Genomic DNA, 114,757 nt, shown 5'->3' with positions numbered 1-114,757 from the left:
GTGTGTGTCCGACATGACATTGAATTTGGTACCTCCCAAAAATATACTTACAATGTTGAAGCGCAAAAAACTTGGAAATATCTCAAATATCAAGCAAGTGTACGATAGCTCCTTCGAAAGCACAATTTTAGACCAGGTAAAGGAGAAAATTCTTTGTGCTTGGACCGACCATGTTATCAACCTTAGAAATACAACAACAAACCGAGTCGAGTCTGCTCATGCTTGTCTGAAGAATTGGTTGTGAAATAGCAAGAGTGATTTATGTGCTGGTTGAGATTTTGTGAACAAAATGATACAAAAACAACATAATGAGATACAAATATCATTTGGTCGTAGTATCACAGTTTTGGAACACAGGTTCAAAGACAAAACTCTATATTCTTAGTTGGTGGGAAACATATCTCGAGCAGCTTTGAATTATATTTTTCACGAAGCCAAACGGGCCTCAAATTGCGACTTCGAAAGCTCAAAGTGGGGTTGCACACTTGTGAAAACATATGGTGTACCATGTGCTTGTGTCATAGCAAAGAAGGTGAAACTTGATTGCCTGATACGAATGGACGAGGTGTGTAGTCTTTGGAAGAGGCTTAGTTTTGAAGATGACAATGTTATGAAAGACGGTAAATCGAATATCTCTATCCAGAATGAATGGGAAGCGATACAAGAGAGATTTTTGAAAGCCGATGACAACACAAAACTCCACATCAAAGAGCAATTAAGAAAATTTGAATTCTCGGTGACCACATACTTGAAACCACCCTCTCAACCGGTAAAAACCAAAGGTGCACTAATAAGGTGAAACCAACATCGGGCGACAATTCAACAATGAGAATTCCATCGTATTTTGAACACGTTGACCAAGTTTTTCCCGATTCACCGACCCCAAAATCTCAAAAAAGTGTTTTCAAAAGAGCCCGCATTAGCAAACCACCTCCTACACCGCCTCAACAAAAAATTCAATTCATCGAGGAGATGGAAATTTGTATGCACAAGTACATTGAACGTATCGTCAATGTTGCCGTTGGCGGTAACTATGGTTTTCGTGCTATTTTTGCTTTGCTCGATAAAGGAGAAGAAGATTAACAACTTGTCCACCATGCTCTTATAAAAGAGTTGAGGAGTCATAGAGACTTACACACACGAGTGCTCGGGAGTAAAGATGGAGTTGAAGAAATTTACCACGCTCTTGTACATTGTCTCAGTAGAGAAGTAATAGAGGATAAGCGGATGCGCTTCCTTGAAATGGGACATCTCATAACAAGTGCGTATAAGAGGCCGTGTATTAATCTTACAAGATACAGTTTTTCGGAAAATAGAGAAAAGTCAAAAGGGATACCACCGGTAGATTTGTTGGGCGATAGTTATTTCAATTCATTTAAGTAATTATTTATCATAATATTGTATGTGACATTTTGTTAACGTATTATGATGTTGAATGAAAACATTTTGTTATTATGTCTCTATGCTGGATTTTGTCTTTTGTTTATGTTTCTGTTCTATATTATGCTTCTGTTTCTGTTTTTTGATACCAAGGCAGTTACCGGAAATGTACGTGCGGTCTAGAACCAGAAATTCATTTCCGGTTTACACCCTGTAAGCATATAGGGTTTATGTGGTCCATAATATCCTCCAACTATTTTATCTCATTCTTCATATTGTTTCATACCAAAACACCAAAAATCAGAATGAGCATCATTTGGCATGTTGGAAATGTTTATTTTATCAGGAATACACCATCATGAGAATTTAAGATCACCGAATACACACTGCAGGAGCTTCTACCATATGGCGAAAATCGAAAAGTTGTGAAGATCGAGTATCGCTCGCCTTCCATTGACAACGAAGGGAAGCTTGAGTTCATCAACCATGAGCTAAAGACGAGCGCTCATTTACGGGCTATGTGGAGAACTTTTTTCGTTTAGAAGCAAAAGTTCTGATCGAGCTGGATGCAACTATTGCGAGATTGGTCTATGATATTATCAACATGTTGCAACGTCCATCTGGACGTTGAAGTGTAATGTTTGAATTATGTTAAAAAAAATCCTTAATGTATTTCTTATGTTATGTTATTAATGTTTGAATTATGGTATTCCGAGTTTGTGAATTTGGTATATTTCTAGTCAGTTTTTTTTGCTTGTGTATCAACATACCAGAAATGCGTTTCTGAGAAAATTGATTTCTTATCAATTTTTGGTGCGTCTCAGAAATATATTTCCGATTTTCAGGAGCATTTTTGGAAATTCACGTGGTGCGTAAGAAAACTATAGAATGAATTAAGAAATTCCTATTATATTATGGAAGTTTTTGACTCGACTCGTTTGTAGTCACTAATAGTATGTTTTCTATGATCTATAATAAATAAATCAACATTGTCCCTTTAAACTTTTATCATTAATATTTTTTACTTCTATTTCATAAATTTACTGTTGAAAACTCTCTAGATACTCACAAATTCTAAAAATATCTAAAAATTGCGGTAGAATTTATGGGTAACAAAGTCCTTTCAAGAAAAATATTTTGCATATTTCTAGTATTTAAAAAATGTGATGCATGTTTTTTTCATCTTTCTAAAAAATATTATATATTTTGCATTAGTGAAATTTAGTATTAAGCATTTTCACTCATTTCACATTAATGATCTTGATAACATTGAGACTAATTAAGAAGACTGTTCTGAACCAACTAACGTTAAACAGACTCTTACATTTGAAGTATGGAAATATTTTGTATAGATTGGCGTTGGAGATGGTAAAGAGAAATATAAATGTAATTGTTGTGAAAAATTTATGAGTTGTGAACTAATGTCACGTCTTCTTTAACTCGTCATGTTAATGATTATAAGTTTTTTCAAAATTTCATAATGAGGGTCATATGATATTTGATGTCAAAGGAAGATTGAGAAAGGAAAAAAAATTAATCCTAAGATTAATCATAAAATTTTAATTGAAATGATGATTACACACATTGCACCATTTAATTTTGTTGAATGATGAATTTTTAGAAAATATAAATTTTTTTAAAATGATGATTGTATCTTTGTTACAAGAAATATTTCTTCCAACGATGTTGTGAAAGCTTATGAGGATGAGAAACGAAAAATTAAGGGGAGAGTTTGTTTGACTTTTGATTGTTGGACTGCATGTATCAATGAAGATTTTATTTCTTTAACGGCTCATTATATTGATGTGAATTGGAAGTTGCAAAATAAAATTTTAACATGTATAACACCCCATACACCGAGAAGATGTTGGAAATGTTAAGTGATTGCGGTATAGAATTTTTTTCATCACTTTGGATAATACCTTTGTAAATGATAATTTGCAAAGATTTTTGAAAGAACACTTAGGACTATCAAATAGCTCGGTGTTCAATGAAAAGTTCTTTCGTAACCATTGTTGCGCGCATATCTTGAATCTCATTGTTCAAGATGGATTTAAGGCAGTTGGTAATGCATTGCATAAAATTAGACAAAGTGTGATTTATGTAAAGGTAATCGAAAGTATAACACTACAGTTTTATGAATATGTTGAAAATGTTGGTGAAATTGATACAACAATTAGATTAAGACCAGATCGTGTTACTAGATGTAACTCCACTTTTATAACAAATATCTTTCCACCCACATCTTGATGATATTTATCACACGAAATCTAAGTAGAGGTAAATTTCCTTGTCTACTCACTCCTATCGTTTTATCACTTACATTTTCACTTTCTAATGTAAGATTTCTTTCTTTAACTTATGATGTTGAAAAACAAAATCAGTAACTAATAAAATAATTTTTTTGTAAGATTATAAAATATTTTGATAATTTATAATATTTTTTAATTTGTATAGGAAAAAGTTTTATTGTAAGGAGATTATTGTACTCCACAAATATCTCATCAACAACTCTTGGACATAGTGAATAAGGAGCAACAATGGTGAGGGCTTTAGGATTATTGTGCAGATATCCAAACTGACGAATAAACTGCTGCATACGTGGATACATCAATCATGACCGACAAGTCAGACATCCGGAATATAAGGATATCTCATCGAAGAGGCGTGTCTCACGGTGATCGCTGTATTGTGTGAAGTTAATATCATCTCTCGCGATGAGTCAAGATAAACTCGGAATGACTCGGTCGTTTGATTTCATCCGAGCGGGATGAAGGAGCAAGCACGTGGCATAGCCTCGCCGCAGTCATCCACATATGTCCAGTCGAAGCGACGTAGAAAATGTTGGAGGATACATGCCCGAAAATGGTTCAGATGAAATATTAAGGGAGTTTCTTACCCCACCCCATGGGGTTCTTAGGCCCCATGTGCGCTTCCAAAAATACCCCATATTTCCGGAGATGTATCTCCGGACGCACCTTTTTTTACCCAAGATAGACATGTTCCGTAGATGTAGCTTCGGTAAAAACCAAATTTTGGTAAAAAAAGGTGCTTCCTGATATGTATCTTCAGAAACAGAGGGCATAAATGAAAATGCGCTAGGTGCCTAAGAGTATCAAGGGGTGTATTAAGAAAATCTCAATATTAATAACGACATATCACAAGTGTTATAAAATACTAGTAACAATAAATGTGCAAATATATTACTGTAAATTAGGTGTTCCTTTCTATAATATGTGTAGTCTTCTATAAACTAGATTCACCTCATTTGGAGTATAGGTAAATCAAACAAGAGGCCTTCTAGTAGTACTCATGAATCCTCTTTAAGTTAATGAAGTATCTCATGAAGACGACATTGACATAATATACACTTTTGTCTACGAACATGGACGTGCCAACCATATACAGGAGGGTGGAAAAAATAATCTACTATATATCATTGGCCATATTTTAAAGCCCAAATAACTATTACATTGTGGAAGTTTTGACATGTTTCTTTTGGACTCATTACCAATATGATAGACCAAAGCATAAACAATTCTTTTACCAATTTTCTATGACATATCTATACATAGTCCTGATATTTCTATAATGTTCAATAAATCAGGATTGTCCCTTTTAACTTTTGTCATTAATTTTTTTATGGAAAATCTAAAAGCTTACCTGAAACATCTCTATACACTAAAAAAATCCGGAACAGATCTAAAAATTGTAGTAGAATGTATGAGTGATCAAAATCATTTGAGAAAAAAAAAATATTTTTGCATATTTCAAGTATTTAAAAAATGCGATACATGTTTTTTCATCTTTTTAAAAAATATGGCATACGCGGCATTTGTGAAATTCAATATACTGCCTTTTTCACCAATATCCCCTGAAAATGTAGTAGTTATATATGAGATGACTTTTAGTTATAGTAATGGAACATGATAAAACTAAAATGTGGAGCTCCTCAGCACTTTTATAGAGGTATTCACCACTACTACATAGGTATGTCATATTTATTCATCTGAATTTTATAAAATTATTCATCAAACTATCGAGAGAAAAAAAACAAGAGTGACAAGCTATTACTCTATTGTGAAATAGACAGGCATTATAAAACGTGTAAGAGGCAAGAATTCGTGATGGAGTTGTGGAATAACAATAAACATAGTTATCTTCCTTTAAAGAAAGATTTGTTGTTGCATGGACTGTTGTGAAAAACGATGACAAGAACAAAATATACTAGGAATTAGGGAAGATGAGAAGAACACAAGAATTGGTTATAACTGCTATTATTTTACTTTCTCTTAAAACAAGATTATAAGTTTACAATAATAACAAATAATCTCTCTCACCCTAAATTAGGATTTGCAGCTTACAATGATGAGAGACTAGTATGCTATTTATAATAAAACCTAACATACTAACTAATGGGCTTTTTCCACAAGGCTCATTACACAAGTCAACTTAATAAATAAGCTAACTTAACAAATTAGGGTTTAATCACTAAAACCTAATTTAACATGCTAACAACGCTAGCATCTTCCACACAAGCATGTGAACAACCTTCGACTTCATGCTTAATCCTGTCGAACTAAGAAGCTACCCTTCGACCATACTAGAGTTCAATCTAATATCTCACATGGACCAACCAAGTCATACATTTAAGAGGCGCAACAATAAACATGTAAATAGTTTATTAAAATATTTAAATTTAGTATGTAAATAAAAATGATTGTTTTAAACAATGTTTGTACTTATTTAAGAGTCGAGTTTGCTCATTGAAGACTAAAACATATGTTGTAGAATAGTATAAGAGATTTCTATAAAAGTTGAGATATTGTGAATACTATGTTGAAGTTCAACTTTGTTCAACCAAATGATCATTTCAGAAAATCATCTTGAACATTTAGCATCAACATAATAATGAAAGATTGCATGGTTTTGTATCAAGTAGATACATACATCACATTGTAAAAGATCTTGAATGAAGATACTAGGTAATGATAAGGTATCATGTGGATGCTATATTAAGACAACTCATGGTATTTATCGTGCTTGTGAACTTCCATCTCTTGAGGGATAAGTTACTTATGTTTCATTGGATATCTTTTATATTTTTTTTGGATGAAATTAAATATGGAAGACCATGGAAATCTTGAAGAAGAAACACATATACAATTAGACTAGAATAAGTAATGAGAAATATTTGATATTTTTTTTAACTTCTTCTATATCATTGGTCAGAGAATGTTGAAGAAAAATGTTTGTAAGCTTGAATATCTTTATAAAACTTTAGTGTTTGTGAAAATTAAGTCCAAATGAGGAGTTAAATAGAGTAAAAAGGTGTAAGATTCTGATGTGCAACATTAACCTTCTTATCGGGCGCATATTTGCGCTCCATAAGAATATACAAGTAAACCTTCTCAGAGAACAATGAGTCAACTGTAAAATTGATTTTCTAATCAACCGTCTAATATATCTATATTACACACATACTTGTTTCCAAAGTTTTTTCATGACTATATTGAATATATATCTGGGTGGGTGAAGAATCTTGACTATTTATTTGAAGACAATTAGACCGTGAATTTTGCGTTTACAATGAGAAGAAATGTATTCCCCACGACACACATGTGTAATGAACGTCATGTATCAATTTTTCTTGACTTTCTCTCCAAAAAAAAAAAACCAACGAACCACTTCATCCTATGTTTTCTCCAGCCATCCTATATTTTCTCATCTACCAAGTCTCCCGTAATACTCTCTCCATGAGGCCACTGCTCCTATTTAATCTCAACAGGTTGGTTACAACAAGGGATATAAAAGCAAAGTAGTTAACAACATAAAGCTCTCTCTCTTCTTCTCGGCCATAATTTCTCCTTGATTTAGTTTTTAGGCAGAAAATCTACTATGTAAAAGTGATAGTCTTCCACATCGGGGACTATTACAACACTAGTCTTAGGTCTATTTTTGGTATTCATTATGTATTTTCTGAAACAAAATCTTGGCAGCCTTTGTATAGGATTAGCAATTTGTACCCGAAGTTTCAGTCATTTAATTCCAGTCGTTGTTTATTTTATTTCAAGTTCTATATTAATTGTATTTTTAGTTCCGACTTTGATTCCTGTTATGTTTTATTCTAGTACTGTTATATTTTCTAAAATCATGTTTCATTTTATGTTTGATTATCGTAATAGCATACTTATGTTTAATTCGTTCTTACTTAATTTAATGTCTAGCTAAATTGTCTTGAGTCCGGTATGTGAGAACCGTCGTTTCCGACGACACTCGGTAATTGTGTTGGTTTAAATTATGATTATTAAATTATGTTTCGGTTTATGTTTTTAAGATTAATTTAGGTAACCTTTTCATGAGAGTGAAAGGTTACCTACCACGGTCTCGTCACGAGAGTGAGAGATCTATTAAGGTTTGAACCGGCACTGCGAGAGCGTGAGGGTCGAACCAGATAGTAAAAACTAGGCATTAATCCTAAACACAACGAGAGCGCTTTAGGATTAATTAGAACTTGTTAGTTTTCAAAACGCGTTCCTTGATTTAAGTGGGCGAGCGAGAGCAAAATCTTACGGTTTAGGAGCGTGACTTTATTCATAACCACGAGAGTGTGAGGTTTAGTCTTTAAGCTAATATTTTCTACTAAATTTGTTTTTGACATTTTTAATAAGCCAACGAATTACAGAATTTCCGAAGTACGCGGAATCCATGTTCTGGTTTCTCTTTTCTTATATTCATATTAATCTTAGTTTTATTTCAGTTATAGTTCTTAGTTTTCCCTTAATCAAACATTAATTAGTCTTAGCTTTACAAAGTAACAATAGATTACAGTAGGTTGACATTGGTCTCTGTGGATTCGACAATCTTTTACATTACTTCGATATTTCTGTGCACTTGCGGACGCATCAGAGGCTCGTATCCTAAAGCCAGAGAGAAGACCTAACTCAACGATCCTACTGATTAAGCCACTTAAATCTTCGGCCACTAGGAGGAAGAGGAAAGGAGCTATAGGAGTCCCTTTGCTTCAGACCTCTTTGAATACTAGTCTCTTGAGTCGAACAACCATTAACCAACACCGTAAAATACCCAATAAAAATACGTGTTCATCCAACACATCTATTAAATCATACACTTTCTCAAAATCCATTTTAAAAATAAGGCAAGACTTTCTAATTTTCTTAGTCAAATCAATTGTATTCATAATCTCATACCATTGAATTTTGAATTGAACAATTGAATCTTAAATTTATAAGTATACTGATTTAATATCTTAGTATTGTTTTTAATTATATTTATTATAATTATTTTTATGTAGGGATGACAATGGGTAGAGGTTGGGCAGGGTACTATAGTACTCGTTCCCATACCCGCAATTTGAAAAAATCTCTATACCCGATCTCATACTCATATGGGCATCAATATTCATACCTTTACCCGAAGGGTACCTCAGTACCCGTCCCCATGCCCGTTTATCCGCATTTGTGGTTAAATTAAATCGATTAATTATAAAATATCATATAATTTTGAATTTTTTAACAATATTAAAAAAATTATGGATGCTATTTTTTTAGTTCAGAAATAAATAAACACTTTTATTAAAACGTGTAATAGTTTAATAGCAATATTTTTTTTTAAATTGATAAACATTCATTTTTATATAATAATATAAATGACATTATATAAATGTGTAGTGCGGATATAGAGCATGATGAGTAGTAAGATACCCGTACCTGCATTTATACCTGCTTATTTCAATGGGTAATTATCTATGTCCGTACCCATTATGTAAATATTTACTCTATCTATTATAGGCAATTTTTTGCGAATACCTATAGCGTATGAGGCAAATTGCCTTTCCTAGGTTTATGTTTATTTGCAAAATTATGATGAAAAATGTGAATGTACATAAATTTTCATACTGTCAAAAACAAATCCTCCGATACTGTTTTAAGAAGTAAATCGATTATCAGAATGACACATCTCATTGTGTTCACAAGTTTTTGATAAAAGAAACTCTAAAAAGATAACTATCGAAAGTGTCAATTCCATATTTGTTTTTATATTAAATGTAAAATAGGAATTGTCAATCAGATAATATTTGACATAAATTTTTTATATGAATTTGGTGACGTCTGCATGCATGCGTAAAAACTAATAATTTAACTCGAAAAAATATTTTATTTTTAGAGGTTAAATTCGAATTCAAAAAGTTTTCTTGAGCTGAAAAGAATTCTTATTATCTCAAGTATTTTTGAATTAAAATGAAAAAAAATATGTGAAACACTTGTTCTAACCAAAATAAATATGTAATTTTCATTCAAATTATAAATATCTAAAACTTTTTTCAATAAATATCCATATATGTTAAAAAAGGAATATATAAAAGCAACTTTTCTAACAATAAGTGATAGCTTTAAATTTGATTAATAGAGACCTTGGCTTAACTCTATACAGCTCAACTTGTGCTTACTATTTTTGTTTTTTTCGTAAATACTGTCTAAAAAAGTCATTATCAATTTAAATTAATCATAATCAAATCCCCCGTCCCTAGTTTAATTTTTTTTGTTAATTATATTAAGAAAATGATTATTGAATTAAATATATCTATTTTATATGTAGATTTATTATAAAAATATCTTTGTAAGTTTACATACCTATTTTAATTTTTAAATGATTATTGAATTAAATATATCCCAAAGAAAATCCTCCATAGAATTGAAGCGATTTGCCGTACCTTTCTTTGGTCTGGAATAGACAACATCAACAGGAAATCACCTATTGTTTGGGACAAGGTTTGCTATTCTAAAGCGGCAGGTGATATGAACCTCACATCTTTAGTGTATTGGAATGTAGCAACTATTAGTAAACTACTTTGGAACCTCCAAGCCAAAGAGGATAAGTTTTGGATTAAATGGATGAATACCTACTATATTAAGGGACATCCGATACTGAACTGACAGGTAAAAGCTAGTTGTTCCTGGATGCTCAAGAAGATTATGCAATGCCAGGATAAAGTGTGTCATAGTGAGTATTGGGCCACTGCTGTTCGCGATCAGACATACGTTACTGCCCCGCCCTTATGTACAGTGAACTTCGTGACGTCCAAACTGATGTTAGCTGGAAGAAAGTGATGTATCATAATGGTGCTAGACCCTGTGCACGTTTCATTTTGTGGATGGCCCTCCTTGGAAGAATTGCAACCAAGGATAAATTGATAAGGTTTGGTGTCAACATTGATGATGAATGTTGCTGTTGGTGTAGGCAACCTGAAACTCTTGAGCACTTGTTCTTTGAGTGTGGCACCACCCTCATGGTGTGGACGAATCTTCTAGGTTGGTTGGGTTTCAATAAACATCTGACTGGCTGGAGGAGGGAAAAGGATTGGATTATCAGTGAAACGAAAAAGAAAGGTTGGAGAAGTCAAATCCTTAAGATCCTTACGGCTGAAACTATCTGCGAAATATGACGAAGGAGGAATGAAACTATTTTCTTCAATAGCTCTAGTGATAACCTTGTGGAGAGGATCAAAACGAACACTGTGGTGCGTTGTGCTATGCATCGGAAACTAGGGGGCATGTGAATGTCATTACTCTTAGCATAGTGTAATCCTTTTGTTGCTTGGTTGATTGGATCCTTGCGATCGGCGTGTTTGTAACTATTTTTTGGTAATAAAATCTTCTTTTATTTCAAAAAAAAAAATGCATGGTTAAGTTTTATATAAATTCGAGATAAAGCTGTCTCAAATTTTTAAAAATTTTGTGTATAGATTAGCTACACTTTAATCATGATAAAATATTTAAAAATAAGAAAAAAATAATAATTTTATACTATCAACAAATTTACAATGTATATTCTGTTTTAATATTATATTGCTGATATAGTAGATTAATGAATTTATATTAAATAACAGTGTAAAACTATTTTATACTATCAATATACTATATTTAATTTCTAAAAAGAAATTATTTAACTATAATTTAATTGTGAAAATATTTTATGAAATTCTATATAATTATAATTTAATCTATAACAAATTTTAATTTATGTGCGATAGTCACAAACGTTTCTAATTTGAGATTAAAATTAATAGAAACAACAATTTCTAGAATTAGGTTGGTAGGTAAATGGAACAATTTCTAGAATTAGGTTGGTAAGTATGTAAATGGAAGTAAAAAAAAAAAAACAGAATTGCAAAACGTGGAGGTTATCATAATCTACTTCTATCTACTATCTATTCATTAATAATAGATTGACCAAATTGCCTAAATTACCCTTTCACCAAAATTTATTTGCACTAATAAAAGGTCATTTTTGTAACTAACAAATTAAGTATTCACTCTTTCAACTTTATTGAATGGATGCACCAAGTGTTAGCTTTTCATTGGTCCGAATTAAATAACATTTTCCCTACAACTTTATTGCATGAATGATGACATCACATGTAAGTCATGGATGATGGAAGTCATATTTAAATTTCTTTTACATTTCATTTTCCCACACTTTCTTACTTTTATTTTAATTTTTCTTAATTTATTTATTATCACAAAAATTATTAATAATCTATTTTTAAATTTTAATCTTACTAAAAATTTCAAATTTCTTTCGCATTTCATTTTTCCATACTTTCATTTTAATTTTTCAACATTTATCTATTATCGCAATCTATTCATTAATAATAGATTGACCAAATTGCCTAAATTACCCTTTCACCAAAATTTATTTGCACTAATAAAAGGTCATTTTTGTAACTAACAAATTAAGTATTCACTCTTTCAACTTTATTGAATGGATGCACCAAGTGTTAGCTTTTCATTGGTCCGAATTAAATAACATTTTCCCTACAACTTTATTGCATGAATGATGACATCACATGTAAGTCATGGATGATGGAAGTCATATTTAAATTTATTTTACATTTCATTTTCCCACACTTTCTTACTTTCATTTTAATTTTTCTTAATTTATTTATTATCACAAAAATTATTAATAATCTATTTTTAAATTTTAATCTTACTAAAAATTTCAAATTTCTTTCGCATTTCATTTTTCCATACTTTCATTTTAATTTTTCAACATTTATCTATTATCGCAAAAAATATTAATAATCGATCATTTAATTATTATTCCCAAAAATATTTAATTATTTCACGGGCCACTATCAAATCAATATTTAATTTTTTTTAGTCGATCATTACACATTTTCTCTATCTTAATTAAAATTTCAAATTTCTCTCACATTTTTTCACATTTTCTTACTTTCATTTTAATTTTTTTCTCTATTTATTTATTTATTTATTATCTCACGGGTCACTATCAACATAATGTCTATTTTATTTTAATCAATCATTATCTTTATTTGAGAGATAATATCTTTATTTTTATTTTTTTCTCCATCTCACGATTTTTTATCATTATTTAATACAATTAAATCTCCATGATTATTGTTTATTTTACATTTGTTTTTAAATATATTTTATATCGCATCAAATTATTTTTTTATTTCACGGGTCATTATCAACATAGTAGCTATTTTATTTTAATCAACAATTACTATTAATTGAGAGATAATTTTTATTTTTAAATGTTAATATTTCATTTTATTATCTCCATCTTATTGTATTTTTTATATGATTATTTAATATAATTGAATTTATATGATCATTTTTCATTTATAATTAAACCATAGTGATCTATATCATTTTCTTTTAATTGTTGTTGGCCCGTCAATTATTAAACTACCTGATCCAATTTTGCTATTGTGTTCTTAACCTATCTTAAACATTTTTTTGTGGATCATTGTTTTCTATATAATTATTGTTAAATTTACAATTAAGTAAATTATTTCATATTTTTCATTTATATTTAAAATTTTACATTTGCATTTGTTAAAATTTTATTTTTTTCTCCAACTCACATGTCCTTTTTTATATGGTTCTTTATTACACACAAAATTAGCACATGAATACGATAATAATGTTTAATCTTAAGGGCCACTTTCAATACAATGCCTATTAATGACTTTTATTTGAAAACTAAAGTATTTATTTTCAAATTTCAAAACGATTCCTATGGATATTCGGTTTTCAAAGAATTGGGAGTATAACAGAGCAATCAATAAAACTCTAACTCTATTCAAGTAAAACAATTCCTTTTAATTATGCATATTGCTTATAATTCCTTTTATTTATATTATTCATATCATTACAAAAATACTACACCAGAAAAAAAATCACCCGTGCGGAAGCACGGGTCTCTGACTAGTTTTGTATAGTAAGTCAACTAACTTAATGTTAAACTAGTGGTTGAGATGGATTGGTCTTGGAATATTTTCAATTGGGGATACTTGATAATTGAAAATTAAAAAAATGAATTATTTTTAATTTAATAATTTACAAATATCATGAGACCAGAAGACGTTAAATAAATTAGTACCAACTTGAATAAGAAAACAAAACAAATTAAGAAATTGCATCATATGGAGTGAAAATATATTAGGACGATCAGACATTAGTCAAATTAAATATGATTTTTGAAATAAAAAACTTTTAAAAAATTTGTGGTATATTTAAAAATTAATGTTTTATTATAAACTATTAAAAAAGTTTTTTTTTTTAAATTATTTAAACTTAAAAGATAGATATATGATTTTTAAATTTTTTGTAAGTAAATCAGAATTAGACGTTGTAAAACACCTAACCCAACCCAATTTCCTTATTCAAGCTCTTTCAATTGGTCAAAAATATTCAAACTAACAACCTTGAAAGTTCCTAATTCAAGAATCTTCGTCATAAATACAATTAAAAAAGACTTGGAAATATCATATTCAAGTCAATATATTAATCAGTTACAAGAGACAAGTTTTTTTTTATTATAAATAAATAAAGAAAACCATAATCACACATAAAATTGTTTAGTCTTTGTTTCATTTTCTACACAAGAACAAGTGATGGCGTGTAAGGAGTTATGTGTTGATTTTTCAGGACTTCTCATGGTGCTACTTCTTGCTATCATTTTTATGTTCATATGTTCTCCACAGCCTAAGAGGAGACTTGTGGTGTGTCGTTACCCTTATTGACCTTTCTTCTTCCTCCAATCTACTCAAGAATCTTCATCCTGTTATTATGATAAGAGACTCAACAACAATTTCTGTTGATCTTAATCTTGTTCTATTTTATGTAAGTGTATGTTTCAAATCATGTACTGTGATTATGTTGAAGTTTTGAAGTGTAACTTTTTTTGCTAATGTAACTATGAATGAATATTATTACTACTTTGGTTTCTCTACTCTGTATTCTATCTTGTGTTCATATATGATGAAAGCAAATAACCTTTTTCTGGAAATTGTTTTCTGAATTGATTTTAAGCCATAAGTGTTTTCTATTTAAAAACTTATACATATAAAATAAGATGCAAAATTTGATACAACCAATGACACTGATGAATAACTGACTCATTGTCGGTAACAGAATTTTGATGAACAATAACAGCTCTATGTAAAAACAGTATCATGCTCATGAAATTCAAGGGATGATGATGATGATGATGATGATGATGATGTTATATGCATTTGGCCATTCTCTATTCCACTAGTTAGGATTTAGTTGTCGGCTGCATTTTTAGCTGAGCTTTGAATTGTCTCCAAAAGATGTTCGATTCTGTATTTCATGACAGGTTGTCCTTTTCGTGTTTTCTTAAGCATTTTTTGTCGTAAAGTTTTTCTGTGAGCTTCAGCTTTTTCTCGCTGTTCTTTCTTTTCCTGGAAAATTGCTTCCCTCTCCATTCTTTCTTTCTCTTTTTCTTCATGCTGCTTCTTGTATAACTCTTCCAAACTAAAAGCACTATGCTTCTTCCTCTTCCTCCTCTCATTCTTGTACTTGTTGTCCTCTTCGGTTTCATTCAAATTCTGCAACAGCAAGCAGCAAGGAAAATGAATAGTAAGCTAAAATTATAAACATTCGAGAGAGTATTTTATTGACTAAGATATATCAACGTTAAGGCTCGGGCTGCAACAACAGCTCCTCATGACTAGAAAAATGCGAATATGACGTAATAAGCGGGTATTGACCCATAGACAAGTAAAAAGAACAATCTTGCGGTAAGCAGGCAAATAAGATGTCAAACCTCATTATATTTTTGGGCCACCGAGGGATAAATCTGCTGGTTTTGCTGCTTTAGCATCTTCTTATACTTCTGCACATTCTTAGCATTCTTGTATAACTCCCTCTGCTTCTCTGAAAGAAAAGAAAAAAGGACATCCATGACAAGCATGTACTGACTTATTCACTAAGAAAAAGGAATTTATGTTAGATATGGCCAATATTTATTCTCATCCTAAATCACCAGTTCATATTAGAAGTGGTAGAATGTATTCAGAATCAGAGTAATGGTCCGAAACCATAAAAACAGTATCCCAGTCGTGACAGGAAAACAATGCCTTGAAGAGCGACATAAAATGAGAAAATGTATTGAGAACAAATTATATTTGGAATGTACGGAAAGAAAGAAATTTTTGTTATATTGTTATTCATCAAATATTTTGAAGAAATCAACCCAGAGAATTACACTTTAATTATCACACAAGCCAATTATGTTGACAGAGGAGTGGGACTACTCCATAACCAAATAATCAGAGCTAATGAGCACCCCCTAAAATAGCATGATAATCAGAAACGTTATTAGCTTCACGATAGACATGATAAACACAAACCCTACAATCTAAGGAAAGAAGAACCTTAATTCATTTCAAAAAACTCGAACACAACAAGCTCTCTACAATAAACAAATTCAATAAATTACTAGTCATAGATAGAAATTGCCAACAATGATGGTACTTATTACGTGGATAGACCACCATGCTTCGAGCTTTTTAAGTTAAAATGGCAATAGTAATGGAGCCGGACGTATGAAAAAACTACTTTACTAACTGTTATTTCTACTATTCATAACGTCAAACTATACAGCTTCATGTTAAAAAACACCTTCAGAAGTTTCTTACGTGACATGCTTAATGCTTTCTATGGTCTACTAAGTACTTCCATTCTTTTTCTTCAAAGCCCAACACCTCCTTTCTCCTTCGGAAGAGAGAATCGACAAAACCATTGAAATATTATTACATGATAGGAGATAACTAGTTCAAATTGTGAAATCAGCCTCTTGTTAATGCTTGTAAATGCTAGATATGACTTATAATAGAGAACCTAAATGAGTCCTGACACATCGTTAGACCCCCATCACGACTTAAAAATTAATTAAGATCATTGCACCTTATTTTTCCAAATAACAATGAATACCAATGTTGGAAGAAATTGGAAGGGGGAGAAGAACTACATAACATGGAAACTAGAAACATCAACAAAAAAATATCATGAACTGAGAGCACCAATATATTTGGGTTCACTAGCCACATCGGCTTTATAACATTTCCATGTGTCTAATCTAATAACTCCATGAATCTTACAATATTACATGGGAAGTGTTAAAACACTTAAATATCCACACTTAAGCATTATGGTATCTTGTTATACATACTCTAATTAAGTGCAGATAGGACTGCACCAGATACAATGGAGGCAATAAGGGTTGAATATATGTTCCCCTCACATTTTAACCAATAATCTTAGTGGTGTATAAAATAACTAAGACCTAAAAAAATGCATTTACAAATAAATATAAATATACAAACACAGAAAATTTAAATTGCAGCGGCAGTTGCGGGTGTTACAGTTCCGTTGGAGCGATAATACTTATTGAGAGATATTTGAAATACACAGTTGAAAAAGGCTTAAAATTAGGACATTTCATTATATTTAAGGAAGATTGAGATTTGTGGTTCTAAAATGTTCATTTCATTATATTTAAGGAAGGGAGCAAACATGGATGAAATTGCCTGATGCAGTTCTTAATGCATTCACATACGTGATTTTAATTCACAATGCAATTGCGGAGGCCACCGCATAAGCTATATTGCAGCTTCAATTACGGTTGCAGAATGCAATTTAAAACCAGATATAAACATCCTATCAGTGGAGTGGCAATTTTATTAGGTTACGCTCAATTCCACTCATCCTATTCCATTTAATCCCAATCTTAACAGACCAAAGAGAAACTCATTTCCCTTACTCCAGAGAAAGCCAGCACAAAAATTAGCACAGCTAGCATCACTTTCCTCTATCTAAATTGAGGATCTAATTACGCATCAACAATTAAAGTTTCTTCATCAACTCTCATACTCAACAAAAATAATCACAATAATCTAGTACTATACTACTACTAACCTAAGCATTCAATTGCAGTCATAACTCAAATGACACAGAAAACCCTAATTTTTATTCAACAATTTTCCTTCTCTATATATCAAATTTCATAAACTATAATTCAAACGAGTAACAACTCCAGTATACACAAAAACACAATATGAATGATGCTGAAAAAAGAAGAGAAATTTGCATACTGATGAGAGATGGATTGTATTGACTGTTATTGGATTTGGCATTAGCGAAAGCATCAAGCGAGAGTCCACTTCCACCCAACCTCGAAATGTTCCTCTTCTTATTCTTTGTCATTGTCATTCGTTTATTCTTCTCATCGTGATTATTGTTTCGTTGATTATCATGTTTCGTCATTGTTGGAAGATTGATGAACGAATTTCAGAGGAATTGAGGAAACAACGATGAAGAAATTGCAAACCCTAATTTACAGAGGATGAAGCCGGTGCTCCGTGAAGCAGAAGATTCTACTGTGGGCCTGAGTTTCAATAAGCCCGGCCCATTTAAGTTGTAATTTAAGCCCTATAGGAGGCAATACAATGATATTTTGTCCCGCAAACCCCCCAAATGTATCTGACAGTTCCGCATTGCAGGGTTTTTACTATATTATCCTTAATTATTTAAAAAATTTAATATTTTTACTTTTATATTTCAACTTTTTTTCAAGAGTTGTGGAATTTATCTGACATTTCCAATTAATTATTGACTTTTTATAAATTTAAGTTTTATATCTCTATTTTTCGTTAAAATTAGGGGTGGTAAACAGGTATGTCCGCCCCGTAAAAGCCGCAAAAAAGGGGTTGGGATGAGGCGGGGCGGACATAGTTAAGGATGCGGCCCTAAAATTTTGGTCCGTCCCACAAAAAAGTGAAAGTGAGGCGGACTAAAACCCTAAGTGCATGACTTTTTTTTTTAATTTTAAAAATAAATGGTAAACATATAAATGAAGAATGAAAGACTAAATTGATTTTTTTGTGTGTTTTGAGGTTAATCAAATGAAGTTAACAAACAATAAAAAATTGAAAAATCAATTTAAATCGCTTAGACAAAATTAGGGTACTATATTCTCTAAACAAGTTTCTTCCTAATCTCTATGGTATGAATGATATCTTTGAAGAACAAATGTATCCAGAGGTGTAATTGAGCTCGATGTCTCTAGTTCCTGCAATATTAGTGGTGAGAGCATTTTCCAACAACAATTTATTATCCTCAGCAACCGAGTATATTTTGAACATAGTATGATCGTAGTAAAGATGGAGGGAGGCGCCCGTGTCTATTCAATATTAATTTGATCTACCTGAAAAATTGATCTCAATTATCGTAACAATAAATTGCTCTTTAGCCAGCAAAGCAACACTTGACCTATTTCTACACTTGCATGCCACATGTCTTGCTTTCCCATAATTTTAATAGGTGAATTGTAAGACACCAAGTTCCATTCTTTGAGGAGGTGGTTATTGCCTTGGAGCTTGAGCCTTTGGAGGATAGTCATTCTAATTACAGTTAGTGTTGTTGTTTCTATTTACATTGTGAGTATGATTATTGAGCGGTTTGTTGGTAGACTTCCCAAAAATGTCCACAAGTTTCTTTGCATTGTTTGAAATAAAAATACTTCTTATCTTCAATCCTATATAAGAGATTCCTATTCAATATGGATGCGAGTTATCAGACTCTCTAAAGAAAATTATTTAGTCTTGTGCCTTGGAAGGTTTTTGAAATCCTTCAAAGAGGGGGACCATTTGTTAATGATAACAACTTGAAAATTTTCATCTAAAGTCATACTTTCAGCGATGAACTCATGTATTATCTTATGGATTTCGTGTGATTGAGTATTCACAGATTTTTCATTAGTCATCTGGTATTTGAGGTAGTAGCTCAAAACATATTTTTCCATAAAAACTTCCTCACTATCATAGTTACTTTTTAATTTGTCACAGATGTCTATGGGAATCTTGTAGACACTGTAATAATCATATAAATCACGAGCCATACTATTCCAAATATAGTTTTTGCAAAGACAATCATTTTCATGACATAAGAATGATCTTTTCGCCTTCTTATCCTTTTCAGTTTGATCAACTTTTTTCCTTAACTAACATGTCCTTATTCAAAGACAATGACGATTTTACTGAAGCCATAAACACTTGAATTGTTACCAATAATTTCTTTGATAAACATGGAAGAAAGAAATGTCCTGTTTTTTTTATTTCGAAAATTTTTGAAAAAATTTTTTTAGTATCAAAGAAATTACTAGTTGATTCACGTACTAAATTGCTCCCTTTAATAAATATTGTGAAACTGTCCAAAATTATGCAAGTAGACTATCAACAACATAGTTCCTAGGGTTAAAAAACTCATTCAAGTTGGAGAGTATTCTACTGCAATGTAGGAAGTGTTTTAGAATACACCCTTGAATAATTTCTATGATGAAGATAATTTTCTCGAAAGACAACTAACTATCCAAAGAGAATTTCAAGAAATACTTGGAAAGTCTATGAGTAAAAAAGGAATAAGGTGTTGGGGTGAAAATAAGACAAATAAAATAGTCTAGAGGGGGTGAATAAACTTTTAAAACAAAATCAACCGATTTTTCGAATAAGAATAGCAAGAGGTTTTTCGGAGTTTGCGTGCGAAAGTTTATAGAGCAAAAATGTGAAATTATACTCAATTGCCAACTATTTAGTAACAACTCAAATCACTTTACAAATATCGTAATGTCTAGATGAAGAAACACAACACATGAAATTGAATTAATTGTATACCACGAGATATGGTTAAGCAATTAATCAATAAAGCGAATTCTAAAAGCACGAAGTTTCTCAGATTTCAAAGCTCTTGATTGGTTCCCAATTCCAAAAAAAACTAAGCTTATCAAATAAATTGCTATTACCAAAATTAAACCTAAGCATGTATGTTCTATGAAATTCAAATTCAAAAGTAAAGGATAGAGACATGACACCGGAATTTTAAGTGGTTCGACTCTGTCGTCCTCGTGTGAGTCTACGTCCACTATAATAGGTGTTCCTTTTATTTTGACTAATATCTTGAGAATATATACGAACATCAATCCACAATAATGATGAAGAAAAATAACAAAGAAAATCTTCAATTTGGATGTTGGCTTGTATATGGCCAAACACCAAACTCTTATGTGCAATCTTTACTCGATCAATGCTTCCAAACTTCCAATATCACCAATTCTGCTCCAAGCTTTCGTGTGTAGCAATCAACCCATTGATTTTAAGATTCCTTGAGCGGTGAATTGTCTAAAGATGTAAAAACAACTTCGTCTTATCCATAGCCTTCCACACAGTCACTACTAAGGCAATTTTGGAGAGAAGAACTTCTTTTCACTAGATTTATCAGCACCAACGACAACAACCCCAATCTTTCAAGAACCTGAAAAGCTTTGATCCAATCTTCAAGAATAATTAGTTTGAAGCCAACATAACCCTCAATCAATGAACAATCATTCATGTTTAAGAAATGAAATTGAAAAGAGGTTGAAGATGATAGAGTACCAATGCAAAAGTTTCAAAAGAGGTGGTTGATTTTTATCATAAATTTACAAAATTATTATGAAAATCTTACATGAACAAAATGATGACATAAGCTTTTATATGTGCTTGAGATGAAGCATACAAAAGATTGAAAAATATTGGTTAGATTTGAATCAAAGTTAATGTATATAATGAATCAAGTGAGCAAGTGAATAGAATAAACAAGATTTAGATTTTTGATCCATTTTGCAGTTGATTCGAATTATAGGCCATGTGATTCGAATCATGTGCAATAATTGATTTGAATCAATTGCTCCAATGAACTTTGAAAAAATCTAGAAAAATGCGTGATTAGAATCATGCGCAAAATGTGTTTCAAATCAATTTGGATAGAGGTGACACAAAATTGTCTGATTCGAAACATGTGTAAAACCTGATTTGATTCAAATGGTTTTTGAAAAGTTTTGGTCACTTCTGTTTGATTTGATTCAAATCAAATTGAGTGAGTAAATGATTGATTCGAATCAAATGCATCAAAACTCAATTTTCATGATTTTAAAGTTTTTCTTTGCACTTCACTTGAATTGAACACACATAGTCTTTATTCCACAAACTCATGTACTTGACTAAATGAGCAAGTTCAAATATAACCAAAGATATTATGCATGCTAAAAAGATTTACGAATCGATTTCAAAACTTAATTCAAGGTGTGAAATTTGTGAGGGAGACTCAATAAACAATAATAAGCGAAAGCGATAAAACTCAATAAATAATTTGTGAAGGAAAAAATGAAGAGAGATAAAATCAAAAGTTATTTTGTGTGATTTGAGAAGTGGTTCAGAGTCTCTATTTATATATAAAAAAAATCAGCTCTACCCCATGAACGAACAAACTAGATCATTTGACCGCAAGGGAAGCAGACAGTAAGAAAAAACGAGAGAGATTTTGGATGTGGATGTTTACTCAAACTAAGTGGAAGGGAATTTGAGAGTGGTGACATTAATACTATGGTCTTAAATTGCACTCCGCAACCGCATCAGCTGCAATTGCAGTGTGATTTAAGATCACACATCCAACCGCATTAAAACCACATTTTACTTCAGATGTAATGAAAAATCTTAAACATTAATTGTTTTTTAACATTGTATTTCAAACATCACTCAATTAAAATTCACGCTACAATAGTCGCAATGTGTATCACAACAACTACAATAACCACAATCACAAGGCGGCGATGGAGAATTAAGGATGGCGAAGAAGTATATGGGAGAGAAGCTTGTTTTGAACTGATAGAATTGGGTGATCTTTTGTATGACATAGTTCCTTATGAGCAAAATCCTGACGACGTGATCATTTGGCCATTTGACAAATCAAAAAGGTACAGTGTCAAATCCTTTTACAATATTCTGAATCTTTCTATTAGAGGAGTCGAGTTGGAAGAACATAGGAAGATGGGGCTGGGATTTATATGGGGGGCAACTGTCCCCTCTAAATTGAAATTCTTTGGCTGGAGGCTTTTGTTGGACAGGCTGCCTACAAGAAAGCTTCTCCGTAGGCGCGGTATTATTACAACAACATGATGTTGTTTGTGCTTTCTTTCAATTGGAAGAGGAGGACCTTAATCACATAATGCTGAGTTGTGCTAGCTTGAAACCGTTATGGAGGAAGATTAATAGATGGCTGGAATTAGATGTCCCTTCAAACCTGGACTGCTGCACCCATTTGATCAATTGCATTGAGTTATCGTCTGGATCTATGTCGAAGAGCAGGGCGGGAGCTGTTTGGATAACAATTTGTTGGGCCATTTGGAAGCATCGCAACGATATTGTTTTCAACAATGCGGTCGTCGATATTGATGAATTATTTGGTATGATCATTTGGTTTTCTTGGTGGTGGTTGACAATAGACTCTAGGGATAGAATCTTGAGTAATTTTTATGAATGGTTTCACAATCCTTTTCTGTGTTTGTGAACCTGTAAATTTAATGGTTGTAGATTTTTTATTATTGTAAGGGTTGGAGTACCCCTAGTGCTCCTTTCTTTTAATACAAGAGTTGCTTATTAAAAAAAAAACACTCAGAACCACAACTACAATTTAAAATCAAAATTAATATCAAGCCATAAATCCAAGCCTAACCAAATTGAATCGACGCGTCTATGATATTAATTATTGACCTCCCTTATTTTGATTGCAAAATTTAAAGACTACCTCCACTAAATATGTAAAAATTGTCAAATAAAATTTAAATAGTTTTTTCAAATTACTTCCCACATTTAGACTTTAGCACATACTTCCGCAACGTTCTAACATTAAATGCTCCAACATTAAGATCTTCCAACAACTTTATATCCTATAGAAAATGTTATGTAGGTTTAAATCCAAACCCTATATAGTGGAGTGAGCTGTGAGCACCACTATATTTTAAATTTCAAATGCCTTGTACATTACTTGAAAAATAAAATGTTAATAAAAAAAGTGGTGATGGACCTGATTCCACATAGACATTGTTGAAGAAAGATGGTCTATGACATTAAATATAAATCTATAGCTCGTACACGTTGTCTTGAATGCACTTCCAACCTCCCCACCTTTCTCATTCACTCATTGTTCCCCTTTCCTTCTCACAGTTATATTATACATATCTTTGTATCTATATATACTTGATCTTTTGTTACACAACAAAACTTAAATATTTATTACTTAACTCTTCAAGAGTACTTGCTTACTACAATATGGGAAGTCAATCTAAGGGGAGTGTGGATGGAGTTCAAAGTGATGTGAAGGTTGTAGAGAATATGTCAACTAAGAAGAGTGGTGTTTATGATTTGTTGCTTAGGGTTCTTTGTTTCTTGCTCACTCTCACTGTTACTATCATTGTTGCTGTTGATAAGGAAACTAAGGTTATTTCCTATGCTGATTTGCAGTTCAAAGCTACTGCTAAATGGAAATACATGTCTGCTAGTGTGTAAGTTCATTCATCATTCATCATTCTCTTCTAAAGCATGTGTTGTTTTTGTCTTTCTCTATAGTCAAAAAGTGACTTTTTTCTGTAATATTAGGTTTTTCTTGGTGACAAACGCTATAGGATGTTCATATGCAGCAACAACAATGGTGATTTCAACCATTGCAAGAAACAGTGGGAACAAGACAATACTGTTGATGATAACAGTACTAGATCTTGTTGTTTCTGCATTACACTTCTCAGCCAATGGAGCTGCTGCTGCAGTGGGAGTGTTAGGGCAGAAAGGAAACTCGCACGTGCAATGGATGAAAGTGTGTAATGTGTTTGATGCCTATTGTCGTCACATGACTGCTGCTTTGGTTCTCTCTATCATTGGTTCATCTGTGTTTCTTTTGCTTGTGGCTCTCTCTATTTTCAAACTTCATTATTATAGATCTTACTAGATCAATAATTAATATACTATTATTAGTGTTAATGTGTTCTTAGACTGTTGTTAGTTACTAAAGTTGTTGTTTGATGAAATATAGATTTAATATGTAATTTAGTATTATGGTTCTATTAAGTGATTTTGGTTTGTAGTATAGTAGTAAATATTGTATCCTACTATACATGGTGGTAGGTTTAATCATTTAAGAGGAGTACACTATATATGGCCACTTTGTTTATGAATGCATGCATGGTGATAATGGTTAAGTCATTTTTTATTTTTGAAAGTGTGCAAATGAAGTAATGCCTTATAGGCTACCTAAAAAAAGGAGAAGATACAACTCCAACATTAATGTGTGTCCTTCTTCACCTCCCCACCTTGAAAGGAATTAATGTTTGATGGAAATATATAATAAATGATGCAACATGTGATATATATAATAAATGATAGAACATGAGAGCTTTTGCAATATAAAGTATATTTGATAAAATGAAGGTATAAGTTGGGATAAAATGGGATCCCTAATATTTGAATAGCGGATAGAGATTCCCTCTCTAGCTTTCTGGTATGGTATGTGAAGAATCATTGAATAATATCCAACGGTGAATAAGTGTCCATAATATGGATCTAGTATGGATCTTGAGGTAGCGTATGGATCTAGTATGGATTTTGAAAAAAATATAAGCGGAAAAATATAAGGCAGAAAATAAATTGCAAAAATTAAATGAGATTAGGGAAAAAGAAGAACACCAAAGTTTATGTAGGTTTAGTCGGAAACGACTTAGTTATATCCTTAAAAATTGATATTGAAAGTTTTTAATACATGTTGAGAGCTTTTAGTAGGAAAGACTCGCGAACCCTCTTATACAAGGAAGTGATGGTTGATCTTTAACCAAGTAATACAAGACAATAGATATGGGTGTTTGCGTCTTTTCTTTAGAATAAACTTAGGAGTGAAGTGGTCAATCTTATTTTTCAATGGTGGATTGAAGCGGTTAGTCATCTTTCCACAAACACAGATCTTGGAGTGGTTAGTCTTTGTTGACGCAGTAAAGTGGCAAGCAAAAGATTTGAAAGTAATACTCCGAAAATTATCGTGTCCACAGAGAATGATCTGTTTAGAATGTCATTCGACGATTTCTATGTTTTTGAGTTCGGGTTTGAATGAATAAAAAGTAAAAAAGATATGAACATAAAAATAAATACATTCTTCGGAGAGAATAACTTATCAGGCTTGAATATACATTACCCGTCACAAACTTAAACCTTTCGATTAGTTGCACTCAATCTACGATACTCGTCATTACCATCACGTATCTCTCACATCAGTGTTCATCTCTAAAGCACCAACGAGACGTATCACAACCGAGGTTTTCTCTAACGCAAAGTTGCGAGAAGATCTATATTCTCGCGTCGGCGATCTCTCACGCACAACTCAAACACGGAAGCATTAAGCTTCGATACACAAGTGATTGTTAGCTCTAAATCCATCTATATAATCTAGAAACTAAAAGAAATCTATCCCTAATCAGAATCAGTAAGGTATATCTCTACAACAACACAAATCCCAAACATAAATGCAAAAAGATTAAGGAAGATAACATTAACGATTTGTAAAAGAAGTTTTATACAAAGCCATGAATGATAAATATACATATGTTTAGAGTAAATATACATAAAAAACCAACAAAAGAAAAATACACAAAGAGGAGAAGAGATAAACAAAACATCTCACGGGTTGTCTGTTCCGATTGATGAGTAATCCACCACCGATCATCCAAGTGCACGATCCAGTGTTGTTTTTAAGGCTAATCTTAACCTAAGAATGAAAATGATGAAATTGGGACAAAAACTCCCCAAAGACATACCCTAAAAATGTGAAAAAATCTATTTATACAAAAACAAAATTCAACAGACCCCGCTAAACGTGCTGAGCTGGCTAAGTGGGCTGTCAAAAATATCTAAAATATTTACGATGGTACAGGGGATCTGGCTAAGCGTAGTGAGCTGACTAAGCGGGCTCCTCGTTAAGCGGGTTGAGCTAGCTAAGCGGGCACAGAAAATCAATTATGCCTCTGTTATTGAAAGTGGTAGTGCGCTACTACTCTGGCTAAGCGAGATTCTGCATAATTTTCTCCTTATTGCTTCAAAACTGCGTATTCGAAGTCGTGCCTTCGACACTTTATTACTCGAGGCTCCGATACACATCAATACTTATAAAACGAATGAAAATTGGCCAAACGGTACATAAAACGAATCAAAAATAAAATAAAATGTGTTATGTACAAATATAATGAAAATGTACGCATTCACGCACAAACTGAGGAAAAGGAGTCGATAAATGCCGCAAAACTATATACAAAAACAACTACAATTTGGCACTTATCAGTCTTCAAGTTCCTAAACCTTTGAACTCAAAACCTTTGTTTTACACAGGATAACCAATAACCTATGAGATTTTAACAATGCACTGATTCTGAACCTTTGAAGCTTTTAATTTCGGGCTGAACTTCAACCTATCTTGGTTTTAATACTGGACTGACCAAGAACCTAGTGTGGAACCTTGGTTTGCAGGTAACAGACCTTTAATCAAGACATCATCTTTTGATGATGACAACTAAAGACAACTAATGATGAAACAAGCACAACGCTTCAACAGTTAAAGATGCAAACTTAAATGTTATGGTTTGATGAACTTGATCATCCGAAGAAAGCAAATAGCGCAAAGCAAACCTAAGTGTTATGGTTTGTGGCAATATCTGAAGAAGTCAAGCAAAATGGAAAGTATCCAAAGTCTTAAGTGATCTCAAGCAGTGTCAACACAGAGATAGTATCGCACAAAGGGCTTGTAGGAATGAAGTTGATCTCCTGATTTAGTAAGTGGGTGAACTTTTGTAAGAAAATAGGTTTTTTGTAAAATTATAAGACTATAAGCACACATTCACTAAAATCTTTTTTTAAATGTTTTTATCAAGAGAAAAAATATTTAAAAATACTTGGAGTTGCACCAAATGACTTAGGAGCATAGGAAATAGCTTGAAGGAAAATTTTGACATATGTAATCGATTGGGTCTTTGGTCTAATCGATTAGATTAGTTCAAACTTACGCCCTAAGCCATTTAGACAATACCTTAATGATGCACAACGACTAAGTATATTTCCTTTCCTTTTAAAGTACTTACAACCGGTTATTTTTCAAATTCTAATCGATTAGAATAAATGTTAATCAATTAGGTAAAGGAAAATTTCATTGATTGCAAATTCTATTTTGGGCACACTTTTTCCTATAAATAGAGGTTTCTTTTCTCATTTCCCGGACAAGGATCGATTCTCATTTCCCGTATCAGATGAAAACCCAGTTAGAGATAGATGTATGTCTAACCCACCATGGCATTTGGAGTGGATAGTTGCCAGATGAGGGTGGGTCGTTATTGCTTGTAGGGGATTCATTTCTTTAGTAGGGAGTACAAATCGTCTCTAAAACCACCCTTGAATTTATATGGGGGATTGATTGGTTTAGCCAAAGGTATAAAGCGTCTCTGACAACACCTCTAACTTTATTTAGGGAATTGATTGCTTTAGCCAGACATACAAAGCGTCTCCGACATCACCCCTGACTTTATATAAGGGATCGATTACCTTAGTCGGACGTTCAAAGCGTCTCGGAAAACATCCGTGACTTTATATGTGTGATTGATTTCTTTGGTCGGATGTAAAAAGTGTCTCTTATAACACCCCTAACTTTATGTATGTCGTGCATCAATATCTTTGGACGTACCCCGAATTTCCTTTTGATATGCATAGTCATAAAGAAAATATTGTCTTAGAAAATATGACTTTCTCGAAAAGCACTTAGGTCGTGTGGAGAAACTATATTAGAGCATAATGTTGTGTCAAAAATCTTACGTTCTTTAACGTCAAGATTCGACAACATTGTGGTGGCTATTGAAAATTCGAAGGATCTTGCGTCGTTGATAAAGGATGAGCTTCAAAGTTCTTTGAAGGCATATGAACAAAGATAGGACGAGAGAGGAAGCGACAAGGCAAAGGCGGAGATAGCTTTACAAGCTCATTTCAATGAAAAGATTAAAGGTTCGAAAGGAAAATGGACTTCGAAAGGGAAGCAAGGTGGTGGTGGTTCTCAAAATTCGAAGGGACAAAAGGGTAAGAGAAGTAACTCCAATGGTAATGGTGATCGGAGCAACACAAAAGGTGGAAAACTGAGAGATATGAGCAAAATACAATGTTGGAAATATAAGAAACTTGGGCATTTTCAAGCAAAGTGTGGTGCTAAACAGTGGGAATCTAAAGGGGATGAAGCCAAGGTTGCAAGACAAGAGGTGGATGATGAAGCCACGCTCTAAATGATGATTACCAAGGAGTTTGGAGGCAAACCAGAGGTGCTGGACAGCAGCTGCAAGTAGGGGTGGCAAAGCGGGCGGCCTGCCCCGCCCCGCGGCAATTTAAATAATTATATCAGAGTAACATGGGACAAGGGTGTCACAATTTCAAAATTTAAAACAAACATCATACGTCATTGTCATGCAAACACTAAGGAGTTTCATCATAATTCATAGTAACTCATGTTAACACAGCGGAAAAATAATTATACGGAATAGTCCAACACCTTCGAAACTATATCCATCAAAACTCAAAATAAAGCAATAAAGTCATAAGACAATAAACGATCAAAACTCGCGTCCCCAGTGTTACAATATCAGAGTATGACACTTGACGTTAAACTAGACACACTGACTCATGAGCTAATCCTCACCAAGTCGTAAAGCCGCTATCCTCAATCTGAAAATGACAACATGTAAGGGTGAGTCTCATTCTCAGTTAGTAAATATTATGCAATTCATAAGCAACAAGCATCATAATATGTCGTTCACCCAATCATGCATATTCAGATTCACAACTATTATTCATCAATTCATACAACAATAGATTACACCACATAACACTGAAATACATTCAATCATGTTATGACAAAATGCATATGACTCAACTGACACTATACATGTGGTACCAATAAACCGTGGAATTAATCCACCTGACCGATCTACACCTCATCGAAATACAACCCACCGACACAAATTCCGCACAATGGGAATTATGTCCACCATCGATCCAAACATCATCAGGATCCATCATCGAATGCATATGAATGAATGAACACACATAACATACTTAAGAATATCACCGATCACGATGAACAACTCATCTCAACACCACATCACCGAATAAGTATGTACATGTTTTCAACATCATTCGAATATCCATGCATTCATCACAATCATAATAATAATCACAGCCAATTCATCGCCACATCAAATACATTGTCACACCTATTTCATATGCACACAATGATTAATTCTCACCAAGTAATTAAATAGAGTTTTAATAAAGATAATAAAGTCGGGCCACTGCCCATATTTATCTTCATCATATAAAATATTTAATTACCTTTACAACGCCCAAAATGGCACTAAGAAAGGATACACGGTTCAAAACTTATGGTTTTTCAAAGTTTAGAAAAAATTTGTATAACAGGGTCCGCTGAGCGACCCTCTAGCGCGATTTCCAGTAGCGAACTACCTTGGACCGCCGCTTAGCGGACTAGCTCCGCTTAGCGAGCCTGAATGACGCACACAGCCTCCGCTTAGCAAGCCTAGATCCGCTTAGCGGACGTGCGATTTCTCAGAATCTCAGGTCTGCGACAAACCTGCGATTTCACACATCCATCATCCCAAATCGGTTCCAGACATCAGATACATGCACACAATCATCATACATTCAATCATACACCATCAAACATCAATTAAACTCATTATTAACTAATAGTTCATGAAAATTTCATCAGTTCAATCTAAATTATAACACCCTAACCTAACAATCCCAAAATCTAATTGAATCAAACCATACATCAATTTACCTATCACTTAAGATCACATAAGAGATACTAAAAGGAAAAGTATCCCCTTACCTTGATGGAGGTTCTTGAATTGATCCTTGAACTTTGAGATTTTTCCTCCTTCCTTTGCTCTTCTCACTTCTACGATAAAATCTTTTCTCCAAACTCTTCTCTTGTTCTCCCGCCTCTCCGCCAATCCGCAACTCTTCTCTTGCTCCATACACCCACTAATTACACCTCATTCCCCCAAAAGTACAATATTCTCTTCTTATTCATTTACTCCATTATTTTCAAAAATATTCATAAACTAAATTTTAATTAAATAATTAACCAAAATTCAATTTATCTAATAATTTAAAAATACGGGTGTTACATCATATGCCCGTAAAAAAAAGACTGGGGCAGGCAAACCCGTAAATTGAAATGGAAATAAAAATCTAACCTGCCCCGCCAAGATTGCGGGTTGGCGGGCGGTGGGCTTGACCGCTTATTTTTTATTTATTATTTTTTTCATTTTTTTAATAGATTTTTTACATTTTAATTAGATATTTCACATAGTTTTTAGAACAATTTTTTATAAACATTTTTTAACAAATTTTACTTAAAAATATTGCATATATTCACAAATAAATGTGTAAGATAAAACCATCAAGAATTAGAATTAGTAGAATTAACTTAAAAATAATGGATTTTTACGGAGCGACGGGTTTTGGCGGGGCGGGGTATGGCGGGCGGCGGGTTTTGGCGGGGCGAGCTATGGCGGACGGCGTGCCTAAAATCTCAACATAACTCGGACATTATATGAACCAAGATGTGTTATATATTTTGGGTATTAAATGTAATCTTTTGAGTATTGGCCAATTACTTGAGAAAGGTTACAATATACGTTTGGAAGATAAGATCTTGCGAGTTGTCGATGCTAGTGGTGTGTTGACTCTACAGGCTCCTATGGCTTCTGTCATACCCCAAAATTTGCCCATCTTATTCTTCCTATTCAAATTCAAATCAAGGTACAAAGCTCAAAGACACACTCTCCTATACAAGGCTCTGAAACTAGGGTTTTGTTTGTTCATAGGAAAATCAATGAATCAAGGGCTCCAAGGCATCCTATATGGTTCAATATATTTCACATTACGTCTATGACAAGTATCAAGTCTCAACTCAAAGGAGTGGTCACTCAATTGCTCATAAAGTCAACAGTCGACTAGTTTGACCTAAAAGTCAACTGTGGTCAAAGTACAATCAAAACTCCTGATTTTTTGTCAACATCCTCATATTGAAGTATCATTCACCATTTGATCAAGATTTGATCATGGTTCATCAAGGAAAGATCAGAAATCAACAATTCCAAAAGTTTCTAAATTAGGGTTTTCATAGGAGAAAGTCAACTAAATTTTGACCAGCCATAACTTTCACATGGAGCATCAGAAATTTTCCATCCAAAGCTCAATTTGAAGGAAATGGAATTCTCTACAACTTTGTCTCTCACATGCCAAGGCTAAAAATGCTTCATTTAAGAGATATAAGCTAATACATTACAGGTCCTTCTAGAAGATCGCAAAAAAGCAGTTTTTTGTCAGGAGGAATATCATCAAGATAAAATCTCCAAATGGAAAATATGTTCCAAAGTGGCTTGTAGAAGACATCTTGGGCTTTTCAAAAAGTCCTAGAACATCTCCATATAATAAAAATTGAATGAGTTATGGCTTGCGCAAGTTGGTCGATTTTCAAGAAAATGCATGAAACCCTAAGTGAGGAATTTGGATTTCTTTTAGCAGTGGGCCTATGGATTTGACTTTACCACATGACTTTAAGCTTGTGAAAGGCCCATGAATCAATTATTATTTGTTTTATGATTTTACTCCATTTATCTTTGAATTTATTCATTTAAATTCAATTTAAATCAATAAAATCATGATTCAATAATGAGAGATTTTATGAATCATTCTCCCAATATTTAATCAATCTAAAAATCATCTTGGGAGGGACCATAAAGTAATTTCATAACATGTTATGATTTTTTTATTTACTTTTTGAATTTATTCATGTAAATTCAAAATTAAATCAAATTAAATCATTCAAAATTGTGTGATTATTTTTTTAAGATTCTAATTCATCCAATATGGCCAAATTCACGTGGAAATATGTAGAAAATAGGTTGGAGATAAATTTAGAAAGATTTCATGCAAGAATCAAAATCAATTTCTTTTTCAATCAAGCATTGATTCTTTCCTTAAGATTTTAACCTAATTCTATCATCTATATATACTGAAGACTATTCAACATAAAGGGGGGGGGGGGGGGGGGGGGGGGGTTTGGCAGCCAAGGAGATAGGGTTTTCGAGCCACCAACTTCACACAAATTTGAAGAAATTCGTACTCATAGTTGCAGCCATTCTAAAGCCTTGCCAAGCATCACACTAGCCTCGTGAGGATACCAGGAGCTGATACCAGTCCTTAATCGAGCCCAGAACACGTGATGAAGGGCCATGCTAATCATTCACGGTTTGCAAACATGTCTGAATTTCATGATTTTGATTCAGGTTTTTTTTAATCAATTTTATACACTTGTATCTACTCATACTCATGTTTAGAGTCTATTGGGACCGTCGTTAACGAGTTTTTACTCAGGTATACTTATTTTCCATGGTTAGGGCACAATTTTGTTTCTATTCGTATCTCATTATACAGTCGGATTCAGGTCAAGGCGATGCCACCAATGGATTCAGGGACCCCAAATTAGGGGGACAGGGTCTTTCTTTTTTTGTTTATTCACGGCGTGTGCAGCGTTTCAGATTTGCAGGTTGAAGAGGATGAACTCAAAGCAAAATCCGCAGCAAAAAGCCTAAGAGATTCCGCAGGTAATTTCGTAAGGAGAGAGGAAGAAGACGATGACTTGGAAGTTTGAAAATTGGACTGATACGTGGGCTTCTCTGGTTCGTCAGCTGGCCATACTTGTCCCTCTCTCCATGCGTGTGTAACATTAATTGGCCGGTCAAAACTTCAACGCTATCTCTCCTCTTCCGATTGGCTGCCCACGGATACACAGGGCCCACTTTTGACTTTCCTTTTGAATTCCAATAAAATCTTATTTTTATATTTATTTGTTTGGTGGTATTATATAAACGAATTAATGTATTGGCTCAGTTGGTAAAGGAACCATTAATGTGGTGTTCAAGACCTGGGTTCGATACCCAGCCCAGACGATTTATTTTACATCTTTGTTCCCACAGGATTTCGTGCATGCACTCAAACGCAAGCGCATGGTATACTCTTACGTTGCAGCCATTTGATCCTCCCAAATTCCGATCCAACGCATACCAGGTTGAAGGAACACCATGGGCATCCAAAAGGCATATACACCGGATTGAAGCTAAGTTTCTTAACTTTTCTTTTTATTTTTACATAAATGCTCTTATTTGATTTTCTTAATTCTCCTTTTCTATTATAATTACCATTAGCTATATCTTTATCTATTTTAAAGTTATTTTATATTAAATTATAATTATTTTTTTTATCGAAAACTCGATTTTTCCACGATATTATCAACAATTGTTTTTAAACCATAAAAGATATTATTTTTGTATATACTTTAATCAATTAGTTTTTTTGTTAACTTCGATACATTTATAAACCCTGGTATCTTTAGGTTATCCTTAGGTTTGTTGGTAGGTGTTGCCCGTTAACCCTGGACAACTTTTGGCCCTTTCAGGGTTTGTTTTTGCCTTACCCTTTTTGCCTCGATCTCTGTTTTAATTTTTAATCTGCCACGTTATAATTGTTGGGAATTTTAATGCACTAACACATTTTTCTTCTTTGTGCCCAATTTTCAGGGTTAATCAAAATCTTTCAGCCAACGCGCCTCCAGATCAAAAAAGCTAAGTTCCCTTAATTTTTCTTATTATTACATAAATCTTTTCTTTATTACTTTTGCTGTTTTTTTATTAATTCTTTTGAATTTCAACCTCCTTTTTTATAAATGTAATTTTAATTAATTTAAGTTGATAATTTTAAATTAATTAGGATTAATTTTATTATTAAATTAATTAGGTTAAATAATTAGTTAAGATTTTTAAGCTAGTAATTATTTTAGGGTAATAGTTAAATTTTTGGCTAATTAATTTTTGGCTAATGATTACTAATCACTGTCCTCCCTATTATTTTTCTTTTAATTTTCAGGTCGATCGAGGGTTCGAGTTCGAGGAAGATCAAAGCGTTCAAGGATGTCTAAAACTAATTATTGATCCCTCTTATATTTTCCTCCTTTTAATTTCCCCCGCCCCCGCAGGTGTTTATTGTAATAGCATAGGAAATTTTATTTTCTGCCTTTATTTTATTTTAATTTGCGTGGTTAGTAATCTTAGGGAGTGCAAGCCTTGAACTAAATTAGATCACTAATTACAAGATAACAATATCTGAAGTTAACCACATGATTGTGCACCCACACACCTTTAGGGTAATCCCTCTGGTTGCCTGGTTGCCTTATTACTGTTGCCTTGTTGCCTCTAAGTATACTAAATAGTCAAGTCCCTCGATTCCGAGGATACCTAAAGCAAGGTTGCCTTAAAGAATAAAAATCATCTAGTCCCTCGATGCTGCCTCGGAAAAATAAAGATGATTGTCCTATTGCTAAGGTATCCTCGCATGATGCCTAAAAAGATTAATGACTATTCTGTCCTTCCCTTAGACTACCTACACTCTTTATGGCACGATAAACCTCGATGACCCTTAACATCTAATTGAAAGACTTCCTGCCCTCTCATGGTATGGATAGATCCTTTCGCCCGAAAAGTTAAAAGAACAATTTTTCAAACTTAGGGTAGTTGCTATTAATTGCTTGCTCTATTTCAAATTCAAAATCAAATTCAAACTCTTTTTTTTTCCACTAATTTTCAAATACTTTTCAAAAGACTACGCTTAGTTACAAGCTAAAGTTCTTCTTCAAAGTTTTTACTTTTCACACCTCATTTTCAAACATTTCAAACAATACAAGAGTGAGCTAAGAAATTAAGAGCCCATGGAAAACCATGGATGCAAAGCGTGCCTTACACCTTCCCTTTGTATAACTTACCCCCCGAACTTAAAATCTTTTCAAAAGGTCTTTTTCTGTTCTTTTAGCCTTTCTAATTGGATAAAATAAAAGTCGGTGGCGACTCTTGCTATCCGCACATTTCGATTAAAAGTCATTTCACCGTATTACAGCTTCCAATAGGACTTTCAAAGTTGAGCTGAAAGTATTGGAGCATAGGTGTTTAGCTACAGCTGCAAGTAGAGAGGAGTGGTTATGGCACTATCGTCTCAGTCACTTGAATTTTTGTGATCTCAAAGTGTTGCAACAAGATGGTATGGTTACCGGGCTGCCACACATCAATATTCCAGCTGAGCTGTGTGAGGAATGTGTAAAGGGAAAGCAACACAAAAGGAGTTTTAGCAAAGATGCGGGTCATAGGACCAAAGCACGTCTTGAGGTGGTGTACTCTGACGTTTATAGGCCTATGCAAGTAGACACATTTGGTGGCAATAGATATTTTGTCACGTTCATTGAAGATTTTAGTATGAAGTTGTGGACTTATATCATCAAGAGAAAGGATGATGTGTTTGATGTATTCAAGAGGTTTAAGTCCATGGAGGAGAGGCAATGTGGTCACAAGTTGAAGATTCTCAAAACGGATGGTGGAGGTGAGTATACCTCAGTTGCATTTGAGAAGTATTATGATGATGAGGGTATAGTGCATGAGGTTGTACCACCCTATTTGCCACAATAAAATGGTATTGCCAAGAGAAAAAATCGCTCAATTATGAGCATGGTTCGAAGCATGCTAAGCGGTAAAAATCTACCGAAGAAACTATGGCAAGAAGCGGTCTCTACAACCACGTACTTGTTGAATCGATATCCTACGAAGAAGCTTAAGAAGCTTACACCAGAAGAGGTTTGGTGTGGATTCAAACCGAATCTATGTCATTTGCGAGTTTTCGGTTCGGTGGCTTATAGACATGTGTCAGGTCAGCTTAGAAAGAAGTTGGACGACAAGGGAGAGGAAATGATTTTCGTTGGATATCATTCTACAGGTGGTTTAAAGTTGTTTGATGCGAGAAATCGGAAGATTCTCATCAGTCGAGATGTTATTTTTGAAAAAAATAGCAGCAGCAACAGTGTAACTAGTTACGGCTAGCCAGTGCAATCTGGCGTAACCGGTTACATGCAGGAAAAACAGAGCATGAATGCAGCAGAACAGGCTGTAACCGGTTACAATAACTGATTACAGTAGAGTGAACTTCCAGCAGCACTGTTTTTTGATGATCTAGTCAGTCCCGAACTTGTTCCACAGCCCCCGGATGATGTTTAAACTGAGGAAAATCATAGAAGATCAACAAGGCAAAGGGTGTTACCTTTGAGACTCCAAGAGTGCAAAAGATTCCAAGATAACGAGGTCAATAATGAAGGTGATTTCGTCCATTTTGCGCTTATGGCCGAATTCGAACCGGTGAACACGGAGGAGGCTCTAAGTGATCCAAAATGGATTTGTGCAATGAAAGAGGAGCTGGAATCAATTGAGAAGAATGGCACCTGGGAGTTGGTTGATCTACCTCATGGTAAGAAACTGGTTGGTGTGCATTGAGTGTACAAAGTGAAAGCAAACCCAAAAGGCGTAATAATCAAGTATAAGGCTCGATTGGTAGCGAAAGGGTTCTTGCAACATGAAGGAATAGACTTTGAAGAGGTGTTTCTACATGTGGCTATGCTTGAGACCATCCGGTTGGTTGTTGGTATTACGTACAACAACAATTGGAGCGTTTATCAAGTGGACGTCAAAGCTGCGTTTTTGAATGGTCCACTTGATGAGGAGGTTTATGTTGGGAAGCCCCTGGATTTGTAGTGAAGAATCAAGAGATGCGATACTACAAGTTGCATAAAGCTTTATATGGTTTAAAACAAGCTCCAAGAGCTTGGAACAAACGCATAGATGGCTTTCTTGTTGATATTAGTTTCAAGCGGTGTGTGTCCGAACATGGTGTTTATGTGAGATCGGACACTAATGATGATGTGATTATTTTTTGCTTATATGTGGATGATCTCTTGATTACCAGCATCTGTGAGAAGATTATCTCAAGGTTCAAGAAGGAACTCATGAATGAGTTTGAGATGACTGACCTTGATATCATGAGATACTTCCTTGGCATAGAGTTCCAAAGATAAAAAAATGGGACTGCTCATGCACCAAAGGAAGTATGCACTTGAGATCTTGAAGAGGTGTAAAATGGAGCATTGTAATGTTGCCATTACACCATGTGAGGCAAGGCTACAGCTGTCCAAGAGTGAGGATGAGCAAGATGTTGATCCAACTCAATATCAGAGATTGATTGGACCATTGCGGTATTTGTGCAATACGCAACCGGACTTAGCATTTAGCGTCAGTATTGCGAGTAAATTCATGGAGAGACCTAAGGTGTCTCATATGGCAGCTGTCAAGAGGATCCTTAGATATGTTAAAGGAACTCTTGGTTGTGGAATTCTCTTTCCGGCATCAGATACAGGCCGAAAGTGTGATTTACTTGGTTTCACCGATTCCAATTGGTGTGGTGATAAAGATGATAGAAAGTCAATAGTTGGATACATCTTTATGTTTGGTAGAACACCAATTTCTTGATGTTCGAAAAAGGAACCGGTGGTAGCACTCTCATCTTGTGAGGCCGAGTATATTGCGGCGTCGTTGTGTGCTTGCCAAGCCATGTGGCTTATGAATCTATTGAAGGAGTTTAGTAGCAATGAGGGTAAGGCTATTACACTCCTTGTTGATAATGTTTCTGCAATTAATCTTGTGAAGAATCCGATTGCACATGGAAGGAGAAAGCATATAGAGATGTGGTTTCATTATTTGAGGGAGTTAGTGAGCGATGGGAAGTTACGATTGGGATATTGTCAAAGCGAAGACTAAGTGGCTGATTTGTTGACCAAAGGGGTGACAAATAAAGTGTTCAAGAGGTTGAAGATGAATTTGAGCATGCTTGACTTGGACCAACTGAAGTGAGGTGGTGTGTTGAAACTACTGTTTTTGGCACTTCAGTTGGCGTAACCGGTTACCGTAACCGGTTATAGGCCCGATAACATAAGCAGTAGCACAGTTGTGGTGGCGTAAACGGTTACGCTGTTTGCCATAACCGGTCACAGGCCCGATAACAAAAGCAGTAGCGCAGTTGTGGTGGCGTAACCGGTTACGCTGTTTGCCATAACCGGTTACACTGAAGCTTAACTTTTTTTTATTTTCTATTTTGGCTGTTATTTTAGTTCCCAACCATTTGTAACATTGTACTATAAATGAGGCTCACTACTCCTAATTGTTGTTAATGCAAATTTGTCCACTCACCCTCAATTACTCTCTCTCTCTCTCTCTTATTTTCTTTCAATTTCTTTAATCTTCATCTTCTTCAATTGTTCATTTTCTCGATTGATAAACCTTAATTTGATTTGTATGTTCTAACATAATTCAAATTAAAAACTTATAAAGAAACAGAGAAAGTATATTTTTGTATAGACCAAAGAAATATTTAAATATTATTTTAAATAATTAAATCATTTTTTATATTTTTTAATAATTTTAATTGAATTTGATTAAAAAAAAATCACCATGATGAATTGGAAACCTGTCTCGCTCAATTTTGTAGAGTGTCTTTGGGAGGAGAGATTTTGAATGGAAGGACTTATTTTTATTTTTAAAATTAAAAAAGTAATAAAAAATTAAAAATGGTTAAGTACTTATCATGATGTCCTTTCAATTTTTTAAAATCTCAAAATGTATTTCAAAATATAGACCTTTCCCTAAAATATCTTTTCAAATCATTTTTTTTATAGACTCTTTCTCATCCTTCTAATGAAATCCTAACTTGGAGTTGGAAGGGTAGGGGCCTAAGTATCCCAATAAACATATTATTGACCAATCATTAAAATAATTTACACTTTAGAGGACGTAACAACTCTAATGATACAAATGGTTAATCAGGTATCCAAGTATCTAGCTAGCATGTTAAGACCTCATTATATGCTTAAGATTATCTACCAAGTAAATTGACAGAAAGACAACTATTGAATTAATGAAATGGTTTGAGAGATCATCACTTTCTTCATTAGCTGAATTTAATGAGTGAGATTAATTTGGTTGATGGAATCCAAATCATTATCAACAATTTGATTTTCTATAGCATTTTCAGCCACCTTAACAGTTTGATTAATCCTAGTGGATGAGAGTATTATGTCTCAACCATTAGATAGTATCAACTATGGAAGTTTAGTCCAAGGTTCATTTGACTTGGTCACACATAACTTTTGCATGCATATCTAATGAAAATCTCGGTGGCTAACTAATGCGTGCTTCTGTACACATTTCATGTCGTTTTAATGTGATGTTTCAAGATAGCACATTTTTCAACACGTGATTTAGCAGTTGTGTAGATTTGTTTGCCGACAGTTTATTGCAAGTATAGCTTCAAGCATTAAACACCTTTTTTCTTTATCTTGTTTGATACTTAAAATTTACAAATAGGGTCTGCATAAGTTTCTAAAGTTGCTTAACTAAATAAATCATAAAACACGTTAACAGCTTATATATCAATTTGCTTACATCAAGGTTGCGCTGTAATGTTTGGTAGGCATGAGTATTCATCAACCATCTCAATTCAATGCAAAAAGGGACATTTCCACTACTGGAGGAATATCCTCCAAAGATTTCATTATTCAACCTCTTCCAACACCAACCCAAGGGTAATTCAAATTCAAAAATACAGAAAAACAAAACTGATACTGTGTTTTTCTATATCAGAACAAATCTGATAGTAATAATACTACTTTGATATTGCATAACTTCAAAAGCTTGGGATCCAAAGATCGATATTCGATACATCTTATATTACATGCAAAATTTAAATAAGTTCACTATACAAGAGACATGTTATCATGATTTATGTGACATGAGCCAAGAGTTTTAGCTACGTTGTTGTAGCAGGCTGCCTATACCATGATTTCAGTGCTCTATTTTAGCAAATCGGCCCTTAACTCGTGTTCTGGTCTCCGCCCGAACTTTTCGTGATTCATACCTTATATGCTTGTCGTATCTGTTGTTTTCCATGCAAAAATGTTAATTTAGTATATAAAGGTGGGTCGGTTGTGAATTTATATAAAAGAACATACTCATATATCCGTGTTCACATACCTTCTTGTTTTCTTCTTCTGCTTGTACCGCAACAATGCAGAATCTCTTTCTTGACTTGCTAATTCATATGGAGGAGGAAGAGCTTTAAGAGTAGTTGACGTTTCAGACTTAAAAGATTCTGAAGGTGTCATGTGGGTAAGCGGCTCCCCGACAGAAGATGCAGAATGTTTAACTGGAATTTCTTCGGTTTGAGCTTTGATTGACGTATCAACAGGTACAACTTGATACGTAGGTTCGCTGCTTTCTTTGAGCCACTGGAATACACAGTCAATAGATAAGATTATATTACTAAACTTGATAACTATTAAGAAGTATTTTCAATCAATCAACTAGGAACGATAATAGAACGTGGATACGTCGAATGACATAGAAGCTATACCTCATTTCTAGGAGCGATGTCAGTCTTAGTGTCGTGTTCAAAATCTGTAGATAAACTCCTTGATGGCATATACTCTTCATAATCCAAGGGCTCAGACTTCGTCATCTCACGAAGCTGACTTAAAATCTCTTCTTTCTGTCTCCCACAAGCAGCCTTACGATTCTGTTTCAATGACCCGAACATGTCAAAATTGTAGCAATACACACATAATTTAATCAAATAGTTGAATTGAACTCAAGTGAGCAATCATGTTCAGTTCCTTCCTGGAACCTCCATTGACCCGACTTTACTTACCTTCTAGTCAAAATCCGGATTAGTAGGGTAATTTCCCTAAAAAGAAACCGGAGAGTTAAAATCAAAACAATACTACAACAACAATCAAACCTTTTCCCACTAAGTGCAGTCTGCTACATGGATCATCTTCCGTCAAATTGTTTTATTCAGAACCATGCATCTATCCAAATTGTTAATCTCAGGATCTTTCTTAATGATTTTTCTTTCTTATAGATAAAATCAAAACATCATACACTTAAATTCCATATGCTCTTTTGACTATAAAACAATCAAAATAAAGGGCAAAACATAAACGAACACACACAAAGAAAAAGATTATACCTTTGGCAAAGGAGGAACCTCCATAGCACTATAATTATGCGAAGAAGGAGAAGAAGAAATAAGATCATCAAGACTAACAAAACTCGGAGCATCCCAAACAAACAAATCCGAAACCCCTTCCATCTCATACCCTAAAAACCCATCTCCAAAACTATCCTGATCCAAAACCAACGATTTTTTCCCAATATCCTGCAACCCAACAATCGCCAACAGCTCACTCACCGAAGGACACCCAGTGAAACCCTCAAGAGGCCTTCTTTCATGCGGAGAAGAAAGAGACAGATTATGATTTTCCCAATCACAATTCTGACAGAAAACAGAGGATTCCGTTGAACAGAGAATTGTAGCAGGTGAATCATCGCAGGAGTCACAGATTAAGGAGCGTGTGTGCTTTGAGAAAAGCTGGTTTGTTGAGTGGACTTCACGGTCGCAAGAGAAACAGAGCTTGGCGGAATCGGCTCTGCAGTAGAGAACTGCGGTTGAATTGCTGCAATAATCACAGGGTCGTTTTGGTTTGTGTGAAGGGTTGCGGTTTGTGGGAGAATCAGCCATAGTTGATAGGTTGTTACTGTGAGAGAGTGTGTGAGAGAGAGAGAAAGAGAGATAAAGATGAGAAAATGTTAGGTGTGGAAATTGAGATATGGTTTGGAGAGAGTGGCAAAGAAGAATTTGGCATGTGACTTGTTACTTGGAGAACAAGGACTTGTTAGTTGCATTTCAGGATAATTCAATTCACTTTTTGTGGTTACTAATTTAACACAAAAAGAAAATACAATTCTTGTGCATAACTGATCTGTTAAACCAACTCAGTTGATAATTTCGCAGATATGTCAGAAATAAAATTCTATTAAATTAACTCAGTTGATAGTTAAGCAGAAATATTAGAAATAAAAGTCCTAAATTGAAATCTGTAATTTTTCACTTGTTTTTTTAAAATGGTGAATTTCAGTTACTACAGTACTGTGTAACTGCTTTTATCATTTCATCTAAATATTATTGGATGTAAAGGAAAATACTTTGACTTTTAGTTAGAAACTGATCATTTTTGTATTTTTATGTTTATTATATCAAAAAAAAATCTTGGTGAATCCTATCAAAATGAATTGAGGAAAAAGACAAAGAGAGATATTTCTTCTTTTTTTTTTTCTTTCAAAGGTTGTGGCCTGTGGGGCAAGTGGGATAAAAAAGGACTTTTAGCCGAACTTGCTAGAAAGGTGATATGGGCCCCTCCTTCACGTATACAAACATTGAACTTGAAAGAATCATGTGATGTTAGTCATTCACCGATATTTAGGAGGAATAAAATGTTATCTTAAGTCAAAATTTATTGATCTTTGAAATAAAGGTTTTCATATATTTTGTTTGAATGGAGTTTTGTGGAGAAAGCGTGATAGGTTGATTAGTCACCGCCGTGACTCTTTTCACGAAACATATTAAAAAGGGTTATTATTTTTTTGCTAGCCAAAAGAGTTCACGCCCAATTTGAAGTTCAATTCAGGTGAGGGACATATATTCAACTAACATACTCGTGGACACGCATAACATGGACACTATACTAAAGGAGAGCCTCTTTCCACCCCGACTCTTGATGTACATCTATCGACGTCTCATACCTCTCATCTTATATTTTATTTATATTTTGAATTAAAAGGTTATTAGAATATTTTTTTATTTAAACATTTTTAGTGTCGCTGTCAAGATTATCTCTGATCTTAATAAAATTTAGTATTTTTTTATCTGGTTGATTTTAAAGTTTATATGACAGATTTTGCGCTTACAACCCTGTAATTTATTTTAGGTTTAGTGCTTGTTAATCCTTAGTGTTTTCGACTGTGTCAGGTGGACTTAAAACAGATTTTCTCCTGTTTCTTTTCGTAACTTGATCATCCATGGGAGATCAACCGGTGTCCAGAGTAGGTCTTGAACGAATTACCACGGCTTTTACCGCAGCTCTAACTGCTTTAACTGAAGAGTCAACGACAAAGAGGTAGGTGAACACCAACAACAACGGGGATCAACGAAGAGATAGAGGAGGAGAACATGTTAGGATTCTGCAGGGTGTAAACAATTATCATGTTGTTATTATTGAAAATTCGAGTTCTGAAGAAGAAGAACCCTACGAGAAAAAGGTAGTTGATAGTGGGAATCGGCATAGCCATGATTATCGAGTGAAGGATGATATTCTATTATTATATGGAACAATGGGAATAAAGGAGTTTCTGGATTGACAGATCGACGTCGACAGGTTCTTCAACGTTATGGGCGTCCTTGAGAATAAGCAAGTTAAGATGGTAGAGATCAGGTTGAAAAGTACTACTGTTGTCTGGTGGCATAAGCTTGTTGTTCAGAGGAAAAGAAAAAAGGCCTGTCAGATCTTGGCGAAGAATGAAGCAATTGATGCAGGAGTGATTTTTGAGAAGATTATTTATAAGAAGTATATTTAGTGTATTCACAAAAAAAAAAGAACTGTAACAGAATACACAATCAAGTTCATGCGTTTCTCTGAGCGTAATGAATTGGGGGAATCAGAGAGCTATAACGTAGCTCGATACATTAATGGCTTAAAGGGATCTTTATAGGAGAAGATGAATTTATAGACTGTATGGACTGTGACTAAGGCATCTAGTCTAGCTTTGAAGGCAGAATTGATGGAAAAATCTCCTATAATTTTTTCACCTTTTAGGTATTTGCCCTAGAATAACTTTGAATCAGTAAGCGACAAGGAAAAAAGTGCAGCAACCAGAGATTCCAACCTTGAGAATTATTAGGTTTTGTTTTGTTGGCTGCATTTTGTTAAAACAAGTGTTCTAGAAAGATATTGGACAAAATGTCTTGACATGTTAGTACGACATCAGAACGTGTCTTGTTTTCTATTTTTGAAAGATTTGTTTTTTAGCGTGAGATCCTAAAGATTCTCTAAAGATTTGTTTCATGATTTCTGCGGCCCAAGATGCATGTGTGAAGATTTAATTCTCTAAATATTTGTTTCAAAGCATGAGATATCTCAAGATTTATTTCTTAAGATTGGATGTCAAAACATTTGAGGAAACAATATAATATCTTCAAGAATATCCTGCATAAGATCTTTTTGGATTTGCTGTATGTTTATCACTGTTGTGTGATTGAAGGGAAGTAATATGAGTCTCTTATCTAGGATTGTCTTAGATAGAAATATCACAGGTAGTCATTAGGTGAGAAGTTTGTAAAACTAGAGGTTGTTTAGAACTTCAAACTAATACTATTATAGTGGATTTTCTTTTAGGCTTGGATGCCCCAAATGTATGTGACGTTGCATCAAACTGGGTTAACAATTGACATGTGTTATATACTTCCTGCAATTTATTTTAAACTGTTAATTATTATAAAACAAGCATACAGATACACACACGCGCGCACACACACACACACACACACACACACACACATATATATATACATATATATATATATATATATATATATATATATATATATATATATATATATATATATATATATATATATATTCTCCAATTGTCATTAGCAAAAAGGATCGAAAAAACTTTAAAATATATAGAGAAATTACGAGAGTACAAACAATTTTTAACTATGAGTTTTACCTCATGAATGACTTCATCAAACATTCATCCTTGGTGAATATGATTTTGAATCCTTTGTCACAAAGCTGATTTTTTCTTAGAAGATTTTGCTTTAGTCTTTCAACATTAAAGTACATCTTCAATTGGATGTGAAAGTTAGTACTCCAACTTTGTCAATGCCAAGAATTCTTCCTTTAAGGTATTCCCCATATGTGAAGAATCCTTGGACTTTAGAACTAGAGATGAAAATTAGTTTATTTCTACTGCCATATGCTTGGAGCAACCACTTTTAAGATACCAAAGATTTGAAGTGGTCTTCAAGTAAACCTACAAAACAAATTAAGTTTTGTTCGGTACCCAATGTGCTTTGGGTCCTTCAAATTTAGTTCCCTTTTTAACCTACACATAATTCCCCCTTGCTATACTGAAATTTCTTACATAGCATGCATTAGGTGTATGGCCACTTATACCACGATAAAAACATATGGGAACAAAGTTACTTTTATATCTTGGAACATAAGATTTCTTTTTAGGAAATATTTTCTTACGATGATGATGAACTTTTTGTGTATTATTCACTTTCTCTTTGTTGGATTGGTCACTTGCCTTAACAAAGATAGTTTTACTAGTACTTGTTTTATCAAATTTAGAATAACCAATTCCACTTTTATCACTGTAGTATCTTTGTTGACTAAGAACACTATCCAAATCAATTTGTCTTTTTTCATATCTTTGAAGAACTCTTTTTAATTAGACAATTTGAAAAGAAAGTGAATACCACTCTTTGCATGTAAGATTTTGTTTTTATTTTTAAAGAAAATTTTTTTTTTCAACTTCAAAATTCTTTTCCATGGTGTCAATCTTTTCTTCAAGTGAAAAAATTTGTTTCTTTTGGGTTGACACCTTTTTATACAAAATTTAACATTCATTAATTAGTTCTTCAATAGCACATAGATAATCATTATAATAAGAAGATATTTCATTACTAACATATTCTTCTTCATCGTCGGAGTGGTGTGAAGCCATCAATGCAAGATTAACACATTCTTTGATTTCATAATCGGAAGATGGACTCACTTTATTATCTTCCCATGCTACATATGCTTTCTTTGAATTTTTAGCCTTCTTTCTCTTGAAGTATTTATTATTCTTTTCAAGTATAGGGCATTCACTTTTAACATGTCCTTTTTCTCCACATTCAAAGAATGTAACCTTCCTTGTTGGTGCTTCCCTTTTAAGGATCTCCTTTTTTCTTTCTTTTCTTAGAAACTTTTCAAACTTCTTAATAAGATCATCATCTTCTTCACTAGTGAAATCATCCTCTTGATTTTTATCATAATGTTTGACTCTCGTCTTTAATGCAATGTCTTTTGAATCTTTTACTTGAATTTCATGCTTTTCAAGTCTTCTCAGTTCCGTCTCATATTCTTGAAGTTTTCAAACAATGTTGCGGAAGTCATTCTGGATAGATTTTTCTTCTCGGATATTGACTTCACTTTTGGTTGTCATTCCCTGTTTAAAGAACTAATCACTTTAAGATTAAGTTCATTGGTAGTAAGAGTCATACAAAGTGCTTTCAAATGATTTGTTAAGTGCACGAATCTTTTCTGCAAGTCGAGGATTGACTCTCGGGGCTGTGTTCTAAATAATTCGTATTCTTGAATCGATGTATTTAATCTTGATCTTTTAACTTCAGCGGTTCCTTCATGAGTTTCCACTAAAGTATCCCATATTTCCTTCGCTATTGTGCATGCCAAAATACGAAAGAATTCATCCATGCTAAGTGCATCTTGAAGGAGATTTATAGCCTTTTTGTCATAAATAACCTTTTTCTCATCATCTTCATCCCATGAAGCTGTGGGCTTTATGGAGGTAACATAATTAACAACCATTTTTGGAATGAAAGTACCTTCTACAAGTGCTTTCCTAACTTCTTTTCCTTGTGACTCTAAATGCTCCTTCATGCAAATTTTCCAGAAATCGAAATATTCACCACAAAACAATGGAGGCTTGTTGTTACTACCACCATCTTTAAAGAACTTATTTGCGTTTGCGGAAGCCATTTGGATCTCTTAGGAACAAGTTATCTATAACCTGCTCTGATGCCAATTGTAAGTTCAAGAGTGCGCCTAAGAAGGGGTTAGGGGTGTCAACTTGCCTCTATTAGCGGGGATCTCCATGGGGATTCCCCGTTTGGGGTCCTAAAGACGGGTAGATTTCTCCTCGCGGGGACGGGGATGGAGAACAAAGTCTTCCCGAAGGCACTTCGGGGACGGGGATGGGGAACAAAGTCTCCCCGAATGCCTTCGGGGACGGGGTGGCGTAAATATCCCCGCCCCGTGGAGTCCGCCCCGCCTAAAATAGCATAATGTCCTTAATTAATATATAATTTTAAATTATTATGTAAGTTTATCTGTCATTTCATATAATTAATCTTATGCACAAATTTAAAATATATATGTATTGTTAGTAAAAGAGTGAGATCTAAATGATTATTTCAATTTTTTTAGTTTAAAATTTTGGTGGTCATGACACTCAATATTATAGATTAAATATTATTAAAACAATATATTTATCATAAAGGAATAATTTTTAAATTTCTTGTGGTTAGTTTTTGAAACTTTTACTATTAATTTGGTTTAAAATAAAAAATAAAAAAAAAATCATGTTTATAAACCTTGGGGATCCGCGGGGACGGGGATGGGGGACAAAATCCCCCTGTAGCGGGGATGGGGAATAGATTCGAGGGCGGGGATTGTGATGGGAATGTATCACCCACCCCGCTCCGCCCCATTGACATTCGTAGAGGGGGTGGATTAGGTACTTTAAATTTTTTTCTGGTTTATGGGATGAAGGTGGTTATTTTTCTGGTTTATCTTGATGTTATCAAAGTAGTAAGTGCGGAAAAATAAAGAGCACAAAGATATATCCTGATTCCCCTCACAGTCCGAGAGTACTCCAGTCCCATTTCAACATGAAAATGATTTTACTATTGTTAATACTTGTACAAGACCAACACAATCACCAAGAAGAATCCTCTTATGATCAACCAAATTGAAATAAGAACAATCCTCTCAAACTCAACTCTATTGTGTTGTGAATCTTGTTAATTACGACAAAATTCAATATCAATTTGTGAGGCAAAGAAAAGTAGCAACCAACATAAATGGTCTACATTAATAATAATTCGTAATAGATAATATAACAGAATAAGGCGAGAAAAAGACGAAGGTTTGTTTATCCAGTTCGACCAAATGATCTACTCTGGAGGAGAGAGCAGCTCTCCAATTCACTATGATCAGAAAGTTGTTACAAGAGATTACAAATGAGTTACAAGAAAATAGTCTTCACAGTTCCCAAAGAACAAACCCTATTTTCTACCCAAGTGTTTCCTAACCTCTCCAACTCTCAATATAAGAATCACTCAAATATAAGGTGTTTAAAAGTATTTCCCAATCCCCTTATATAACTCCAAAGGTTTCCCAAAAACCTTTGCCTTTCTAAGTTTTCCCTTGGAATTCCCTAAACCCTTATTCTCCCTTGTTGCTGTAAGCTCTAAGATTGTCACACTATAGTAATAGAAGAGATACATATTTATAATAGCCAAAATCCAACAAATCCATACCAAATTTCAATAATATCTCCTTAATTGTTAGAATAAAATATATTATTATAATCTTATAGTATCTCTCAAATATTATGAATATCTTATAATATCTCTTAGACTATTATAAATATATATATATATATATATATATATATATATATATATATATATATATATATATATATATATATATATATATATATATCTTATAATATCTTTTAGACTATTATAAATATATTTTATAATATCTTTTAGAATATTATAAATATCTTATAATATCTTTTTATATTAAATTATATGATCTCCAAATTAATATAAAATATTCTAACATTAATGAATGGATCAATGAACTGAACCAACCGAACCCGATATCGTAAATCACTCAAACTAGATTACTTTTCGGCTTTCTGAATTCTTGACAATCTGGAAATATGTTTTCTTTCTCTTCGTCAACAAAGGTTTTAAGGAATATTCCAACATCTTGCTTCCATTAATCCTGGATAGCAAGGATACAAACCAACCAAGTAGAACAAGAAAACAATCCTTTCTTTTCTACTCTATTGTTTCCAACAATCCTAGACAACAAGGAATTACAACCAAATCTAGAAATTATTTTAGTAAATAAAGTTGATGAATATATATCAATCACTAGGATCGATCTTATCTTCCAAACAAGCAATTTGTAATGACAATATTGTGCTCAAGTGTTTATGAGAATGATATGAATTTTCTGGTTTGTAATGAACATACATGCAGAAAATTTCTTTGTGAAATATCAAGAACAAAACACTTTGATTGAAATTTTGAATTATTAATTTGATGTTAAATTGTAATGGAAGAGATGTTTTTCAAATATGAAAATATATGAAATATATAGTACCTTAACACCCTTTTGAAAGTGTACGAGTTAATGAAACAATACAAGTTTCAAAAGGTGTAAATGAGAAAACGTTCATACTTGAAAACACACAAAAAAGACTCAGTCAACTCAGGAAATTGATTTCCAAAAATGGGGTAATTGATTTATTGCGAAGCATTGAAACTCATTTTCCAAAAATTCGTGAAGGAAATCGATTTTTTAAATAGGGGTAATTGATTTCCTAAACTGAAAACTGTTTCTTGAAAATTCAAAATTTAGTGAAGAAAATCGGTTTCTGAAATAGGGGTAATTGATTACCTGAACTGAAAACTGTTTTTTGGAAATTCAAATTTTAGTGAAGGAAATCGATTTTTGAAATAGGGGTAATCGAATTCATGAACTGAAAATTGTAAAATATTTTTTTTAATGTGCAAAAACAGTTTGTAATGCAACTACTTTGGACCATGCATGCAAGTGAATATTTGGAGTAATTTGAGCACTAAGTTATCAATATAGATTGCATGCTTATACCTCAATAAATTAAGATCAATGCTAGTCTTTATAAAATTGCAATCTTGATCCATAGCCATTTGATAGGTGCCAAAATATCGTTATTTTGAGTATATATTTGTGGCATTTATCGATTTTATTCTTTCTGTTTTTAGAATAAAATTCCAATTTTGTGTAAATATTTGTATACTTGAGTTTTGATTCGTTTTATCTACCGTTTGATAGTTTTCCTTTGTTTTATAGGTATTGATGCATATCGGAGCCTCAAGCAATAAAGTGTCGAAAGCACGACTTCAGATACGCAGTTTTGGAGCAATAAGGAGAAAATTTTCAGAAGCTCACTAAGCCAAGTTGTAGCACGCTAGGAGATTCAATAACAGAGGTAGATCATTCTTCAAGATCTCGCTTAGCGCGGTTAGCTCGCTAAGCGAGATCCCTTACTGTACTAGATATTTATGAATAAAGTGTAATCTCGCTTAGCGAGCTTGCGCAGATTTTGTTTATATGTTCTTCATTTGAAACATTTTAGATTATGGTTTTAGGGGTTTTGTGTCCCAATTCCATTTTTAGGGTAGATTAGCTTAGAAAAAAACTATGGAGCTTGTATTTGGATGATTGGAGGTGGATTGATCTTTGATCGGAGCTGACAAACTGGGAGGTTTTCAATTCATTTCTCTTCTTCTTTGTGTGTTCTTTCTTAGTTGGGTTTTGTTTGTATATTTACTCTGGACTCATGTATATTTGTTGCCCATGGCGCTATATTTAATCTGCTTTACAAATCTTTGTCGATTGTTATCTTAGATTTTTTCTCTGTGCTTGGGGTTTGTGTTGCTATAGAGATATACTGCTCGAATCCTTATCTAGGATGATTATCTATGAGTTTCTAAACTCTAGAGATAGATTTAGAGTTGACATTCACTTGAGTATATGTGCTTAATGCCTCTGTGTTGGTTGTGTTCTGCTGAGAGATCGTCGACGCGAGTAACACTGTTGTCTTCTGTGTTGTTGAGGTTGGTGGAGAGATCGCCTCTGAGATGATACAGTGGGTGTTGTGGATGATACATGATGACATTGATAAGTATTTTAGGTTGAATATAACTGGTCGATAAGTTTAAGTTTGTGACGAGTGAGTGTATGTTCATGCTTGATGAGTTATTCTCTTCTAAGAATGTATTTATTTTTCTGTTTATACTTTTTTACTTTTATATCATTTAAAAACAAGCTCGAAAATAATAAAACCGTTGAATGGCATTCTAACCAACCATTCTCTGTGGACACGGTAATTCCCGGAGTAATACTTCCAAATCTTTTGTTGCTTGTCGCTATACAGCTTTAACACCATTTTACTCATGTTGCTTTTTCTAATCCTTTGATATATGCACATAGTAGTTGTCTTCGTCAAAATATAATGTTGAAGAAGCTTGACTTCACAGATAGCACACAGAGATGTCATCATTTCATCTACCATATGGAAAGATGTCTATCACATTGGATGATGTCTCGTGTCTGTCGTATCTTCTGATTAGGGGGAAACTTTTAGATCATGGAAATTTTAATTGAGATGATGCACTGGAGTTGATGGTAGACTATATGGGAGTTAACCTAAAGGTTGTCATGAATGAGTTTGAATCTAACTAAGGAGCTCATGCTAGGTTTTGATTCCTGGAGAGGGTATATACAAATGAGAAACTTAGAGCAGAGCAGGCTACTGTTGATGATGAGCAAGTTGTGCAGCCTATAGCATACGCTATAAAAGCATACCTGTTGTATTTGGTTGACAATGCCATTATTATGGACAAGAGTGTCACTTATATGGATGTCATCTACCTGCGATACTTCGATGACTTTGAGTGAATCCATGGGTACAATTGGGGGCACTTGTTTGGTCAACTTGTATTGTAAGTTATTTGAGGGTTGTATGTCGAAGACAAAATAGGTGAAAGGCAACATCAGACTATTGACAGTTATATTTATTGGTCTTTTAGTGTTTATGTGTCATTTTCATTACACTTTTGCAACGCCATTACTAATGATTCATGTGTTCCAACACTTTTTAGGCTTGGGTCCTCCAGCACTTCCCACGCATCTTTGGTTGGTCATATGTACCGGCCTATACTGAGAATATGCCACGTGCTTCTGCATTCGTCCCGCTCAAAAGGAACCAGGCGACAAAGTCGTTTAGAATGTATCTTGATTACTTGGTAGTAGAAGATATACACTTCCATACTTACATCATCACCTTGAGATGCGCCCCTTTGACGAAAGTCTTATAGTCGGGATGGTTGGCTTGTGGTTCACATCTGACGTTTCCTCTTTTTCCTGAGCGCGTCATTCGACAGTTCGGCTACATGCAATACATTTCCAGAGACCCTTTTATGTCTGCTCCTTTCACTATGACACAGAGATATGAGTGCTATGTTTGATGATTATCTTAATCATCTGGTACTGAAAGGGGCACAAAGTACCATAGCGAATAGTGACTGGAGCTACGTAGACGGTTACATCTGGTGGTTCTTCAAGGTGTAACATCATTATATAATACATGATGCTCTAGGAGATCCACCGAGACCAGTTCATCAGGAGATACTAGAGGAGGAGTATGCTAGGGCAGATCATGTTGTCAATGTGTTGCCTAGATGTCACCATATCATGGAGATTGGGAAGACGAGTATTGACAAAGAACTCTTTTCGATGACTCTGAGGCCATGGACATTGTAGATGCCATGATGGCGGAGGCAGTGCAGTACATGAGCAATGTAGGAAGAAGGGGTCCCGAGTCCGAGTTCGTTGAACACAGTAAATTATAGTATTTGTACTCTGGATTTAATTTTGGTTGTATTTTATTATGACTTATTTCGACTTCATTGTGTACTTTGGATTTATTACTTTATATATATGTCATTTTCTGCATATCGGTTGTACGGTCGAATTCATCATAGTATATCTTTACTATATTGTCAATTTCAACTGAACATCACTAAAACAAATTTGAAGTTTACTGTCTGGTCTGGTTACGGAAATGCATCTCCGAAATATGTTTGGTATGAATACGAAGATGCATCTCCAGAACAATCTATGGTGAAAATGGACGTTTCAAAGAGGGACGCATGGAGTGTAAATTAAATTATTCCAGAGATACATCTCAGAATTAAATTTTGGAAAATATACTGGGTGTGACTCAATTTTAACATTTTGAATAAAGAGAATGGTGCGTCTAAAGATGTATCTCTGAAATTTGATGGACAATTTTAAATTTCATAGGGTGGGGTTTTTTTCAATCAAGGTGGATTGGTCAGTGGTGTTGTGCACATAATTGTTTAATTTGCTGCTTTTTTTCACATCACTAAATCCATAAATAGGCGATCTACAAAATCTTTCAAATACAGCTATTTTGATTGCAGGATTTTACAACTACCAAGGTCTTTATCAATCCATCTTATATGCTGAAAGTTCTCATGTTTTAGAGAGTATATTGAGAAACTTCCCGATAATTTGTCAACTAAATTTATACAATAGTCTGTAGCTTAGAAATGATTTATAAGCATACAAATATTTACAGAAAAGTTGAATAAAAGATTTTAGGCTAAGAAGATGTAGAAATGAAGTTCATAAGTTACTTCGCAACTATTGTCATTAGGTAATTTAATTTTATTTTTATAACTTTTTTTTTTTAATTGCAGTCATTTTTTTATCTAAATAAGTTGACTAATAGTCTCATACTCTAATTGTCGGTCTAAACTTTGACCAAAAGTTTAGACCTTAGTATTTAAAATCGTAATTTTGGCCATAAGTTTATATAAATCTTACAAATCTAGGTTAAAGATGCAGTTAAATGAATTTTACATTTGCACAATTTGTTTTGGAAGAATATCTACAAGTTCCTCCTTCATAGATAGCAGTTTTTATCGATTTACCCGCTTAGTATCATTTGGCTATGATACATTTAATCAATTTGCTTTGGAAGAATATCTACACGTTCTTCCTTCATAGATAGGTCGAATCGGTCAAACTGGAAACCGACCAAATAATCGATCTGATTTAATAATTGAATCGGACATATCATTGAACCGGTATAAATCAGTCAAAGCCGCTAAAACCAAAAAAACCGACATTTTTCTGAACCGACGGTTTAACTGCATTTTCTAATTTTTTTATTTTAAAAAATTAAATCAACGTCGTTTTGATTATTTTCCTAAAAAATAAAAAAATAAAATAAAATAAAAATGTTATAGATTCGGTTGATTTTGTTATCGATGATTTTAATATTGAAGAAAGAGGTCCCAACATTGAAACAATTTTTCCTTTCTTAAAATTAAATTTAATAAACAATGTGAATATTTTGTTATAAATTATTCAATTAGATTATGCTGCGATTAAACTTTATTTGCAATTATACCGTGTAATTTTATACTATTTTATTATGTGATACCTATGTTTAAAATTTGAATTTAGATTATGAACTTATAAATTAATTTATAATATGATATTTTCAAAAAATTTAAGTGCTAGTTATATTTTGTAAAAACTGAATCATCCGGTTTGACAGATTTTATACCTATATAATTTTGTTACAACGACCGATGTATTCAACCGAGTTATCCGATTTAACCCGATTTAGTTATGCGGTTCGACCAGTGACCCAATGGTTCGACCAATAAACCTGTGACCCAGTACCCTCACCGGTTTGATGTCCGGTCCGGTTTTTAAAACACTACATTTAATGCAGCCAGCTAAATCATATTTACTTCCAAACAAATAACAATGTTGGTTGATTTTACTTACCTAAAAATATTTACTTCCAAACAAATATGTATTCATTGAATGCTGGGGGCTGCATGAGCTGAAGTTACATAGCCACCGCGCCTGGTTTGTGGCATGCAACACCCTTATTGTACTTTTTGAGGCCAGATATTACAATGTTGATATCTGATTCATTTCGAAGACAAACTAGAAATGAATATTTGACATTTATAGAAGCAAGCAACAACAATTTGAGAAAGCCATAACTGTCTTGACGCAATACCATTGGATAGTTCACTGCCTACCCATCATCCTCCAGAGGAACCACAAGGTGTACTTTCTAATCTACAGGATAGTGCATGAGCATGAATTCGTCTTTTGCATATTTTCCTTCTTCTTCTTCTTCTCTGTGAAGAAGCCAAGATAAAAAAACACATGAAAAATATAGCAATATATCGCTTCAGTTTGTCAAACATTAAAAATACGTCTCAAAGGAAACTAAATCTAAATCACCAAATGAATATACTTGCATAAAGGCAACTAAATCTAAATCACTAAATAAATAATTGTAGTAATGCAAGCCAGACATTAATTATATGATAACTGTACAGAATTTTAACATATAATGTATGAGTTATCTTTAAATGGTTGTTTTAATTTATAATGGGCTAAATGCAAGCTCTTGTTGGGTACAAGAAGCACATGCACAATAACAACTTCTTTTCTCCTAAATTTGTTGGTTTCACTTAACCTTGGGTGCTTATTGATCAGGCATTGCAATGAGGTGATCTCACAAGCTAGTTCAACTAAAAGACCAAGTTTTGCTAATAATTAATAACTAATAAGTTGATTGGTTTGTTACTAAATAAAACATCCTTCAAATCTTGTGCCATCTTTTGTGAGTTTTGCTTGATATATTTCAGAGTAGTATTTACAAAATTGCATTTATCTAATAATTCGAATTACTTATTATTTTTCATATGATTAATATGTTATTCCTGTACCAGAACACAGGTGTACTTGGAGCCATACTACTTTAGCAAAAGCACAGTTAAAAAGATTGAACAAACCTGTCTTTTTTTTAGCTATAGGAGGCTGTACTACAACATGCATGGTAATAGCACCAGGGATGTCACCGAAAGTTATTCTGGAATCAGCAAGCGTTTTGGTGTTTTCCAAAACTTTACCGGCGTGTATAAGTTTTACATCATTGACTGACTTTGGTATAACGGTTTTTCCTGTAAGCAGAATATTTCATTAAATGTCGAGGCAAACATGCGATATAGACAATAAAAATGATGATATACCGATATGTGTTTTTTCTATAGGTACGGGTATAAGTATTATTTATGAGAAAAGGAAAAGGAGTCGTTTATCTGCAAGAGTAGCGATGCTTTCTTTTATTTTTTGGCTGAACAAGTGCGACAGGACTCACAAGTAGAACTATAGCAGAGCAGTATATGCATTTCTGTAACTAAAAGGATTGATATATGAAATAAGAAAAGAATGGCAAACTTTTAACCTTGTTTCATGAAAAGTAGTATGACAAGGCATAATGGTTGTTAATGTTATTACTGTCCTCAACTATGCAGCAAAAAAATAGCTAGATACATAAGGCAATCATTCGCCAATAGGTAAGTTTGATATGCGTTTAAAGTGAGTTCTTTATTGAATAAAACAAGAATATAGTATTTGAAAACAATGATTCAATATAAAAGAAAAATGAATCATCAACTTCCTACATGTATAAATTAATGTGAGAAAAGACTAAACTAGCATTTAGGTGCTCAAAACACACTTAACTTAAAATCAGTCCTCCGTAATTTTATTTTATTTTTTTTGGATACAAAGAGGGCCTAAGCCCAGCAACAAAAGGAAACTAAATGGGAAACCGAATTTCCCAATAAATCATCATCAAGCAGATGTTTAATATGAGGTGGACACATAAAAACACATATTCTACTCAAGTGCTAAGCACAATTCCATTTCTAGCTAATGCGTCAGCACACTGATTCTCCTCACGATAAACATGTCTAACAACAATCTCCCACTCAAATGCTAAAAAAGATCGAATCTTTTTAATCAAAGCTCTACCAATGGGATTACCATAATTACAGCAATTTAAACCATTCACTACTTTGATCGAATCAACATTAATCCTGATCGCACTCAAACCGAGCCTTCTGCAACCATTAAACCTTTGTAAACCCCCTAAAGCTCTGCCACTAACACACTACACAATCCCAGCTTCTTGGCAAAACCTCCTGGCCACTCACCATTGCTATCCCCGATGATACCCCCACACCCTGCTCTCCCATAGTCCTCCGAAAATTTGTAACATCATTTTGATCATTAAGAGTATTCATCCGTTGATTTAAATATTAATGCATACACACTAATTAACTGAAAAAATACAAAGACATATCCCACCAAAACGACTAACCTTGAGGCCACTCAGCAACTAGCTTTTGCTTAAGTGAACCAACTGTTGTAGTAGAAGCTGGATAACTATCATGTGCTATATCCGTTCCATCATATATACGAAACTTAAGCTCAATACGCTCTTCTCCTTCTGCCATGATAACCTATATCACCTCCGAAAACCTCGCGGAACTGCAAAACAGTACTTCCTTGGATCAAAGGATACGGTTCCACTTTGCTCACCTGCAAATAAACTCCCATTCACATAACATAACTCCAATTCATTTCCTCGAAATTCTACACAAATAGCGAAATCGACAACACTAACCTGTGTAACTCTGAGTGAAATTTGCTTATTACAACAAGCTTGCAAAATTCGAACATCTGAATCGATAGCCGGCGAAGCAATCCAACCAAATGAACACCTCATATGATCCAACTGCTTCTCCAAACAATCGTTAATAACGATAGCACTGTGTTCATATAAACAGATCAAATTCCAACAGATCAGAACTGATTCATTCTCAACTAACTAGCAAAACCGCGAAACCGATTGTTCGATTTTGCTGAAAATTTGAACGAGATTAATGCAATTCTACGATATTAAACATGAATTAAACCCTAGGATTGAACGGAAATTGAAGAAATTAAACAAATAAAGAATAATTGAACTTCAATTGCAATATAAGGATGATACCTTGTCAAGAAGTCATTAATGGAGGAAGAGTTGGTTAGTTAGTTAGTTAGAAGTAGAAGTGTGTTTAAGACGGAGAGATCTGAGAGTGGCGTGTGTTAGTTTTTTTCACCGCGTTTTGTTTTCTCTCTCTATATGTATATATATAGTGTATAGCTGTAGAGAGAGAGAGTGAGAGAGGAGATCTAACAGTACGAAAAAGAGCAGTTACTGGGTAATGAAAGTCATGAGAGGAGACGCGGAGTGTTTTTATTCTCTGCAACCGGGTCTACAGAAGGTAATGCGCGTGAGCTACTTAGATTTTGCCACGTAAATGTGTGTTGCATAGTTGAATGTGTTATTATACTTTGCGTGGTTGGTTAAGAAAAATTGGGATGGGATCCCCTAGTGTCAATTATCTCAAGCTTTCCCTTTTGCTCTCATCACAACCCTTCATCCATAATTTATCACTCTTTTTAAAATTGTATTGTTTTTGTTTATTTGTTTTTTATGACTTCTCAATTATTGGATGAACACAGGAGGAAAGGCTGGATATAAAGAGTAAGAGATGATCTATTTTCGAAAAATTGTAGCATAGTTGTTAAAATTATGAAGGCATATAGATTCTTGGGCAAACCTCTTGGGAGAATTTGTGGACTATAAAGGTTGTTTTTTATGGGTTCGAATGGGCTTCAAATCTATTTTTTAAGTTCCATAAGAGTAAGATTCTTGGTTATAATGTGGGTTCGAATTTCATGCTCGTTGCTTTAAACTTTCTATCTTGTGCCATCGGTCCCTCCTCTTTCACTTTTCTCGGTCTGCACCAGTCGGGATAAACCCTTTTAGATGTAGCTCTTTGAATCTTTGAAATAGGCCAGTGTTGCGGAAAAAGAAGAAAATCTCAATTGGAGGTAGGGTGACACTTTTGAATTCTATTTCTAATTCGATTTCTCTTTTCTACTTCTCATTCTTCATTACTCCAAAAGCCACCATTCATTAAATGATTAAGATCCAGTGCACTTTCTTGTGGGTTGGTGATGAAAATAGAAGAAGGATAAGCTGGGTATCGTGGGAGACTATTTATAAGCCGAAAGCTGATGATGGTTTAGGATTCGACATTGTGAATCCTTTAACTTGACTCTTCTTAGAAACTAGGCCTGGAAAATCTTATCAGAGCCAAATTATATTTGGCTTCCTTTGTTAGCAAGCAGATATAGAGACATTGAGAGGTTGATTTTAGACCTCATGTGGAAAGCAAATTGCAAAAGTTCTTCGTTGCGGTGGAGGGATATTTAGGCCTCAACCTGAAGTTAGAAATCAAATCCAAGCTGATTTGGTAATAATATAGTATGCAAATTAGGAAATGGTTACTATATAGATTTTTGGAAGCATAATTGGTTGGGTTCCAGTCCTTTATATATGTTGTTTCCTGGTTGTTTTCATTTTTTGGAGAAGTCTATAATAAGTGTTCATGATGCTGGTTAAGGACGAAAACAAATTAAGGGCGAAAATAAAATAATTGTGAAAGCTTGTGTGATAGTGGAAAGAATAATGAATGCATGGAATGTTCTAATAAATTCTTCTATAAAAGTGTTATATGCCGATGCTGTTATACATTTCAAGAAGATTTGTGAGAAATATCCAAATTAGTTGAAATATATCGAAAGTACAATTATGAATCTGGTGAAGGAGAAGATTTTTTGTGCTTAGACCGATCAGGTTAGACACCTTGGAAATATTACAACTAACCGAGTTGAATCTGCCCATGCTACATTGAAGAATTGAGGAAGATTTCTTATCCACAAACAACTGACTTGAAACTCCACATCAAAAAGCAATTGAGGAAGCATGGTTATTCATAATTCACTGACTTGAAACCACCGTCTCAACCGGTAAAACAAAATGTGCTCCTAATAAGATCAATTCAACGACGCAGCCTCCTTCCTATTTTGAACATATTAACAAACCTTTTTCGGATTCTCCAAATCCAAAATCTCAAAAAAATATTTTCAAAAAAGCTCGCATTAGCAAACCACCTCCTTCATTGCCTTTACCAAAAATTTCATTCATCGATGAGATGCTGATTTTTATGCATGAATACATTGAACGAATCGTCAATGTTAAGGGTGACGATAACTGCGGTTTTTCGAGCTGTTTCTGCTTTGCTCGGTAAAGGAGAAGAGGATCACACACTTGTCAGCCATTAACTTATCCAAGAGTTGAAGGGCCATAAAGAATCATACACATGACTATACAGAAAAAAAAACTTTTAATACAATTTATGAATCTCTTGTGCCTTGCATTAGTGGACCGACATCAGAGGATAAATGGATGCACTTCTCTGAAATGGGTCATCTCATAGCAAGTGCATATAAATGAGTGTGTATTGATGTGACAAGATATGGTTTCTCGGAAACTTTTTTCTTTCTGCGCACTGCCCCACCTCATAATGCAAATGATCATTTCATGTGTATTAGATGGATTTTAAAACTGCGACACTTTGTTCAAGCTTATTTGAAACCGGGACACCTTATACCACTGACATCACTGGAGTAAACAGCTCATTCAACAACGAAAGTTGAAACTTGGCCGAATCATTTTTTGGAAAGGATGCAAGAGTTCACCAAGTTGAGCGAGATTGAAATAGAATCAAATGAACACAAGTCAAAGGCTATACCACCCATAGATATAGATTTAGCCGACGACACATGTTTTAATTCATTTTAGTTTTTATTTAACAATGTATTTATGTGGTTAGACATGTTTTTGTATGTAATCTTGTATTAATATTAATGATGTAAAATATATACATTTTCAAAGATTTCAATACATGTTCTAGTTTTCAGAAAATTTCTTCATTTTTCATTCTAAAACAAGTTTTGTTTCTGTCTGTTACTGAATTTGATTTTGAGTTGAGTGGTTCTAGAAATACTTCTCTGGAATAACATAATAGATTGGTACTGGAAATACATCTCTGTAACATCCTCTGATATAAGATAGAATTTCTAAGATCCATATTGGCCTAGAACTACTATAAGTAAAGGGCTCTCATCTCATTTCTATTACCAAATCACATTACACCAGAATGAACATCAATTGACATGTCACATATGTCTACTTCAACGGGTCGAAGCCCTCAATTGAATTTAAGTTCAATAAGCCCCTCTTATAGATATGAAATTCATACTGTGGAATCTCTTACCATACTCTGACAATCAAAAAATTATGAAGTTCGAGTACTATTCACCCTCAATTGACAATGAAGGGAAGATTGAGTTCAACAACTTTGAGCTGAAGACGGATGCAAATTTAAGGGTTATATGAAATACATTTTTTCGTTACGAAACAAAAGTTTCAATTGATTTGATGCGACGATTGCGAGATCGATCGAAGATATTATGAAGATGTTGGAACGTCCACCTGAATGTTGAAATGCAATGTTTGATTAATGTTAACGATTACATATCACTACTAGAAATTTGGCCTACGGCCACGCTAAAATTGTCCACAGCTCAGAAACTGTGGCCACATATATGAATTGACCATGGTTATCAAAGCGTAGACGTATGTTAGTGTCCGCCATGTTTTCCCTCTTTTCTTTTCGCTTCCCTCTTTCTCTTGTTTTATATTTAATTTTTTTTAAGATAAGATTAAAAAGAAAAAAAACTAAAACAAATAAACATAAAAGGGGATTAGGGTTATGTGACCTTTAGATTCTTCTCTTCTCCCTCTCACGGTCGTGAAGCAGCAACGGCGCCGGGGAAAGCCTTTCTCCTCCAACGAAACCGACATCATCGCACAACCACCGTGAACATACGAATTATCACCTCTCATCTCGACTCTCTTCTATCTCTGGTCTCCACGCGTTCTCAATCTCTCTCTCTTCTCAAATCCCAGGTTCTCTCTCGGTTCTCAAATCCCAGGTTCTCTCTCGGTTCTCTCCGATGAATTGAAATCACGCCTCAACAAGAACAGAACACGCTAAAAAAGAAGGTCACCACTCAGGTACGTCTTCGACTTTTACGCTTCGTTTTCTCCATATCAAATTTTCTCCTCTTTTGCTTCTGTGTTTTTCGTCTTTGTTCCAGTTGTTGATACGTGGATGGAGTTGATGCGGGTTGAAGGTTCCTTCTGAGTTTGTGAAGACTTGAAGGATCGATCGAAGAAGATGAAGAGGGGATGCCGTTTTCTTTGAAGGTTTCGTTGAGTTCTTTGATTCTGCAATGAGTATAACATTGCCTCTTCCTGATATCTATATCAATTGCATTTCATTGAGTTCTTTGATTGTGGTAAACCTTTGGGATGTTTTTTGGTTGATTCATTATGTGTTTTCGATCTATCCAACAGGTCTGAGATTGATCATTTGACAGCCTTATGCAGTCAAGGACTGTAGATGCACCTATTAGGGGAGAAGAGGGAGATACTTCAAAGCACTGTTGATCTTGTTCAAAATAACTTGAACTTAGAGGTTATTTCTATTATGTATATGAAATGAATAATTTGATTTGACTGGTTGTTGTATTAGCTCTTAATTATTGTACTGACTTATAGGTGATCTATGGGGATACTGATTCAATAATGATTTACAGTGGGCTAGATGATATTGCAAAAGCAACTTCAATAGCTAAGAAAGTTATTCAAGAGGTAAGGTTTGACTATTACTATTAACTATGTGAAGATCCTTTGAAACCTGTATGATGAACTCATGATGGGGTTGATGTTTATGTCACCTTTCTGCTTATCTTTTGCAACATGGTATTTTAGAAAAATTTTCCAGCCTTGTTATCCCTCCCGTGATATGAAAGTGATTTTTTATATACTTCAAATTTGAAAGGGCATTTGCTCTCTGCAGCTAGATCTTCTATGGTGTCAGTCTGGCTCAGGCCAGCTGTGGTGGTTGAATGTGAAGTTATTGGTGATTCCACCAATAATTATCCGAGCAGAGTTTAAAAAATGGGCATTGAACTGCTACAATATAATGTTGTGTTTCAATTTCTTTAAACATAAAAAGTTTCTACCTGAATACAACCTGTTTCAATTTCTTTAAACATAAAAAGTTTTTTTGTAAAATTTCTTTACTGCTTGATTATAGGCTCTGGTCAATGTCCGTGGTGCCGTAGTCTGCAAGGAAGAATGCGATCCATTTGTATCTGTGACTCTTGTGAGGCAGGGTGCTAAACATAATGAAGTGAGAAAGACAATTAGCTTGACCTCTGAGAGTAGTGAACTTCTGTTTTCTGATGTTATTCTTGGAAAATACAGGCTTGAGGTTTGCCTTCTTTTGCATATTCCCATTTTGTTTGTGGTTTAGCTGAGTGGAATTTCTTTAGTTTTATATTTTGATGCTTGAATACTTTCCTCTCAAATATTTACTGCTTTTTGTTCAGTATTAGTCGTTTGCTCGGATGTTCTAATTCATTTTAGTTTTTAACTGTTCTATAATATTTCTTTTAGGTGAAACATAGTTCCCCTGAATCAGTGGCCAAGGAAGATAATTGGTGCTGAGAGAAGAGCTTCATAGATGTAAATATTGGAGCTGAGGACTTGGAAGGAATTGTTTTTGTTCAAAAAGGTTACTAGGTCAATGTGATCTCCACTCATGAAGTTAGGGGGGTTACATAACTCAACCTGATGGATCAACTGTGAATTTAAAGATTCAGGTATTTGTTCATTAGTCTGTTTAACTATGTTAGGAAATTGCAATTTAAAGATCAAATATCTATCTTTGAATATTCTCTTTGAGCCAATCCAGGAGAAAAGCTTACCTTTGTTCCTCGGGGCATTTAAGTGATCTTATACTAACTGTCTTAACTCTTATACTTGTACCATTTTGAATTTATATTTACAAGGCTTTTGTGGAGAGAGCTAGGATCAAGAAACGAAAAATCACTTATTAGTAGTCACTACCTATTTACATGATTGTCAATTTATCCCACAAGGATAGACTGTGCACAGACTGTAATAATTAACTATAGTATGTATAGGGCATTTATACCATCTCATTCTAATTGTTCTAATTCCATTCCAACTCTTTTAAGTGCCTCATTTGTACCATTTTAAATTTTTAGTTACATTTTCCAAATCTAATTTCTGTTTAATCCAGACACCGAACTCAATAATGTATTTATGTTTGCAATTTTCCTTCAAGGCTGAATGTTTAAATAACATTTTTTTGTCCCTATGTTGCCTATAGTAATGAAATATAAGTGTATTATTCATATACTGCACAGAGTTTGTGATTCTGGGAGGTTTCTATAAGGAACTATCTTATAGAATGTGATAAACTAAACTTAAAAATAAGAAATATTATTAAGAGGAATAAGAAAAAAATGAGAATTTATTCTTAAGATGATACATAAGAAAAGAAAAAAATAGAATGCTTCTTAGTTTCCTTTACTACTACATATTGATCTTCTCATATTAAGCTCTTTTCAAAACTATACTCAAACTACACCTTCCTTACTACTTTAAATAAATTGAAAGAGAATCAATAACTGTGTTTGTTTGTTCATTTATTTTCCAAATAGGGTCTTGAAGTTTTTAGGAAGAAGCATGTATTGGTGTTCATTTCGAGTCTTGATAGCATTGAAGATGAGATTTCACTTTTGAATTCAATCTATGAAAGATTGCAAGAAAACTCAAAAGAATCAATAAAAGGTTTCAATAAAGAAGACTTCAAGATTTTGTGGATCCCCATTAAATGTATGTGTTAGGAGGTTCATGATTCTATCCTTGCTGCAGATCCATCCTCATGCTTCTAAACAAGTCTTGGATGAACTTTCTGAAAACCTTCAAATTCCTATTGTGGTTCAACCACCACAGATGCAGAGCTGCAGGTGATTAATAGAGTTTTCAAACAAGTCTTGGATGAACTTTTTGAAAACCTTGAAATATTGTCATATTGTCTTTGCTTCTTTAAAGGTGTTGTTCAAAGTCCATAAGTTTTTCCTCATGTTTATTTATAGCTAAAAGTTCAGCCATAAGTTTTTTGTGGTCTTGTTTATTTATATAAATTTTCTATATACTTTTTTTTGTGGGGTTTCATATGGATTTGTTTCAACATTTGAAAACTCTTGATCAACTCTTGTTTCAACTCTTGATCAACATTTGAAAACCACCTTGGTTTCTAAAATACATATAAAAAACATAAGCTTATAAATGAGCCTCTAAAGTTGTAATATGCTGAATGATGTTTGGAATGATGTTTATTGCAGATTGGAGACGAAGAATATTGTGATGAAGATATGGAAGAAGCTTGTGATCATGAAGATGTGAAAGAAGGTTGTCCTGAAGATGTGGAAGAAGAACAAGGAGATGATCAAGAAGAATTTTAATAAGTTGTGTTTTATATTATCTAGCTAACTAGTTCTTAGAAGTTGTGTTTTAAGAAGTTGTGTTTTATATTATCCAACTTATTAGTGACACTACAAAAAAAATTACTTTTGACCTTAATGTTAATTTGCTTGTAATTAATTAGATTCTAATCATCAATATTATTGTTAATTATATATATATATATATATATATATATATATATATATATATATATATATATATATATATATATATATATATATATATATATATATATATATATATATATATATATATATATGTAATGATACAGAAATAAACCGTGGCAAGATAACTGGTTTAGAATGCATAACATATAACAACGGTTTTAAATAGGTGGTCATAACCAAACCGTGGCTATATCTTGAACTAATACTGTGTCGTAAACGTTAAAATGAAACCGTGGCTTTACCATATAGCCACAGTTTTTAAGTCATGGCAAGTACAAACCGCGGCCTTAATCAAGCTACCTAAACCGTGGCCTAAAAAAGCCACGGTTGTAAAAAAGGTGTGGTCTATACCAAAAAACCGTGAACTTTACTTTAGGCCACGGCCGTATACTCCACAGTTGGATTTCCGTGGCCAAACCGTGGCCTAAGCGTTACGCCACGGTTATTTTGCATATAGCCTCGGTTTTCTGGGCGTGGCAGGAGGCATTTTTTCCTGTAGTGTATGTAATATTTCGTTTTTATGCTATCAATATAAATTTTATTTTTCATTCTGCATCTTTCTGATTCTGTGATTGTTTCTGGTTCGGTATGTTTCGGGAAATACATATCCGTAATGTTTAGATAAATATTTAAGGTGTGACTCAAAATTAATATGAATTGTGTGTCTTTGAGATGCATTCGAAAATATATCTCCAAAATCAAAAAATATTTTAAATTTTTTCAAAAGATGTAATAGCAATATTTAGAATGCATTAAACAATTCCCTTAAAGCAGTACCTCCTTGGATGAACCTGGTTCGTGTTTTGCTATATAATTCGATACTGATGGGTTGTTTACTTTTGTGGTGAAAAAGAAGAAGAGAATAAAAATAAAAGCAAGATGGAAAAAGGTAAGGAATGTAATACCATCCTTTATTATGGTTAAAGTTGAAGAATCCATTAAACCATAAAATAACAGAATTTTTCCATCAACTTTTTAACATGTGGCAATGTCAAGTAACAGATGAAAAATTTTATGCCAGCACAATATCTTTCTTTTCTATGTAGCTTCGTAATATCCTTTCCTTATACTAATTTACAAAGCTTTTAGAGTATGAAATTAAATAAGATATTTATAAGTGTAAAATATACATCTCTTATTTTACAAATCTATTTTATAGGTTTAGTTTTAGTCAAAACCTAAATTTTAAGAATTTAGGTCATGCAAAAGATAGGTGGCATATGAAATGATAATTGATTTTGACACATACAATACATAAACAGATTGAGAAGAGAGCATCTTGGTTTTTTTGGTAGAATATTTCTTTACAAGATGCAGAATGAAAGGTGGAAATACTTTCAAAAAATCTAGGAACATAATTTGAAGATATTTTTGGTACACTTAAAATCTTATATTATTTGAAAGTCGAGATTAGAAATAGTTTATAAACAAAAATCATATTATTCTACCAATTGTTAGTTGGTTTAGTGGTGATTGACGAATCATATATATTCTACAAAGAACACAATTGTAAAGTCTTACATACAAGACCTTAATTAGACAAATTTTCAAAAATGTGATGTAGTTAATTAACTTTGATTTGATGAAAAAAAAAACATTACAAAACTAATTTTACCAAGAAAAAAGACATTACAAAACTAATTTGTAAAAATCGTAATGTATTATATTTCATTAAATATGGGGCATTAACACCTCCTCATGTTCAACATTGTTGAAATTTATTATATGTAAATGATGGATAATTTGATAGCGAAAACTTGATTCATATATAGTCCATGAAATCTTCAATAAATTTAATATCATCTTAAAATTGTGTGATTGGAGATAAGTCTGTCTTATAGAGATGGTTGGCTAATACATTTCCAATAGATGTCATATTGTAATCACAAATAAAACAAAAGCATTGACTTGATCAATAAGATTAATTAATTTGCTTGCTGCAATGAACTTTTATTTAAAACCCTAGTCAGCATTATGAAAATAGCTATTTATAAACTGAAAATAACATAATCCAATTTCTGGACCACTAGTACAAAAATACACAAATCAAACTTGATTAAAAATATTTATGTGATTACATTACATTATAGTTAATAAAATGCTAGAAAGCACTCTTTCATGCTAAAACACTACATAGAGACTATCCATACTCTAACTAACAAGCCAGTTTATTCTTCCAGCAACAATAGTATCATGATTCAAGAACAAGACTGATATGGTTTCAGCATCTGAGTGAGTGAACCACTTAGGTGAAGTGACATGATTTCATTAGTGGAACCTCTCAGTTTCCCTCCAATGAACACAGCAGGAACAGGTGCAGTGCAACCTAACCTCATCAAAGCTTTCTCCATTTCCCTTCCTTCAGGATCCTGATCTATTTCATAAACCATAGGCCTAATCCCAAGTTCTTTAAACAAAATGTTAACTGCATAGCATAGACAACAAGAGCTTTTTGTGAAAATCACCACACCTTTCTCAGATGCCAACCTCATCACTTTATCCATCTCGATGGCGAAGTTCTTGTTCTTCTGAAAATATATACTCACAGAAGGATATTAGTAATAATATATGTTTGAGGTAACTAATTGGATTATTACCTTAGATTTATTTAGAACGCCCAAACCATCAGATCGAATATCAAAATTGAATTCGACCTGATGGTTGTATAGAGTTTGCAAGTTTAAGTAAGAGAGGTAAAAAGTTATATATGAAGGTTGTTGAGGTTATTTTGAAATGGTGGTAAATGAGAGTATTTATAGGAACTAAGATGTTATGCTTTTTAGATACCAAATAAGTTGTGAGATTTTATTCGATAGGGCAAGTTGGGAGACATATTTACAAGCATATGCTTCAACTATAGTAGATTGAGACTAGGTATGAGACATAACTATTTGTGTATGGAGATTTTTGTTCAACAAAAGTGAATGAAAACAGTATTTTAGTTACAGTGACTAATGTTGAAGGTGGTCAAGATTACAAAGAAAGATTGATATTGAGAATTTGAAGAAAGATTATGAAAAAAAAAGCGGAAATACGTATCCGGCTAATCCACCGAGAAAACCATTTTCTCGTCTTTAATTGTTTGATTAAGATGGACTTGCTCTCGAGATCGGAGATCGGTCCAGGGGAACAAAAATACTCCACATGCTTCAAGATTATCTCATAAGAGTCTTGAGCGATAAAGTAACTCTCTTATGATTTCTCATACTTCTTGGACAAAAAAAAAGGTTATCAAGCCACGTCTCACAAAAACTGTCTTTAGCCTTCTTTCAACTTTCTTGAGACTCCTTCAAAAACGCCTCTTCCATCTTCCTCCGGGAAAGATCCAAGGACCAGTTCACTTCATCAAGAGCTCCATCCGCCCTAGATAACGACACCTGAGCAGAAACTAAGGATTTGTTCTTCTCCGTCGCTTTCTAAGCAAGCAACTTCACCTTCTCAACCAAAGTGTCGGGATAATCGAAAGATTCCATGACGGCCTCTATACTCATAATTGAGACAGACACTTCTAGTATATCTGCTAAGCACCAATTTCGCTCAATAGTTAGGGCATCAACACACCCTTTAAGCACCTTTTTCTCCCTATAAAAACGAACGAGTAATAAGACTCCCCCTCGCCTACATGCTCCAAAGGCCAATATAGTCGATGCTTGATGAGTGTGGTATGCCAAATCTGTTAACTCCTTGTGAGCTTCCTCATACTTATTTAAAAAATAAGAATAATCTTCATCTAAGATGGAAGATCAGAATTAGATGAATGCTCTTGGATCAGAACAACTAGATGACTATGGGGTTAAAATTGGAGTTGTACCAATAAATTGTGACAACATCAGTGCAATAAACCTCACCAAGAACCCTATACATTCCTCCTGTGCCAAATATATTGACATTTGCAACACTTAATTAGGGATCATGTAGAAAAAGGATAATGCTTTCTTAATTTTGTAGACTCATATAATCAACTAGCAGACATCTTCACCAAACCTCTTCCTAAAGAAATTTTCCTTTTTATAAGAACATAACTAGTAATCTTAAACCAATTATGCATAAATGACTATATGTGAATCTATGTGCTCATTACCATTTACCTTTTTGATTTTGACATAGGGAAAGAAGTATACTCTCAGGAGGAGGGCATATCTTCTATCTAACTCAAGTGTAGCTTAATCACTCCAAAAATGTATTATTACTTTGTTATTTCTTTTACCACATTTTCTGAAAGATGCGTTGTCATCAGAAAAAAAAGGAGAGAATGTGGATCTATGTGCTTGCAGGTGACAATCAGCATCTGAAGTTTTGATGACAACAACGCATGAAAGAATATATGTACCTACAAAGTACTCAAATTCAAAGTGCCAATACAATTAAATATCTAGCAAGAATCCTAAAGCCTCTTCGGGAAAAGATGTGAAAGCTCGCTAGGTCTTTACAGTCTGTCTGGGTGAACCAAGTACTGTAAAAACAAAGAAGTAGCTTATAAGTGCTAAGGCAACTCACACACACTAAAAAAAAATTGTCAAAAAAAAATCAAAAATACCTTAAAGTTGTACTAGATGACCTAAGAGCTGAAGAAACGGCCTAAGAAAAAATTGGCTTATTTAATCGGTTAAACCTTTGGTCTAATCGGTAAGATTAGTCTAAGCTTACGCCCCAAGACATTTGATCAACTCCTCAATGATGTGCAACGACTCTATATCCAAACCTTCCTATTTGGGCAACATAAACAGTTATATTTGATGTTTCTAATCGATTAGATAATTAATTCAGCCAATGGATCAATTTCTTTTTGGACGATTTCAACTACTATATAAAGGGGTGACTTCCTCACTTTAAATCACGCCACTTTTCAACGTTTTCATATTTTTTTGGAATTTATCTCTATACTTTTTCTCCTCTCACTAGAGGTTTATTTCTTCACTTATGGTTACCTTAGTGCTTTGGAGTGAAATTTTACTTGTGAGGAAAATACTTTTGTGAGTGGTCGCGCTGGTTAGTCTTAAGGGTGAGATACCTTTAAGAGATCGAGTTTTGGTTCTTGAGATTAACCATAAATCGATGTTATTAGTTTATTAAGCTTCGTCGGAAAAAACTTTGTGTTGTTAAAGAGATCAACAAAAAATCTCTAACTGTATCAATAGAATAAGTTTGGGTAAAAACTATCTATAGGTTGGAGATAAGCCTGTTCAAAATTTTAAGATCTGATTTTATTAAGGTTCGTGGACATAAGCTTTAAAACCTCACAAGTCTATAGTGAAAAAATCTCAAAAAGACCTCGTGGGGACAGACTAGACCAACGTTCGGCCAAACCTGAATAACTCTCTGGTGCAATCTTTCTATCCTTACTCTCTTTATTTTTCTACAATTTATTTTTCATTACTTCCGCTCCGCTTACTCACTCAATAAAACTTTACTAACACGATCTTAATCGAAAAAGGTAAAATTAATTACATTTTTCAAATACCACAATTCACCCCTCTCTCTTGTGTTTGAGGTCACTTGTTCAACAAAACTTTGATGATAAATGCAACGACAAATTTGATGAGCTTTGGTTTGTTTATGTTTGTGCATGTTTAATTTGATGGAGAGTTATAAGTTTAAGTTTTGGTTTGGTTGAAGATGAATGTTTTGAACGAGAAAAAAGGTTTTGAGATGAAAGTTGTTTGCTTCTAGAATATGAAGGAACGAAGTTGAAGCAGTAGAATATATAAGAAAGTTGCGACGTGGATTGCCCCCACAAGTTCTGAAAAAGTCAGAATGTTCACCTTTCATCTGATCCCTTAATAAATAAACTGGGTAAATTCTCCCAATTTTTTTTTAAAACTGTTGCGGAGTGTTTTTCACCCCGCAACTTCCTTTTCAAAAAATTTGAATTTCCCACCTTCAATTGTAAGGTGAAAAAAAGATTTTTATTTTATTTTTTAAAATTTTACTTTGCGACATGACATAGTTACCCCGCAACTTCATTGATTTCTTGTAGTGGTCGGTGAAATAAGCATTCCACATATTCTATAATAAACTTAAAAGAACATATCATTAAGGTTGAAAGATAAAACCGTAGTAAATGGTTGTTTAAACAGCAAAAAATGACGTTACTTTTCACTATAGTTATTTAAAACAATCGCAGTTATGGGCAGTGCGCTTTTCAGTTTTCTCCCACGGACACTGAATCGTGGTTATAAATAATCAATATACAATCACACACTATCTAACAACGATTGTTCCACCGCTATTATAGATATTTCGCAACCGTTATGATAGGTCTTTTGCAACCGTCGTAGTAGTGGCAATAGCCTTACATTAGATGTCATTATGAAAATAACTTTTTATAGACTGAAAATAACATAATCAGATTTCTGAGCCACTGGTACAAAAATACACAAATCAAACTTGATTAAAAATATTTATGTGATTACATTATAGTTAATAAAATGCTAGAAAGCACTCTTTCATACATAAACCACTACAGTAGACTATCAATACTAAGATCACTACTAACAAGCCAGTTTATTTTCCAGCAACAAAGTATCAAGATTCAAGAACAAGATTGATATGGTTTCAACATCTGAGTGAGTGACCCACTTAGGTGAAGTGACATGATTTCATTAGTGGAACCTCTCAGTTTCCCTCCAATGAACACAGCAGGAACAGGTGCAGTGCAACCTAACCTCATCAAAGCTTTCTCCATTTCCCTTCCTTCAGGATCTTGATCTATTTCATGAACCATAGGCCTTATCCCAAGCTCTTGAAACAAAATGTTAACTGCATAGCATAGACAACAAGAGCTTTTTGTGAAAATCACCACACCTTTTTCGGATGCCAACCTCATCACTTTATCCATCTCGACGACGATGATGATACCGATGAAATCTCAAGTTCTTGTTCTTCTGAAATATATATACTCACAAAGAGAAAGTCTAAGTTTGAGATAATATCTGTTTAGATTATTACCTTTAGACTTATTTAGAACGTACAAACCATCAGATCGAATATCAAAACTGAATTCGATCTGATGGTTGTAAAAGGTTTGGAAGTTTAAGTAAGAGAGATAGAAAGTTATATATGAAGGTTGTTGAGGTTATTTTGAAACAATGGTAAATGAGAGTATTTATAGGAACTAAGATGTTATGCTTTTTAGATACCAAATAAATTGTGTGATTTTATTCGATAGAGCAAGTTGGGAGACATATTTAGAAGCATATGCTTCATCTATAGTAGACTGAGACTAGGTATGAGACCATAACTATTTGTGTATGGAAATTTTGTTCTACAAAAGTGAATGAAAACAGTATTTTAGTTACTGTGATTAATGTTGAAGGTGGTCAAGATTATGAAGAAAGATTGATATTGAGAATATGATATATTGCTTTCGGTGGTGGCATGATTCTGTTTGTTGCACCCACTAAACTTGTTTGATTCTTTCTTCTCCATGGAATACATGATTAGAGTGAAATTAATTAACAATGTCCTTTTGAGAAGGAGTGAAAATGGAATCACTATAAGCTTGTAACCTCTAAGATTCCATCATTGTATCATATCATGATATATGACATAAACATAAGTTTATAAGTCGGGACAATTTTTCGATTTACAAAACAGTTTTATAAGGTTGGGTTAGGTTTTATCTAAATTTTAATATGGTATGAGAGTTTTGATTCAAGGTCTGTTCGATTTTTGATTATCATGTTAGCTAACATTTATATCCACATAACAAACTTAATTGTGTTGGACGACGTTGATTTCTGCAATGTGGTCACCCACAATTTATATCCATACATCACGTTCAAGTCGAGGTAGATTTGTCAAGAAGCTCAATAAGGCTGGACTAGGTTTCCGATTACGCTATATGGTTTGAACATATTGCATAACAAAATTTGATTTCTTTCAACTATTTTTTTTAGTGCAAGTCTGAATGGTTAAGTCTTACACACTTATGATGGGTGAAAATTTGGATTTATAAGAGAGATGAACCATATATCTAATGTCTTTAAGGTTTTAGACGAAGATGTCACGTACGTCTACCTCTCTTGTGGTCCGGAAACATTAGTATCATTGATACTCTCGACTTTCCCGATCTTCCGAACAATTTTTAATTTATTGCGAATTGAAACCTTGCTTACACTTTAGGTGTGTGTGTGTGTGAGACAATCTTTACCATGAGATATGAAGGAATAATAGAGAGAATACACAATAAGTGGTAGCATCAATCAACTTTTAGTGTTGGCGCCATGCAAGTTCCACACTACAAAATTTGAATATATCTCTCTACATCAAAGTGATTCTCCCACTTGAGATATCCTTATTCCCTAGCACCAGATGTGATTCTCCCATCTGAGTGGCTGGGAATCAACACACATGGTTGTCCTCTACACACTTATTGGAATAACATATATTCATCTTAGTTGGCTTCCAGCAACTAGGGAAAAATTCCTTTTTCCTAACCCAATCATTTTCATTACAGCAATACCCTTCAAACTTTATTCTAAACTAAATTTGCCTACAATGGTGTGAATTGATGATATTTAGCATACTCTTAAAATAGCAAATTCTACAACTATTATTATTAGTATCAGTTCCTTACACCAACTGCGTTAATTTCGTTCTTGTGTAATCTGAGGCGTTTAATCTCATATCCTCATATCGACGATAGAGTTCATATTTTCTAAAACTATGATTTTTTTTTTTTCAATTAGTATATAACGATCTTACCTCGTTCCATTAGTTCAACATACAAGATTTTTTTCTTTCATAAAACTAAAATCAATCAACCATTTACATATACAACCATTTTTCGGGACAAGCCTTGGCGCAACGGTATGAGGGATTCTTGCCTCGTGACCGATAAGTCATGAGTTCAAATCTTGTAACAACCTCTCTACTTCAGACTCCACTTCGCAGAGCCTCGTGCACTTGACCGCCCTTATTATCAACTTATATCTTATAAACAGCCTTTTAGAAAAACCAGAAAAACAAATTAAACAGGAACACACTCAAGAAAAACCAGATGTGTCCCAAGAACTTCTCCACTTTTGGTATATACTATAAACAGTTATAACCAAATGGCTTTTGCATCCATAAGCATTTGTTTGAGAGATCCATCAACATGTAGAGATATAACATCTTTCGATGATCCTACAAATTTTCCACCTATAAACACTGCTGGAACTGAAGGGTTACATCCAAAATTACCCTTCAAAGCCCATTCCATTTCCCTACCATATGATGCATCATTGTCCAGTTCATATACTGCAGGACTTGCACCAAGCTCATAGAAAAGTTGCTTGATGCTATGACACATGTAACATGAACTCTTTGTAAATATAACCGCCGCTTTCTTCGATGATAAATCCTTTACTCTATCCATTACTATATGAAGATTGAATGAAAATATTCAAATTTTTTTAGCTAAGGCTTTTGAATATGTTTTGCTTTGTGAAATTTGAGATTTGATCAAGTGCTATTTATAGTGGCGGGTGAGGAAAGTGGATTGGATTGTATAAGATATAGAAAAGTAAGAAAATTAAATTAATTATAGTTAAATATGATAGGAAAGAGAGTGTAAAAGATCTTTGATCAGATATTTTTTTGGATAAGGGAAATGCTCATTGATCATTTGGTAGATGGTGACACTGTTAATGTAATGTAATGTAATGCCATGATGAACAAGTTGTGTTTAGCATCATTCTGTAAATGATAATTGATAATTCAAAATCTGTCAATGCTGGAAATGGAATAAGAACATATTGTTTATTTTATTAGCTGATATAGAAAAAAGAAAAACTTTCTGGTCCCATTTTCAGCATCATGAACATTATTATAATAATGTGAATCTATCTATACAAACTTCTCTTAGGTAGATATATATGGCTATTAATGCTGTTCTATGGAAAAAAAATCTTTGTAATCAAATGGATTTGGATCGCATCAAATGGATTTGGATCGCATGCAGTCGATGCATCAGCACTGATCGTTTGATTAAGATTAGATGGTTCAAAAATCGAACAAACTTTGTTTTTCAATTTTTTAAAAAAAATATCATGCTAAAATTCAAACAAGTTTGTAACATGATTTTTATTTGGTTATGTTTATGTGTGATGGTAGGTTTTGAGGCTGATGTGGAGAGAGATAAGAGTTTATCCATTTCCTTTGAAATCCACTTTTTCAATTAGGTCCATGGCACAGAATCATGGAATACAAAAACAGTTGGGAAGTTGGGTATAGGTATGGGAAGAGATTCTTCTAAATTCTGAGTCATGAAAAATCCCAATGTTCATTATTATTTGATTCAATAAAATATGATTCAATCTTTTGGTATAGATTCTTTTGTTGAATGATAATGTTCTCTTTTTGAGATTTATTGTATTGTATATTATATGTATCCACCAAACAAAAGATGTGGGATTCTTCATCAATTTGTAGTATCAACTTAAGGGTGAAGAGAATGTCAACTTCAAGCTGAATTCGTTAGAAGGATAAGATGTAATTAGAGGGTAGTTTGCTCTTTGTTAATGTCCAATAGGAGACTAGGTTTGAGAATGACAGTTTTGTTAGATATGAAATCCGGACTCAGACACGAACACGGGACACGACACGGACACGAAGACATCGCTAATGTAAAAAACATAGAACACGGACACAACTATTCAAATTTTGTGAATATGCTTTAGGTTTTGGTGTTGGATATGCGTATGCATATAGTCATATTAGGATGTTGTATGTGTAGCATTAGTGTGCCATTCACATTAGTCTTTTAATATAAATTTTAGAATTTGTTATGGATCGTAGTTAGATGAAAGTTGATAGATTAGGTCTGGTGTATGAGAAAGGTGTTCTTGAATTCCTTGAATTCGTCGAAAAAAATGTTGACAATAATGATATTTTTTATTGTCCTTGTGTTGTTTGTGAGAATATTAACAAACTGTCGAGGAAAGAAATATTACATCACCTATGTTGTGATGAAATATGTCAAAATTATACAACATCGTGGCATGAAGAAGTGGAGAATAATCAAAATGTGAAGTCACAAATGGATGAAGATGATGAAGATATAGATGATCGACTAGAAGATATGATCAGTGTTATTGGAGAATCGTCTTATATGAAAGCCCATATTTATGATACTTTATGTAGCAACAAAGATGCACCTTTATATAGGAGGTACACCAGTTTTACATGATTGTCTGCGTTGTTAAAATTGTTTAATATGAAGGCAATAGATGAGTGGTATAAAAGTTTTACAGAATTGTTTGAGTTGCTGAAACAAAAGCTACTAGAAGATAACAATTTGCTGGATCGTTGTTATTAGGTCAAAAAGATATAATGTCAATGAGTTTGAAGTATGTCAAAATACATGCATGTCATAATGATTGTATATTATACAGGAAAGAATATGAAAATTTGGATCAATGTCCAAAATACGGTGAGTCATGCTACAGGTTGAAGAACAACAATGATGATGACAATGACAATGTTAGTAAGAAGGGTCCTTATGCTAAAGTGTTATGGTACTTGTCAATAATTTCAAGGTTCAAGGGATTTTTTTTGCTAATGCGAATGACACAAAGAATATTAGATGACATGCAGATGAAAGAAAATATGATGGGAACATTCGCGATGTAGCTGATTCTTTGCAATGCAAGAAAATTAATTCATTGTTTCTGGATTTTGGCCTTGAGCCAAGAAATCTTAGGCTTGGACTTGTCACAGATGAAATGAACTCCTTTGGTAATTTGACTACTAACCATTCTTCATGGTCTGTTCTTCTCACGGTTTACAATCTATCTCCTTGGTTAAGTATGAAGCGCAAATATATGATATTAAGTATGATGATTTTTGGACCAAGAAAACTTGGAAATGACATATATGTTTATCTAAGTCCATTAATTAAGGATTTAAAAATTTTGTCGGGTAAAGGTGTTGACGTTGATGAAACATATTATGGTAAAAAGTTTAAGATGCGTGCAATGTTATTTTGCACAATCAACGACTTTATGGCATATGGTAATTTGTTTGGATACAGTGTCAAAGGACATAAAGTGTGCCCTATATATGAATATGATATCTATTTTCACTAGCTTGAGTTTGTAAAAAAGACTGTTTGGGCATTGGAAATTTCTAAAATCTAATAATCCTTATCATAGATTCCAGAAGACTTTTAACGGAGAGCATGAGTTTGAAATCACTCCTAAAACTTTAACCACAACAAAAACACCTTTTTGTTGTCTTTGGAAAGAATAAAGACAGTCCCGTTGATAAAAATATTTGGAAAAAGATGTATGTGTACTTTGGTCTTTCATATTGGTCTAGCCTTAATGTAAGACATTGTCTTGATGTAATGCATGTGGAGTAAAATGTGTGTGATAGTTTGATAGGAACACTTCTAAACATTCCAAGTATGACTAAAGATAATAAGAATTCTTGTTTAGATATGGTGGAGATGAGTATACTAGAACAATTGGCTCCAAAAGATAGAGGAAAAAGATCTTATTTGCCTCAGATATTTCACACTCTCTAAAAAGGAAAAGAAAAGTTTTTGCGAGTGTTGCATGGTATCAAAGTTCTCCAAGGTTACTCTTTGAATATCAAGAAACTTATATCAATGAAAGATCTCCAGTTAACTGACTTAAAATCTCATGATTGCCATGTGTTGATGCAACAACTTCTACTAGTGGCTATCTGTGTCATCCTTCCAAAAAATGTAAGAGTAACTATAACCAGATTAGGGACGGACAAATTTTATCCGTCCGATTCAAATCGACCGATCCGTTCGTCATTTTGTGCGATCGGATCAGGTCGAATTGGGTGTCGGGTTGATTTAGTTGTTTAATTTGGATATTATAGGGTTGTTTCGGTCGGACTCGGATGATCATTTTGGAACTGTCAAAAATCAAATCTGACCGAACTCAATTAATATTTATTTTATTTATTTATTTACTATAAGGCTAACATATTATAAAAATAAAATTCACAATATTGTCAAATTATTATCATTTTTATAGTTTAATGATAACGTTGTGTTATCACACTAATATAAGAACACACACTATAAAATGCACTATGAAATTTTGTATGTTATTTAGTTTGTAGTTTAAAGTGTGATAATGACCAAAATAATGTCAATAATATTAGAAATTTTATCACATAATAATAATCAATAATAAAAATAGTTATTCTTTAATTATTCTAAAATTTTGTTTATTTTTTTACAATTAAAAAATGAATATGTGAAATTATATAAAAAAATAGTCATTTTAATGAGTTTATTCCAATAAATATTAAACCGATAAAACCCACCAACTTATCCGCTTAACCGATTTAACCGAATCTGACAAAAACGAAATTGGGTCATTAAAATGAAATCGCGGTTTACGTCGGATTTAAGTTCTAGGCCCGATACCGATCCAAACCGGCCGATTGTCCACCCCTCAACCAAATTGTGCTTATTCTTCGATGTTATATGTAATAAAGTTCTTGATTTTAAAAAAAATAGTTGAATTAGAAAATGAAGCTGCAATAATATTGTGTCAATTGGAGATGTGTTTCCACCTACCTAAATGTGAGATGACAATCACTTTGGATGACGTCTCATGCCTATTGCATCTTTTCGTTAGGGGAAGATTGTTGAACCATGGGAGGATCGGGCAAGAGCAATAGTTGATCAGATGGTCAGATTATTAGAGGATGACCCTGGTAAGGCATCAAAGAAGGCAACTCGCACTAGAGGTGCTCATGTACGGTTATGATTTTTGGAAAAGCTTTATAGTGATCGTGTGAATGGGGCTAAGGATGCGATGGTGATGCTGAACAGGTTGAGTACCACCAACATTATGCATTAAGGTGTTACCTCTTGTTTTAAGTTGGCACGTTCATGTTTGTGGACAAAAGTGCTACATATATCAATGTGGTATACCGTATACCTCAAGTATTTCACAGATTTGACTGCGATTCACGAGTACAACTGGGGGCCTGCCTGTTTGGTCTACTCGTACTCTAAGTTGAGCGATAGTTATCTTTGGAAGACAAAGCGAATGACAGAGTGTTACACGCTGCTTACAGTAATTTCTTATTACTAATATTTTCATTATTCATTTCTTATATATGTTATTAATATTGTACTCGAAACATTTTTAAATTTTCAAGTGTGTACTAATATAAAGGTGGAAAGAGTAATTCTTTAAAAAAAAAAAAGACAAGCCCAATTGGCCCATAAACAATTTGTACAGAAAAAAACCACATTTTAAGAATCAAACCCTAAATTAACAAAAACTCATCATCTCCGTCAAATTGGAGTCGCAGCGCTGAACTCATCCCGGATAACGCTGCCGGACTTTGTCGTCAGTTGCCAGAAACGGTGACAAACCTCTCCAGGTTTTTCCATCTTCATAAAATTCTTCTTCTTATTTTTAAATTTTTTTTCTGATGAGATTTATGGCGTCCCTCACGGCCTCCTGCAAAATGCGTCCGGAGATTTACCTTCACTGCAGAGCTCCACTCCACACTGAGATTCCGCAACTTTGCGCTGAAACGAAGTTATTGATAACTCACCTTTATTAGCTTTTTATAGTAACTGATTTGGCCATTTCATTCTCGGTTTAGCTAAGGAATACTCATTCCCCACTACATTTGTAGATAGAAACTCTAATTATTTTTTCACAGTTTTGTTTTCATGAATTAAACATTTGGATTATTAGACTTCAGTATAGATGCTCTCATTATTTATTAGTAACTTGGTTTTTGTTACGTATATTAATTTTAGGGTTTTTTCAATGGAGGATACCCAAGAAATTGATGAGGTACCAGAAGAAGTGATTTCCGATAAAACATCTGAAAAGGAGGAAGAAACTCGTGATGAGGTTCTTGCACGGCACAGGTGACTCACTCTTTATAGAACTATCTCAGTATAGGATTTCACTGTTTTTGTGAAATGTATTTATCTTGTATGCTCTATTGTAGACATAGGTTCCAAAAATCATGTATCAAAATTAGGCTTTATGTGTTTTTTTTTTTAATATTTAGAGTATTATTGAATTGTACCTTTTTGTTTATGTTCTGCTAAGCTAGATTCATAGTCAGAAAGAAAACACAATCACCTAACAATTATATTGCGAACGCTGGTAGAACTTAGAACATAGATGAGCAGTTTGGATGTGGCTTTGGTAGATTAATGGTGATGTATACTTACCATGCATTGAAATCTGAAGTATTTTTTGCTTCCGTGCCATTTTTTTAATTAATCTAATATTTAGTGAATCATTACTTCCTAATGTTCTTTATCTGGTTGCCACTAGCAGCATTCAAATGCTATGGGGAGGTGCGAGATTGGTCATGTACTTAGTTCAAATATCTAGTTTTCACATAGGATTGTCTGCAGAAGCAAGCCTCATTTTCCAAATCCTTCCTTGGGGTATTTATATGGATATCCTCAACCCTAGAATACGAATACAAAAGTTTTCGTTACAACATATAAAATGCGTTTCATGGATTTTTCCATTCCCTGTGGTGCTTTGACAATTTCTATTGAGCTGGTGCTCATAGAGTTCTTCAGCGCATGTTTTTAAAGATAAATTAAGTGTGATTGAAGTATTATATGATCATTTATCATATTTTTCTTTCAAATATATTTCAAATTATAGTCTTAATCCTCCAAAGCCCTCTGCTCCGAAACCCTTCTCTAATTTGGGAGAACTCAAAATAATCTATTGAGGAGAATTTTGAAGGGCTTAACAGTTTTTTCATGTTGTTATAATACTTCAATAAATTAAATTTTATTAATCATAAGCATTCTATTATCACTCTCAAATTAGGTGGAAGGTTTCTATATCTTTTCCCATTTCCTCCCCTCCAAACCCCTCCCATTTCCTCCCCTCCAAACTCCTTTATGGAGTTTTCATGTTTGGAATTGTTGCCATGTGACAGGATTGAACTAAACAGAATTGAATAACTAGAGCAAAGAAAAATAGTACTGTTTTATTGCTCTGAAATGAAATAATCCTTCTGGTATTCGAGAGGCCTAAAACTCTCCTTGTCCCACAATACTTGCTATGCTTACTACAATCCTAGTCTATCCTATTTATTATAGCGTACTCACCTTCCAACTAACAAGTCAGATGAGTTACTAGCCACAGTAGTCAGTTACTGACTCACCCAGAAGTCTAATCCTCTCTTTCTCACTAATTTCTCCATAGTAGGGTTGTTGCCTTTCACCATTTGACAGAATTCACAGGTTAGAATTATGGAATCAGCCTCTTGCTAATGCAAGACAGGGCTATCTTCAATAGACCCAACGGGTCTGACCCTTTCCTGGATCTCACCATTGTGGAATCTTTATGTTGTAGCCATAGGTTGCTCTTTTTATTGTGCCTTTTTTTATTTAAAATCTGTTTATATTTTAACATACCAAACTTGCTGAAACCTTCTTGTGTCACCTTCCTTAAAAAATAATGTTTTAGGTTATACAGTTAATAAACCCAGCTCCAATGAGATGAAACTTAGTTTTACTAATTGTAGTCCAACTCCCACTTGGGGAATTAAGTCCTTTGATTCATTTATAAGTTTTTAGTAATTTTGGATCTTTTCCTATATTAAATTGTCAATTGATTTTGAACTTGTCATGTTTTTTTGTGTGCCAAGTTATAAATCATTTTTTTTTTTTTGAGTTGGTGCAACTATTTTGAATTTTAATGCTAGGTTTCGTGAACCCAACACCGTTTAATTTATTGGTTGCTTACAAAATGTTTATCTTATGTAGTGTTCCGTTCAAAGGAGGGATGGGGAAATAACCTTCTCCTTGTTTAGATCACTAGGAGAGTGAATTTTAACTTTAAACCATTTACTTTTTATACACTTATAACCTTTGATGGTACATTTAATGTAAAAATATTTTAGTTAGTCTTTTTATAATATTTAAATTCGTTTTCTTTCCCGGTCAAATCTTTCAGTATTGGAGATGTGCCAAAGTTGAGTAAAAAGAAATTTTGCTCCTATCTGTTAATTGTATTTTTGGTCCCTTACATAGCACTAAGTAAATTCTTACTACTTTACGTGTTGAGTTTATAGATTCCACGGACTTGCATAGACTTTTAAATTTGACAATCATGTATTCTACTCAAGTACCAAGGTTCTTATGGTTCTCACACAATGCACACAATGACTTGTATTTTCAGGAAAGAGATATCACAACTGCAGAAAAAAGAAGTTGAAATGAAAAAGCAAGCAGCTAGAGGTAGCAAGGCTGAGCAAAAAACTAAGAAAAAGCAAGTGGAGGAAGAGGTTTCTCAGCTTTCTACTAAGCTCAAGGAGAAACATGCCAAAGAACTGTCTATATTAGGCTATAGCAGTGGTAACGGAAACGAAAAGAGCAATTTAGACAATTTGGTGAAGGCCATAGCTGGAGTAACTGTTAGTACTCAACCAGAGAATACAAAGGTTAGCAAGGCCAAACAGAGGCGTGACAAAAGAGCTCAACAAGAAGCAGAGAGGGAACTGAGAATCCAAGCAGAGCAGAATGACATTATAAGCGATCGCATGGTTGAAAATGAGAAACTAGAAAGGAAGTTGAAACCTCTTGGGTTGGCTGTTTGTGAAATAAAGCCTGATGGGCATTGCCTTTACAGAGCTGTTGAGAATCAGTTGGGCCACCTCTCTGGTGGTAAATCTCCATATACATACCAACAACTTCGACAACTGGCAGCTGCTTACATGAGAAAGCATACATCTGATTTCCTTCCATTTTGTCTGTCGGAGAATTTAATCGAAGGTGATTCCGATGAATCAATTGCTCAGAAGTTCGAAAACTATTGCAAAGAAGTAGAATCCACAGCAATATGGGGAGGACAACTAGAGCTCGGTGCCTTGACTCACTGTCTGAAGAAGCATATCGTCATTTTTTCAGGGTCCTTCCCTGACGTGGAGATGGGAAAAGAGTATAAACCGGTTGATGGTATTGGCTCGTCTAGTTCCAGTATCAAGCTTTCTTACCATAAGCATGCTTTTGGGCTTGGTGAGCATTATAATTCTGTGGTCTCAACATGATAAAATGTGACAAATATTCATAGGGATGCTTATTATATCCCTTCTATCATTTTGCTCTACAGTCAAGGCATTTGGCTGAAGGTTACTTGAAACCTAAGTTGTGATTGAATGTACCTCTAGTTGTACATTTCTTAACTGTAATTGATAATTTATCGATAATTATTGTATCAAATGATCGTTTGACATCAATTGATTTTGAGCAATTTTAGCTATTCTTCATATTGATCTAAGCTAAGAATTGAATGAATGTTGTCCTTCAAAAGGAATTGCTTGATGTTTTATGTATTATGGTCTTGAGAACTGCAGAAAATTTACTTGAAAATATCAAACTTTTTGACTGGTTGATAAAGAAAGCACTGATTGTTTTAGATGTAATACCTCTGCTTGTTTGTTTCTAAAGAAATTGGTAGTAAAGTTAATATGTTCATTTTATATGGAAAATATTATTTTTATGTATAAATATCTTTTTTTTTTTAAATCTTGATATCCGGTCTTCTAATATTCTATAAAAAGTATGAATTTTTAAGTATTGATTTTTCATATTCTATAAAAATTTAAGAATATTCTGTATGTAATTATACAATTACTTAAAAAAAATTATTTGTTATAGTTGAAATTCTCTATAACTTTTTAGATATTTTTATGATATATTTTTCTCTAAATAAATAACTTATTAATACTGCACAAAATAAATTACTATTTGTAGTCCAATTTGTAAACAAACATTTTGCCAAAGTAAATGACTATTTGTATTCCAATTTATAAATAAACATTTTCCCAAAATAAATTACTATTTTATATACCATTTGTAAATAAAATTTTTCCCAAAAATAGTTTGAATTAAAGATACAATAATAGTTTGATGATTTATTTTTTAAAAATATGTGATTTAATAGAAAGACATTAGTTGATTATGTTTTATTTAAATTAAAAAGAATGTTGATTTCGCTATATCACACCCATCTCTAATTTAGATTGGGCTAACACATGTTTAATTGGGCTAACACATGTCTAGAGGCGTGGAGAATTAACATGTCACCCCCTAGATTACATCCAGCACTTCACATATTTTATTAATTTTAAAATTGTCTATCAATAAAGCTCGATCAAAACGCGCGAATTAAATTTTGATAGTTCGTTTTAAATTTTTGATAATCGATCAGATGATTCATTTTAAAATTGCCGACATTTAAAAATTTTCATTTTTAAATTTTTGATAAAATTTCTGATAAAAATTCATGAAAGATAATTTTTTACCGTATATTTTAACATTATTGGTAAAAAAATATAAAGTTACAAATATTCTTACTTCTGATGAAATTGCTAGTGTAAATTATAAAATTTCCAATATCGTCAAACAAATTTTATTACATGCGTAATATTTGAGCAGATTTGAAAAAATAATTTATAGTTGTAAATAATAATATAATCAATTCATTTAATATATGGGGTGAGAAGTTAAATTCTAGTAAGCGAGTTCTCAATCCAAACACAAAATTCTTGTTTGATGAGCATGTTGGGTTAAGATATGAACTAACTTGTTATTGGGAAAAAAATTGTTCCTCACCCTTATGATTATAACTCTACACTTATTCTTACAAAAACTTAAAAAATATCAACTTTATTCTTTTTATTATTTAATTATTTACTATTTTTTCACCCTCATTTTCAAACCTTTTGAATTAATTTTTTTCCACACACAAGTTTTTCGATTTATATAAGTGTTCCGGTGACTAAAATTTATCTGAACACTCCATTGTAATTGATGTTGGAGGCAACTCGGGGGTCAAGAGAGAGTATATTACACTTGGGACAAATTTTGTGAGAGACACACCGCGTGCCCACTTAAAATTTTAAGGTGATAGGTGTGATGGTTCTCTAACTCATAAAGTGTTCATTCTTTTCTTTTTCAACCAATGTGGAACTTCTTCCTCACACTTGATTCTCAACACTCCCCCTCAAGTGTGAATCCACAATGCCCACCCTCATGTTAAAGCTCTCTCTTCCACATTCACTTGTATCCGTTGACTTTCTTCAACTACAAGTAAGTCGGTCCCTTTCGTACCAAAGGCTCATGATACCAGATGTTGGAAATCCACAAAAATCTATGATGAATTTTTATCAATCTTGATGAACAAGATTGTTATCACCACACGATAACAATGAATAGAGAAAAGGAAATTTAAAAAAGAAAAGAGATTAGGGTTTCTGCAGAGTAACTCTCTGTCCACAAACTGTGGAAAACTTTATTATTCACTTGCAACTGCAAATTTTGTGAATACAACTCAATTGACTTGATTACAAAATAATGAGGGTTACTCCCTATTTATAGGTTAGCTTGCTCCCTACGCCAAAGCTCAAAACTATAAAAGCCCAAAATACCTACTTTGGAACTAAATCAAATATAATCTATTTTAGATCTAAATCAAATCTATCTAATTTAGATCTAAATCATATCTGTGTGTAACAACCTGTTTCCACACTTCTAAATCAAATCAAATCTTTTCTACACAAGGAATTATAATTTACCACACCACCTAATTCATTGTGTCTAAGCTATATATGTTCATCATAGCTCTTAGATGAACACTTCGACTTGCACTCCCTTCGTCATGATATCTGCAATCTGATTCTCAGTTCTGCATTGTTTCAAGTTCATATTCCCATCTGCTAATTGCTCTCGAAGATAATGGATCCTCATTTCGATGTGCTTGCTTCGACCATGTGCTATCGGGTTCTTCGCTAGGTTGATACTTGACATGCTGTCGATCATCATGGTAATTGCTCAATGATCTTTACCTGTTATCTCTTCGACCAAGTTCATCATTCATGTTGCTTGACATGCACAAAGAGAAGCAACTATGTACTCTGCTTTGCATGATTATAATGTCACTATTGGTTCTTGTCTCGAATTCCAAGAAATTATAACTTCTTCCTCACACTTGATTCATTAAGTAACATGCTTTATAAAGTTTTTTTTTCTTTTTTTAAATTGTTTATCAAATTACTTTAAATGAAGTAATAGAAATATAATTTTTTGGGAAAAAAATTAATTTTCTTAAATTAGTTTTTTATTATGTTTTACATATATGAAAATCCACTTGTTTACGATAAAACTAGTCGTGTATAAACACTCTGATGTATTTTATATTATACTAAAGTTTTTGATACACAATAAATTGTAATAATGTTGGTTGGAAAAGCTAGAATCAAACATAAAATGACCGTGCCATTACATGATTACATACATAGACAAGAAAAAAGAGGGAGAAGTACAAAATTAATATTAGATTGTGAAATATAGACTGAAATTCTGGTATTCAGATTCCAGATGTCCTATGACTTGTTGGGACATCTGATTTGATACAGTATACAAAAGAGATATTCATGAATGAAAAACAATGTTGGAAAGTAATTAAACACACAAGATTGTTAACCCAGTTTGGTGTACAACAATACCTACTCTGGGAGCTACCAATTCAGGAAGGAAATCCACTATTACCAATATCAATTTGAAGCTAAACAACCTCCGGTTTACAACTTCTCACTTAATCCCTACCCAATGCAACTTCTACCTAAGAACTTTCTAGATAAGAGAAACCCCTCTCACTTCCAATCAACGCAGTGATGTCTTAATAACTACCCTAGTTACTGATATTGACGGTCCTTTACCATAATATTCAATTACATACAATACACGATTAAAACTCCCTTAATCAACAAATACTTGATCTTGCTTAAAAGCTTTGATCAAGAACAATAGCTTGAAACACAAGCAACACACACTTAGATAACTGTATCAATGATACCTAAGTGGCACACATACATTCAATACTTAACAACTTATGAATGCATGACAGAACTTACAACTTAAAAACCAGTCATACTCTTCTATCAACATGATATTATAGAGGATTACACTTTGCTTACAAACTCTAACCTATTCCCGTAAGCTCTGCTCTTCAATTAGGTTTGTAGTATTCTATTTAAAGCACCCATCTGGTATGGACTTGGGCTTTAAAATGCAGCAGGGAGACTTTTAGAATTAATGTCAACCATATAAAACGATAATTAACATAAACTACTAAAATGTTCTGCAGTTTGAACATTCTATCTAACACATTGTTGTCTAATTTGTTTTACTAAAATTAAGGCCAACCCTAAAAAAAAAGAATTAACATAGACTACTAAAAATGCGGTTGTCCATTCAAAATTAAGTCAACACCGTCTAAAGATGGTCAAGAATGGAAAGTTAATGTAAAATATATACTTCACAATCACAATTTATCTGATAAATTGAAAGGTCACGCGTTTCTGGCGAGTGTCTAAGTGCATATGAAATAAAACATGTCGTGGATTTGACAAAGCGTCATGTTTCAACTAGATACATATTTTTGTTGTTACAAGAGCAAGATTCTGAGAAAGTCACTCGGATCACAAGATATAAACAAAAGAGTATACATTGAAAAGAGATAAAATATTATAGAATAGAGATATAACATTTGCTTAAGTTGATAGCGTGGTTCTATGTTTGAATTATTTTTTTTGTTTGACTAAACATAGACAAATATTCTAAATATCATCTAAGAATGAACCTAAATAAAAAAGCGTGACATAAAATTTCTGATGATTGACTCAACAAAGATATGATATTCTAAACATCATCAAAGGAATGAACCTGAATTATAAAACATGCTTTGATTTGAAGCTTTAGTGATTTTATTTTATTAGAATCATGTTTTAATTAGTAGTATCTCTCTTAATACGAAAATATGTATACACACATTCATAAAAATGATTTTTCAAATTTCAGTCTTTCAAAAAATCTTAAAAACTATTTTGAAAATATATATATTTTTACTTGCATAATCGATTATAAAGCGTATTTCTCCCTATAATCAATTATTGATGTCTTATAATCAATTATCCAAGTATTTATGGTCAAGTAATCAATTATGGCTTGAGCATAATGAGTTATGGTGCATACATGAGCAAACGTTTCTTAAAATTCCTTAAAACAATCGATTATTGCCATGCCAATGTGCCATAATCGATTATGTATCAGTTTCAGGCCTTTTCCACTATTTTATTTTTTACAGAACTTTAATTGACAACTCAACTATAAAAAAAAGGGTATAATGATCATTTGAAAAATTTACTAGCAATCTAAAAACCTTTCAGAATTTTTTCTCTTCTTCTCTCACTAAGTTTTATAATTTTCATACACCTCATATATATTTGTGGGTTAAGATCTTGTTTAATCGCTACTATTATTATGATATCGTTGTAAAACTAAGAGAGTCTTCCTCTCTTAAACTTGTAAGATATAACATTTGCTAGCTAAACCTATGATTAAAAGCTTGGTGCAAAGGTTGCAAGCTGGACCCGTGTTAAAAGCTTGATGTAAGAGTTATGAGCATAACTTGTGTTTAAAAATTAGTTGATAGTGAAAAATCTGAAGGTGTTATCCTTGGGGACTAGATGTAGGCCTAATAGTTTTTGGTCAAACCAAAGTAAATTATTTCATGCTATTCCTGTCTCCCCTATCTCTTTTTTTTTTATTTAGATCATAATCTGCCATCTTCCTCCTCTTCTACCTTCTACTTAAAACTTGTTTAGATAATCTTTTATTTCTTAACGCTTTGTAGGACATTTTTATGATCACAATTCACCCATATCTCTTGTTTGAAGTTACTTGTTCAACAAGTGGTATTAGAACCAAAATTTTAGAATAAAAGTGAAGAAAGATCATCCTCTATTCCAGAATCCTTCTAGTATGGAAAGAAGGGTCACATAAAACCAAATTGCCCATTAAACGAAAGAAAACTTGAAAGATACAAAGACCACAAAAATAATAAAAATATCTTACATTTCATGGAACAAAAATGGAATGAACTCATCAGATAAATCCAAAAAATAGGAAGAAGCAAACCTATGTCTCATGTAAAACCACAAATAAAACGAAGTAAACAACTTTGAAGATGAGCTCTTTTCTATATGTAGAGAATTATGTGATGAATCAAGTAAATTAAGAAATGTTGTTTTCATATATTGCAGTATAAAATAAAAATATGAAGTAGACTGGTAAAAACCACGTCAAAGGTCTTAGGTGCGATGGTGGATGTCTTTAGTGGGTGGAGAAGGGGGTGTACATGCAAGTTTAACACTCTAACACTCAAGTCAGCGAAAGGCTGTTGAATGGACACCAATGATTGAAAGAAGAGTAACTTTATGCTTCAACATATAACTCCTCAACAAGGGTATACATGTTTTCTCGTTGAGTGGGTAAGGTATTTAGATAGGGGCCAATGTGTTTGACCGGAGTTATATGGCAAATTAGCCAGCCCGAGACACTTTCCCCCCAAGACCTTGCTATTACACATAAAGCCATAATTTTTTCCACGGAAGTGATATGGCTAACCACACGAGAGTTTCATTCTAGGAGTGCATAATTAATTAGAAAAATTTTCATAGAAGAGGAATAGTCTGTTGAGGAGTTGAGTGAGATTTGGTGGTTTTTGAAATCACACACATTAAATGCTTGTAACTTTACTAAAACGTTACCTAAAGGGAAAACTCCAAAATAATTTAGGGTCTTAGGGAAGGAAGTGACGCCCTTATGATGCTTGAGGATACTCGATGGTCATTACATAATCAAGGTTACATTTGGGTTTAGATCCTTGATTTCGGATCGTAGATCCTGGTGCCTTTGATATATATTTTTTTGTGTGTATGTGTGTGTGTGTGTGTGTGTGTGTGTGTACACACACACACACACACACACGTGTGGTGCTACATCAAAGGAAGTATGTCAAAGAGATACTCAAGTGATTCATGATAGATGATTCGACTCCCGCATCCTCACATGTCGAACCAAATTTGATGTTGGAGAAGCATGGAGAGGAAGACAAAGTTGATGTCACTTTGTTCCAACAAATTTTTAAATCTCAGAGATATGTGTGCAACAGTCAACTTGATATATGTTTCTCAATCGAATTAGTGAGTAGATACGTGAGTGAACCAATGGTATTACACATGAAGGCTGCAAGAAGAATTCAGAGATACTTGAAAGAATCGATAAACTATGGAATTCTATTTCGATGTGATTCTGAAAGCAAAGAAGCTACGGTTACTTGCTATTCAGATGTTGATTGATGTAGAGATAAGGAAGATCGAAGAAGCACAATTGATTATTTCTTTCAAGTCTTTGGTGCTCCAATCTCATGGTGCTTGAGAAAGCAACCTGTGGTGGCATTGTCATCGTGTGAGACTGAATATATAGCAGGATCCTATGTTGCGTGTAAAGCGATTTGGATCAAATCCGTGCTTGATGAAATGAACGTCAAAGTGAAGAAACCTCTAGTGTTGTAGATCAACAATAAATCATCCATAAATCTTGCAAAGAATCCAGTTCTGCATGGAAGGAGTTTGCACATTGAAGCTAGATTTCACTTTAGGAAGAAGGTAAATCGATGTGAACTTGAAATAAGACATTGCTCAAATGAAGCATAGTTGGCCGACATTTTCACCAAAGGATTGAAGATCGACAGATTCCTAAATTTGAGAAAGAAATTAGGAATAGTTCAGATTGACTATGATTAGCGTATGTTCGACAACTTAAATTATAAGAGGTGTGTTGTGATATAATCCATGTTAAGTAATCCAAGCCCAAGCCCAAGTTAACGTTAGTTAGGATTTGTTAGTTATTTAGTGTACGAGTCATATATAGATATATAGATGTATATATATACATAGTTTATATAATTTATTTTACTCAATTCAATAATAACAATTTTTATTTTCTTATTCTCCATCTTTCTCTTCTCAGTAAAAATACCTCACGCATTAACAATTTTGTCTACATATCATACTATAAAATTTATTTGTGCAACCACCATTATATCATCTCATCTTCTTCTTATTTAAATTTTGCAGCATTCCTAAACACAATATTTAACCATCATTGTCCATGCATATGTGCGATGAAAATGAACTTCATCCAATTAGAACAATTCACATGTTTGCGGATAGAAATTTGCAACTGCATTTCTTTATAACTTTTAACATTTCCCTTCATCAAATATCATCTAGCCTAACGTGCCGCATAGAATAAAAACAAAATTTTCTAAGTTGTGTTTAAAAAATTGTGAACAACTATCCACATCTTCCCACGGTGATCAAGTAAATGATTTCACTATAAGACTTTTTAATTAATTGCCGCATATAATATAATAGGATAACCAAATTTTACATATGCTATGAAGAAGACACTTAACACAATGATGGGAATATATGGTTTGCTTTGCATCTAGGAAAGTTGAAACATGCATCGTTGTCAAAATAATATATATGTTCCTTAACCTGTATGTTGAAAACCGTCTACGTTTACTTTATCACATGTCCTAGTCACACTTGTTCATATGTAACTATTCAAAAAAATTCTTATTCCCTTTCTATCTTATTAGCTTCTTTATCTTTTTCCACTTTCACCATATAATATATTCTTGGTATCAAATCATTACTTGCATAGTGTCGCACCAACTCGCATGCAACTTATACTTGAGGTTGTGACTTTATGAGTAAGGATAAGAACATGTGTTAGGTTTATGCTGTGTGGAGAATAAATCTCATCAATCAACAAAAAATAAATAAATATAAAAGCCATGATTTTAATCAAGGAGCAAATGTAGGTTTGGTCATTTTCATAAGTATCATGCAGAGGCGTGGCATATATAGATATGCTAAAATGATAACATGTTAGAGACATGAGAATGTGCTTGTACTTGCATTTCAAGGTTATGGTATATTATTGTGTGTGGTAGAAAGTAGAAACATCTTCATGATGCTTTGACAATTTAATTATGTTGTTATATAATTCTGCCAGCTTTCAAGTTTTTATGAATTGAATGGATTGCAACTTTCATAATAAAAAGAAAAAGTTGTTAGATCAGCTTGAGGGAAGCATGGATACATCACACTGGTTTAAGAATTACCACATAACTGACTTGTACACTGTATATTCACCAAGGGCGTTAAGGAATTTACTTATATTATTATTCAACAAAACTAATGTGAGCCAATCCGGTCATCTAGATATGCTCTGATAGAGATTTAGATGAACAATAAAGGAAATAATTATAGGAGTTTGCAAGGGCTGTCTCAATTTCTTAGAGGCCCTGTGTAGGTTAGTCATGGTTCAACCATGACAAAATAATTAGAGGCCCTATTTATTAGGAAAATCCTAAAGTCCCACATTGGTTGGAGATAGAGCATTGAAAGAGTATATATATAGAGGGACACTCCTCACCTTACCAACCGGTTTTGTAAGGATGAGTTAGGTCAAACTCTAATATGGTATCAGAGCCTATCGATCGGTACCAACCGGTTTTGTAAGGATGAGTTAGGTCAAACTCTAATACTATTTAACTTTTTAATCGAGAAAACTAGCAAGATACCCGTGCGTCCGCACGGGTAAATTTATTTGATACTATATAGATTCTATTTAAATATGCATGTAAATTTAAAATGAGTTATTTAATTATAAAATGAATAATAATAACATAAATTCAATTTTAATATTTGAAAATAAAAAATTTATATCTCAAATAAAGACAATTGTGAATTAAAATAAAATATGTATTTTACTTATAGTGACCCGTGAAAAATATAAAAATTTTGACATTCGAAAATAAAAATTTGTGTCTAAACTAAAAATAATTGCTAATTAAAATAAAATAAATATTTTTCTCATAGTGAGCTATGACAAAAATAGAAATTTTGACTTTTTAAAAATAAGAAATTTATCTCTCAAATAAAAATAATTGTTAATTAAAATAAAATAGGTATTTTGCTAAGAGTGGCCCGTAAGAAAAATAAAATAATTTACATTTAAAAATAAGAATTTTGTGTCTCAAATAAAAATAATTTTTAGTTAAAATAAAATATGTATTTTTCTAATAGTGGTCCGTGAGAAAAATAAAATTTTTGACATTTTAAAATAAGAATTCTCTGTGTCAAATAAAGATAATAAAATTGGTATTTTGCTCTTAGTGGCTCGTGAGAAAAATTAAAATTTTGACATTTGAAATTTTGTTTTTTAATAATGATAAAATAATTAGGTTTTCGGTTGAGTATATTTTTTATGTGTTGCTATTCATTCAATTTATTTATGCTTAGAAAAATAAAAAGGGAAAGAGAAAAATTAAAATGAAAGTGAAAAATTGTAGGAAAGAGAAATAGTAAGTGAAAGAGTGAGAAGTGGGGTAAAAAAAAGTAAAAGTTGAAAAAGTATCAAATAAGAAATTGACACTTGGTAGCATTTGAATGAAAAGTAAGGTGAATTAATTGAGTGATTATGTTTTTACTATTTTAACCTTTTATAAGTGTAAAAAATTTCAAAGTGAAAGGACATTATTGGTAGTTTGCAAGCATATTCTTTTAATGGATAGATGGATAGATAGTTGATGTGCTAATTGTGGATGCAATTATTTTGAGGGAGGTAAAAATGATGAAGTGCTTCCAAAAACACAACAATAAACATTTCTAAATGATTAAAATGAGAGAAAAAGGAGACAAATATCACCCAAAAGGACCAAGTTTTTACCAAAAAAACTTGAAGGACCAAACTGTTACAATTAAATAACTTAAAGGACCTTGGGAGTAATTTAACCTAACTTCAACTATCCTATTCAATGTGGGACCAGACTCTAATACCATTATTGGAACTCGAGGAGAATCCTTCATTATTAATTTAGATCAACACATTGGACAAATTAAAAATCTATTTCATAAGTGAGTTGCAGAATCTCTACATCCTTGATCCATCACAAAGAATTTCTCTTGTAATATCGAACCAGACTCTGATACCATTATTGGAACTAGAGGAGAATCATTCACCACTAATTTAGATAAACACATTGGACAAAAATCTATTTCATAAGTGAATTGGACGTATACCGACTCTCCAATTTTTCCCAAACCTTATTCAAATATATTAAGTTCAAGATATGATACACCACAGAATTTTATGGCCTTTTCTTGCAACTTGATTCAATCGACATCCAACGTGTTAGTTAGTTTCGCCTTACGCATTGTGAGTAAGTATGCCTCAAAATCTCAAGTTATTTTTATGAAAAATACTAGATTTAACACTGCTTCAACCATGAGGAAGGTAATTGTTTGAGTTTCATAGCATTTCGCCTTTGGATGATTGGTTGAATGCGTGGTTAATGTTGGACATGTGGCTCCGAACACAAGAGGGAGGGGGTTGAACTGTATGGGCTTGAAAAAACATTTTTAACTGAAAATAGTTAACAAAATCATAGTTAACTGAAAATAGTTAACAAAATCATAGTTTAAAATACGTTTGTAAAGCAAACAATATAAAAGTAGTGGAAAACAGAAAATCAAATAGATGGAAACAATGAGAATAAATAACTGAAATGTTAAGAGTTAAGTGAAGATATGAAAACACCATAGAATTATAGAGGTTCTCTTTATTAACTTGACATATTCTTCTCCCAAGAATTTCTTCTTGAGAGTTTCTACTATGATGTGAGCTTTTGATAGAATTGACCCACAAACCTCTTTAAAACAGGATTAAAGTTTTACAATGGCTAACTTCCCAACTAAACATGGAGTTTTAACTACAGAGACCTCCAAAACAAGAGATTTTACCACCAAGACAATCTCGAACCAACTGAGAGCTTTTAATACCAGACTAAGCTCACAAATCGATCGAGAGTTTTAACGACAGAGACTTCCCCAACCAAATAGAGGTTTAGCCGGTTTGCCTCAACAACCAAACAAGACATTTTCAATTGGTTGATCTCACAACCAAAATAAAATTCTTACGTTGATTTTACAACAATACCTTTACAGCAGACCTAAACACCTCACAGATATAAAACTTCATCTCCAATGCACTAAGGCAAAAGTGAGAAAATAAAGAGAGATATAGATAGATAGATAGATAGATAGATAGATAGATAGATAGATAGAGTGAGAGGTATTTCAAATACCTTCTTTTGTATGCAATGAAGTGAAAGGGAACCCTTAATTTATTGGATAAAAATCTGAAGCAAAAAGGAAAATATCCATGAGCCTTTTTAATGTTGATAATCGATAGCAGACCATACAATGGATTATAAATACAAAAAAGAAAGGTTTTCAAAAGAGCTATTACTAATCAACTATAAACCCTAGATGATCATGAGGTGCTACCAAAAGAGATGATTGATTAATTAGGCCTAAGGGCTAATCGACTATATAATGTAAAATTCTCTTATAAAAAACTTTTTGAGCTTTTAGCCAACTAGCTACGAACAAAAAAAATTATGGCTATTTTAGTAAAATAGACATGCTTTCCAACCATTTTAAAGTGCCTTTGTGATCTGCCTTAGTAAATTTGAGAGCTAGTCTTGTACCTTTTCAGATACAGATCACTCGACTCAAACTCGACGAGCCTTCACACTTTCTCTCTTTCACAACTCTAGAAGCTTCAGATTTTTTGCCACGTTATCTTTGAATTTATCACTTCATTGGAAATTTTAATCTTCTTTTGATGAGGCTTGAGATCACTCTTTAAGATAGAAACCATTGTCAGACACACTGCTTGATCAAATATTTTCTTTGACTCCATCGAATGCCGCTTGACATAAGGTGTTATTCTCCAAAGGTAGACTTTGACATCTTAATATCCAAACCTCACAACATAACCACCAATTGATCACCATATCAATCGATCTTTGATATCTTGAGCACAACTTGATCACCGCATCAATTGAGGACTTCACCTTATACTATTATCATTAATACCTAATGGACTTGATCAACACTAATGATGAAGATTTACCTTAAAAGCTTTGTCATCATAAAAAACAAATAGATTTCTGCAGACATCATACATGCATGCACATAGATCCATAGTTGGTCTTAGAGATAAGTAGCATGGACGTGTGACACATATGGAATATGCACGAGGAGGGTTCCTCCATTTGAAGCCAATTTAAATTCATATTTTTGTCTTTTTGTTGTTAAAAGGGAGTTATGTGTGTGTGCGTGAGAGAGAGAGAGAGTGTGTGTGTGTGAGTGTGTGTGTGTGTGTGTGTGTGTGTGTGAGAGAGAGAATGAGTGTGAGTGTGTGTGTGTGTATGGGGGAGAGATAGATTGATATAGAGATATAGAGAGATACCGAGATAGAGAGATAAAGAGAAAGAAAAATTCTTATGATCCATTGTTATAAGGATAGCAATATCTTCAGAGGTATCAAAGGTGTTGATAAACATTTCTAAACACATAAGGTTTGTATAATTCATATATTGTGAGAGGATGAGAGATTGAAAAAACACTTGAGTAGATAATATGAAATATTCTTATGAATCTAGAAAACATTTGAAATCAAAGGTAGTGTAATATGGTTGAAGGTGGTGAATGATGAGATGCATTCATTGAAGAAGAACTATAATTGGGAGCTTGTGAGACTAGCTAAGAATTAAAAAGTGTTTGGATGTAAGTGAATATTCAAGAAAAAGGAAGATGTTATCGCGATTGAATAACTAAGGTTTACAATCAGGCTTGTATAAAATGGGTTTACATAGGTTGAAGGAATTAATTAGAATTAAATCTTTTTACCTTTGGTAAAATATTATCTATAAGGGCACATGTGGAAATTGTAAATCAATATAATCTTGATTTATAAAAAATGCATGTCAAAATGATTTTCTTACAAGAATATCTTGAAGAGACAAAAAGTATAAGCCGTGTTTATTAAAGAAATCTTTGTATGGGTTGAAGAAAATCAAGAATATGGTATTGTTGAAATAAATTTCCCAATTAAAAAGGTTAAAGAGATCATATGTTTAAAAGGCATGATTTTCCTAGTGAAATAAATTTTCCTAGTTAAAAAGGTAAAAGAGACCATATGTTTAAAAGGCATGATGATTTAGAGTTAGAGGTCACTTAAGAATTTGTATAGATATATTGTGATGTTCAAAGTTCCATTCACTTGGATAATCATTAAGTGTATCATGAAAGGACAATTAATGCACATCAATTTTCATTTGTACTTGATAAAGGACTTGTTTAAATAAAAGAAAATCGTCTTTGAGAAGGTATCTTCGAAAAAGAATCTGGTTGATATATGCACCAAGTTATTATCCAAATCAAGGTTTAAGAATTACTTGGTCTTAATCAAATTTATTGAAGATGGATTCACATTTGGAGAGATCTACAAGGTAGTTTGTGGGTAAATTATAGTTGCCATCCTTTTTGGGTCCAGATAGAGATTTATGGAAGTATGAATGAAAATTCAAGTTTTTTTAGCAAAACATCAAATTTAAGCACTAGTTCACCGACGAGGCACAAATGGAGACATGTGAGGAATGTAATTGCTTAAGTTTCAGAGCAATTCAAGTATGGATGACATGTAAGACACACATGGACGGGTGATATGCGTTGGAATGTGTAAGGTGAGTTGTTTATCTACAAGGCACGTGGCCTTGACATGTGAAGCACTTTCTGTGATTGTTGAGCTCGTTTAAATGCATTTTTTGTTACCTTTTGCTAGAAAGTAGTAGTTCTACTGATAAAAACTTAGAGACACTCTAAGAGGGATTATTAGAATTCATTGTTCGAAGAATTGTAAGATCTTTGGAGGCATTTAATGGATTGAGAAACACTTATAAATACCCCGTGTTTGTGTGATTCATGTATTGTGAGAGGAAAAGGGATTGAGAAACACTTAGGTATAAAATTGTAACCATTGTTATGAACTTAGAGATCTATTTTATTTTAAATCATCTTGGAAACACTTGCGTAAAGACTCTTGATTGATAGTTGATTATAGATATGCTCTCTCCCACAATGTAGATCATTAGATTCGAAATGAGTAACCAAACTATACATGTTTTTGTTCTATATTTTTCTTCTTGCTCTTGTGATTTTCTTACAATATTTTAGACGGGATAAGAGCGTTTAGAGTCCATGAACCAACTATTTTTCGTCTCCAAAATTGTTATCAACAAAGTGAAAGGAATATCATAACAATCCTCAATAAATTGTAGTCTGAATAGAATCACCAGGGCTCCCCTCTCAATACAATCCTTTTAAAAGTGACCAATTTTATGACAAATGAAATACTTGTACTTTGATTTGTCAAACCCCCTTGAATTTTGAATTAGACATAGATTTATTCTCCTTTTGGTTTCTCTTCCTCTCCTTCCTTTCTCTTGAGACATTCAAACCTTCATCATTATCGTCAAACTTCAAATCTTTCATATTAGTTAACTTCTTAGTTCTTTTAGCCAATTGGACTTCTTTCAAAGTGATAGTGCATTCCTTACCACAAATAAGGAGATCCTTAAAATGCTCAATGAATTTAGCTAATGAGCTCAACAAGATTAAAGTATTGTCCACATCATAACTTCAATATTTTCAAGTCATCAATAATTTTATGAAATTTCGTCAATTGCTCCACAATAAATTTGTGCTACACCATAAAAAATGAGTAGATTTATTGTTTCAGATATAACCTATAAGACAATGATTAAGTTATATATAACTATTCAAACTTGACTCACAATTATGTAAACTAAGTTTCTTTTTTCTCATTTTAATAGTTAATTTTTATAAGACAATTATAAATAATATTTTATAAGTTTTATGAAAATAATATATGTTAAAATTAATAAAAGTTAATATATTGATATTTTTTCCCATTGTGAGAGTATGAATTCATGATTTCTATTACTTCTAACAAAGAATAATAAGAGTTGTGTTACATAAATATAGTTGAAATGTTAACGCATTCACGCTTCTTATTTGATATATTATAAATAAATTATTTAAAATTTATTTTTTTAAAAAAAGGATTAATAGGTATTTCGTCCACTGCCATATGAATGAGTTTTGAAAACCCTGTAAAAAAATATTTTTTAAATATTTTTAAATCCATGTGACCTTTTTTATTATTATTGTATTGTTTGGTTGTTTAAAGGTTAAATTTCAAAACTAAATTATTTATCTGCAATGAGTATTTAACCCAAGACATTTAACAGGGTAGGATTCTCTAACTTTGTCTTCTCTACCTTTAGTGATTTTAGGCAATTTTCTGAAAAACAAAGTGAAAAATAAGAAGAAAAGGGAGGGAAATATGATGAGATAGAGTATGTAATAGGAGAGAGATAGAGAGAAAGTTAGAGGGAAGTTCACTCCCTAAAATTAGAGGATCTCAACCCACATTTAACCCAAGAGGCACACTCCTCTTCCAATAGGTCACTTGTTTCTTTTGTATAACTTTTTGCATCAAATATATACAGTACAATATTTCAATTAATCCTATTACATAATTATTTGAAAAACACTATTATATATTTATTTTGAAAAATATTTATTATATGTTAGTTAACATTTTATAATATTTAATATTATTAATTTATTATTTAAATATTTATTTCATATTTAATGAATTATTTATTATATATTTTTAATTTAAATTGTTTAAATAATATTTTCTTCTATAAATATTGAAATATATAATTATAATAAAAGTGTAATTTAAATATTATATTTATTATATTTGAAAAACACTATTACATGATTATTATGAAAAATATTTCTTATACGTTAGTTACATAATTATTTTGAAAAATATTTATCATATGTTAGTTAGGGATGAAAATAGGTTAGGTTATACTAAGTTTTAGAAGGCCTGAACTTGTCCTACGATAAACTTTACAAGGTCTAAATTTGGTATATGGTCTACTATAAATTCATTTTTTGGTCTAACCTGTCATTTTTAAAAGTCTGGCCTAACAAACAAGTCTATTTATAAACATGTTTCTCATTAAAATGTTCACTTAATCTATATTACTTAAGAAACCTTACAGGTCAGCCGACGTATATACACATATATATATATGAGCCGACCTATTTAGCATATATATATATATATATATATATATATATATATATATATATATATATATATATATATATATATATATATATATATATATATATATATATATATATATATATAGTGACCAACTTATTTAGTCTTTTTTCTAAATATGCATATTAGGCCGACTTATAAGATTTCATAAATTTTTTTAATAGCCTATACCTAATCTATTTAATTAAATAGGCTTTTAAAAAAAAGCTTAATTCTAATTTTTTAAATTAAATAGACCTAACCTAATATGACTTTAAATAGGTTAGGCTATAGGCCGTTATTGAAAAAAATTTATATAATATGATATAATTGAAAAAATATTATGAATTAGATATTTATTTAAACAAAGATTTAATTGAAATACACCGACAGTGTAAAGAAGTTTTACACTGTCAGTGGATCCTAACCGTTGATTTGTTAAAATTATTTAATTTTTATTTCAATTTCTATTAAAGTAATCCATTTGAATGGTGATGATGCACTGGTGATGTAAATTTTTTTACACCGACGGTGTATACCAATTAATCTCTTTAAACATTAATATAATAACACTTTTATTTAAATAAATATTATTTAATTTTTATTATTTAGTAACAATTATTAATAAAAATATTTAATAGCTTTTATTTAATGGTAATATATATATATATATATATATATATATATATATATATATATATATATATATATATATATATATATATATATATATATATATATATATATATATATATATATATATATATATAAAAGAGAAGTCAATAAACCTTAATTTAATAATCTGTAAGCTTTGTTTGAAGTAATAAAAGTGGTGTATCTCTTTTCAATTATTTAAATTTTTTCTTATCATATAGTGTATATTTTCTTAAATATTAAGGTTTAAGGGCTTTTATATAATAGGTATTAGATAATTTTATTTAAATAATTTTATAATTGTTATAAAAGTTCATAAACTTTAGATGGAGGAGAGAGAAAAAAGATTCACACATAATCTCCACCATTTATTTTAAAATTTAATGGTTCATATTCATTCTCACATTTTCATATAAAAAAGACATTCTCATATGAAATGCCCTATATATATATATATATATATATATATATATATATATATATATATATATATATATATATATTTATATATTTATATATATATATATATATATATATATATATATATATATATATATATATATAAAAGAGAAGTCAATAAACCTTAATTTAATAATCTGTAAGCTTTGTTTGAAGTAATAAAAGTGGTGTATCTCTTTTCAATTATTTAAATTTTTTCTTATCATATAGTGTATATTTTCTTAAATATTAAGGTTTAAGGGCTTTTATATAATAGGTATTAGATAATTTTATTTAAATAATTTTATAATTGTTATAAAAGTTCATAAACTTTAGATGGAGGAGAGAGAAAAAAGATTCACACATAATCTCCACCATTTATTTTAAAATTCAATGGTTCATATTCATTCTCACATTTTCATATAAAAAAGACATTCTCATATGAAATGCCCTATATATATATATATATATATATATATATATATATATATATATATATATATATATATATATATATATATATATATATATATATATATATATATATATATATATATATATATATATATATATATATATATATATATATATATTTTGATTTAGTTTTAAATATTTATCAGCTATTTAATAAATAATAAATTGTGATTGAAACATATAAAGTATTTATCGATGATTAGTTGGACGGATATACTAGAGTGAAAATATATAAAGTTTTTAAAATTGCAATGTTTTATAGTTATAAAATGTTTGGACAAATATTATTACAATTCGAAATAACTCTTATTATTCTTTAATATAATAAAATAAAATAAATTTAGCTTGTCCATCCATATCATTAAAAAATAAATAAAATTTTTTTGTAGGGTCTTGTGTTCAACACCCTTCAAATACTTTTTTTTTATTATTATTCATGTTTTAACATAAAAAACTAAATAAATAAAAAACTAATATGAAATTAAAATAATAAACAAATAAAAAAAATTGAGCTTGTCCATCATATCATTAAAAAATAATAAAAATTAAACAATAAGTATGTCACATCAAAGATTTTAGTGATTGAATTTCAAGATGAGCTAAAACAATGAAATATTGAAATGTTAAGGATTGAATTTAATTTTTTTTATAGGGAATTTTTTAAAACTCGGTTATATTGCAGAGAGTCGGAGACAAAATACATATTAATCCTTTTTAAAATCTAAATTTTAAAAGACGGATGTTTGAATTGATGGAATGAGATGAAGTGAAATTGTGTATATTTATATTCTATTGTTTGAAATGTATTTCATCCAATTTCATAACTTTCTATCATATTATGTATCTTTAGATTTGGACTGAATGACAAAATTGTTTTATTGTGTTATAAAATATCTAAAATATAAAATGATTTTTTTATTTTATTCTACTCCATTTTGATCTGCTATATTCGAAATCTGTTCGTTTCAAAGAAACTCCAAAATATAACTACATTAAAAAAAAAAAATTCTAAATGGGAGCAACACAATCTTTAACAAGAATCTTGATTTTGCACAATCAAGAATCACACATTTGACAAAAACTAAGATAGTAAATCAAATCCAAAACACAAATCTAAACTATGCACCGTTCAATTCCACACCCATACGGCTATACCCAACATACCACTTTCTATTCTTGGTTTAGGACAAAATCCTAAACAATATGCATGTGTGTTACAAAGATCACAAAGTTATCTAAAACTTGTATGTAGAGACAACTAACAAGTGGACTCAATACTGTTTACATCACCGTATTATGATGCTGCAAAAAACATATATATGGATATGGCAAAGCAGAAAAAAAATATACCAATAATCATGAATCTGAATCTTATTCTTCTTCTATTGTGACACACACCACCATCATAACCTTATAAATAACACATAAAAGAAACTGAATTTCCACAAACAAAAAACATATCATGGACACTGTCACAAGCATGGTAGGTGAAAAGCCAGTGGTGATATTCAGCAAGAGCACTTGTTGTTTGAGCCATTCTGTAACATCACTGATGCGTAGCTTTGGAGCCAACCCTATTGTTTATGAGCTCGATAAGATCGCAAACGGTTCGCAGATTGAGAGTGAGTTGCTTCAAATGGGGTGCAAACCAAGTGTGCCTGCTGTTTTCATAGGACAACAGTTCAGAGGTGGTTCTAAGAAAATTATGAGTCTTCATGTGAGGAATGAGTTAGTACCTATGTTGAAGGAGGCTGGTGCTATTTGGATTTGAAGAGAGTCATGGATTAATATATAGTTACATTAATATTTAAGAGATGAATAAGGGACTTTATAGGTATAAAGTTGTTGATGTTACTTAATTAACATGATTTTGTAGCTGGTATGCTTAGTTATAAGATGATATATATTATATATAGAGCCTAAAGTTTTTGTAGTTTATTGTTTATTTTCTTTCATGGATCAATCCACATCCAGGCTCCTTTTGATTTCTAATTTTCCACTTTTTAGCTCTAAAGGTTCGCAAGGGTAAATCTAAGTACTTTTATATACACGTTCTTTACTAAAATTTTAAGGACTCATGAATTTTGAGGTGTTACAATGTGGCTCTTATTGTTTTGTTGCAAATATTGATATAACCAATGCCTCTTATGTCGAATTGGCGGGTGCTATGGTGGCTAATAAACTTGCATATGTTATATGATGTATTTTTATTCTAACTTAGATCAATAATAACAAATATGTCTAGAAACCTTAAGTGATGAAGAGAAATGAAACATATTTCGAGATTATAAAATTTAGAAATATATAAGCCTGGAGGTCGATGAAGATGGTGACATGCGACTGTCAGGTAACGACAATACAAGATGGTCAGGCGGGTCCAGGCAAAGAAGGTCTATAGTGGAGCTTCACCGAGCGACGATGGCGACTGGAGATTTGGAGGCCATCGACAGGTCTAGGCGTTGGCGGTCCAAGTCAGATTGGTTCTGACATATGATTCGGGTCCGTCGGGTATCAGATCCAATCCTAGCAATTTTGGTGTATTAGACTTACTTGTTTCGGTTTGTGATCTTGAGAACATGGGTGACTATTTTCTTGTAACTCATTTATAATATTTTGTATTAACTTTTGGAAGCATAGTGAATCTAAGAGTCGTTATCTCCCCCTCCCCCTCCCCCATAGTAGATTATTTGATCGAATTGGATAAACAACTTAATATTTTTCTCGTTTTTTATCTTCTTCCACCAAGTTAAGTTGTTGTTTTATTGCACAAAGATTTATTTTTTCTGAAGATCATTTATTTTGGTTATCATTATTATTTAACCTCACACATCGAATTTACTGGCGTGATTAAACATTTCAATATCACAACAAGTGGCACCCACCGTGGGGAAAAAAGATTGTGTTTACAAATGACCACCATGGGTTATAAATGCAAGATTGAGAAGTCTTCTAGAGACAATGATTTTGGTTTGTGGATAGTGAACATGAAAAAAAAATAATTCAAGATAATTTTATTGAAGCATTGGAGAGTGAGACGTCGATGTCTGCACGCCTAGCACAAGCGCAAAAGACTGAGATCGTTGATAAGACCTAGAGTTACATTATCTTTTGATGGATAAAGTTCTAAGGGAAGTATAGAGACATACACTCCTAGAAAATTTGCTTTTAATGACCGATTTAGTAACCGAAAAATTTGGTCACTGTACACCGAATTAACCACCAAAATTTGATATTTATGAGCCAATTTTAAGAGGTCACTAAGTCGGTCACGAAAAAATATTTTTATATACAGTTTAATTTATATATAAAAATTAGAGACCGAAATTTCGGTCACTAATATTTTTTGTTTTTTTTTTACTATTTTTAATCCTCTTTATTATGTTACTATTTCCTTTCATTTTTTTAAAGATTTTAATTCTCTTTCAATTTTTAATCTTTACTAAAATTTTCATATTTTTTTTATTGTTTTAACATATAATATATTTATATCAAACTATATGCATATATGTTTAAATATAAAATATAATAGTATATCTAAAGTAGTGTAGTGACAAGTTCTTATTAAAATACTTCTCGAGGTCACAAGTTCAATTCCTTGGTATCACAACTTTTAATTTTATTTTATGAAAAAGTACACTAAATTTGGTCGCTAAATCGGTCGCTAAATCGGTCGCTAGACGTTTTAGGGACCAATTTTTAAGTTTTTTCGGTCTCTAATTCGGTCTCTAAAAGCAAATTTTCTAGTAGTGATTAAATTGTGACTTCGATGTGGAAAAAATTTAAATAATCGTATACGATCAAGTCTTTGGATCACAAGTTGTGTCTGAAACAAAAATTCTACTTATTCTGAATGATAGAGAACAAATCCATAGTAGAGTAGTTGGCATAATTTTATAAAATTATTGATGATTTGAAGAATATTGGGTGAAGATTGATGATGAGTATAAGGCATTACCCTTGTTAATATCATTATCTAGATTCTTTGGGCACTTTAAGGACACCCTTCTTTATGGTAAGGAAAGTATTATTACTTTGGATAAATTCCAGACGTCTTTGAGATTGAAGGAATTTTCAAAGGTGAGCGTAGAGGGATCTCAAAAATCAATGAGGTTTGACAAGCGAAGGTTTAAATCCTTACTTATTAGAAAACCAATCACTTTAGAAGGGATTATTCCAAGTCGCAGGGCAATGATGATTTTGTTCAGATTGTAGTTGGCTTAGATGGTGATAATTATGAGGTTTCTAGTGCACTAGCGGTGTTGAGTTTGGAGGCTTAAGATAATTGGGTCATAGACTCAAGTTACCTTTATCACATTTGTCTAAGAAAATAATACTTTGATATTGTGAAGCTAAACTAGTTTGCATGGGTGATAATAAGGCTGACAAGGTTTATGGAATTGGTAAGACCAAACTAAAAATGTTTGTTGATCACGAGTTTCTTGTTCATAATGTGAGGTATGTTTAAGAACTTATGCAAATTTTTCTATCCATAAGCATGCTTGATGATCTAGGCTATTGCACTATAATTTAAAATGAGGTATTGAAGATTTTGCATGGTGAAGTGATCATGGCTAAAAGAGCTAAAATATGTGGATCATGTATATTTTATAAGGTTCCCAAGTTTTTGTTTATTCATCATCAACTAGTGAAAATTTTCATGACAAGAACAAGCTATGGGATTGAAAGTCAAGGTATGATGGATACTTAGAGGTTATTTTAGATAACTTTAATGTGCTTTGCAAGTGACAAGGGATAAAAAATAATTTGATTGGTGAGCCTTCATTAAGTTTCCAGGGTAAGGTGGTGCCAAAGAAGCTTACTTGGCTTGCACGTGTCTAATCATAGGAATATATTTCCAGATATCTATGGAGGTTTGTAGTAGGAAAGCTAAAAAATACTTTTATTTTACGATTGTCAAAAAATTTCTTATTGATCAAATCAAGCAAATGTAGGGTTTATTGGAGATATTGGGATATTTTTTTGGTAGAATATAGAGTTTATTTTGAGAACTCTAAACTTTGTTTCTTGTAGCTCATATTGGAATATTTTGTAACATGTTTTAAAGTATAGTGAATCGAAGAGCTATTTTTTCCAGATGTAGATCGATTTGATCAAACTGGTAAACATTTGGATTTGTTACTTGAAGTCATTTGGTTAGTTTTCATTATTGTCTGTCCAACATATTTAAATCTTTGTGATTTCAAAAATATTTGTACTTATTTTTGCGACACTTAACCTCTACTTTAAGCCACCTCCTTGGAAGATGTGTTGTCACCATAAAAAAGGGATAATATGATTCTATGTGTTGAACAAGTATAGCAAGTTTTTATGATGAGATATGTTTAATCTAAATGAGTGTATAGTGTGAAACGTGTTTTTCCATTTAATTAATAGATGCCAATGGATAATATTCACATTAGAAAATTCACACATGGCCAACATTAAGGCCATTTCAAGCCAAAGATTTCTCTAATTCTTCTCGTTAGCATATTCAATAGCAAGCATGATTCCTAACGATTCAGCTTGAAAAGAGGATAAACTCGTATCTTTGCTGAGAAATATTCCAAGAATGTTCCCAAATTATTCCTAAATATTCCACCATAAGTTAATATTCTAGGATTTCTACTTGAAGCTTTATCTGTGTTGCACTTTTTTTTTTTTTGACAAATATCTGTGTTGCACTTAATCCAATTATAACTACGAAAACACTAATTGACTTGTATGATTCAAGGTATAGTAAAGGTCGCAATTTGATGTAAAAGATTTTAATAATTGTTGACTCGTGAGTTAAAGATTACACGTGCCTATTGAAAGAAGTATATGCCATATAGACCAATTTTTAACATGAGTAATGTCGCTATCAAAGTTAACTTTACCATTTTGAAACCCGATATAATTTTTTGTGATGGGAGTCATGATCATATTTTGACTTTGAGAGTTACAACTTTTACCAGTAAATTTGAATAAGTTTTCATAACTAGTTCTATCAATGTTTATGCCAAGCAATCTCTCCACTCAATGACAGAAAGATAAAGTGTACCTACATCTAAGAAATAAGTGGTCCATAGTTTCCTTATTGTGATTACTTAGAGAACACCTAAAAGCTATATGAATTTCCCTTCGAATCAAGTTGTCTTCTGTTGTAATAACATTACACATTAGTTTCCAAGCCACTAATAACTTAGTAGGTGATATGCAAGGATACCAAATGAATTTTGTCAAAGAATGGACAATTTGATCCCTCTTAATACAAACATAGACATATTTAAAAGATAGATCACCATTTATAGGTCATGTCCAAATTAGTTTATCAGTATTATTACTATCAAATAAAAAATTAATCTTCAAAATTTAGACAAAGGTGAGCAAAGAACATTCTAATATGTAGTAATGAGCTTTTTACTGTCTATGCTACTTGTCGATACAAAAATATCTAATGCAAGAATCTAGTTTGCGAAGTAGATTAATAGTCCATTCATAAATCCTTAGACTATACAAAAGCATGCCTTGTATGACTGGGTGGACAATTTGAACCCTAATCATCATGTAAAGATTGTGGCCTTACAAGTAGCTATCTTAGCCAATACTTTATCTACTATGATTTAAAGATGATGATTTCTAGGCTTGTCTTTGAATATAGGAACTCCAAGACAGTCAGGGGCGGAGCTATAGCCCAGCGAGCCCGGGCACGCGCCCGGGCTCAACCCCTCCTTTTGTTGTATACTCCCCACTTAGTAGTTGGTTTTTTAGACAACATTAGGGGCAAAATTATTAATTTTTAGACAAAATTAAGGGCAAAATTAGTAAAAATATGGTGTAAAATTTTTGGACAAAATTAAGAGCAAAATTTGTAGACAAAATTAAGGGTAAAATTAGTAGAAACATAGGGTAAAATTAGTAAAAATAAGCTATAAATTTTTTGCCCAGGCTCTCTAAAATTTCTGGCTCCGCCACTGAAGACAGTTAAATAGTATTTGTCCTATTATGAATCTAAGCATATAAGTAATGTACCTAAACCTAGTTCAAGAAGTACCTCCACCATAAATCTTACATTTAACTGGACTAATGTGTTGACCAAAATGTGACCACATTCTTGAAGGAGATGGTTAATGACTTGAGTATTTTTTGTGGTAGCTTTGCAAAATATTATAAGGTTATTTGCAAAAAAGTATGGATAGGAATGATTGCCTTACCAACTAATATGCATGTCAACTTACCCTATACCACCAAAATAACTGCCTACTAAATTCCTCTTCAGCAACAGGTAAAAGCAAGGAAGAGAGGATCTAAATACAATGAACAGTGATAGTGCATACAATGTAGATAATGATGTAGAAAAATTTGTCAAGACAGCGTTGCTTTTAATACTACTTGTACCACTTTTAATTTAACATGTTCTACTTTATATTTATGATAAATATAAATAGGGTCACGTTAACAAGTGCTCCATGGCACTGGTTAAGCAATCTAAATAAAAAATTATTCTAGATCAATGCATGAATAAACATAATATTGTTTAGAAAAGTTAATTATTTATATTTTCAATGCATTGAATACATATATTTTAGATAAAAAAATTTTTATCTTTTTAATCTATTAAATAATACTCTACTTACCTTTTTAATTTTTTAACCGGTATCTCCGAGACACTCGTTATCATTACCCATATAAAATATACAATATACAGTAAAAACACTTCAGTAACAATACTATTCTCTCATTGTCTCTCCCTCTCTTACATTAATTAAATAGTTAATAAGATCAATTATAGTACAAGTAGTTGTAATTTGTAAAGTTCTATTGGGATATATAATTAAAGTGACTCTGTAATTGACATATTGGAGATTGTAATTTATAAAAATAAATAAAGATTTTCTTTTTGCATTGAATAATTATAAATAATTATAATTTTAAAAGATATTTTAAGTAAGGCATATAATATTTGAGGCGTCACTAATGATAAGCTATTTTTTAGGCTTTTTGTATTTTAAAAACTTGCTTTTAAAGATCCTTCCACCATCTATTGTTTGCACCCGAAAATTTTATATTTCGAGACAGAATCTTCTTCATTTTCTTCCTTCTCTATTTTGTGCATTACTAAAGTTTAAAAAATATTAATGTAATAATATGACATATAATGTGTACATTTATTTTTTATGCCCTACATATATCTCCAAAACTATAGTAATGGAGAGGGAAAATAGAGAGAAAAAATAGAGAGGATCCTATCTCCTATATTTCCTCAAGTTTATTCATGAGTAGCAAAACGGAGTTTGACCTATTAGATATGTCCATTTTTTGTGTATTTTTTATTAATAAATTAAAATTTTAAACATGCACTATTTAATGTGTTAGTTCTACCACCTTTTATTTTTTTATTGATTGTTGCGAGCAGAAACATTAACACATATATTCATTTTTAAATTTAAAATGTGTAGTGCCGATATTTTCGCTCCACTCTTATTTGTTTCTTCTAAAAGAGACTAAAGTTTTAAGTTTGAACCCTCTATTATATCTAACTCGTTTCACTTCTTTTGCACATTTTTACAGATCTAAACCGAATGAACATATTTGTCACTCTAAATTTGGCTCCCTAAGTGTAACTAATATGCACATATAAAGACAACAAAAAAAACCAACTAAACAATTTATTCATAATGGTTTTAAATTAAATACTAAATTAATAAAAATATAAATAAAATTAACTAAAAATAATGTATAATATATATAACGAATGAGATGTCATAAGTCATAGTTGGACTTAACTTATTTATTGTAAATTTCTTAATAAAATTACATCAAATTCACATATATTCGAGCATATCAAATCTAAATGCTTAAATTCTTTAACTATTAATTTATGTGAGTTTTTTTATTATTTTAACTTGACTATGTAAATCGCGTTTTCAAGATCATTAAAATAATTTTGGAACTAAAATTAAGCTACTCAAATTTAAAAATTATGGCTGACTCGAAAATCGGAAACAAAATTCCTACATTTTCGTGTCATATAAAAAGATTTTTCACAATTGTGACAATTGAATTGTGATTCAAATTAATTTTTGTGTGGGGGTTGTTGTTGCTTCAGAGGTTGACCCTTTTGTTTGTTGTCATTTTTGTCACCAGTCATCTAAGATCATCTCCAATTGTGCAATTTATTTTTGAGTTTTTTATGGGTCCCACTAGTCATATCATCTCAAAATAATTTATTTAATTTTTATTTTATTAGTGTAATTTTAATGGGTCCCACAACTTTACCTCATAAATTAATTTGATTGGGTACTATAATTTTTTACTAGTTACATTGCAATGCAACTGTACTATGACATGACAAATTGTTTTAATATTTAATTATTATATTGATATCCAACTGGAGAACTCAAAGAAAAATACTATCATTAAAGATAATTTAATATTTGAGGTTGTGGGTGACACCATACTTTTTCAAGTCGCCTTCCTCAATGTTGTTGTTCTTTTTCAAAGCATCACAAGTATCATTGGTAAGCATCACAAGTATCATTGGTAGACTTACACGCACTTTTATAATCACACAAATCACCGGCAAATCCAATAAAAACACAAATTATTGAATATATAGTCAATCTGATTCCATTGCGTTATTGTTTTAGCTTTTTCTAATCGTTTTTCACTTGTTTAACCATTTCATTTACAATTGGCATGTCTTGTGTCAAGACTATGATAAATTATTTTATGGTTAAGAAAACAAAACTTTGTGTTGCTAATGGTTTGTTTTTCTAAGGAAACAGAATTGACCAGAGACCGAAAGTTGCAGATTGAAATGGTGGACATGGGTTTTCGATACGCTGAAAGAGGGGATGACCCATAATATTAGCATTCAAAAGTGCACGTCAATATAAGAATAAAATGAGTGAATGAAATTTGAATTAAAAATGTACCTAGAAATGGGGCACTTCTTCATTATATAATAAGACACTTATAACAACTCGTTGATCTCTAAATATAGAATGCAGAGATCCATTCAATGGATCATGGATTTGGATTCCCGGCATACTAACGTAGGATAATTTTCCTACTCTACAAGTGACTTTTGTGAATTAACATGTTTCTATGGATCCCCCCATTTTATATTATTTTTAAAATGTCCATGATATTATTTACTCAAAATTTTTATCTTTTTCTAAAGAAAAAAATTATTGTTGCCAAAATCATCAAAAAAACAAATTTCTGGTAACGCAGACCAAATTTTCAGTATCTCTTTTTGACCGATACTAAAAATTCTTGGTTTTTTTACCAAATTTCGGTATCCATTTACTGGAAATTTGAAATTTCCGGTATTTTTCATATACCAAAATTTTTAAATTTCTGAAAATTTTATGAGCTGAAGTTACATAGAATATTTCAAATTTCCGGTATTAATTTCAAATACTGCTACATACCGGAAATATGATACGAGTATATGTAATGTTCCTAATCAGACTTTTGAAACTAAGCGTATTTATTCCTAACCTTGTAATGAAAAAAAATGAGGCAGTGTATTCCTAACTTTGTTCTCTTTCCATTCATAGAATTTAGTGCAATTAAATTTACAAACAATTTCAAACTTAAGATGGAGCAGTAAGTGCCTCTGTATTGGAAGCCATTTACTACCATCTCTAATAAAACACTTCAACAAATCCAAACTTTTTTGTCTTTGAGCTTTTCTCTTTAACCTTTTCAAAAAAGGATGTGTTATTTTCGTTCTACCACAACACATGCTATGCCCAATACTAGAGCGTGAATGTTAACATTGTCCATAAAAAAACACCTAACAAACAAACTGTTTTGAAAAGAACTACAGAACTCTGACTTCTTCATTGCACTATGAGAATACGTAGGCACATGGTTCAGGAAATTCCGGAGAGCTCAATAATAAAAACTTTTTCTTCTTTCCTTAATCAATTCATTCATGCATTTTAGTAAGTTTAGCTTTAGATATACACAGCCTCCTATTAGAACAACCAGAGTGAATCACGTTGATTAACGCATGTGAAGGGTGCTAATACCTTCCTCTTGCATAATCGACTTCCTTACCTGAGTTTGGTTGCGAGACCATTTTATCATTTTGGGGTTTTCTCGATATTTCTCTTCTCCTTTGAAAAAATAAAGTTCGATGGTGACTGTGTGTTTTTTTTCGTAGCGACAACTATATGATAAACAAATATAAAATTAATAACATTCGGGACATGTTTGAATGGTAAATCAATGAGTGGATACATTAGTAGCCATTAATGCATAATGTATAGTGGGAAAGTTGTATTAGAAGGTTTAAAGTGGGGATTTATGTGATTAGATAAATATTATTGGAAGGGTTAGGTCTTAAGTTCTAATTAACTAGATTGATTCATAATAGTAGAGCGTATAATTATTATACGAACAACATATGTCCTATAAAGAAAAGGGTGGAAAAGGCTAACTAAATACATAAAAAGAAATATATGTCTCACTACGTACACCATATGTATAAACTGGAAGTAGAGCGAGAATCTTACAGAGTAGTACAATGTTGATGATCCTATAAAGTAGACTCGAACCGAGAGGCCGTTGCAGTTACAATCTGTGAGGTATATAGGTGTAGATAACATATGATCAATGTATCTATAGTGTATGCAATTTATTATATTTTGGATCCCTTTTTGAGGTTTCGAGCATCTTTGATATTGTTATGAGTTTTTTTATCGATAGTGGTAGGTAACCTAGCTAGCCGTTGAGAGCACTTATGTTTGTAGTTAGAACTCCATTTAAATTGTTTATTTCATCCCATGTTTACTTACTCTTTTCTTACAGACGAACATGTAATAAGGGAGGATGTCTTGAAGCAAGTCATGTAGTTGTCTTTGTGTTATTAATTCTTACTAGTTTCCACTGCGTAGTTATTTTGGATGTACTTATGTCATGATATATTTGTTATGTAACTTCATTTTATTTGATGTATACGTATCAGTTATGTTAATTTCGCAATTTGATATTCTAGATAAATCGAATGTAGGGGTAATTAATTACAGTGTCATTTTTAAATATTGTTCAAATATTTAAGAGTAACTAGTAACAAACTCGTGCATACGCATGAGTTCTGGTCTGATATGCGCATTTTTTATATAATATATTTATTTTAAATAGAATATTTAAAAAGAAAAAATATTTAAATAATTAATAAATTTTTCGTATATAAAAATATTTAGATCAATAATAAATTTTTTCCCTTATATCAATCTTGGATCATAAATATCATCTTTCTTATATAAAAATATGTAGACAAGAATATATTTTTTCCCGTATTTAAATATTATTTATATTTAGGTATCATTTACAAAAATATCTGGATCAATACTATATTTTCGGATATAAAAATATTTAAATCAATTATAGATTTTTTTCCGTATACTGTTTTTTGAATTAAATTTTTTGGATCATAAATACCATTTTTCATATAGAAAAATATTTAGATCAATAAAAGATTTTTTTTCCATATACAAATATTACTTATGTTTAGGTATCGTTTACAAAAATATTTGGATCAATAGTAAATTTTCGTATATAAAAATATTTAGATCAATAATAAATTTTTGCTCGTATACTATTTTTGAATTAAATTTTATTGGATCATAAATATCATTTTTCATATAGAAAAATATTTAAATCAATTATAGATTTTTTT

At 32.5% G+C, this 114,757-nt stretch overlaps 12 protein-coding genes across 20 annotated transcripts; 6 read left to right on the top strand and 6 right to left on the bottom strand.

Annotated features, from left to right (window-relative positions):
- Nucleotides 1-14,795: 14,795 nt before the first annotated feature.
- Nucleotides 14,796-18,128, bottom strand: LOC131610859 (protein PXR1). Its single transcript, XM_058882914.1, has 3 exons — nt 17,831-18,128; nt 15,502-15,611; nt 14,796-15,283 (listed from the first exon to the last, which is right to left on the bottom strand). The coding sequence occupies exons 1-3, from the start codon at nt 18,000-18,002 to the stop codon at nt 14,978-14,980; spliced, it is 588 nt and encodes a 195-aa protein (XP_058738897.1). The 5' UTR covers nt 18,003-18,128; the 3' UTR covers nt 14,796-14,977.
- A 4,208-nt stretch (nt 18,129-22,336) lies between these two features.
- On the top strand, nt 22,337-22,726 carry LOC131615166 (uncharacterized). The gene has a single exon (XM_058886656.1). It carries the CDS (start codon nt 22,337-22,339, stop codon nt 22,724-22,726), a length of 390 nt encoding a protein of 129 aa, XP_058742639.1.
- A 984-nt stretch (nt 22,727-23,710) lies between these two features.
- LOC131613000 (CASP-like protein 1E1) lies at nt 23,711-24,773 on the top strand. Of its 2 annotated transcripts, XM_058884734.1 has the most exons (3): nt 23,711-23,929; nt 24,071-24,111; nt 24,206-24,773. In XM_058884734.1, exons 1-3 carry the CDS (start codon nt 23,714-23,716, stop codon nt 24,549-24,551), a joined length of 603 nt encoding a protein of 200 aa, XP_058740717.1. In that variant the 5' UTR covers nt 23,711-23,713; the 3' UTR covers nt 24,552-24,773. The 2 variants fall into 2 exon arrangements, with proteins under 2 accessions (XP_058740717.1, XP_058740716.1); XM_058884733.1 differs by having other exon boundaries at nt 23,716-24,111.
- Nucleotides 24,774-37,650: 12,877 nt separating this feature from the next.
- LOC131615165 (uncharacterized mitochondrial protein AtMg00240-like) lies at nt 37,651-38,097 on the top strand. The gene has a single exon (XM_058886655.1). It carries the CDS (start codon nt 37,651-37,653, stop codon nt 38,095-38,097), a length of 447 nt encoding a protein of 148 aa, XP_058742638.1.
- A 2,022-nt stretch (nt 38,098-40,119) lies between these two features.
- Nucleotides 40,120-42,348, bottom strand: LOC131610858 (zinc finger protein CONSTANS-LIKE 13). Its single transcript, XM_058882913.1, has 4 exons — nt 41,648-42,348; nt 41,033-41,194; nt 40,654-40,907; nt 40,120-40,555 (listed from the first exon to the last, which is right to left on the bottom strand). Exons 1-4 carry the CDS (start codon nt 42,197-42,199, stop codon nt 40,465-40,467), a joined length of 1,059 nt encoding a protein of 352 aa, XP_058738896.1. The 5' UTR covers nt 42,200-42,348; the 3' UTR covers nt 40,120-40,464.
- A 12,606-nt stretch (nt 42,349-54,954) lies between these two features.
- Nucleotides 54,955-58,287, bottom strand: LOC131610857 (membrane-anchored ubiquitin-fold protein 4-like). The gene is made up of 5 exons (XM_058882912.1): nt 58,060-58,287; nt 57,691-57,835; nt 57,385-57,605; nt 56,012-56,179; nt 54,955-55,348 (listed from the first exon to the last, which is right to left on the bottom strand). The coding sequence occupies exons 3-5, from the start codon at nt 57,518-57,520 to the stop codon at nt 55,287-55,289; spliced, it is 366 nt and encodes a 121-aa protein (XP_058738895.1). The 5' UTR covers nt 57,521-57,605; nt 57,691-57,835; nt 58,060-58,287; the 3' UTR covers nt 54,955-55,286.
- Nucleotides 58,288-61,952: 3,665 nt separating this feature from the next.
- LOC131612999 (DNA polymerase alpha catalytic subunit-like) lies at nt 61,953-65,476 on the top strand. Of its 8 annotated transcripts, XM_058884728.1 has the most exons (8): nt 61,953-62,040; nt 62,124-62,232; nt 62,383-62,503; nt 62,587-62,679; nt 63,128-63,304; nt 63,490-63,695; nt 64,563-64,871; nt 65,250-65,476. In XM_058884728.1, the coding sequence occupies exons 3-6, from the start codon at nt 62,429-62,431 to the stop codon at nt 63,538-63,540; spliced, it is 396 nt and encodes a 131-aa protein (XP_058740711.1). In that variant the 5' UTR covers nt 61,953-62,040; nt 62,124-62,232; nt 62,383-62,428; the 3' UTR covers nt 63,541-63,695; nt 64,563-64,871; nt 65,250-65,476. The 8 variants fall into 8 exon arrangements, 5 of the variants coding, with proteins under 5 accessions (XP_058740711.1, XP_058740712.1, XP_058740715.1 ...); XR_009287530.1 differs by having other exon boundaries at nt 61,959-62,232; nt 62,625-62,679; XM_058884729.1 differs by having other exon boundaries at nt 61,959-62,262.
- Nucleotides 65,477-67,588: 2,112 nt separating this feature from the next.
- LOC131612998 (monothiol glutaredoxin-S11-like) lies at nt 67,589-68,294 on the bottom strand. The gene has a single exon (XM_058884727.1). It carries the CDS (start codon nt 68,060-68,062, stop codon nt 67,757-67,759), a length of 306 nt encoding a protein of 101 aa, XP_058740710.1. The 5' UTR covers nt 68,063-68,294; the 3' UTR covers nt 67,589-67,756.
- A 3,626-nt stretch (nt 68,295-71,920) lies between these two features.
- LOC131612997 (monothiol glutaredoxin-S11-like) lies at nt 71,921-72,758 on the bottom strand. The gene has a single exon (XM_058884726.1). The coding sequence runs from the start codon at nt 72,394-72,396 to the stop codon at nt 72,091-72,093; it is 306 nt and encodes a 101-aa protein (XP_058740709.1). The 5' UTR covers nt 72,397-72,758; the 3' UTR covers nt 71,921-72,090.
- A 1,330-nt stretch (nt 72,759-74,088) lies between these two features.
- LOC131612996 (glutaredoxin-C11) lies at nt 74,089-75,016 on the bottom strand. Its single transcript, XM_058884725.1, has one exon. It carries the CDS (start codon nt 74,917-74,919, stop codon nt 74,605-74,607), a length of 315 nt encoding a protein of 104 aa, XP_058740708.1. The 5' UTR covers nt 74,920-75,016; the 3' UTR covers nt 74,089-74,604.
- A 4,750-nt stretch (nt 75,017-79,766) lies between these two features.
- On the top strand, nt 79,767-83,804 carry LOC131610856 (OVARIAN TUMOR DOMAIN-containing deubiquitinating enzyme 5). The gene is made up of 3 exons (XM_058882911.1): nt 79,767-79,922; nt 80,311-80,424; nt 82,718-83,804. Exons 2-3 carry the CDS (start codon nt 80,321-80,323, stop codon nt 83,583-83,585), a joined length of 972 nt encoding a protein of 323 aa, XP_058738894.1. The 5' UTR covers nt 79,767-79,922; nt 80,311-80,320; the 3' UTR covers nt 83,586-83,804.
- A 19,636-nt stretch (nt 83,805-103,440) lies between these two features.
- On the top strand, nt 103,441-104,079 carry LOC131612995 (monothiol glutaredoxin-S6-like). Its single transcript, XM_058884724.1, has one exon. It carries the CDS (start codon nt 103,544-103,546, stop codon nt 103,850-103,852), a length of 309 nt encoding a protein of 102 aa, XP_058740707.1. The 5' UTR covers nt 103,441-103,543; the 3' UTR covers nt 103,853-104,079.
- The last annotated feature ends 10,678 nt before the right edge of the window (nt 104,080-114,757 follow it).

This window comes from Vicia villosa, linkage group LG6 (genome assembly GCF_029867415.1).
Source record: "Vicia villosa cultivar HV-30 ecotype Madison, WI linkage group LG6, Vvil1.0, whole genome shotgun sequence".
In the NCBI taxonomy this organism is placed as follows: Eukaryota; Viridiplantae; Streptophyta; class Magnoliopsida; order Fabales; family Fabaceae; genus Vicia; species Vicia villosa.
This window is presented reverse-complemented; position numbering and strand designations above follow the sequence as displayed.

What these genes read in the sequence shown, in the direction of transcription:
- LOC131610859 (XM_058882914.1), bottom strand. Translation starts at nt 18,002, where the DNA reads ATGACGAAACATGATAATCAACGAAACAATAATCACGATGAGAAGAAT. An exon ending in ATACAATCCATCTCTCATCA is followed by an intron (nt 15,612 to 17,830) that starts GTATGCAAATTT and finishes CTTTTCTTTCAG; the next exon opens with AGAAGCAGAGGGAGTTATAC. An exon ending in TGGCCCAAAAATATAATGAG is followed by an intron (nt 15,284 to 15,501) that starts GTTTGACATCTT and finishes TTGCTGTTGCAG; the next exon opens with AATTTGAATGAAACCGAAGA.
- LOC131615166 (XM_058886656.1), top strand. Translation starts at nt 22,337, where the DNA reads ATGTGTATCACAACAACTACAATAACCACAATCACAAGGCGGCGATGG.
- LOC131613000 (XM_058884734.1), top strand. Translation starts at nt 23,714, where the DNA reads ATGCACTTCCAACCTCCCCACCTTTCTCATTCACTCATTGTTCCCCTT. An exon ending in GAGTTCAAAGTGATGTGAAG is followed by an intron (nt 23,930 to 24,070) that starts GTTGTAGAGAAT and finishes GCTGATTTGCAG; the next exon opens with TTCAAAGCTACTGCTAAATG. An exon ending in AAATACATGTCTGCTAGTGT is followed by an intron (nt 24,112 to 24,205) that starts GTAAGTTCATTC and finishes CTGTAATATTAG; the next exon opens with GTTTTTCTTGGTGACAAACG.
- LOC131615165 (XM_058886655.1), top strand. Translation starts at nt 37,651, where the DNA reads ATGGGACTGCTCATGCACCAAAGGAAGTATGCACTTGAGATCTTGAAG.
- LOC131610858 (XM_058882913.1), bottom strand. Translation starts at nt 42,199, where the DNA reads ATGGCTGATTCTCCCACAAACCGCAACCCTTCACACAAACCAAAACGA. An exon ending in ACATCGCTCCTAGAAATGAG is followed by an intron (nt 40,908 to 41,032) that starts GTATAGCTTCTA and finishes TGTGTATTCCAG; the next exon opens with TGGCTCAAAGAAAGCAGCGA. An exon ending in CAGAAGAAGAAAACAAGAAG is followed by an intron (nt 40,556 to 40,653) that starts GTATGTGAACAC and finishes GGAAAACAACAG; the next exon opens with ATACGACAAGCATATAAGGT.
- LOC131610857 (XM_058882912.1), bottom strand. Translation starts at nt 57,520, where the DNA reads ATGGCAGAAGGAGAAGAGCGTATTGAGCTTAAGTTTCGTATATATGAT. An exon ending in AGTTGCTGAGTGGCCTCAAG is followed by an intron (nt 56,180 to 57,384) that starts GTTAGTCGTTTT and finishes TTCTGCTTACAG; the next exon opens with GAAAAACCGTTATACCAAAG. An exon ending in TATAGCTAAAAAAAAGACAG is followed by an intron (nt 55,349 to 56,011) that starts GTTTGTTCAATC and finishes GCTTCTTCACAG; the next exon opens with AGAAGAAGAAGAAGAAGGAA.
- LOC131612999 (XM_058884728.1), top strand. Translation starts at nt 62,429, where the DNA reads ATGCACCTATTAGGGGAGAAGAGGGAGATACTTCAAAGCACTGTTGAT. An exon ending in AAAATAACTTGAACTTAGAG is followed by an intron (nt 62,504 to 62,586) that starts GTTATTTCTATT and finishes ACTGACTTATAG; the next exon opens with GTGATCTATGGGGATACTGA. An exon ending in CTAAGAAAGTTATTCAAGAG is followed by an intron (nt 62,680 to 63,127) that starts GTAAGGTTTGAC and finishes GCTTGATTATAG; the next exon opens with GCTCTGGTCAATGTCCGTGG.
- LOC131612998 (XM_058884727.1), bottom strand. Translation starts at nt 68,062, where the DNA reads ATGGATAAAGTGATGAGGTTGGCATCTGAGAAAGGTGTGGTGATTTTC.
- LOC131612997 (XM_058884726.1), bottom strand. Translation starts at nt 72,396, where the DNA reads ATGGATAAAGTGATGAGGTTGGCATCCGAAAAAGGTGTGGTGATTTTC.
- LOC131612996 (XM_058884725.1), bottom strand. Translation starts at nt 74,919, where the DNA reads ATGGATAGAGTAAAGGATTTATCATCGAAGAAAGCGGCGGTTATATTT.
- LOC131610856 (XM_058882911.1), top strand. Translation starts at nt 80,321, where the DNA reads ATGGAGGATACCCAAGAAATTGATGAGGTACCAGAAGAAGTGATTTCC. An exon ending in GAGGTTCTTGCACGGCACAG is followed by an intron (nt 80,425 to 82,717) that starts GTGACTCACTCT and finishes TTGTATTTTCAG; the next exon opens with GAAAGAGATATCACAACTGC.
- LOC131612995 (XM_058884724.1), top strand. Translation starts at nt 103,544, where the DNA reads ATGGACACTGTCACAAGCATGGTAGGTGAAAAGCCAGTGGTGATATTC.